Raw genomic sequence first — 114886 nt, 5'->3', positions numbered from 1 at the left:
TCAATTTGCTTGTTTTAATCTCGAGATATGCTTACTTAACAACGAAAGGGTAAAATCACAATTGTGCCACTTTTACTAGGGAAGAGGGCTGTACATGTAAATCAATGATAGCATCAAGGTTATCAAGAGTTCCTTCGTGAAATCAAAAGAATGCATCAATTACACAACAATACAAAATTGTTTTTAATGTTTTATCATGATAAAAGGTATAATGATTCTCTTTTTCCTCTTACGACAAATTAAACGATAAATAAATATTTCACATTCTGCTGTAAAATTAAATACATGACGTGCATGTCAATGAATTTACCATGGTACATACTGTTCTTTTTGTCATTCAAGCCATGTTAAAAGACAAACAAATATTACACACTTATGGGTTAATGAACTTTGACAAGTTCATGAAATTTGACAAATTAATGAAATTAGACAAAATAATGCACACATGCTGGTGTTGATGCACGAGGCCCGAAGAGGGAGTGCATTAGACGCATCAACATCAGCTATTACTGATTTACATGTACAGCCCTATTCCTAGTAAAAGTGGCACACTTGTGATTTTACCCTTTCGTTCTTAACTAAACATATCTCGAGATTAAAAAGAGTAAATTGAACAGAACAAACGGTATTTGAGAGCTAAGAATGTGCCCTTGACGTTGATGTAAGCATCATGTCACAACGGTATTTTCTAACCGCCAAAGAGGGCGCTTTTCACTTGCACAATTTTTTTTGAGACAGGCTGTATGTAATATTTAAAGGTATTGGTTTTAGCCACTGGAGTGCATCTGTCGTAAAACAACGAGGCCAAGCCGAGTTGTTTTACGCCAAAATAATGATGTCACCCATGTTATATGAGACGATAGATGTACGACAGCGGCTAAAAACAATACCTTTATTCTCATTCTTGAACACTTCAATTCAAATAGTAATACAAATTTTAATCAAATTAAATCCTAAATTACAAGGAACTACCTAGGGCTTAAAATCGATCAGTCCCGTTGTTGCTATGCTCCTCCGATTAGTTCAAATAGCGAGTACGCGTATCGCGTTGATGCACACGCGCTGACCCGTGTGAACCTGTGTGATATCGTGTCATATCACACGGGTAAGAACCAATAAGATTGCAGGAACATTCTCAAGTGTTTAAGAATTTATAGTGGAACCCTGGGTTGGATGACAAGTCCAAAATGATGTCAAATGGCCAAATCAGATCAAACCTAGTCCGTGGTCACACACAATGAATACTGCCAGACAATTATGTTCCATAGCTGAGTTGCCAATTTAATACTTATAAAAATGCACAATTTCAGCACTTATTCGGTTTTCAAGGTGATACATTTATGATATAATAATAAAAGAACTTTATAGGCTGCATCAGAATGATTGGTAACATGCAGAGATAAAAGGCAGTCCTTGCATTTGATACCCTTGACAGACAGCCACCAAGAAGATGAGGAGATTTATTGCGAGTTCACAGAGGATCACATCTTGATGAGTTATTACTGGAAACAGCTTCAACGCCAGTCAGAAAGTGAGTGAAAATATAAATAAGCTGATGCTATCTGTAACTAGTAATCAAGTGAAAGATTATTTACGTGCTGGAGCTCGTTTCCTTACAAACTAAGTGAAATGAAACATGGTAAGGAAACTTGCCAATCCAATCACATTGAGGCAACCTACAAAATTAAGGTTATGCTAATGATTTGTGGGTTATGCTCCATCCTAGGTTATGCCCTGCTCTTCTATATAATTTGAATTTCTACAAAACTGATGCATTCATCTGGTATGAACATGGTGATGGAAGCTTGTTATTGTCTAATTTGGTTTACATTAATTTAAATTACTTGCATCAGGTATTATAATGTATAAAATGTACAAACAAATGTAATAATAATGATAATAACAGGCTCTTATATAGCGCCCTTAACCCAGAGGGTCTCAAGGCGCTTAACAAACTAAAAACCAAAGTACAGCATTAAAGTACCAGTATACTTAAGCCTACAATATATAATGTATTGGCTTGGTATAGCCTATAGGCTCATTTATAATTAATTTAGGTGTTCTCTTGTTGAGCAATTATGTAAGGGCCCTATATAAATGCTGCATTAGATTAGACAGGTCTCCAACATCTCCAGCATTATCTTTAATGTATCTGTTAAATAGCATTGTGCGTTGATTTCCTCTCCCTCTTTCCTTTTCAAATCCATGCCGCTTTCCTACAGGTACCACTGAGATGTCAGATAGCGATTTCAGAGCAGTCATTAAACAACTTGATCGAGACGACCTTCAGAAATTATACATCGAACTTGAACTACAATCACAGGCAGTGCAGAAGGCTGAATATCGGGCAAACACAACTGACATTGAACTACAAGCAATGGAAGTGCTACGTATGTGGCGACAGGAAATGAGAGATAAGGGACAGTTGGCAACAAAAGAATTGATACTGCACGCACTGGAAGAATGTGAAAATACAGAGGCTGCGGAGATACTGGAAGAAATTTGGAAATAAACCTTTTGAATAACTATGTCAAAATGTAAATGAAGTTGGATGTGGGAAACATGTAAAATCATGGCCGTCATATTTCACCTCATTATGCAAGCGTGAAAGAGCAACTTCAAACAAGGTTGGTTAGCCATATGTACAGCCTGTCTCAAAAAAAAAAATTGTGCAAGTGAAAAGCGCCCTCTTTGGCGATTAGAAAATATTGTTGTGACTTAATGCTTGCATCGACGTCAAGGGCATAGTCTTAGCTCTCAAATGCCGTTTAGTTTGTTCAATTTGCTTGTTTTAATCTCGAGATATGCTTACTTAACAACGAAAGGGTAAAATCACAATTGTGCCACTTTTACTAGGGAAGAGGGCTGTACATGTAAATCAATGATAGCATCAAGGTTATCAAGAGTTCCTTCGTGAAATCAAAAGAATGCATCAATTACACAACAATACAAAATTGTTTTTAATGTTTTATCATGATAAAAGGTATAATGATTCTCTTTTTCCTCTTACGACAAATTAAACGATAAATAAATATTTCACATTCTGCTGTAAAATTAAATACATGACGTGCATGTCAATGAATTTACCATGGTACATACTGTTCTTTTTGTCATTCAAGCCATGTTAAAAGACAAACAAATATTACACACTTATGGGTTAATGAACTTTGACAAGTTCATGAAATTTGACAAATTAATGAAATTAGACAAAATAATGCACACATGCTGGTGTTGATGCACGAGGCCCGAAGAGGGGAGTGCATTAGACGCATCAACATCAGCTATTACTGATTTACATGTACAGCCCTATTCCCTAGTAAAAGTGGCACACTTGTGATTTTACCCTTTCGTTCTTAACTAAACATATCTCGAGATTAAAAAGAGTAAATTGAACAGAACAAACGGTATTTGAGAGCTAAGAATGTGCCCTTGACGTTGATGTAAGCATCATGTCACAACGGTATTTTCTAACCGCCAAAGAGGGCGCTTTTCACTTGCACAATTTTTTTTGAGACAGGCTGTATGTAATATTTAAAGGTATTGGTTTTAGCCACTGGAGTGCATCTGTCGTAAAACAACGAGGCCAAGCCGAGTTGTTTTACGCCAAAAATAATGATGTCACCCATGTTATATGAGACGATAGATGTACGACAGCGGCTAAAAACAATACCTTTATTCTCATTCTTGAACACTTCAATTCAAATAGTAATACAAATTTTAATCAAATTAAATCCTAAATTACAAGGAACTACCTAGGGCTTAAAATCGATCAGTCCCGTTGTTGCTATGCTCCTCCGATTAGTTCAAATAGCGAGTACGCGTATCGCGTTGATGCACACGCGCTGACCCGTGTGAACCTGTGTGATATCGTGTCATATCACACGGGTAAGAACCAATAAGATTGCAGGAACATTCTCAAGTGTTTAAGAATTTATAGTGGAACCCTGGGTTGGATGACAAGTCCAAAATGATGTCAAATGGCCAAATCAGATCAAACCTAGTCCGTGGTCACACACAATGAATACTGCCAGACAATTATGTTCCATAGCTGAGTTGCCAATTTAATACTTATAAAAATGCACAATTTCAGCACTTATTCGGTTTTCAAGGTGATACATTTATGATATAATAATAAAAGAACTTTATAGGCTGCATCAGAATGATTGGTAACATGCAGAGATAAAAGGCAGTCCTTGCATTTGATACCCTTGACAGACAGCCACCAAGAAGATGAGGAGATTTATTGCGAGTTCACAGAGGATCACATCTTGATGAGTTATTACTGGAAACAGCTTCAACGCCAGTCAGAAAGTGAGTGAAAATATAAATAAGCTGATGCTATCTGTAACTAGTAATCAAGTGAAAGATTATTTACGTGCTGGAGCTCGTTTCCTTACAAACTAAGTGAAATGAAACATGGTAAGGAAACTTGCCAATCCAATCACATTGAGGCAACCTACAAAATTAAGGTTATGCTAATGATTTGTGGGTTATGCTCCATCCTAGGTTATGCCCTGCTCTTCTATATAATTTGAATTTCTACAAAACTGATGCATTCATCTGGTATGAACATGGTGATGGAAGCTTGTTATTGTCTAATTTGGTTTACATTAATTTAAATTACTTGCATCAGGTATTATAATGTATAAAATGTACAAACAAATGTAATAATAATGATAATAACAGGCTCTTATATAGCGCCCTTAACCCAGAGGGTCTCAAGGCGCTTAACAAACTAAAAACCAAAGTACAGCATTAAAGTACCAGTATACTTAAGCCTACAATATATAATGTATTGGCTTGGTATAGCCTATAGGCTCATTTATAATTAATTTAGGTGTTCTCTTGTTGAGCAATTATGTAAGGGCCCTATATAAATGCTGCATTAGATTAGACAGGTCTCCAACATCTCCAGCATTATCTTTAATGTATCTGTTAAATAGCATTGTGCGTTGATTTCCTCTCCCTCTTTTTCCTTTTCAAATCCATGCCGCTTTCCTACAGGTACCACTGAGATGTCAGATAGCGATTTCAGAGCAGTCATTAAACAACTTGATCGAGACGACCTTCAGAAATTATACATCGAACTTGAACTACAATCACAGGCAGTGCAGAAGGCTGAATATCGGGCAAACACAACTGACATTGAACTACAAGCAATGGAAGTGCTACGTATGTGGCGACAGGAAATGAGAGATAAGGGACAGTTGGCAACAAAAGAATTGATACTGCACGCACTGGAAGAATGTGAAAATACAGAGGCTGCGGAGATACTGGAAGAAATTTGGAAATAAACCTTTTGAATAACTATGTCAAAATGTAAATGAAGTTGGATGTGGGAAACATGTAAAATCATGGCCGTCATATTTCACCTCATTATGCAAGCGTGAAAGAGCAACTTCAAACAAGGTTGGTTAGCCATATGTACAGCCTGTCTCAAAAAAAATTGTGCAAGTGAAAAGCGCCCTCTTTGGCGATTAGAAAATATTGTTGTGACTTAATGCTTGCATCGACGTCAAGGGCATAGTCTTAGCTCTCAAATGCCGTTTAGTTTGTTCAATTTGCTTGTTTTAATCTCGAGATATGCTTACTTAACAACGAAAGGGTAAAATCACAATTGTGCCACTTTTACTAGGGAAGAGGGCTGTACATGTAAATCAATGATAGCATCAAGGTTATCAAGAGTTCCTTCGTGAAATCAAAAGAATGCATCAATTACACAACAATACAAAATTGTTTTTAATGTTTTATCATGATAAAAGGTATAATGATTCTCTTTTTCCTCTTACGACAAATTAAACGATAAATAAATATTTCACATTCTGCTGTAAAATTAAATACATGACGTGCATGTCAATGAATTTACCATGGTACATACTGTTCTTTTTGTCATTCAAGCCATGTTAAAAGACAAACAAATATTACACACTTATGGGTTAATGAACTTTGACAAGTTCATGAAATTTGACAAATTAATGAAATTAGACAAAATAATGCACACATGCTGGTGTTGATGCACGAGGCCCGAAGAGGGAGTGCATTAGACGCATCAACATCAGCTATTACTGATTTACATGTACAGCCCTATTCCTAGTAAAAGTGGCACACTTGTGATTTTACCCTTTCGTTCTTAACTAAACATATCTCGAGATTAAAAAGAGTAAATTGAACAGAACAAACGGTATTTGAGAGCTAAGAATGTGCCCTTGACGTTGATGTAAGCATCATGTCACAACGGTATTTTCTAACCGCCAAAGAGGGCGCTTTTCACTTGCACAATTTTTTTTGAGACAGGCTGTATGTAATATTTAAAGGTATTGGTTTTAGCCACTGGAGTGCATCTGTCGTAAAACAACGAGGCCAAGCCGAGTTGTTTTACGCCAAAAATAATGATGTCACCCATGTTATATGAGACGATAGATGTACGACAGCGGCTAAAAACAATACCTTTATTCTCATTCTTGAACACTTCAATTCAAATAGTAATACAAATTTTAATCAAATTAAATCCTAAATTACAAGGAACTACCTAGGGCTTAAAATCGATCAGTCCCTTGTTGCTATGCTCCTCCGATTAGTTCAAATAGCGAGTGCGCGTATCGCGTTGATGCACACGCGCTGACCAGTGTGAACCTGTGTGATATCGTGTCATATCACACGGGTAAGAACCAATAAGATTGCAGGAACATTCTCAAGTGTTTAAGAATTTATAGTGGAACCCTGGGTTGGATGACAAGTCCAAAATGATGTCAAATGGCCAAATCAGATCAAACCTAGTCCGTGGTCACACACAATGAATACTGCCAGACAATTATGTTCCATAGCTGAGTTGCCAATTTAATACTTATAAAAAATGCACAATTTCAGCACTTATTCGGTTTTCAAGGTGATACATTTATGATATAATAATAAAAGAACTTTATAGGCTGCATCAGAATGATTGGTAACCATCACTTTTGATGTTGAGCGAATAACTGCTTCTTCCAAATGCAACATTGGATTGTCTTACTTTTGAAATGACAAGAATAATAATAGTTTTATGACCTATATTAATCTTATGTTGCATACTGGTATGGTAGTGATGCTCCGAATCACTGGATCCAAATGGGTACCCATCATTTTTGATACAGCCTGTAGTAAAAGTAATAATAGCTACCATATGCAATCAGCCCTTTGATGTGATATGATGTGCACCTGTATCACAAACAAACAGCAGGTATTATTCTTGTGGCTCTAGTATTTATCAAGTAAATCTGCAAAATAAAGCTGAATTTATAGCGATAGCGGTTTTTAGCCAATGAGGTAGAGTGCTTTTTGTTGCGTTGGGAACAGCACGCTACCTTATTGGTCAAATACCAATCACTCAGTATGGAGACATTGGAGTATAAATTCAGCTTTAAGTCCACACTTGTTTGAGTGTTCAGCAGTTTTTAACAAAATTAAAATAGATTGAATGTGATATGAAGATGTGGAGAATTTTGCTAGCTGCAGTACAATACCAGACTTATAGAATGATCAAGAAATTAACCCTAGTACTACGAAGGGGGTTGGTTGTTTTTCATCTGACATAAAAAAAATTGCATGTTTATGCCCAAATGACTTCCACTAATTGTGTATCCATCCATTGTTCTCATTTTAGTGACAAAATTGTTACTCCAGCACATTACCTGGGGTATATGACTGATCGTCAAAACTGACCATGTTGGGAATGCCCACAATCATGACAATAGGTTTCTACAGTATAATCCATGATCTTCATTTAGCTCTTGTAAAATTATTTTCAGAACAAGAACTTGAATGGGCCCCAAGGTAGAGAGAAATGTATCGTTGTAAATGCATGCCACACACACACACTTTGATGTTGATGTGGGGTTGAAATGGGAATGCTCAGGCAATGTAGTAATTAGGTGGTTCCACATTCATATGAAACAAAACATGGAGATCCCTCAAGTTTCATTTATCACAAAGCCTGGTCCACTTTAGATATGGACAGAAGTGGATGGTTTTCTTAGGTCTGATAAAGTTGATCAAATGTACAAATCTGTCCTTTCCATTTGGTCTGCACCCCATACTTATACACAAATACAAAACTGATTTTGTATTGAAATTCAAACTTTATGCCAATTTAAATGTTCTTTTACCCAAGACAATAATATTCATATTCTTAATCACAATAATACTTTTGAACTATTATTATACAGATTACTTTTTAAATATTACGAGTGCAAGTGATTTTTGTTATATTGCTATTGTTATATTGATTATTAGCCCTGGACCCAGTGCCGTGACCAGTACCCGCTGGAGCGCGCCCTCTCGGCCGCCTCAGTTCCTCAGTCCGAGGAACTGAGCCAGTTCTAATTGATTATACTTGTTGATTTCATTTATCAATAAATTTAACCAACTGTAAAAATATGAACTGTCTTGTCTAGTGTGAATGCTTGTAATTGTAAGATTTATACTGGCATAAAAGCTATAAATGCAAAATATACAAAACTGATACTGATATCATGGCAGCAGAATTCACTCCTGCAATTAGACAAAATAATACAAAATCAAACAGCCTGCTACGCTAATTGCATAAGTCATTTTTTTGTAATTTTGAGAACAAAGAACAAAATGTGGTTCAAGCATGTATCAGTTACGTAATCACCCTAATTATTTCGGATTATTCCCTTTCATTTGTATCATTATCATTTGTTCTTGTGCAAAGATTAGTGAATAAATACATATATGTTTAAATGCTTGCTTTGAACCATAATTTGTACTTTGTTCTCAAAATTACAAAAAAATTACTTAGGTATAAAGCATAGCAGGCTGACGATATGTTACATCACAAACATATATGTTACATTATCTGATTTACTTCTAAGAACATATTAGGAACTAATTTTAAGTAAATATCTTGTAGGCTTCCTATTGCACATATAGCTAAACAAGTTTAGAGGACATTGATCATTTAAGAACAAAAAACATTTTGTTTGACTTCAAGAATAAATCAATAAGCATGATTTGGACAATATGCTCATAATTCATAATATTTGCTGTACACAGTTTATCTCAGCACCCACTCCTCATGAATGTGACTATCCAACCATCCATGAAATGGACTGGCACAGTGGCAGATCACAATAAACAGCAATTGACATTAAAGCATTTTTATACATAAATATAAATTTGCACATATCACATCTTATTATGTGTTGTACCACATCAATCCATGCAGCTGATGGATGCTACATGCACAGATCACATAGCTGGTATCAGATTGAATCTGTGGTGGCCAGTACAATAAATACAGTTGTCAAGATTTTTTATTGTTTGATTTTGTACATAACTCTCTCACCTAGAAGATGGAACAATATAAACCTTTTCAGCAGCTGATTGGACATTTTGGAAAATAAGTTCAGAAAGATGTTGAGTGCTGTAAACAAAAAAAAACCCATAACCAATCACTCACATTGGCGACATGTTTGATGAGCATGTGGCATGGTATGATTGTTCACACTGATCCTGTACTGCATTGCTCTTACGTACTTGACGTAGTGTATTAAATGCAATGTCCACTGCATAGTCGAATATGCTTTTAAATCTACAGAAATGACTGGTATAATATGTTTAATATGCATGATGAGTGTTTTTGTAAAGTCTATGTCTAGGCAAAGCATGCCTGCACCAAAGAGTGCATAACAGCAGTGTAGGTGGTGGAGACATGATCAGACACTGAAAGCTGTAGCAAATGGCATAATGCCTTTCATTGAAGAGGCAAATCAGAAGTCATACATCCCTACAGAAGATATCAACTATATGACAACTATCAAATTCCGCACTGCAGATGGTGTAACCTACCAGAATCCAGCACTGCCTCTTCCAAAAAGAGATCCATCAAACCTCTTACAGAAGGCCAATGACTGGGAATTCCTGATGGATGAGGAGAGGAACATAAGCAAGTAGTATTTCCTCCCATAATCACAGACACTGCAAAACGGCCAGATATTACAATCTATTCTGAAAGGCTCAAAACAGTTATCATCATTGAGCTTACAGTCACAATGGAAGAAAACCTGTCAAATGCCAATGCAAGAAAGAAAAGTAAATACCAAGATCTTGTAGCCAACTGCGAAAATAGGGGATGGTGTAAACAGATATAACTGAGCACAAACTTATTTGGAATTAAACGTAAGTTATGTGTTCCCTTTCCTATTACAGGATTATAATTGAATTTTAATACTTTGGGCTGGTCCTTATGTAAGAAGGTAACTGTCACAATTGATAACAGCATCACTTTAATGTGACTGGACACATACTTCTAGACGTGAATGTTGCAATCTAAATGTAAAATGTGCAAACCAACTCTATTTGTCACAATTAAAAACATGTTTTCTTAATATAAACAGGAGATAACTTTACAACACTGATCACATAAAAAATATTTGCATTACTGTTTTAGAATACAACCATGTTCCAAAAACAAGGTAGAGCTTCATAATTGCCTTTAAGCTACAAATGCAAGAAATCCAGGTGTTAATGGAGGTCAATCTGACTGCTCATGTATAATCATATTATAGGTAAATTAGGTCATTTTTGTCAGGCTATATCCATGTGTTCAATATGCCAGTACACCTGTTACCCTTACTCCAATTGTACGGGTAATGGGAAAATGACAATTTTCTATTTGGGGCTTTATTGTATAATTAATTGAAAATTGTAAACGAAATTACCAATTTTTTTCTTCATCATTTACAAGAGTACTGTAAGTATTATAAAAACATTATGTAATACCATCAATGGTTTTGAGATGCTCACATGGCTTATAAATTATATAATGCTCATTCGCTGCAACTTCATCCAACAATGCAGCTGGTTTATGAGATTAATTGAATCAGTAATCCTAATGAGTATAGGTGAGCTGAAATGTTTGTTGGCAACTGCCACTGTTCATTGACTGGCAGTATACGAACATCATGTTGAGGATGGTGTCTATCGATTTGCTTGAGGGAACAGCAAATGACCACTTTACTGTCCAATAGCCTCATTTCCCTTCATATGATTGGCAAAGTTTTTAAAGCATTAGGGTTCTGACCTTTCCTGTAAAAGCTGAAGTCAGTCACATCATCTTTACTTGAATAATTTTGGCAGAATTTGGACTTTATGGTAGTCTGAACCTCAGCAAGAAATATACTTTAAAGATAATCAGATCCGTAACTACTTAGTGATGCCATTAAAAGTAGCAGACTATATGAAGCCCTTCCTCAGAGTATCTTTGAGAATTGTAGCATAAGTGGAGCTGCTAGCTGACCAACGATTCTGCACATTTGACTGTCCAATCTCGAGTTTCATCCTGTGGCATTAAATGCTGTCCAACCTGTACAGAAATAATAAAGCATACTTCCATTATAAACACACTTGGCAGAACTTGTAAAAGTAAGTCAGGGCATTACTTTTAAAATGTTATACAAAAAAGTTGGCAGCATTCTGTACCTACACATATCCTCTTTCCTGTTGGTCCAATCAGTCATGCAGGAAATGGAACATTTCCATGATATTACATACCAACATTATTGACTACTGGCTTATTGTTATTGTTAAACTTTGTGTATTTATTTATTTTTACCCCCATTGGATGTTGTGTCACATTTTTGTTTGTTTTAAATTCACCCTTTTCACCCTTTTTAGTGCGACACACTTGTATCTTTTTGGATCCACCCTTTGGTTCCCTATTGGTCAGTTGGAATAGAATTTTCTAGTTTTTACCTTGGGCTACAAAAAAGTGGTTTGTCTCAGGACACTGTGAGCATAGCTTGTAAAATTTGCTTATTTATAGAAGTTTGATCAAATAAGTCAGAATAAATTCCATTTCCTATAAGATACACTTTCTCCTTGATTGTAAACATATTACTACAACATACAGGGTTATCACTCAACTTGTTTGTAAACTGCTAATAAGAGCTGAAAAAAGATATGGCTCTGAATCTATGGGACTGTAAAGGACAAAGCACTCTCATGGTACATTTGCTCATTATGCTGGAAAGTAGAATATCACAACATACAAACACAAATAAAACATTCAAATTTCCCTCCACCTGCGTAAGATGGTTGAGGTTGTAAGACTTACCGCTACGGCTCTTGCTGGAACATTTACTGTGTACATCAAGTCCGGTCTGTTGCTTGTACAATTGGTACTCCTACTACAATTAAGCTGCACTGATATATTGCTACTTCCCTAAAACAGAATCAATCAGTCAATCAATCAGTCAATCAATTGTTACCAATCAATAAAATAATACATGAATTTAAATCATCAATCAAAATCATTATTTTGCCCTAAAAATAATTCACTCTAATAATCCGCCCTATTACTTTGTCATACATGGGGAGCAAAATAGTGTAACTGCGGCATTTATCAGCATTCAGCAAAGCCTGAAACCTAAAGATAATTTACATTCTTTATGCTGCAGCCCATGCCATAAGCATTACAATTGCACATGCACACATAGCTTAACACATTGGACCCACAACATAAACAAGCATGTACTTTTAATCAAAGTTCATCGGGTGAATGAGCGACTAACAAACATGGTGGAGTCAGTACTCTTTGGGTCTAATTTCTTTGGTTCAAATCAATCTTTTAATACGTAATTGATCACTTCTTGGAATAGATTGCCAACTATTTTGATATCTCTGCATATCCTTTCAAGATACAGACATAATTACAAGGATACTCCTATTTTTGTTCTATTTGGTTCATGCTATAAAATGTTCAAGATTTGATTTTGATGTCTGTTACAGTAAAATACAATACATTATTTTACAATATGTAATTTTTATATGATTATGAAAATTGAAAATGGTCCAGATCCAACTCATTTTGCATTGTTTTGGCTGGTAAAATGTGTGATACTCTAATACTATCCTACCTGATTTTCTACTGCAATAGACACTCTAGCATCTGTTGTCTGTGTGTGTAGTGCCACTTCCTTTGACCCCTTGACCTTTGTAGGTTCTCCTGCACTCATAATGGCTGCACATACTGCCTTCTCTAAAGTGACACCACCCTTCTGAAGTGGCAAAGCCCGGACATGTGCCTTGCATTTATCTGTGTACAGGTCCACTATGAATGGGCAAGCCTGAGTACATAATAAAATGCGAAATAACAGATTGAAATGTTTAAAATGTTGACTGGTTTCAAAGTAAAATAAGTATGTTTATCCACAACAATCGGGATTATGACCAGATCGACAGGTTCATCCCCCATCTTCTTCATCAAAACTGAGATTTTGGTATCAGAAGAAACCTCACATTTTTCTCATTACCTCAATAAAATTTAACACCAGAAAGATGTTTTGTTTAGATGGCTTGAACAAAAACAAGGTGAATTGTAGAAACACAACAGGATGTATGTAATATCTTATGGCATTGTTATACACATTTTTGCTTCTCAAATATAAAACCTGCTTGAGCAATGCAATTCAAACTTTGCAAACAATGCAAGACAGACAACAGTATATGACAAACCAGATCAAACCACTTTAAAGTACATTCCTTGCTATTCAATCATTTGTGTAAGTCTGAACTCCCAGCGGCCATCAAGTCCCTTTAAGCTACCACTGACTCATTCATGCTATTGCTTTCTCCTTCTTACCTGGTCTAGCTCCAATCTATTATTGAATCCCATGGAATGTAATGTAACCCACAGATCATCTGTGTCTCCTTCAACATCATTGGCTTCCATCTGGTTTAAATCCATGAAACCCTTTCTTGTTAACTCGCCTTTCTTCAGCTCAAAGTTTTCTGAAATAACAAAAAAGATTTATACAGAGTTTCACACAAAACTTTAAACTGCAATAATTTCATAGTTCAAAAAGTAACAGGTAAAATTATGAAATTTCGAAATTTAGTAGATATGATAACATTACAAATCGAGTGTTGAGAACCAGAAAGCCTCAACTCACAAAGGATTGTGAGTTACGGCTTTCTGGTTCTCAACCCTTGAAATGGAAGTTTACCCAAGTATCAACAACATCATCTAATGTCACACAAGCTACGCATACATAGAAAATCAATATTTTCACACTTCAAGAACAAAATAAAATTGGAACTGGCAGTATTCTATAGCATTTTCGATAGTTTTTTTCAGTATGCTAGTTTACTACTAGCAGCGCTAGTGTAACACATGATCATTCTGAAAATTTAAATGACCCTTATTTTGGTCTACTTCTGTAACATTTGAGTTTTCTCACACCCACTTTTTACAAAATGGACAGCATCAAAAATACATATTGCCAACAGGTACTTTTTTGCTGATGTCGTGTGGAGTATTGTGTTGTTATAAAGAGTATACTGATGTCTGGTGATTTGTATTTGTAGTCATGTTGGAGTAGCTTATTGAAACCAGACGAAACTACATTCGTTGAAAAATGAGCCAAGTAACAGAAATGTAACAAATTCCCTATTTCCATATAATGAAGAGTATCACTGCACACAGTCTCACAGCTCTTCATCTATACAACATTGCTTTCTATAACTGTAAACACATCACCATCATCATGAAACAATTCCCACCCACATATAATTCGAACTTGGTGTATTTTGCTGCATAAATTAGTACACTATTACGCTTATCTTAATGTCTGCATCTCACAAAGTAATACTTTACAGCTACCTTACAGCAATCAATTGTGTGTACAATTGTAATTGGATCTTATTTATTTGTACCCAAGAATACCATAGCACAGACCCTCTATATTTCTTACCTTCTACTACTTCCCATGCATCATCATCAACAGGCTCTCCACTTGTATGTAACTGGAATAAATTGAACTCATCTCTACTCAATGTACCATTGCTGTCTAAATCTACTATTTCAAAGATGTCTGTCAATGCATTTCTGAAACATACAAAAAGTGTAGGAAACCATTTTTTACTTGATGAAAAAAGTTAAAAGACACTATTATAGTGTGTCTCATCTCAAGTTAGAAGTAACGCTGTGCTGGATTTCACAATGGCAGATCCAAATCAAGCGCTAACATAATCCTGCAGGACATATAAACACACTTAGAAGGGCGATTTGTCTGTATGCTTGTGACACAACCATGTAAACACACTTATTCAAATCTGCCGTTGCAAAATCCAACATGGCATTAATCTCAACTTGAGATGAGACATACTATATCAGTGATTTGCTACTCTGCAAGGAATAAGACAGAATAAAGATAAAGAGTCACATTTTAGTCCATGTTGGAGGAGTTTGGCTTTACGGACACTTGTAGCTAAACGTATCTGAATGGAGTTTCATATTTGAACACTGTCATTTTCTTCCTTTTGGCACAAATTTACTTTATGAGAAAACACCTTAAGACAATTTTAATGACTTATCCTTCACTTTTTAAATCATTCCTAAAAACATTTAAATGTCTTTACTCCTGTGCAGAAATAACTGATAGTGCCTTTGAGTCTCAATAATTGCCAAGCACAGCTAAAATTTCTGCTATTACCATAGATAAGTTGTTGGTCATGTACCACTGATCAGTTAATGATAGGCATCACTTAATTCACTTTCAAATTTCAGAAAGAAGAATTCAAATAATTCCAATAACTGACATCGCATACATCAATCTTTCATGGGAACACTTCTTAAATTCAATGGATAATTCAAATGGGCTATTGCATTTAAAATCCACACTACCCCTGTGGAAGATTTTGGAATTATCTTCCACAGGGGGGTATGAATTTCAAATGGCTCCATTTGTAACTCACCCCCCTCAGTGGAAGATTCAGGTTGAATCTTTCTCAGATGGTATGAAATTCATACTCCCCCTGTGAAAGATATTTCCAAAATCTTCCACAGAGGGAGTGTGGATTTTAAATGGAATTTTCTATTACCACAACAAAAGAGCCTTTACAGTCTCTGCATGGCAGAGAAAAGCACTTGCTTATATTTTGAGAGCATGCACAACAAAAACACAAAAGTGGGGTTCTGATTGGCTGATTCAATCATAACAACAAACTGATAATCTGATTGGCCAATTACATGTCAAAGCTTTGGTTGGCGCAGAGCGTTGCTCTTGAAGGGAACACAAAGCTCTGTATATGTCGCTCATTAACAGGGTGCTCACGTCAATCAGAGCAAAAGACTGCTGTACTTCTCTGGTAGCTAGTGTAAGTATACTCACTTGAATTGTTTAGTTAACACATAGGTGTCACTTTCTTTCTGTGTGAGTTGTCCTTTAGTACTGTGATGTTTTTCCCTGGGTTTGAACCGGCAACCTGATGTCATGGGGATGAGTCGATATGACCCTGCCTTAAGTTCTCGATGTGCACAGTATTTCTGATGAGAGTAAATATAACAAATTGAAAATGGTGATGTGTGGAAATTCATTCACAAACACACAACAGCACTTTCAAAACTGCTCTTGATTTATTCTGGGATTAAGTAGTCCACCTTTCTGTATCTTTTGCCAGTTCTGTTTGTTGTTTTGTCTTGTGCATTTGCTCTGTTTTAATTTTCCTTTTGATGTAGGGCTGCCCTTCATTCTAGCATTTGCTCACTATTGGGGTTTGCCTGTCTGTTTTTAAACTGAGGTTTGAGAGCTTAGAAAAGTAAAGAGAATGGGGCACACCGTTAATTGTTATTCAAAAAGTAACTTCCAATTAACTGTGCTTATGTGGCAATATGATAACCGATGGTGACTTGTTTAATCCAACTTTCATTTAGAATTAAATCAACTCATTGATTATGATTGCCAACTTGAATTGAACTTTACCTGTTGGTTTTTCATATGTGTATATGTAACCAGCTCCCCTACAATAGCTTCATCATTTTGTCTTGATAAGTAAACAGAGATGTCAGGACTTGGTTTCCCACCACCTAAAATATACAAACATTAACAAATGATCAAATAAATAAATAGATATATATTGAAAAATAACAAATACTGCAGCAGAGCAACTAAATAGGTAAGATACAAGCAAACATATCAGATTGAAGAGGAGTCCATTGAGGCATTATGTCAGCTATTGTCATTTTGATCAGATGGGCCAGAAGATCAGAAATCATTCAAGACATAGGTATACTAAATCAGAATTTTGATTCTACTTCTGAAGAATGCGCAAAGAAAATTGTGTTTTGAATGTTTGTGCAATTTTTGTTACATCACCTGAGTTTGATATGTGTATTTCAAGTTAAATGTCCATACATTAGGCTAAAAACAACCTGCTTGCTTATTCTATGAAAAAGCCAGCTGCACTTATAAATTAAAGGACAAATTATAGGACAATCAGTTAAAAGTAGGTTAGAAATTTAGGTAACGGTAAGAAAAATATTTTCAATTTGTTTTCTATTAGGCATTTTGTGCATGAAAATATAATAGAGTGTATTCAATAAACCCAAGTGGAATGAGAGTTGCTAAGTAACCGCTATCCGAACCATAAACACATGCATGATCAGAAAACGAGTGTTCAATTCCTCCATAGCTTCCCACGTTGTACACACGTGAGTCGAATTTGGCGGTGTTGATTTGTTTGCCCTCCAAGTTATAGCATCGTTCACTTTGTGTTGAACATTGTATGTGGGCCTCACTGTAATAACATAAAAATCACTGTGATATCATTTCAAGAGGTCACTTTCCCGATTAAGCTAAACAGCCTATTTGGAGGAATTTTATGCATGAGCAATCACATCAATGACGTAGTAATGAATACCCTCTATTTGTTCCTGATTTAAAAAAATAAAAACATGTAATGCACTAACACTGCTCCCAAACAAAAATGTCCATACCCTAGAGGAAACAACCTTATTTTTCATCAGCCTACTATAAAAAAGTGCTTTCATGCAATATATATCAATGTTAAAAGCCATATTTGAATCAAACAAGATATATAGGCCACATTTTAAATTTAAATGAACAGGCATATTACTCAGTTAATAGTGGTTTTGATATGTGTTTCTAGATTGGCATATGATATGCTTGTTTATGCAAAGTCAGAGAAAATGATCAAAGCTGATTTCATAACAATTTCTGCAGCATGATGTCATAACCATAAACATTCCAGACTTACTTTCAGGTTTTAAATGCAGCGGCTTAACAGTAAGCCATAACGCTGTTGCCGTGGACAACTCAAGCACATACTGATGAGATATTAATAAATTATCTTCATCTAGATGAAAGCAGCCTTTGCTCTGTGTATGATGCCAGCTTTTGAGATTACGAGGCTCTGTAACCTTGGCAGCAATGGAGGACACTGGCTGCAGGTTGATTATGATGGTATCTCTCTTTGCTGGTCTCGGAGATATCCCATCTGCAAAAGATATAAAATCACTGTTAGATATGGAAGTACAATGCATGTTTTTAATTTCACGATTTTGAGTTTTCTTACATAGACCTATACATAAAAGAACATATTCGCATGATTTTATTTTCGCAGTAGCTGTGTTGCGCGCAAAAATTAATGCACCACGAAAATTTCCACCAGAGAAAAAGATGTATCATTTCTGAACCAAAATACCGGTTTTCTAAGAATTTGATTCTTGGGTCAAATTTCTCCAATTCAAATTCTCAAGAGTCACATGAGTCATTACAAAGATGTTAGAGAGCTTGCGATTTCCGAACATACATTTCAAACGCCCATACATCTATTCAAAATCCCGTCACATGAGAGCGATTTTTAATAGATGCACAGGTGTTTGAAACCTATGTTTGGAAATCTCAAGCTCTCTATCATCACCTACCTTTCTTTGAAGACATGGGTTTATCTATCGAATCCTGTCTGTTTTTTCGTTGTTTTCTGTCTTTCCTTTCCATTCTTTCAGATGTTTTCTTCTTGCACTTTTCTGAAGTGTTCATGAGCATTTGGCAAAACTAAAGGAAAAATAATGATGATAACAATCCATGATGAGAAATAACCAACCAAAGGCTACATGTACAAAAGAAAATATATTTAGAGGAAATTGACAACTAAAGAGTTTCATTTGTTGTAATTGTAACTAACATTATTTCATACCTGCCAACATTGAAAATCTAGAAAACAGAGTACATGGCGAACGTAGGGCAAGAAGCGCCCGTAGTATCGCCTCTGTAGGCGGGGGGTCCAGGGGCCCGCTTAAGGGCCCCTGGTGGGGTCCAGGTGGCAAAGCCCCGGTGGGGGTTGAGGGGGCGAAGTCCCCTAAAGCTAGAGGGTTTCTACACTGTAAAAACCCTTATAAGCCCCTTCACAGAAGACACATTTTATAGAAAAACAACAATAAAGAACATGGTGAAAATGAAGCCCTAGGCTTTATACACTTTGAGGAGGGATTTATACTCCATATCTAGCAAAAATTTCAACACATATTTGATGACTACAACCTTTGAAAAAAAAATGTGAAAAAACATTCTGGGACCTGTTTTTATGAGTTTGAAAAATATGCTTCCTTCACACAGAAAATGTGCTTTTAAAATGCAGTTTCCTATACTTTTGTACATAAGGATCATTCGTTGAAACAATTTTTTGGCTTTATAACAAGGCCTACGTGACTGATAGGACATTGATATGATGCACAATACAAAGGTGAAAATTCAGAAAAAATGTCAAATTTTTTGTTGACTTTGGAGAACCACTAGGCGTATTCTGAAGTGCTAGGATCATTCACAGTTAATTTGAAAAAATTGGAAAAAATTACAAATAAATTACAGTTTGTTATCTTTAATATGAAACCACTAACTAATGTTTACCTCTTCATCTATCACATTATTATACATGCATTGGTTTTCCATGCATTTATAATATGTGCTAGATGAAGAGGTAAACATTAGTGAGTGTTTTCCATATTAAGGATAACAAACTGTAATTTTTTGTAATTTTTTCCAATTAACTGTGAATGATCCTAGCACTTCAGAATAGGTCCAGTGGTTCTCCAAAGTCGCCGAAAACTTTGGAAAAGAAATTCAAAAAAAATTATTAAAAAAAAAAAAAAAAAAAAAATCAGAAAATCGGAGTACTCCGATTTTCGGGGGTTTAAAACTCGGGAAATTGGAGTAACTCCGCGGAAATTGGAGTAGTTGGCAGGTTTGTTATTTGACCTCACCTGGGGTAGTGCATAGGTGTGTATTAAAATGGAATATCAAATTACACCCTAATCTAATCCAGTAGAACATATACATGTGCCTACAATGCCAGTTTGTTGGCACGTTTGCAGCACAATCACATAAAAAAAAGCTGACATCACTACCAAACCTCAGCTGCTGTTTCCTACCTCCTTATAGTTTAACTTCTTGTCTCCATCTTCATCAGCTTCTGCTATCATAGACTTCACTTCTTCTTCTGTCATTTTCTCTCCTCTCTGTAGCCAGAATAGATCAAAAATGTGTGTATTGGAATCACTAAATTACCACAGAAAAATTGTACAATCATTGTATATTCTTTGCCTTTTGTTTTTAGTGCCTATAAATGCCAGTGATTGTGGGCTTCCACCACCTCCTCTTTCAGTATTTCATTTGGTCTTCTCTGGTTGTAAATTTGATTTTAGTTCATGACAACGCAGACATCACCACAGAATATCTTAATTGTGTGAGTGCTTACATTGCTTTTGGCATGAGTGAAATTGTTAAGCATATTCAAAAACAAAACAACTCTAATGAAATTGAAATACTGAGAACAAAACCACTTTTACATGTATGTCACTTTTATGTAAATGTTCATTGTGAGTAATGAACCCATCACCATTGATATCAAAGACCCTCATACCTGAGTGAGTACTTTAGCCGGTTCATTGTGAGTAATGAACCCATCACCATTGATATCAAAGACCCTCATACCTGAGCGAATATTTTAGCCAGTTAATTGTGAGTAATGAACCCATCGCCATTGATATCAAAGACCCTCATACCTGAGTGAGTACTTTAGCCAGTTAATGGTGAGTAATGAAGCCATCGCCAGTGATATCAAAGACCCTCATACCTGAGTGAGTACTTTAGCCAGTTCATTGTGAGTAATGAACCCATCGCCAGTGATATTAAAGACCCTCATACCTGAGTGAGTACTTTAGCCAGTTCATTGTGAGTAATGAACCCATCGCCATTGATATCAAAGACCCTCATACCTGAGTGAGTACTTTAACCAGTTCATTGTGAGTAATGAACCCATCCCCATTGATATCAAAGACCCTCATACCTGAGTGAGTACTTTAGCCAGTTCATTGTGAGTAATGAACCCATCGCCATTGATATCAAAGACCCTCATACCTGAGTGAGTACTTTAGCCAGTTCATTGTGAGTAATGAACCCATCGCCAGTGATATCAAATCCCCTCATACCTGAGTTAGTACTTTAGCCAGTTCATTGTGAGTAATGAACCCATCCCCATTGATATCAAAGACCCTCATACCTGAGTGAGTATGTTAGCCAGTTCATTGTGAGTAATGAACCCATCGCCATTGATATCAAAGACCCTCATACCTGAGTAAGTACTTTAGCCAGTTCGTTGTGAGTAATGAACCCATCGCCATTGATATCAAAGCCCCTAATACCTTGAGTAAGTACTTTAGCCAGTTCGTTGTGAGTAATGAACCCATCGCCATTGATATCAAAGACCCTCATACCTGAGTAAGTACTTTAGCCAGTTCGTTGTGAGTAATGAACCCATCGCCATTGATATCAAAGCCCCTCATACCTGAGTAAGTACTTTAGCCAGTTCGTTGTGAGTAATGAACCCATCGCCATTGATATCAAAGCCCCTCATACCTGAGTAAGTACTTTAGCCAGTTCGTTGTGAGTAATGAAGCCATAGCCATTGATATCAAAGACCCTCATACCTGAGTGAGTACGTTAGCCAGTTCGTTGTGAGTAATGAACCCATCGCCATTGATATCAAAGCCCCTCATACCTGAGTAAGTACTTTAGCCAGTTCGTTGTGAGTAATGAACCCATCGCCATTGATATCCATCTTCTTGAAGGCTTTCATTAGCTCCTCACTTGTTGTAGGTTGGATTTCTCTCATGACGGCACACACATCATCATAAGTCATCTTTTCTGTAAGTGGAAGTAAGTAACACAGGTGAGAGTATGGTAACAAATTGTTAACAACTATGTTTTGAGTAAGTCACAGCAAATCTGAAAGAAACAACAAAATATTTAATGAAAATAATAAAAATATTTGACATTGCAGTTGCAGTATTTTGTCAACTGAAGAAAGATCTATTTATTTTAACAATATTATGCATTAGCCTTTCATAAAATATAAAGTAACAAAGCAAACATATAAACAATGATAATAACAGTGGTGGTGCCAGGGAGCATTCCCCCGAAATTGCCCCCCACCAGTTTTTCCCCAGTCAGGAAAACATTATTTTGTGCCATAATTGCAAAATTTTAGGAAAATTTTTCTGATTTCCTTACCCCATTTCAATTTGCTCCACCAGGAAAAAAATGCCTGGCACTCCCATACAAACAGATTAATGTAATTCTTTCTTTGGATTTGGAGTGACCTTTATAGATGTAATTACTGATTGAGGGCTTTATTGACTCTGCACAATGCAGTGTACTTTTAGGAAAACATCACTATAGTTTATGCTTTACAGAAATATTCTCTTTCCTATTTTGGGCAAGGGTTGATTGAGGTTTTCCCAAATTAGTTGGCAGGTATTACAAAAACTTACTTGTTTGAGATGTCCAGTGTTTACCAAGGGTTTTCTGGGATGGATTTCTTCCAGTCTGTTGTAAAACTGAAAAGTAATCAAGAGCATTTCATAATAAACAGCATCTACTGTATAAAGTTGAACATCATTATTGACTACTGCTCTGAATGGTTGTTATTTACCACTTCCTTCACTTTGTTTCAATTTATCCAAAATTTAATTTATGCAACAATTGCCTATTTTGATATGACGGGTCGCAAAATCTTTGTCTCACAAATTGTTTGTCTCCACGCCTGGTTTCCAGCTGCACAGATTCTAATATTGATGCAGAATTTGTTCCTTGTTTATACGTATATTGCCTGTGGAGACATGTGGAAGAGACTCAACGTCTTTATGTTAAAGTTTATTTTTTCATACAATGGTATGGCAACAAATATTCAATGGGATATTTCAAATCTTGTTTCAACTTAGGCATAATAACAGTTGTGGTTAACCTCTAAATTTGATTGACATGTTCAATTGATGGGATGAAGACACCCCCTTTAATGCTGCTGAGAAACCAAAAGACCTAAGAATTTTTGTACAGGGGAGACAAATTCTTTGATTCAATGATTCGATATGGTTAGCTGTGGTGTTGCAATACACCCAGGAAATGGCACCTGAAAAGGCTGAAAACCAAAATTTGAAAAGGCCCAATATAAAACGTATTCATGAGAGAAAAAGGGAGGAAACGTTTGTTTTACAAAAATGTACTTGTATAGTCAGTCTTTCAAAGCAAGCTCTCTATATCTACCTTGTGCTAGTTGGTCTTTTGATGTAATGCCATCCTGTGGATTGCCAACAATAGCAATATAGGCTGCTCTGCATTCAGTGTAGAATTCAGTATCTTTGCTAGTCTTGGCGTCTTTGGCATTTCCTGCTGTATGTGAGGAACTTCTGCGGCTGTCTTGACTACCAGCAGAGCCAGACCTCCTGTGTCGACTCATTCTTGATGTAGTGTGTACTTTATGCGTCCTTCATACAAGAGATGCCACCTAAATGTAAATACAGAAATTAAATGATTTCCATTTATCTTGAGAGAAAGGTAATTCAGCATGGCATTTGTTTAACCCAGAAGGTGATAAAGGTGATTTCTTTGGGGATACTTTCGACCAGCAAAAGAGGACTTGGTATAAAGCAAGAAAAACAAAATACCGGTAAATTATTAAATATGTCTGCCTACAAATGTATATGGTCTTGTGGAAAATTGATTTGCTGACTGGCTATTCATAAAAGCTAGTGGTAACATTTGTTTCAGATAAAAGGGGTCTGGTGCCAGTGTTGTGAGTCGGTAAATTACCGGTTAAGGGGGTACATACATGTACTACACCCCTGGCCAATTTTGTGCCTATTTTTGCATTTTTCTCAAAAATTATAGCACATTGGTGACAAGTAAGATATGTATATTATATGGGCAAGGACTAACTACTGTACTGAAAATTCAGCAACTCAAAGCAAGTAGTTTTTGATTAATTGATCAAATCCCGGGGGAGGCACTCCCTATCTGAAATGGCAGGGGGCATTCAGGTCAAATGTACAATTACAAAAATATGGGGTCATTCAGTACACAACCTGAATAAAAATGGGGTCATTCAGTATGAAACTTTGAAAAACGGATGGTCATTGGGGTAACAAATTGTAAAATGGGAGTCATTGGGTACAGGATTGCCAAAAGAGTATCATTAAGTACACATAAATAAGTGCCAAACTGCGAAAAACAACTTGGCCACCTTGGAAATTTGAAAAATCTCATTATTTCTGGAGGAGAACACAAATACCACCTAAATTTGGGAATTAAAAGGGGGGCCATTGGGTAGCAGGAAATAGAAAAAGGGGGGGGGGGTCATTGAGTACCGGTACATACATTTTTTTAAAGGGGGTCATTGGCATTGGGTAATAGGTAGGACCATAACACAAAAAAGGGGGTCATTGGGTACAAGCCGGTTTGAAAAAGGGGGTCTATCCCGAGGCACATGATGCATATCTGTTATGGAAGTGCCCCCGATCAAATATTAGTTTTCCCTCATTTTTGACTGTAACTCCACAACTTTTGTCTGTGCTGATTGCTGAAATAAAATTTCCAGTGCAGTAGTTGTAGTCCTTGCCCCTATAATATACCTTACATGTCCCCAATGTACTATAATTTTTGAGAAAAATGCAAAAATAGGCACAAATTTGGGCACCTGCCAACCCCTGGGTGAGTTGGCATGGAATGACTCATATGATTTAAGAAATTATAGCCAAAATAACAAATTCTTGATCATGAGAGGATGTACCTTCTGCGTCAGCGTACTTTCATAGAATAACACGATCGCGCGACCTGCATGACCGAACCTTGACCTTGCCTAGCAACGACCGTGTGATTGGTCAATTCTCAAAAGCTGTGTTTGCGCCGGTCTTTGGTAGTACCCTAGTAGGCCCTCATGATCGAGAATTTATTATTTTGGCTATAGCTAACATTACTACTGGGCTTATACCCGAGCACACCCTTGTTCCCATAAGGGTTTGAAACATAAGGGGTGGGTTTATAGCCGAAGGTGGACTTATTTATTATACCCGAGTGGGTGTAAACGGTATTCTATTCATAAGTTAGGGCTCATATTGAAATACCCTACCACGTTTTCATACAGAAAGAAGGCAGGATTCCCCTCACTAAGCGCGTGCCTCAGGAAAGCTCGGTCATAAAACGGATGGATTATATGCATCAGTGATACACCCTGCCCAGGATTTTCACATAAGAAGGCTAGCACAGGAAAGCTGCAGGATGGCGCACACCTTCCTGTGTATGGGAATTTCAATATGAGCCCTTAAAATTGCGCCCAGTTTGCAACCGGGATTGCTGCCTTGCAGGTATGCCAAAAAATGGCGCTTGAAGTAGGCTGAATTCACTTGATCCATTTCTCAGCATACCGCGAAGTAAAATGCCGTCACAATTACAACTCGTCAAACTTGAATTTGTATCGTCCATTCGCTGCTGTCAATTTTGCTCGGTCTTTTACACACGATAATATTGTCACGGCAATCTCCATCTCTTCCAATTTCTCGTCTTATTCTTCCAGAAAAGCACACAAAGGTAATACAACATCTGTCCATTTGAGCTCATTTGTCGAAATTGTCTTCTCTCGTCGTTTTCTACTCGCCTATCCATCACGTAACACGGTCTGCCCACAGTCATCGTCAGTCTCACATCACGGATCGGTCTGTTGGTCGTCCAGAATCAGTCTTGGTCTGACAAGTTTCTCCAATCGCCCACCTCAAGACCACGCTAAAATCTTGATCAGCTGACTTTCACCCAATCAGCGTCCGCGATTGCTAAATCTTCACAAAGGAGAAGCCGCTTCCTGATTAACGTTACCAGTACGCACTGAATACAATGCAAAACTTACAAAAACAACTTAAGTACCGTACACGAGCAGGGGTTGTACACAACAGAAATACCTTGATGCAGCCGCAAAACACGTGATTATTTGGCTTGCAAAATAATGGAAAAACATGCCATTTACAGGGGGGAAATCCTGTTACAGTTAGTATGCAAGTATTGAGAAGACATCTGGACCAGAGAATGTGAAAAACACAAGATAGGTACATGGGTAGCATTTTTTTTAAAGTGCGAAGTTCACTCCCAATGAAATATAGGCCTACTGCACGAGTCACTGTGTTTATTTCTCAAAATTTTCTTTTCATGGATATTACCCACAATGCACTCTCTTCTGAAATTTGCGAAAGGGCTTATTTTAATTGTCGTCTAGCGCGTCTGCAATAACTATCGCCGTTTGGCTGAGTAACGGTACATGAACACGGTCTTTTGTGCCTATGTAAATTAGTCATTGTGTAAAGCTGTGTTTATACCCATCATCAGACTGAATCATTGTCGTTAACTGCACAAGTTATGTGTGCAATTCTAGAGAACGTTGACCGACAGAGGGTGTCAATATAGGCCTATGTGTCGCTTTTGTAAAACAGCGATTCATGCGCATGCTCAGCAGGCAAATACGACGGCGATTTAGTGCACTGATCATGCGTGCGATTCAGATTTCTGCAAAAGCGATTGAGTATAAATGCATCTTTAGAAATGACTGGCGATTGTGTGTTCTCAAGTGGGTTTTATCATGTTAAGTATACCCTGTGTGGGCAAGTCATACTTCAGTATGACTTGCCCTGAACGTCCATATATGTTCGGAAGAGACGGATACATTGCATGAGAGCCTGCCAATTTAAGCTTCCTATAATATCAATTGCACATAACATACGAAGTCACAAACTTACAAACTTCAATATGCACTTCAAATACAGCAGACCAGCTGTTAATTATTACCGATCCTGTAGAATAACTTACATAATCGTCCATTTCATGGAATCCGTTGCTCAGAATTGCCCATTTCATTTTTATCTGTCAAATGCGCTGTGGATGTGCTCCATTAAATCACAGGTGTGAAACTGACTTTATACCATGAACGCGACGGCCTTTTACGGTATTAATTAATGTGACTCGCCAGTAAAGTATGTCTAACCTGATTGGTTTACAAAACTACTTTGATAATTGCTAAGCCAGTCAGCGTGCTCGATGCAACAACCTCGTAGAGGTTTTCGAGAGGTGAATTCATGTGGTGATCCAGCGATCGAGTATAAATTCAGCTTGACAACTGGTCTCGCGCGAGATCGCAGGTGCAATAACAATACATGGACACAATCACTGTCATTTACACAATGGAATAATGAATTATTTATGACATGCATCGGCTGGATTTTACGATCGAGGTAAGGTTTTTGGCCTGTCCCTGCGTGAATATCCTTAGTTTTCAGCATCAAAGATACTTGCGATGACCAGTTTTTTGCGGACACTTTGATAACAGGCAACTTTTATAGGTCATAGGGTAGAAACTTTAGTTGTACAATTTGTATGAAATATACATTTTGTTATAGGCCTAAAATGTTTACAAAAATATATTGGTCCGTACGTTGTGCTTGTATTCGGTTGTGGAAGTAAAAACGGATATACTATGGCCACAAGCGGCTAGGGGACGCAGGGTAACCTTGTCAATCAATGGTTATTCTATTGTCCTCCAAAGTTAAGCTTAAGTTATAGCCATGATCAATCCAATCGATAGGCAATTATCCGACGATACAAGTTTAACGTGTACGGGCCCGCTACTTTTGTTTGCATGGAATAAAAGTTAAATAATTATAAAATATTTAATACAATTTGAAATGAAATAAAAATTTATGATAACAATGAAAAATCATCAGAATGTTATAAATAATGAATAATAATAACTTTTATGTTAAATCACAATATAAAGCTACAAAGTTATCTACATTTTAATGTGAAGGTCTGAAAGGCCATCCCGGCAAACACAAAACGTTTTTAAAGTGGTGTTCCAAACGTTTTGTATGGAAACACACTACAACAATATTTTTTAAATGTTTTCAAAATGTTATTGAAAAATATTTTCTGCAAACTTTTTTGCCAAATATTTTGTCACCACTTAAATAATGATATGTTTGACAATATTTGCAGTAAGTTATGAAAAGGTTATGAAAAAGTTTTATTCCCTAATATATACCCTTTATATAACCCGACATTTAACATTTTCTGGCAACCTTTTCTAACCTTTTGCGAATGATGTCGAAAATTCAAAAGCATTTTGTGTTTGCTGGGATAATTGAACATAATTCAAAATTGAATAACACAATATATAAATAAAAACAAAAATAATACTAATAAATATGTATTAGGCCTATACTCAAAAGACGCATTCCTATTTGTATTATACAATTTGAGAATTATTAAAGTGCTCAGTTTTAACCAAATAAAAAATCACAAAGCGCATTTTAATATAACATTTTTCTGCTAAATTGAATTGGTATTTGTATTCATATTAGGTCTACATTTTATGACAAGCTCTTTAGTCATGCTGTTCGTGCGAATAATTATAATGAATATTATAACGTTACGAATTCATACTTAGGCCTATGATAATGATACAAAAAATTTTAAATTTCTTTAACCCTATAAACGCTCCTGAATGCTACAAAATACTACTTGATATATGCGCTGTTCGAGCATGCATCCCACGTGGTGTGATGACGCAATCGCCCTAAGTGATATAGGCACGGTTTCGCTGGCCAGCGAAGTCCAAGACCCGTGGCAAAGTGTCGCCGACCGAGTGCTTGGCATGCGAGGGGTCTCGGGTTCGAATCCCACCCAGAGCAAACGACTTCTTTCCTTCTTTTCTCTCTTTATTCTTTCCTTCTTTCCCTTCCCGTCGCCAAAAAGCCCTTAGGCGGTTAGGGTTAGGTTACCACTATCGAAACTCAGTAGGCCTATAGGCTTCCTTAACCCTAACGCTCCTGAATGCTACAAAATACTACTTGATATATGCGCTGTTCGTGCATGCATCCCACATGGTGTGATGACGCAATCGCTCAAAGTGATAGGCACGGTTTCACTGGCCAGCGAAGCCAAGACCCGTGGCAAAGTGTCGCCGACCGAGTGCTTGGCATGCGAGGGGTCTCAGGTTCGAATCCCACCCAGAGCAAACAACTTCTTTCCTTCTTTTCTCTCTTTATTCTTTCCTTCTTTCCCTTCCCGTCGCCAAAAAGCCCTTGGCGGTTAGGGTTAATAAAAAAAATCTTATATACCTTATATATTGCTTATAATATTAATATTATTATCATTATTTTGGGTTGTTGAGTGCTGCTGAATCCAGGTACCTGGCTGTATCACCTCGTAAAAGTATTAAGTGCGCTGCCGTAGTTTAATTCCATGATCTTGATCCTACGCACCGCACCCGACGTCAACGTCAAGACATTCCAGACCAATCTAGAAACCATCAACATCAAGACGCTGACTTCAAAGGCCCACTTTAATATTTAACCGCGACTTTGCACATGACCCCCCCCCCCAACGTCTGCGACAACCAGAGATGGGGCTTGTACGTGACAAGACAGATACAGATACAGATATACATCGATCACTTATCGGATTAAGTATTGGACACAATAGATGAAGTATTTGATTGACAAGGTTACCCCTGCGTCCCCTAGCCGCTTGTCTATGGCCCGAGTTCTAGGGCTAGTCACGTCCCCTCCAGCCCTCGAATTAACCCACGGCACCGACGGCATATTGCCGTGGGTGCCCACCCCCCCATGCCCCTCAAAAATTTCCTTTACCGGCGGCAGTCACTTGCAGTGCCCTTTAAGGAAGTTGCCGTGGGTGCCCTAGCCAGCCAGCCCTGCCCCTTCATTATAAAGTCATTAACAAGTACTGGTTAAAACCCGAAAAATTGTGGAAAATTAAAATCGAAAATCTTGAACACGATCGCTATTTTGAGCATCGTAACCCAGCTATCAATCAATAGTTTGTTGTGAATTAATATTCATTACATGTACCCTAGGTACGTAAGCTTACATATTCAGCCAATCACATCGGCTTTTATACATTATCTGGTTGCTAGAAATCTGACTTCATTTTCTCGATTGGTTGGAGAAATACCTTCAGCTTACTATCGACCAATCAGAAACGCTGTTTAATAGTAACTAAGCTTCCTCATGTCGTGAACAAAATCCGAGTGCTGGGCAAATCAATTGATCTATCGATTAGCAAACATTGACTTCCCATTGCAAACCGATGGCGATACCCTTCCGGTATCGTCTTATCTTATACATGTGAGCCCATCTCTAGATATGTTTTGCACGAAATAGTTTTTATCCCGGCGAATTTGATCAATATTATTACCAAAGTTACAGCTGTTTCGAGTCAGTTTTGCAGCTCAGAACTTGGGATCGCAAAATTTAATTAAATTAAACTGTTGATTTTTGACTGCTTTGTATTATTTAAGCAGGTTTTTTGAGCAATCGGGTTAGTTTTAGTGTAAGGTTGAGAGTCGAATTCAGCTGACAGCAATGCATCTATTCGCTTTTGAAAAATTTTCAACAGTTGCCGTGATGCCCTTTTGAAATATTACAAATTGCCGTGCTGCCTTGCCTTTTCAGTGAAAATCCAAGGCAATTATCAACTTGCCCTAAAAAAGTTGCTGTGCCCCTTTAGATCCTTAATTCGAGGGCTGGTCCCCTCCATTCCTCCACACACAAAATGTGCCAAGCTGTGGAATTCTGATACTGTACACAATACAACGCTTTTGACAGGAAAACGTACCGTGATTAATTTAGAAAAGACAGACAGAAATAACTTATTAATAACCAGAAGATATAACGCATATCAGTTACCTTCTGTCAATGTAGAAATAACGCTTAAATCTCCACGAAATCGTGTGTTTAATTGATTCCATCAGCCTGTTTCCCGAAACTAAAATTCGCCATATTTGTTTATTTATTATGAAGGCATTTCCAGTTTATTTAAATATGATTACTATAATTTGTAGCCAAACAAAATTAATATTTGCATTAAATATTGATAAAATTATTTTATATCAAAAAGGTAAAAAGGTATCGAAATTTTGCAATGATATAATATTTTGTATTGGCCAAAACTTTCCTCTAAAAATAAGTAAGTGAAAAAGGTTAAATTGGTTTAACCTCATATCACAGCCACAGTTCAGATTAAATACACACGAGACACGCATCCCCATGAACAGTGTTTTTGTAAATGAGATTGCCCGGGAGATCTGACAGGGACCTGTATAAATTTAGTAAGCTTAAATTTAAAATAAATTTGTCGGGAATTTAATATACAGGTAGCAATGTTTTCTTTGATAATATAATAAATTTATAAAATGTGAATACTTTTGTATTGACTGTCACTGAGTGTCACTGATTGTAAACATGTAAACTTGTATTTTTTTTTTGGTAGATCTATCCTATGTCTATGACTGTAAATAGTTTTTTCTTGTTTCAACTTAAACATGTTCAATAGCTATGTGACAAAAAATTTCAAAGTTGGTACATGTAGATGTTACTGCAACAAATAGCAATGGAAGGGGCTTGGGGATTAAGAGTTCAAGGCATTTGAGTTTCAACTTCAAGATCGGGTGAATTCATTCATGCATTGTTTATTGGGTGACCAAATCGGGTGTTTCCATAACCTGACCACCTTTTCTGACTACCTTTTCTGACCAGTTTTACAGTGAGCCCTGTGATATTTGAATGGCCTTATCCCAATGCCATAGTCCAATAACATTAACTAAACAATCATAGTGCAAAATTTGACCTCAAGTTGCAGAGTATGAGTTTTTGTACCCCAATTTTCAAAGGTCATTCAATGAATGTACAAATGTATTGGAGTTAAAGAACTGTGCACTAATAGATGAGAATGTTTTGGATCCTAGACCTAGTGTTTTACACCATAATCAAGACAGTCATGCTGGGTGATAATTTGCAAGGTTTTCCGGGAGGTTTTCTCTGGGACTTGTTATTGTTAATAGATAAACAACATTTTTAAGGGTACATGGTTGTTATTTCTTTCTCACTTTAGATTTATTTATTTGTACCTTTTGCTTGTCGAGTATCCTTTGATTTTGTTTTGTTTAATACAGTTTTGTTTGTATATTTAATGTCTTGGATGCACCATCGGATCGAGTGCCACTGATGTAAAAGCAATTTCCAAATAAAAACTTGAAACTTAAAAACTACAACACTTTCTTGGTATATGAAATTATTTAAAACAAATAAAATAAAATTTTGCACACACATCCCCGAAAGTTACAATGGCGATTGGGCTTATTCATAGCGAGCGTGTAGAATAATTCAAATATCACATTTATACTTTTGTAGGTCCTGTGGTTCTTGAGTTATGTTGTAAAGATGGCTGAAACAACAACACTTTTGTAAAACGTACATAACTCATTAACAATAAATTAAACAAGTTTTCAAAGTATATGATTTGTAGAATGAACTTTTGTAAAACAGCAAAGTGTTATTTTTCAATAATATTGATTCAGATATTAATGAAAATCTGCTTCGACCAACAATACCTCGTATAGGCCTACCCTTAAACCCATATTCACATTCATGCTGCACCCTTTAAATATATCAGGGCATGTACATGTGTGACATGGACAAATACCATGAATATGACCTTGTGAAGTGGTAATTGTGTTTACTTTTAATTATTGACCCAGCACCTGAAATGATTGCCTCCTCTCTAAACTGAGAAGTTAACTGCCCTGTGAAAAACCAACGATACTCAATGTATTGAGTATCTTTGGAAAAACAAAACAAATTTCACTTGATAATTTCAATTTTATGTCACTTAACATCCAGAATGGTACAACATTATTGTGCAAAGTGTAAAGATAATAAAAATGAAGCAAACATCAAAATAATGTCAGATAAGATGGTCAAAAAAGATGGTCAGAAAAGGTAGTCAGAAAAGGTAGTCAGAAAAGGTGGTCAGGTTATGGAAATACCCGCCCAAATCATATAAATAAAATGATCATGTCTTTCATGATCATATTTTTTTATTGACAGCAGGGTTCCCGTTAAGGTTTTTAAAATGTGCGTCATGTGTGACGCAAGTTAGCTGCCAAGGTTGAAAAAACTTTCGTCCAGACAGATTTTTGTGCGTCCATCTGAAATTCACGATCAATCATACCGGGAAACGCAACGGCAACCCCTTGTTGCTAACACACATACCCCGGGCCCGGGTCTACACCTCATCAAATGTTGATGGTTAAAATAAAATAAAAGTGCATTTTCGCCGTGATATTCCATCTCCAGTCGCTATGATAATTTTTTTCATTTCTGTGTCAGTTTTGGTCAGAAACATGGTCAGAAACAGCTGCAAAAACATGTGCAAAGTCTGTCAATCTTTAGCAAATTTTCGTACTTTTAGTTTTTACTTCTGGGTTTCTTTAATTAATATGTTGTTGATGATATAAAGCTAAAATACACGCTGCCACAAATAATACAAAAAAGGTTATCATTTGGATTTTGTCTTAAAAATTGCTTACATCGTAACAATAATACTAATAAAGGAAACGTAGATTATTTATGAGAAAATAAACTTAAAACATTAAAAACTGAATATTGTCAGGTTGTGATAAATAATTAAATAAACATTAACCGCACGTTAGCCGCACATCGTCAGTGCAGCATGCTTTGTAAACAAACAATTGCATCAATTGGGACTTTCCCATCAAACAGCGATCGGCGCCGATCGTTACGGAAATCATGCAAAAAGTGCACGATTTCCTGACGTTGCATTTACAAATATTGCAGAATTTACCCGATCAATTCTCAGCAGGTGGGTCAAAATTTTGGGGCTTTTATTATCTTAAAAATATAAAAGAATAAAAATTTCTTATTTTTATCATCAATTAATGATTAAATTTTGAAGTTTTGTCTGCGTCTACAGGCATGTGAACTTGCGTCCAAATTTGTAAAATACGCGTCTGGACGCAATGACGCACACTAACGGGAAGCCTGAAAGTCGACTGAATACGTCGCGCAAATTAGAGCTGAACCGATGATCGGTATCGGCCATCGTATCGGTGCCGATAGTACTCCATTGTCAAAAATCGTATCGGTAAAAAAACCTTACCATTGTCGATGTCAGCTACCAATGTTTAAATGGTCCGCTGAGTTTTGCTATCAACAATAACATTGCTGATTTTGACAACAAAATAAACAAAAAAACTCACGAACCTTGGATTAAAAGGCGAGCGCGCTAGTGTAGGCCTATAGACCAAATGAAGACTTCCCCGTCAGGTCTATAATACTAATGCACTTATACCTCCGTGACAATACTTGTGACTTTTAAATCTTTATTAATAGTGGCATAGATTTCTCTATGACATCGGGGGAGGTTGGAAAAAAATTCTTGAAGTAGAGTGAATTTAGTACCTTTTGGCAACTGATTAAGTTTATGATACAAATGCTCGAGAAGCTGCGGACATTTTTGCCATGTTGGAGCAAAAATTGAAAAAGTAGCACAAATTTGTGTGAAGAGCGCATAAGATTGGCACTTTTTAGGCTAAATTTCCAAAGAGAGTGACCTATGAGCATCAAAATACCACACGCCAGTCAGGCTTGTACTTTTTAAAAGTTACACCCCCAACAGCAAAAATACACGCCATTGGCATGCGGGCATGTGTAAAAGTCCAACTCTGGTCATCTGCCCACATCACTCCTTTTCATTTGCCCAACACATTCATAATTTTCACAGTAAAAAAATCTGAGAATTGAGATGGAAATATAAAAAAAGGTATGATTTCAGCAGTTTGCCTTAGTTGTAGAAATAGAGGATGCAGTCAATAATGAAAATTTAAGGATCCCTCATCATTCATGTTCCTTGTGATTACAAAAAAGGCATAATTTTCTTTTCATATATTCAAAACAGTAGTTAAGGGGGTACTACACCCCTCGATAAATTTGTGTCTATTTTTGCATTTTTCTCAAAAAACTAATAACAAAAGTTATGTGTATTATAGGGGCAAGGAATCCAATTACTACACTGGAATTTCAGTGACCCAAGACAAGCGGTTTGATATTTATGATAAGAAATAAGGTACCGCTAGGATGTACCTCATTTCCCATCATATATGCTGAACCGCTTGTCTTGAGTTACTGAAATTTCAGTGTAGTAATTGGATCCCTTGCCCCAATAATATACATAACTTTTGTTATCAATGTGTTATTATTGTTTGAGAAAAATGCAAAAATAGTCACAAATTTACCACAGGGGTGTAGTACTCCCTTAACATGTTTGGTCGACATATTGTTTTTAATATCATAATCAAATCCAGTGACAGTGGTCCGAATCTGTTAAAAGCTTTCCAGACTTGACTAGCTGTAAATACCTTTACAAAATTTACATATCATCAAGATGTTTAAAAAGCATTCAAAAACTATTACTTGAATCATTTTTAATCATGTTGAGATCAGACTTTAACAATACCTTTCTGAGTTTAGATGGGTAATGGGTATCATATTACTATCATATGTGCAAAACAAATTGAAATTTTGTTTTTATCCTATGCAGCATAAATTCTACATAATCATGGATTCCACACCAGTTACAAGAGCCAAAAGGAAATTGACTGCACCAATTGGTAAAAAGAGGCAGAAAACATCCACTCCCAGTAAAAGCAGAATTGAACATTACATGTCACCTGGTAACATCAGTAAAGTAGTAGGCTCACCAATCCAGCATCAACAAAGTACTTTGCAAAGTATCAATGAAATTACTGACAGGTCAAGTAGAGGTGATATTTCAGATTTTACTCAAATGCTTGTGGATGGTAAGAACAGAAATAACAAGAATAAGACAAACAAAGGTAATGCTGTGTTGAAGAAATCTGGAAAATCAACTGATGATGAAACTATGGAATCCTCTGTACTACATAAGACTAGCAATGTGAATGCCAACAAGAGGCAAAATATGTCAAGATCAAGGAAATCGTCAAGGAAAGGGGCCAATTTGTCGTCAACCCTGCAGAATGCAACCATTGATAAGTTTTTGTCACCAGAGTGCAGCAGTAGTGCCATAACAACACCAACAAGGTACCTTTGTCTATTCATTTCTTTTCTTCCTGTTTGATTGTACGTCAACCACCATGATAAGTGATTGTATAATTTGTTCAAATGTGACACAATCTACTCTGTGGTGCCAAAGAAGGCATTTTTTTAAATTGAGTTACATGTACGGTACTTTAAGGTTAGCCGAGAGTTTTTCATGCGCTTGATTTCAGAGGGCGTAAGTTCATAACAGAAACAGCCATGCAGAAAATGAACAAGCGTGCGGGACGTGAGGCCTACTTACAATAGAATATCGATCCACGGTCAAGACATGAAAAGGCTATGAAACTTGGCTTAGCTCGTGCCCGGAGCTCGGATGCGGGGTGCCACAAGCCGTTTTCGGCAATTTTCACAAGGATTTTATAAATTTTAAAATTGATTGGGGGCACTTCGTCAAGCTACGCCCTGGAAAATGTGTTGATTTTGAATTTATAGCCTTGATATCTTTGATGAAATCAATGCTGCTAGTCCCCTGATTAAAATGTAAGGGTAGGCAACAACAACAATATCAAAAAGCAATTATTTGTAAATCGAATTTGGGATGAAAATCAACAAGACAGACTTAGCAGGCCTACAAATTTCTGAATTATATAAAGTGAAAAACAATCAATCACGATTCACTGCACTCAGCGAATCAAACAAATAAAACTAAAAAGAAAGGAGCAAGAAAGAATAAAGAAAAAGAGAAAAAGAGAAAGAAAGAGAGAGAAAGAAAATGAAAAAAGAAAGAAAGAAAGAAAGAAAGAAATGAATAAAAAGAATAAAAAAAGAAAGGGAGAAAGAAAAGAGGAAAGAAAGGAAGTAAAAATGAGAAAAGAGAAAAAAAGAAAAGAAAATTCAGCCACACGGAGACTCGAACCCACAAAAATAGTTCATACTAGATTCCCAGTCCAACGCTCTATCCACTCGGCCATCGATCAGCTTACACAATTGACTGTTCTCGAAGCGGATTATAACTATAATTGGATGCAATAATGTACATGATTACAATCGCGTCCGCATTATGGCTCTTAGAATAAACACGCATGTCGGCGCTGAAATTTTGAACGAACTGATGGAGGAAAACCTCGTTTTTTGCCAAACTAGCTTCAATTTGGAGTGAAAATCAAATGGAATAGCAATTGGCAGAATGTTGAGAAATAATGTAGGTATTCAGATGTCTAAATTAACGTCTCGTAATCAAGATATCGATAATTTCACAAACCAGCTTTTTCTCAAGCAAATTCTCCAAAATTTTCCCCCAAAGCGGGCTTTTAAAATTTAATCGGTACTGTATTTGGTTCTTCCCCATGGCAACATTATTTCTTTGATCGATTTGTAATACAATACGAAAAAAAGAAGAAAACAATCGCTTCGATTGTGGATTTATACGAGCGCACATTTGAAAAAAACCTCATGGAACGTGTTTTTGATCTTGTGAACATGGTGGGTAAAAATGCTTTAAACGAAGGATTTTCAAATTTATTCTAATAATTTGTATATAACACACACAAAATGTTAAGCTACATCCAATGCACCAACATTTCACTTTCGCTGCGATATTTGATTACTGAGAAAACTCTGTTTTAGAGAACAACTTTATACGTCTTTTATACGTTTTTTATACGTCTCTTTGTGTAACCTTAATTATTACCTTGCACAAATATTTGTCTATCAACTGAAAACACCAAAGGTCTAACATACATGTACACTGTACTTGATTCTAAAGTTCTGAAGTTCCAGTGTCTTTTTTCTTATCTTACGTTTTAATTGTTGTTTTACTCCATATTTTTGTCTTTATCTCAATATCAAATTTGCTACCTTTAACCCCATGGACCAGATTGTGTCACAAAAAAAACTCACAAATGCTATTTTGTGTGACTTATTTGTAGTGTTATATTATTTCTGAGTATGTGTACATGTACTACATTAATTCAATTCTGCTCTGTACATATTTTTGCAGATTAAGATGATGTATAACAGTCATTGTATCCATTGTATGTTTATCCTCAATATTTTAGGTTTTCAAGAGACAGAGATAATGATTCATCATCAGAAAATGAGGAGACAAAAGTTGATCCAAAGGAAAAGAAACAAACTAAGCAGACAATACACCAGATGAGTGCTGGAACATCAAATGTATCTGAAGATGAACCTTCTACTAGCACTGGAATTAACCAATCAAAGCAGAATGATGAAGCTACCATTGGTAGAGCTAAAGGTATGCTACTGCTCATGGAATGTCTTAGTAGGATTCAATCAGGGATGTGTTTCTTGTCATAGATATGCCAATGTGTGGCAGGACTTTTAGATAAGTGGTCTGTCAAATCAGGTGTGGCTAGTTGGTTCTATCCATGACTTGGAACCATACAAAATAAACTTAATGTGCCAAATGATGCCTGTCAAAGTATGACATATGCATGTACATATAGCAGATAAAATACCCTTTATGCTTACCTGGGTGTGTCATTGAATTTTCATGCAGAGGACAACGGAGATACAAATTGGCTAAAAGGAATGCAAATGGTACAAACTGGATCTAAATGTAATCATAAAACAGTTAGTTGACTGGTGCTCCATAAATGATGCAAGATGTTAATCATGCATAAGTGTGAAAAAAAATGTTGCTGTGAGGTGTAATGAAATATCTCCTTCGGTACTACATTTGTACAAATACAGAATGATATAAACATAAGGAGCAAACTGGTCTCTTGTCCGTTTCATTAACCTCTGAGTAACCTCTGAGTAACAGTAAGCATGGAACAGTTTCCCTTTTGATGCTTGTATTTTTAAATGTAAAATTACTGCAAAAGATTAGTTGTAATCTACATTGATGATGATGACTACGGCATCTGTAATGTGATTCAAACGAATTGTTACTGATCTTCAAAATGCAGTGGCATAATGAGTGATTCGCGAAAAGGCAGTTGTAGAAATAAATTATGTCTTTTATTTGTTTCAGGTGTTAACCGTTTCATGGCAAGTGGTGATGTCAAGACCCATATGGAAGATAAAGAATTTGTAGCAAGTCAAGTGCATATATTATCCAAGCCGTTTACTATGGATGGAGGCCCCAGACAATGGATTAATACATGGAAAGGTATTTGCATTTATATCCTTCATTAATATATTCTTGTTCATTAATTGGTTAAACAAGTGTCATGTGACCAAAAATAGTTTTAACTATTTTGCAAATCAGTCAAAAAGCTGATTGATGAGGGAATGTGGTACTATTGGAAGTATTATTTTCCCTAGGGAAATAGTACTACATTGTACTATTTCCCTATGACCATGATGCTGCGTAAAGGGTCCCTTTTTCAGATTCTTCTGCAGTACCAAAGAGCAGTTCTTTAGCTTCACTTTAATTGAACTCCCAAATATTCGGCTCTAATTAGGCTCAAATCTAGACAAATTTGGAATTTCTTACTATTAGCTTACTAGACCACAAAATGTTGAAATTTCATTCAGATGCCCCTATTTTGCCCACTTCCAAAAGGTTGCCACTGGATCTGTGCCTCACACCCCTACCAAAATTAAAGTTGAGTGCTCAAGCCTGTAATTTGTTTGGAGTTGTGTAACTTTATGCAAATAAATATCCTTAGAATGAAAGTTCATCTGTGTTGGTAGTAAACATAATTTGGAGGTTTAAACCTTTGATCACAACACAAAAATTTGCGTACCTGGAATTTTCAGTCGACACTTCGACTTTCATCAGCAGACCTACCTACAGTGTACGACCCGATTTTGGGGTCAAGTGTCCAAAAGGTCGCTGACCTCTGAATTGGGTTGCCAGTCTGCTGATGAAAGTCGAAGTGTCGACTGAAAATTCCAGGTACGCAAGGTTCTTGCTATATCAATAGATTGAATAGATATGAGAGGGAAAAACGTCGATCTATGTTTTGAAATATGACACATCTTATAGATGAAATCAAAACTCGACCGGCGGTTCTGTCCAGTTTGTTTAGAATAATAGCAAACAGACGGAACTGGCGTTCAACGGCCTGTTGAGTTTTGATTTCATCCCTTATTAGTTTTCTCTTTTGTTACTTCCAGCACGTCAGTCAGCATCTCAAAATGATGATGGAGAAATGGAAGATATACCAGAAAAAGTGATACATAAAACTATATCAAAATGTAAGAAACATTGTACAAAAGTCATGTTGTCTGCATGGTAAAATATTTTTAAATTGGGACAATGGAAATTATCAAAGGTGTTTCAGAAACTGGCGTATTGTGTTGCCACGCAATGGAAACCAGAATTTTCAGATTATACCTTTGGCCCAAATGGCCTGAAGAAATTATCTTGTTAGCCTTTGTTCAGAAGATATTATCTTTGAAAGGTTTCCTATTTTGTTTCCATGCTTGCTCAAAAGAATTGTTTTCAGTGCAATGTATTAGAGCAGGGGGTGATTTCTTGTCCTCAATGTACACAAATATAGTACTGTTTGACACATTAGGTATACCTTGATTTGGGTATACTATTTTGTAAATTGCATTTGCACCCTTCATGCAAAATGAATGCAATTTAGATTAACTTTCACTTCAAATACATGTAGTAACTTATGAAACTGAATCTTTTTTGTATGTTATTATATTTTGTTAGCTACATATTCATTGCACTTTGTCAAATATGCATGAACATAATGTGTATATTTAATTCCATGCATGAATGTACATGGTGGTACTTCAAATTGTGTGGTTATTGTTGCTATCCACCTGTGGATCAAAGATCCACAGATCCAAAGATGATTAAATTATAAATCCCAACTCCTAGACCATGAGTTGAATAACTCTCCTTTTGTTTTTTATCGCAGTGAACTATGCAATGAACTCTGATCTTGGTTTGCGTCTTAGTCGCCAAAAGCAGAGGACGGTGCTTATCAATTTGGATGAGATAAGGAAAGAGGAACAATGTGGTGGAGCAGACGACAGACAGAGAGGAAAAGGAATGCTGAAAATTGGAGCATCATTGGAAGAGTAAGTAATTGACTACCTGAATACAAAACTCACCCAAGTCCATACTTTGGCCAAATTGAGTTAAGCATGGGAAATTGTTGCTTATACATAGGCCTATCATATGTATAAAAGAACAGCACAAATCCACCCTCTATTGAGCGTCTATTGAGCATGTGAAATCCCACAACCACCCAAGCTGAATGGGCACAACACAAGAAAAAAAGACTGATCGCAAAGGGTAAAGAATACACTAATTATGTGATTCAAAAAACAACCAAAGTCCAGCATACAAAATGACCCCCACAAAGTCCCCGAAATGCTAATAGTCATACCTAATACATTTTAACCCACTCATTGCGTGTAAAACTTGCCCTATTTACCAGGTAAATCTAACTGAAGGAATTAAAATGATACACAGTTTTGTTTAGTTTTCTCAAAATCACTTTCCATGGACTTGGGTGAGTTTTGTATTCGTGTATTCAATTGTTGATAAGATGCTATATTTAATCATCATCTCAAAACCACTATTATATCATGCTTGAAGCACTTCCTACCAAATTATCTAGTAATACTGAAATTAAAAAACTCATAAAAGCTCATAACTTTTTCTTTTGGTAACTGTATTTCCTACATTAAAATAATCAAGATAATTTATATAATGTTGAGGTCACATAGCTAGCACATGTTGGAGTGTGATTTTTATTCTTCAAAATTTTATTGTCATTATAAATAAATTTACTTGTATTTTCAGGATTTTAGAGCATTATCCAAGTAAATGGCCAAGTACAGATGATGTAGAAGACAGTGGATCCGAAGATGAAATTGAAATGTCTGAAAGGTAATTCTGTGTAATATATTTATACTCATTTATATTTTGTATTTGATTTATAATCTAAATCTGTATATAAAAATTCAAAGAACAGACCTTCCAGAATAGGTAGTGGTTACTCTGAGTTTCATGCCTAAAAGGCAATCGTCAGGCGATTGCCTTTTAGGCATGAAACTCAGAGTAACCACTACCTATTCTGAAGGTCTGTTCTTTGAATTTTTATATGCTCTCCCTTTTTTGGGATTGAGCACTTTATTCAAAAGATAGGCTAACTTGAGTAAAATGTTGTTAAATCTGTATATATTTATTTTGGAACATCAAAAACCTCAGCAAAGTAAAGAAAACATAATTTGCGTAACATAAAAAAGAAATAAGGGACCGTTCATAAATACTTTGGTGGGGGGACTGGGCAAAGTGTGGGGGGACACAAAAAGTTTTGAGTTGCAGAATGGGGGGGACCAAAAAGTTTTGGTTACTAAAGGAGGGGGGTGTCAAAAAGTTTTTAACAAGAAAATACCAAAAGAACAAGAGCATACAAAATTTTTTAAAAGGCTTACGCTGTGCATATATACCAATAAAGCCCTTTTTACCCCGATTATGGCTCAAAATAGTGCAAAATAGACCTACATTTTTTGGCACGCTACGCGCGCTCATTTCCAGTATCCCATTAAAGCCTTTTTGGAATCTCAAAGACTTTACATGTATGTATACTACAGTCACTATAAGAAAAGGGTATATGTATGTATCCCACTGATAAAATGATGCAACCAGCATTTTTTCCAAAATTTATATTTTGCCTCCCTGACCAAGAAAGCTGGCTATGCCCCTGATAAAACAGTCTTAAGTATTAAATTGAGTATGTGCCCAGATGTTGCTCTCAATTTCCAGTGGCATAGCGACGGGGGGAAGGTGGGGCATGTGCCCTGGCGCCACTCTTAGGAGGCGCCAAATTGACCAATTCAGCATTGATTCTGTGCCCCTCTAAGCGATGAAAAGATCAATTTAAGACCAATATTCAACTTCATTGTAACCAAAATTAATTAATGGTAGGCCCTTTGTGCTCCGGGCGCAATAATTATTTCAAGAATCGGGAGCAACACCTATCCTTAGACCTGGGTGCCACAAGCCCTAGCTACGCCACTGTCAATTTCCCTTTTTTGTGTTACTTTTATTTTAATATTTAATTATTGGTTATAAGAATAAAACATGTATTTTCAAAAAATTAGAATGCATAAATTGAAATTAAACTTCATACAAGTCACAGCATGTAAAAAACACCTTCAACTTTCATGTTTTTTGGAAACAGGCCTATTATAAATAAATGTATGAACAAACATGCAGGCCTATAATTGTGACTGAGTTTGCACAAATGGAGTAGCCTCCCTCCCCAGACCTTTTTTAACCTCATGTAAGGGGGGGGGGTCAAAAAAGTTTTGTATGTCTAAAGAGGGGGGTCAGAAAAGTTTTATGGTTCTCTGGAGGGGGGTCAAAAAAGTTTTGACTCAAAAATTTCCAAGTGCCCAGCCCCCCCACCAAAGTATTTATGAACGGTCCCTAAGGTAAATAGGTCGGGATTTTACAAATTTTTATTAATTATCTTTTGGTTCAAGACTATTTGTGACGTGTCATGTCAAAAGGAGACACTTTTGGGCAGGTTAAGAATTTTGAGTTTTTTACATATCTTAAATAAAGAGATATTTTGCTCCACAACGCCGTTTTCCCCAATGAAATCGGACATTCCTGAGCGAAGATATTGAGGTCGAAAGTTATGGTATTATAAAATTGGAAATTGAGATATCGGCCTTTAAAAATATTATTGACAATGTTGAGAGTAGGAATTAACTTGAAAAATGTCTCAAAAACTACAAGATGCCAGTTATATTCCGGTCAAAAACTATCAGACAATAATTTTAGCATTAATAACATCACAAATTCGCAACAAACCCAAATTGTGAAAAAATCACCCACCGGCAGATTTTTGGCTATTTCTCCATTCATGATCCTGCCCAAAAGTGTCTCCTTTTGACATGACACGTCACATTTATCTTACCTGTTTTCTATTGAAAGACAGTGATACACATCGAATCATGAGACGGTTAAAATGCATATTTTCTTTATATTTAACTTAACTTCTTTTAAACTTGGTCACAAACTACTTTATTCAATTTTTGGTTAAATTTAAATAACTTTATTTCTCAAAATAAATGAAAATATTAAGGGTCATCAGTATATATACGAGGGGGTATCCAAAAGTTTTTGACATCAACCAGAAGTGAAAGAGCTATATCGATGAAATTTTGTCAGTGTAATCACTGGTCCTTATGTACATTATGGTCCAAAATTGGTCTCATAAGTATGTTTACTTTCTTTACAGGTGGCGCTAGATGGGCAGTAGGTGCATATCCATTTCATGATAAGATCCTTCACTTTCTTGAGTTTTTTCACTGTGGCCGCATCATCCGTAAAATGATGGACGTCCACTTCTTGACTCATCTGTGAGGGACATGTGACCAGTTTGGAATTTTTTTTTTCAAAAAGCAACAGTGCCGTATGATGGGCAATCATCACCGTAGATAGCTTTCATTTCATCATAGATTTTCTGAGCATTGTAGGCCTAACCCTTCAAATGCAGGAACTTAATCATGCTGCGTGCCTCAATTTTCACCATCTTGCAGGTTATGCACCTACTGCCCATCTAGCGCCACCTGTAAAGAAAGTAAACATACTTATGAGACCATTTTTGGACCATAATGTACATAAGGACCAGTGATTACACTGACAAAATTTCATCAATATAGCTCGTTTCCCTCTGGGGGATGTCAAAAACTTTTGGATACCCCTCGTATTTAGGGTAGGTCAGGTTACGCCAATCAAACATTTTTGTAGGTTTTCTGGGTGTCAAGTGTCAACTCAAGAAATGTTCAAAATACATGTATATAGGTTTCTTCACTTAGTTTGAAGACTATCTAACATAATATCTTTGTCTTATTGCACAAATACTCAAAGATCCTGTTTATGAGAGATACTTTTCCCCTGACTGCCATTGCTGTTATGTCATTTTCATCATCATCATCATCATCATCATCATCATCATCATCATCATCATCATCATCATCATCATGTCAGTATACTTAAACGTTTACCATTTACTTTTGCATCGCCACTTCTTGCTGTATTTTCTTCATAAGGTTTTAAAAAACCAATGTCTGAAATATTAATGTGCCATGTTCAGTATTTGGTATATTTTGCATCAGGGTAATAGGATTCTGATATTCCATTTAGAAAATCATCCATATCTTTAGAAGCAAAATGTTGTGAAGAAGCTTTTGGGGTCAATTTAGTGGTTAACTTCTAGGTTATGATATGTATGTTAAAATATGGAATGTTAAAGTTTCTGGTTTTGTTATAATGCACACAATATTTTACATGCATGCCATAATATTTTGAATATCATTGTTTGAATACAGATACAAGGATGTACATGCCAGACTTTCTGCTCTTCATGAGTCTTTAACCAAAAAGGAACAAGAAAGAGAACAATTACAGGTACTGTATGACATGAGAAAAAAATGAAAATTCTGTTATAATTGTTCTTTTTCATTAATTTTTTCCAATTAATATTTCTGTTTCATATGTTGACTCATCACAAAAAGATCAAATAGATTGAGATAATTTGTGACAGGCCAAAAGTGGCTGTCTTGCAGAAAACATGGAAAATGGGTTTATCTTTATTCAGCATCCAAGCAAAAATATCAAGTTAAATATCAGTAAAAGTGCTCAGTGGGTCTTAATGTAACACTGCTGCCTTCACACTACATTGTGTCAAAAGCTTAAAAGGAAGCTGTATGTTGTTGTTCTATTTTATGCATTATAATATTCTTCATAATTCACTAATTCTAATAATTATGTTGACATTTCTTTTTAACTCATTTCCAGAATATGTGTAGTCAGCTGCAAGAAATTGATGAGAATCTAAGGAGTTATACCGACAGTGATTTCAAGAAAGAACTTGGTAGAACCAAATCATTAGGTAAGAATGCAAGTTACTAGTCGTAGATTTAGATCATGTATATATATTCAGTTGGAAATTAAATTTTCCTCTTTTGTGTGTTATGTGATAATGCCAGCTTTATTTTACATTCCTTTCCTATCATTTTGCAGTGTCTCAAATGTTAAAGAAATTAAACCAAAGAAGAAGCCCAAGGAAACATACTTCAAGTGAACCTACTACAGCATCCAAAGAGCCCACTAGCAAGGAAGTTTACAAATACCAACTATCAGGACATGAAGCCATTGTTAGACACCTTTTTGCAAGTAGTTTTTGATTACTGAAGGTAATATACTGTTAGTAATACTACCCATCGACATATTTTTATTGGGTTGTACGACTTGTCAACTTTTAAAGTAGCCTAAAAGTTGGGACTTTTGACAATGAGCTGGCTGACCGGGTTGACTATCTATAAAATTGTCAGCTGAGTGTAAGAAGGTTGTAAGTGTTTTGTTATTACTATACACATACTAACTTTTTGTGCACAGCAAATTATTGTATTGCCTCAAAAGGCATAAATAAGGAAAATATTAACATGAAATGCAGCTATTTCTAGCTCAAGTTTTATTTGTTTTCATCCCAATTCACAACAGTACAATGGAAAATGTAAGATTGAAAATCAATGAAGGTAACAAGCTAACGATAGAAGTTAAGATATGTGGATGCTGCGAAGATGCTAAGCATGAAGGTTGTGGCACCCAATCTGAACAAGATGGAAATTTAACTAACAATGCATTGCTTTATTAATGTGTACATTGATGAGGTCATGTGACAGAAATAAATGAAAATATTATATGGAGTCATTATAGTGGATAATAATACTCACAATACATTTAAAATTAGCAAGAGATATGCAGCAATAAACTTGAATAAGCATAATTATGTAGATAGAACATTACAGCAATTTAAGTTGAAAAAATTAATAATACAAATTAATTGACATATTTTAGATACAGTGCTGAACTGGAATGAGTAGATTATGACAGGCCCGTCGGAAGCATATTAAAAGTGGTACGGGGTTTGAACGGGCAGAGCCCCTCATGGGGGTTAAAGGGAGTGAAGCCCCCTCAGCCCAAGCACTTTTGAAAATGAAAAGTGCAATTTCAACGGTAAGTTAATATGACTAAACTTCAAAACTAGGACATTCAAAATAAAATGATCAACCATAAAACCAGTGGATCTAGAGCAGTCAGAGGGGGGGGGGGGCCAATTTTAGAAAAATATAAAAAGAAAAAATAGCGGCCATCCCGTCGTGATTGCGCGAAGCAGGGAGTGTCTGAGGGGGATGTGCCCACCCCCCTCAGAAGTTAGAAACTTTTGGAAATAAAAGACCCAATTGAAGCCATTTGGTGGACCATTTTGACTTTTATTGTATTAATTATTGCTTTATAATAACTATAAAGTTGCATCTCGGGAACTTTTGGAAAATGAAGACCCAATTGTAGCCATTTGGTGGACCATTTTGTCACCAGTATTGTGTAAAATTTTTAGTTTGGAAAAGCCTAAAATTTGCAAAAAACCGGCCCAGTTGAAGCCATTCGTGGACAGGTTTTGACTTTTATTATTAATTATTGCTTTATATGTTCCTATAAAGTTGCGTCTCGCAGGGGGCGTCCGAGAGGATATGCCCCCCTCAGAAGTGAGAAACTTTTGCAAAATGAAGACCTAATTGAAGGCATTTGGTGGACCATTTTGTCACTATTATTGTGTAAAATTTTGGACCGCCTTCAAGCAATGCCTAAAATAATCACAGGCCTATAAATTATAGGGCCTACTTTTGATTGAGCCGACATTGCGGTTTATTTAGACATGGACCTACTCAATTATATGCAATTTAACTTTTTTCCTTCTCCTTTTCTCCATTTTTCTCTTCTCTTTTTCTCCTTTTTTCCTCTTTCTCTTCTCTTCTCTCCTTTCCTCTTTTTTTGGGGGGTTACGAGGTAGGGCCGTGCCCACTGCCCCCCTGAATCCGCGCCTGCATAAAACATGTTCTTGCTCATGTTTACCAATTCATAATAAGACTTTCAGTACACATGGTACTAAATTCGTAAGTCACACCTCAAAAAAATAAAATAAAGGGAAAATCAACCATTCAAAAATCACCGAAGTTATAATATTTATACAATATTATACAAATATTGAATGTTTATAAGTACAATGGTAAGAACTTTGGTATTGGCCGTACCAGCCGTAGCGGTTCCGACGGGCCTGAATTATGATTCTGTTAAAATTATTTTATATTATTGAAATTGGTCTACATTATGTTAATAAGTAACATGTATTTGTATATTGAATTTCACATGTATTTTTGGTATTTGTATAAAGTATTGCTTGCATCATCCATTCTTTCGACCTGTTAATGTGTTTATGTACATGTATTTCTGGCACTAAGCATTTAATAAGTTTTGACCTTTGTATACTTTGCCCAACCTATAAGTGACTCATAACATCATAATGGTGTGCACACATGGTGCCTTACTTATGCTAAGTGTGCTTTACATAATATGTAACTGAGGCACACTTATGTGAATTTTATGCAAGCATAATTTGGGATTTTATCATTTATGCGCGCAGTAAAAAACTGAATAATTTTGCCACTTATAGGTTAGTCAATTAGGCATAGCCATAACTTGTGGTGCCTATTATCCACATCAAAAATGCTGAAGGTGTGCAACCCTACTGTTTTAATTATCATGTTAGAGTGTATGGATGGTTTAATCTGTAATAGTTACCTTGAGTTCTTAAATTTTATATACCTGCTTAAGATGTCAGGTATGGGAGAGTGGTTCTTAACATGCTCCCTGGTAACAAAATATGCTCGAGTTAAATATCTGAAAACTGATCTCTAACAAGAAGGAGCTATTGCACATTTAACTCTCTGCACTAAATGCAGCAAATGTAGTAAATTATGTGACATAATCTGATCTACTCTAACAAAAGGTATCTTGGGAAATTGATAGTCAAAACAAAACAAGAAAATACATCAGCAAATTGGCACTGTGATAACTTATATGTGGGGATGTACGGATTTGGGCTATAGTATGCTTCCTTACCTGGTAGATGTCCATAACTTAATTTTCAACATGGCTGCCTTTGGCCGGAGTGGATTAATAGTATCACATATGGGAACAAGCTTATTTTTGTTTCTTTATAATCATGATAACTTGTTTAAGCAAAATAATGTAATTGATTGCATTTGTAATTTGGATTGAGATAGATTTTTAACACTGCAACACATTTTTTTTAATGAAAATGGTTTATATCAGGGTCAACAAGTGTTATATATCTGTAGACTTTATACTTCACTTCAACTAATAACACTTTTTAGTAGAACAAGCATCATGATAGTTCATGTTAGGATCTTTCATTCATTCTCTCAGGGACTAGTATGTTTGTAAACTTTAGTTTTGTAATTTGATATACAATAATTTATACACTGAAATAAAGTCAATGTATTAATAATAGAAAATCTTTAAGTATTTGGTTTTAGCTCTGTTAATATTTTTGACTTGTTGCTACTTAAGCAGACATTTAAATAACTGATGCCCTTTTTGCTAATTACAAGAGTCACCGATTCATGCAGTGAGTGTAGTGTGCACCATTACAGAAGATGGCTGTGCTTCGCAGTAATGCAACTCGTCAAATATGGGTGCCCTAAGTGGTTTGGGCCACCACATAAAACTTCTGAGGTGGTTGCCCAAGACACTTCATAAACTGTATGTCTCTTGTAAAATTTAGTTTATTACATGACCAAACCATGCAATTGAGTAACAAACTGAATGAGATGAATTATTGCTAAAAAGTCGGTGGTGAATCACTCTCTTGAAGGCTTCATGGCAATTGATTGGTAAACCCATACATCTATGACAAGACATATCCACCACAAAACACTTAAACCCATCTAATTATGTATATCTGCCTATGATACATTTTTTATGCACATTGGTTGTGCTGATATAAGTTGCGAGTCAGACCTATAACTAGTAGCACAGTATTAATAGGATTGCCATCATCATATTAAGTGACAAGCTATTTTTCTATACCAAATAGGCCAACTCAAACCTGATACATGTAAAATCATCACTCTTTGTTATTTGAAACGGATGTGTTATCAGATTGCTCTTCTAAGCTCTGATCTTGCATTGCTGCTGCACCTATTATACATCATAAATAGAATTATCCACCCATCCCTCTTCTTCATGTTGCACATGTGTAGAAGGATCTTGCTGGACATCTTCACTGCCTCCTGAAGTTGCATACAGAGTATTGTCTATCCAACCTTCATTGTTTTGGGTAACTATGGCTACAGGCTCAGCTGCCATGGTAACATGAGAAGATGTTGTTTGGGCAGTTGGTGTTTCATCATCAGTGGAAGATGAATAGATGGTATTGTCCATCCAGCCTTCTTGAGAAGTTGTCAGTGGTTGTCCAGATGATTGATTGCTACTACCTGGTGGTGTGTCAACATAAGTGTAGTATTCACTTTCACATGGATTATTTTGGAGTGGATTACACTGGTCTTGTTTTGGCAGAGTGTGGTTTGTTGAATCCGGATTGCTTTGAATCGATTCTACCTGAATTTTAGTTTTATTTACGCGTGCATATTCATCAAAATTGGAACTATTAGCATGTCCATGGTCTATATCTGCATAGGGGTATTCAATAGTATTTGGATTATCTTCTGGAATTGCCTGGTTTTGATCTGGGCATGCATAGGTATTATCACTCAAATGTGCATATCCATTAGTTGGATTATGCTGATCTTGGCTAAAATCTGCTTCTGCATATTCATTAGGTTGGTCTTGAATCCCTTGGTAGATGTTTCCAATAGGTGTCTCTGCTTGTGTGTCTAGTGGTGATAACTGGTTGTTCTGTGGATCAGGCAACTCCAATGCAGTAGCTTTAGACATTCTTTGATTTCTATATATCGATGACATGGAGAAAAATGAAAAGGACATTTATGTAGTGATCAACAGCCATGCGCTTATTAGTGTTTGTAAAGGTTTTACAAGGCTTATTTGAAAGCTAGCACATTTCCCAGGGAGTATTTGGAGTATTTGAGACATACATTTCATTGTCATCAGGTGTTTGGAAGTGGATGTTGTGAAATGTTTGAATTTCTAGATTTACTAGATGTTTTGCTAAAATTAACTATATAGTTCTATGTGATATTACCTGAAAACGAACCAAAGCAGGAACAAAATTAGAATGGTGAGCACTATGCCTCCTACCAATCCTCCAGCAATGGCAGCTGTATAGTATTTCAACAAATAAGAAAAAAACATACAGTAATTTGGTAAATCAGTTGTATAATATTAATAATAATATTTAAAGACACACATTTTTTATCACAAGGAATCTCAATGCGCATTGGGCATACAAGACATGAAAAGATGACTGTGATACATATTATGTACAATTCAATAATGAAATATTAATACATATCCACTATCAAAAGACAAGGAGAACAATAGTTGTTGTTGTTTAATTTTTTGAATATAGTTGAAATCTATGTCAGGTTATTATATAGAATTAGTATTATATAGAACTCATTGAATTTGGTCATATAGCTAAAACTTGATCAAGTGGCGAAAACAAGAATTAATGGAATAAATACGGTACTTGTGATAATAATGGTTGACCGAGTTCGAAATGATCATGAAGTATACTTCATAGTTGTGTTGCAACTTACTTGATACGCTTACTGCTTGAAATTTGCGCTGCAAGTTTCAAATTGGACCCCGGCTATCGGTCGACTGCAAGCAGTGCTGCATGGCACTAAATAGTATATTGGCCTTACCTGTGTTGTTTGTGCTGGTATCAATACTGATATCTGGTGCAAATTTGGTAGGTATTGATATCTTTGTTGTGTCCTGTGTCCCCTCCATTCTTGGGTGGTTGGTGCTAGAGAGAATTTCTGGAAATTATATAAAATATTAGTACCAAATGGATAACAATTTGGCCATTTGCAGGCTCATTTCTCGTTAAATTTTTTTTAAAGAAACGTAATATTTCAGGCAGTGTTCGAATTAAGGAAAAATAAATGGTTGTCCGTCTAAGTTTTTGGTTGTCCGTATGTACAAAGGTCCATTTTGGCTACAGATTTATGGTTGTCCGGCGGACAACCGAATCAGTATTTTTGGCTGTCCAGCCACTTTTTTAGTTGTCCTGGGCAACCGGACAACCAAAATTTCGAACGCTGATTTCAGGAGTGTTTATGGTAATGTTCAAGTTGTATTTAGTGATTTTTTTGTTTCAAATTCTGCACGTATTGACTCTTGAATCTATTCACAGGAGACAACTATTTTGCAAATGGTCAATGCAGAAGGTCATTGCTGTCAGGTGGGTCAACATACCTGTACATAAGAAGCCATTGCCAACAAATCCTGGTTTACATATGCATTTAAATCCATCGTCTAAATCACTGCAGATTGCATGAACATCGCAAGGACCATTTTCATCATCACACTCATTCAGTGCTATACATCCAACCACATCAAATCGCAGAGCGCAATACTCCGTACATTTTACTGGATTGATTCGTAGAAAGCGTGCAGTAATTGGAACTGGTAATGGGAGTTCTACCACTGAATCTATATCTATGTTTGCAGTAAGTTTCTGGGAAATATAATTGAACAAGCACACAACAGTTTAGCTGAGGTAGTAATGTACTGTAGAGTTAAACTTACTCTGCGTTTTTGTATTTAACTGAAGAAAACTAGATTAAAAAAATAGCAGCAACCCATGGAATATGAATTGGCAATTACATGTATAGCCAATTAGCTTTATCACATTTCGAATGTACAGTAGCCACGCATGATAGCATTGCTCCTCAGTCTAGTTTTATATACACATTTGTTGTCTGTTTGATGAAAATTAGGAAGATTTTCTTTAGACTATCTAACACATTATTATCACTTTTGTATACTACACTAAGCCAAAAAAGAAACTTATAATTTTTCACCAGGCCATATCTTAAAATCCTGTCCATCAAAATTAACCAAAATTACACGCAGGATTGCCTCAATACTCTACTCTAAACACATGTCAGTAGCCAATCAGTTGACCAACTGACACAACAGCAAAATGCACTGATATGGGACAACTTCCTGGACCACATTCACAGCCCTATTGGCACCCAGCAAAAGAAATCTGTGAGAATGGCATCTTGAATCACAGGTCACAGCAACCAATTTTAACAACATTAAGTTAAAAACATTAAAGAGAGTCAAAACTAGAAACCACAGTTGTGTTTGACCAAACACGAATATCTATGCCCGTGGCCCACACTCTCTCTAACACCCCACCAGACCATCACTCTCTTATACTCCACCAGACACTCACTCGCTCTAAAACACCACCAGACTGGACCACACTCTCTCTAATACCCCACCAGACCCGCACTCTCTCTTATACTCCACCAGACACTCACTCGCTCTAAAACACCATCAGGCTGACCCATACTCTCTCTAATGCCCCACCAGACCCCCACTCTCTCTAATACTCCACCAGACACTCACACGCTCTAAAACACCAACAGGCTGACCCATACTCTCTCTAATGCCCCACTAAGCCTTCACTCTCTCTTGTACTCCACTATACACTCACTCTCTCTAAAACACCACCAGGCTGATCCATACTCTCTCTAATACCCTACCAAGCCTTCACTCTCTCTTATACCTCATCAGACCATCAATCTCTCTAAAACACCACCAGACTGGACCACATTCTCTCTAATACCCCACCAGACCCTCTCTCTTATACTCCACCAGACGCTCACTCGCTCTAAAACACCACCAGGCTGACCCAAACTCTCTCTAATACCCCACCAGACCCTCACTCTCTCTTATACGCCACCAGACACTCACTCGCTCTAAAACACCACCAGGCTGACCCAAACTCTCTCTAATACCCCACCCAGCCATCACTCTCTCTTATACTCCACCAGACACTCACTCGCTCTAAAACACCAACAGGCTGACCCATACTCTCTCTAATACCCCACCAAGCCTTCACTCTCTCTTATACTCCACCAGACACTCACTCGCTCTAAAACACCACCAGGCTGACCCCAACTCTCTCTAATACCCCACCCAGCCATCACTCTCTCTTATACTCCACCAGACACTCACTAGCTCTAAAACACCCCCAGATTGGCGCACACTCTCTCTAATACCTCACCAGACCCTCACTCTCTCTTATAATCCACCAGACACTCACTCGCTCTAAAACACCACCAGGCTGGCCCAAACTCTCTCTAATACCCCACCAAGCCATCACTCTCTCTTATACTCCATCAGACCCTCACTCTCTCTGAAACACCACCAGACTGGAGAATACCCCTTTAATCCCAAAACATTGTGTCCCTTTAAGCAGTTAACCTCTTAACCCCATTGTACGTCTTGACGTATATTTGAAGCCTTCATCATTGCAAATACAGGTAGCTACCAAAATGCTACCTATTGCGATACACTGTGTTAACCGGTCGTACCTATTTTGCTTTTTAAAGCATATGAACTTTGACCTCTGGGGTTGCGGCTAGCATAGCATACTTCTAGGGTCATAGGCCATCATTGTACCAAGTATGAACCCTGAGGGCGCTATAGTAGTTGAGCTAGAGCTGTTTGAAATTTTACACATATTGCCCCCTGTAGCCCATGACCTTTGACCTTTGGGGTCGGGGTACCCTAGGATGTATCTAGGGGTCATGGGCCATCATTGTACCAAGTATGGGCCCAGGGGCTACTTTAGTACCTGAGCTAGAGGGGTGCAAAGGACTGATCTTGAGAAGGAGAAGGAGAAGAAGGAGAAGCCGAAGACTAAACACAACAAAAACAATATCTATGCCCCGTTACACGGGCATAGATAACAAACTTACCAGGATCATTATGTCACATGTCCAAACAAATAATGAAGTCCTTTAGTAACGAGAAGCATGGGGCAATCTTCCCCAGGATATCATCAGGAACTTGGTTGGAAGCATGAGAAGCAGGTGCACAGCATGCGTGCAAGCGCACGGTGGACATACCCGTTACTAATGGACTTCATTATTTTGTTTGGACATTTGACATGATGATCCTGGTGATTCAAGATGCCGTTCTCACAGATTTCGTTTGTTGGGTGCCAATAGGGCTGTGAATGTGGTCCAGGAAGCTGTTCCATATCAGTGCATTTTGCTATTGTGTCAGTTGGACAACTGCTTGAGTAATGACATGTGTTTAGGGTAGAGTATTGAGGCAATACTGTGTGTAATTTTGGTTAATTTTGATGGACAGGATTTTAAGATACGACCTTGTGAAAAATTATAAGTTTCTTTTTTGGCTTAGTGTAGTATTTATAGAAGACAACAAAATAGGCTACAGCCCATTCCCAAATAAACACTTGTCTGACTTCAGGGGTGAGAAAGTGTTTTATTTCAGCAATGAATTTTTTAAAAATTCAAGATAAATATAATGCCAGAAGGCATGCTACATGAGCTTTTCTGTGCTAATTTGTCATGTGTTTCCTTCTGTCCGAAACATGTCACTGTCCGGATGCATCCCTAAAGCACCTCTTAAAAAGTAAAACTTATTAATGTGGACAAACCCTATACACTTTCGAACTAAATGCCAATTGACCCATTGCCATATAATCTTGACATCAAATGCAGCTGGTAAACTCACCATTGGCTTATCGTCTTCCTCAATGTAAGTCAGTGTTTCTTCGCTATACCCTGTTTGGATTTCAACTTCGGTAACCCATGCATTGAAATAGGAATTGCCACTTCCCTGGATGAGGACCTTCGTCATTGTTACTGCAGTTGCAAATTCTACCTGAATCCAAGGATCCGGGACTGAATCTTCTGCTGTCCAATAACCGGAATTTCCCAGGCGACCTTTGTAGGCCTCATAGCCGCTGTATTCCGATGACGATTTGATTTGTTTGTCTTTGATTGCTCCTGATTCCAGACCAAGATTATCAGTTTTACTGCATCCTGGTATCACATGATATCATTTAAATCATAAAAATAGTACAAAGAAACAAAAATGACATTAGATCATTAAGGTACAATGTATCTATATAATAATACGCATCGTCTATCTGTCTATCTGTCTATCTGTCTCTCTGTCTGTCTATCTGTGTGTCTGTCCGCCTATTTTCTCGGAGATTAGGGGTCGCACGTTCCTCAAACTTGGTGGGTGGGTGCAGCTTGACCCCAGACAGATCAAGTTTGTATTGGTTAGTGGGTCAAGGTCACCCTAGGTCATCTAGGGGTCAAATTAGTAAGAACTGTTTTTCTCAGAGACTGGGGGTCGCACGTTCCTCAAACTTGACGGGTGGGTGCGTCTTGACCCGAGACAGAACAAGTTTGTATTGGTTAGTGGGTCAAGGTCACCAGAGGTCATCTATGGGTCAAATTAGTAAAAACTGTCATATGAGCATGCAACTTGGTGGGTAGGTGCATCTTGACCTAAGACGGAACAAGTTTGTATTGGTTTGTGGGTCAAGGTCACCCAGGGGTCATCTGAGGTCAAATTAGTAAAAACTGTTTTCTGCCTATTTTCTCGGAGACTAGGGGTCGCACGTTCCTCAAATTTGGTGGGTGGGTGCATCTGGACCTCAGACAGAACAAGTTTGTTTCGGTAAGTGGGCCAAGATCACCCGAGGTCATCCAGGGGTCATCTGAGGTCAAATTAGTAAAAACTGTCGTATGGTCATGAAACTTGGTGGGTACAGTCAACTTTTAGAGTCAAATTTTTGGACGGTCATTTTGGGGTCATCTAGGGTCACCCAGGGGTCATCTGAGGTCAAAATATTAAAAAATGTCGAATGGGCATGAAACTTGGTGGGTACAGTCAACTTTTAGAGTCAAATTTTTGGGCCCCGGTCATTTTGGGGTCATCCAAGGTCAAATTACTAAAACTGTTGTATGGGCATGAAATGTGGTGGGTACAGTCAACATTTAGAGCCAAATTTTGGAAGGTCATTTCGAGGTCACAAGGGGTCATCTGAGGTCAAATTAGTGAAAACTGTCCTATGGGCATAAAACTTGGTGGGTACAGTCACCATCAGCCAGGTAATCGCGACAGCCGAGAACCGCCAAATACGGGTAACCGCCTAGTTTATGACTAAATGACATGATATATACACATGTACATTATTTATCTTGAAATATAACCTGCAAAAATACCCAATCTGTTCGCAAATTTCATTTTTATTTGTGAATATTAGCACAATTAGTAAATAGTGGCATTTGTTCTAGACAAAAACAAGCTGAAAATATGAAGAGTTTGTTCTGTAAATTTTGTTCAGTTTGAACAATTCCTAAGAAAAAATGAAGTTTTTGACTCCCGTTTTAGTGACGTTTCACCACTACTTAAAGATGAAGCCACTAGTGTAGAGGTGAAACGTCACTAAAACGTGAGTCAAAAACGTTTTTTTCTTAGGAATTGTTCAAAATGAACAAAATTTACAGTTGAAATCTACATTCCTTATGAACTTGTTCAAAGGAATGAAGAGTTTGTTGCCAAAAGGCATTTAGAGTCCAATTGTGTCACATTTTTCTGGTATATTTTACATTTTTTTAAAAGTTTAAATGACATTTAACGATTGCCATGGATATGTTTTAAGCAAAGTTAAGTTATGGCCTAATTCTGTCATTGATTCATGTTAATATTTTATTCCTGGGATTTCATTAACCCTAACACTACCAGGTACTACAAAATACTACTTGGTATATGCACTATTGTGCGCGCATCCAGAGAAGATGAGAAACTTCCTGGTGCATCCCATGTGATGTGATAACGCAATCACCCTAAGTGATATATAGGCACGCTTTCACTGGCCAGGCCAGTGCAAGACCTGTGACAAAGTGTTGCAAACCTAGTGGTTGGCATGCTCAGGGTCTCTGTTCGAATCCCACCCAGACCTAAACAACTTCTTTCTTTATTTCCTCTTTTTTCCTTCCCTTCCCGTCGCCTAATTCATTATTTCAATTCTTATATCTTTACAATGGGCTATTCCATTTAAAATCCACACTACCCCTGTGGAAGATTTTGGAATATCTTACACAGAGCGAGTATGAATTTCAAATGGAATGAGCACATTATGCATCTTCATTTGAATTTCATACATCATACGTGAAAGATGCATCATAAATCTTTTACAGAAGGAGACTGTGTTTCAAATTGGTTGATGCGCTAATTTCATTTGAAATTCATACTCCCTCTGTAGAAGATGTTTCCAAGTTCTTCCACAGGGGTAGTGTGGATTTTAAATGGAATAGCCCGATGAGAATCATCCTTACCAGAGCAAATAAGTCCAGCATCACGTTGATGTCCACAGTCATGTCCTCCCCATCCTCGATGTTTGCAAGCAGACATCTCATCTTCATTCCCGTCGCATTCAAGTCCATCTAACCAAACAGGTCCAGAACCTGATGGAAGAAAATAAGTTTGACACCCAGCGTTTATCATGTTTATCCAAAATGTTATTCAAAATGTGATATCTGAACCTTAGAAGTAAACAACATTTGTAATTAGTAATATCAAACATTAGGAATAATTGTATAATTTAACTCCTCAAAAAAAGTTTGGAAACTTTACAAATATTTGAAACCTATTTCATATCAATACAAATATTGTTCTCTCCTGTCAAAAATGACACCAAATTTGTGACCACAAAAACAATTAGCTGTGGTCTAAGACCACGAACACAGCCGTGTTGTGACCCCTTAATGACCTTTGACCCCAAAATATATAAAAACGCCCATAGACAGTGGCTAATGTCAATGTATGGGTGCACGTGGCACCACTTTGCTATGTTATTTGTGGCAGAAGGGGCATTTTGAAGGTTTTCGTCTCAGACCGGAAGTAACCCCTCAATGACCTTTGACCCAAAATAAAAAAATACCACATATGAATTGGGTAACCACAATTCATGTGTGAACATATCGTTACTGTCCTGTTTTTTTAGCAAATAAAAAATTTTGAAGGTTTTTCGTTTTATACCGGAAGTGACCCCTTAATGACCTTTGACCCCAAATCTGTGAGGACCCCATAGACACTGGGTAATAACAATGCATGTGTGCAAGTGGTGTCACTGTCCTACGTAATTTGTGGGAGAAGAAGCATTTTAAAAGGTATTTTAGTTTTATACCGGAAGTGGCCCTTAATGACCTTTGACCCTAAATAAAAAAAAATACCACATATACACAGGGTAACTACAATTTATGTGTGAACATACCGTTACTGTCCTATGTTTTTCTTAGCAAATAAAATTTTTGAAGATTTTTCGTTTTATACCGGAAGTGACCCTTTAATGACCTTTGACCCCAAATCTGTGAGGACCCCATAGACACGGGATAATAACAATTCATGTGTGCAAGTGGTGTCACCGTCCTATGTAATTTGTGAGAGAAGAAGCATTTTGAGTTGAAATCACGTTTTTGACCCCTATGACCCCTGCGTGACCTTTGACCCCACGAGTTTCATATGACATGTAGGGGCATGGTCAATGATGGTTATGACCAAGTTAGGTCAAAATCGGTGTAAGCATGTAAGTGCTAGAGCAAATGAAGTGGTCGGCAGAAAGAAGAAAGAAGAATTAGCTGTGGTCTAACCCACGAACACAGCCGTGTTGTGACCCCTAATGACATTTGACCCCAAAATATATGAAAATGCCGATAGACATTGGCCAATGTCAATGCATGGGTGCACGTGGAACCATTTTGCTATGTTACTTGTGGCAGAAGGGACATTTTGAAGGTTTTTCGTTTTATACCGGAAGTGACCCCTTAATGACCTTTGACCCCAAATCTGTGAGGACCCCATAAACACTGGGTAATAACAATGCATGTGTGCAAGTGGTGTCACTGTCCTACGTAATTTGTGGGAGAAGAAGCATTTTAAAGGTATTTCGTTTTATACCGGAAGTGGCCCCTTAATGACCTTTGACCCTAAATAAAAAAATTCCATATATACACAGGGTAACTGCAATTTATGTGTGAACATACCGTTACTGTCCTATGTTTTTCTTAGCAAATAAAAAATTTCGAAGGTTTTTCGTTTTATACCGGAAGTGACCACTTAATGACCTTTGACCCCAAATCTGTGAGGACCCCATAGACACTGGATAATAACAATGCATGTGTGCAAGTGGTGTCACGGTCCTACGTAATCTGTGAGAGAAGAAGCATTTTGAGTTGAAATCACGTTTCTGACCCCTATGACCCCTGCGTGACCTTTGACCCCACGAGTTTGATATGACATGTAGGGGCATGGTCAATGATGGTTGTGACCAAGTTAGGTCAAAATCGGTGCAAGCATGTAAGTGCTAGAGCAAATGTAGTGGTCGGCAGAAAGAAAGAAAGAAGAAACTAGAGCAACTGTGCCCTTTGCAAGGGCACGAGGTAAGTTAGGCGTATGACTGTGATGACATCATCACGCAGCAATACTGTGCAACGTTAAATTTGACCCGACCTTTGTCTTCGGTTGACCTTTTCGGTTTCATATTCTGAGCAACGTTAAATTTGACCTCGGATGACCTTTTCGGTTTTACACTCCCCAAGTGTTAGGGATCATTTGCCGCAAGTTGCAGCCTGATCGGAGCAACTTTAAATTTGACCTGACCTTTGACCTCACATGACCTTTGCGGTTTCATACTCCCCAAGTGTCAGGGATCATTCTCCCCGAATTGCAGCCCAATCAGAGCAACTTTAAATTTGACCTGACCTTTGACCTCGAATGACCTTTGCGGTTTAATACTTCCCAGGGATCATTTCTCTCCCGACTTACAGCCCAATTGGAGCAACTTCAAATTTGCCCTGACCTTTGACCTCACATGACCGTTGTGGTTTTATACTCCCCAAGTGTCAGGGATCATTTCCCCCGACTTACAGCCCAATTGGAGCAACTTCAAATTTGCCCTGACCTTTGACCTCACATGACCTTTGTGGTTTTATACTCCCCAAGTGTCAGGGATCATTTTCCCCGACTTACAGCCTAATTGGAGCAGCTTCAAATTTGACCTGACCTTTGACCTCACTTGACCTTTGTGGTTTTATACTCCCCACGTGTCAGGGATCATTTCCCCCGACTTACAGCCCAATTGGAGCAACTTTAAATTTGACCTGACCTTTGACCTCACATGACCTTTGTGGTTTTATACTCCCAAAGTGCCAGGGATCATTTTCCCCGACTTACAGCCTAATTGGAGCAACTTTAAATTTGACCTGACCTTTGACCTCACATGACCTTTGTGGTTTTATACTCCCTAAGTGTCAGGGATCATTTTCCCCGAGTTACAGCCCAATCGGAGCAACTTGTAATTTGACCTGACCTTTGACCTCACATGACCTTTGCGGTTTCATACTCCCCAAGTGTCAGGGATCATTTTCCCCGAGTTACAGCCCAATCGGAGCAACTTGTAATTTGACCTGACCTTTGACCTCACATGACCTTTGTGGTTTTATACTCTCAAAGTGTCAGGGATCATTTTCCCCGACTTACAGCCTCATTGGAGCAACTTCAAATTTGACCTGACCTTTGACCTCACATGACCTTTGTGGTTTTATACTCCCTAAGTGTCAGGGATCATTTTCCCCAGTTACAGCCCAATCAGAGCAACTTGTAATTTGACCTGACCTTTGACCTCACATGACCTTTGCGGTTTCATACTCCCCAAGTGTCAGGGATCATTTTCCCCGAGTTACAGCCCAATCAGAGCAACTTGTAATTTGACCTGACCTTTGACCTCACATGACCTTTGTGGTTTTATACTCTCAAAGTGTCAGGGATCATTTTCCCCGACTTACAGCCTCATTGGAGCAACTTCAAATTTGACCTGACCTTTGACCTCACTTGACCTTTGTGGTTTTATACTCCCCACGTGTCAGGGATCATTTCCCCCGACTTACAGCCCAATTGGAGCAACTTTAAATCTGACCTGACCTTTGACCTCACATGACCTTTGTGGTTTTATACTCCCAAAGTGTCAGGGATCATTTTCCCCGACTTACAGCCTAATTGGAGCAACTTCAAATTTGACCTGACCTTTGACCTCACTTGACCTTTGTGGTTTTATACTCCCTAAGTGTCAGGGATCATTTTCCCCGAGTTACAGCCCAATCGGAGCAACTTGTAATTTGACCTGACCTTTGACCTCACATGACCTTTGTGGTTTAATGCGGTCATATTTCAACATTTTACTTACCCCTCACCCCCTTATTCACCATTATTGCGTCATCTGTAGAAACTATATAGTCGGATTATTGATTTTCATAAATGCATCATGGGAAGGCGTGATGCAGTTTTAGCCAAGATATCACCCCCCACACACACACACACACCCTATAGCCATCAGTGGAAATGATGTAGCTGTTTATATCTAGCATACAGGCATCACATCACAAGTTACACTCAAGATATGTAACAAAATTGGCATCTGAACATACCTCAGTTTGTTTCGTGTGAATCGCCCACTTGGGGTTTCATACACCCCAACTGGGCTGTTCCAGTTGAAATTCATACAACCTCTCCGGAAGACATTATCTTAATCTCCCACACAGGGCGTGTGAATTTCGAATGGGCCTACCTCAATGGGTGACTCCATTTGTAATATTCACTCCCTGTGTAGACGATTCCAGTCATGTCTTGCATGAAGGGTGTATGGATTGCAGTTGGAATAGCCACAATTTACACGTTTTGATGTATGGATTGCAGCTGCAATAGCCAGGCAGCGACTGGTATGATAGAGCCGGCAACTTGTGAAACCGCCCGGCCGTATGACTTTTTCCACACGGTTGACGATGGAAATATACTGAATTTAGAGAATGCACGGCACTCACCACCTGGCAATAGACGAATCCAGACAAAGTTTTACACGTTTTGAAGCACAGACAGCAGAACCATTGCTTGTTTATCAAAACACTAGACTAGATGTCTCCATGTTTTGCCCCTAATTATAATGGGGGTGCGGCACATATGAGGCAAAAATGACCATTTTGACCCCTGTGACCCCTGGATGACCTCCGATATTAAAACATTTTAAGACTTTTGTAGCCACTTACCCAATACGGCTTGGCTGTGCGTTTGGTCCACATCCGATCACGGATGTAGCACTAGTAGTCAATTGTGAGAAAGAAAGAAAGAAAGAAAGAAACAACTAGAGCTACTGTGGCTCACGAGCCACGAATGTCAGGCGGTGACTTCCGATTGACCTCATTTGACCTTTGACCTCGGGTATACTTGAGTTGACTACTCATGCTCTCTCAAATCAAGGGTAATTTGCATCCCGTTTAAGCCCAATCGGGCCTATTTTAACATTTGATATCATTTGAACTTTCCTGACCTGTAATCTCGGATGACCTTTACAGTTTCATACTCAGGGATCATTTTCCGCAAGCTGTTACAGTCTGATCAGAGCAATATTTCACTTGACCTGACCTTTGACCTCGGATGACCATTGCAGTTACATAATCCTCAAGTGTCAGGGATCATTCCCCCCCCCCCGAGTTACAGCCCAATGGGAGCAACTTTAAATTTGACCTGACCTTTGACCTTGTATGACCTATGCACGTTTATACTCCTGAAGTGTCAGGGATTGTTTTCCTGAGTTAGAGACCAATCGGAGCAACTTTAAATTTGACCTGACCTTTGACCTCAGATGACTTTTGCAGTTTTATACTCCCCAAGTGTCAGGGATCATTGTCCCCAAGTTACAGCCTGATCGGAGCACCTTCAAATTTGACCTGACCTTTGACCTCACATGACCTTTGTGATTTCATACTCCCCAAGAGTCAAGGATCATTTCCCCCGAGTTATACAGCCCAATCAGAGCAACTTCTAATTTGACCTGACCTTTGACCTCACATGACCTTTGTGGTTTCATACTCCCCAAGTGTCAGGGATCATTTTCCCCAAGTTACAGCCCGATCGGAGCAACTTTAAATTTGACCTGACCTTTGACCTCACATGACCTTTGCATGATTTCCAAACCTAACAACTTTTATTATCAAAATAGCAGCACAATATTTACTTTATTTACTTTTAATTTTCCTGGAAACTTAAAACCACACCAGTAGACATGCCCAAGCATGCAACAAATCTATATGCTTATCTCTTGTTATCAAATAGCTGTCTCCCTGCACAAGGTATATCTGCCAAATTTCTGCCTCTAATGATAGCTGCTTCATTACATTTCACGCAAATATTTTCACAAAATGACCCCTATTAAGCCTTACATGAACTTTGACCTCAATCTGTGGTACAACTTAATTGAAGCTTGGGCCAGCGGTTCTTGTTGACCATGTTTGGTGGTCATAGCATGTCATTCAAAGGAGCAGTAGCATTTTTAAGATTTTCACAAAATGACCCCTAATAACCCTTAAGTGACCTTTGACCCCTATCCGTGTAGAAGTTATATTAAGCTTGGGTCAGTGCTTCTTGTGTCCAAGATTGGTCAAAATTGGTGCAAGCGTCTGGCACTAGTAGCAATTTTTGGTTCTACTAAAGAAGAAAGAAAGAAAAAGATTTGAGAGCTTCACAGTATATCAGGCGGATAAATCCGCCTGACATAAACAGCAAGAAAAAAAATAAGTTAGGCTGCACGCCTAACTTAAGAACCTGTAAGAAAAAAGAAATGAAATGTGCCATATATGCCATTGTCTGCGCCATTTACATCAGTAGATATAAGTAAGGAATATCACAGTTTCAGTAAAACAATCACCATTTACCTAAAATCATTAACAAGTAGAGAACCCATGTGCGTTCACAACAGCATGCTTCTTATCAACCTGGATATATGCTCCTGAGGGATGGTAATCCACTCTTCAAGCAAGATCTGTTTTAAGCCAGCCAAGTTGGATTGATTTGTCACTCTAGTGCGCTCAGCCAAACCAAGTTTGTCCCAGAGATGTTCTGTAGGATTCAAGTCCGGGCTATTGGCTGGTCACTCAATTCGTTGAATTCCTTCTTCTTGCAGAAAGTCATTTACAACTCTTGCCCTGTGTTGTAAGTCCTGTAGAACAGCGTTCGGTCCAAGGTTTTGCAGAAATGGGACTGCGACTGGCTGAAGAATGTCAGCTCCATAGTTGATTGCATTGAGATTTCCGTTGACTACTACCAATCTGGTCTTTCATGTCATCGAAATTCCCGCCATATCATCACGCTTCCACCACCTTAGGCTGTTACTTTGTCATTGCAGCAATCTGCAATACGTTCGCCACGTCTTCTCCACATTCTCACTCAGCCATCCAGCTTCCTCAACCCACCTTGGCTGGTTCAAGACAGATCTTGCTTGAAGAGTGGAATGCCACCCTCGGGAGCATGTGGCCAGGTTGATAAGAAGCATGAAAAGAAGATGCCCATTACGGATTTTAGGTAAGTGATTGCTTAATGAAACAGTGTGATTTTCCTTACTCATATTTACTGATGCAAATGTCGCAGACAATGGCAGATTTGCACATTTTGTTTGAGACCTTGTCTTTCAAAGACAGTTACTCAACCATGGAATAAGTTATGGTCACAATTTGGTGTAATTTTTGACAGGAAAGAACAATGATTGATATGAAACAATATGGAAATAGATTTCAAATATTTCTGATATATAGGCTACTAGCCGTTTTGGAAAGTTTCCAAACTTTTTTGAGCAGTTTATGTTACCCTACCCTTACTTACCCCAACTATAATCTAATCTAAACTTTATGATAAACTTAAAAATTGAAAGCAAGATAGCACAGGTTATCTGGAACGATGTCAATTTGAAGAGAACGATGCACCTGTTAATAAAATCCACTTTGTAGGTTACCCTGTTTTCGATGCGAGGGAAGGCATGATGTTTTGACTCCTTTGCAAACCCAAATTAAAAGATTCTGTACCTGTTCCAAAGTAAGCACCATGCAGTGCTTCGACTGCTTCATATGGTAATCCCAATTGGCGGCATGCAACCTTGGCGTCACCTGTGCTCCAGTATGTATCGCACACGGTTCCCCATTGGTCGTTGTAGTATACTTCAAGACGACCCTGGTTGTAGTTGTCACCATTCACAAGTCGAAGACCTGCATTAATTGCATTATTTGCTGTTGGAAAAAAATGAACTGAGTTCAGGATAACCATAATAGCTTAAGGTTATGGTTTATTACAGTGATGATGTCGTAACATGATATGCTATAGAGCTGTAGATCGCTGCATTATAATGATCATATGCATAGGAAAGAAGCTCGGAAACTTACGAAAACAAAGTGCAGTGGCCTGTAAGTTATCCTGACAGTTGTGTGTGTCCACTTCGTAGAAGCAAGCTTGTAGTTTATTTCTGGCTGTAATGATAGAAAGAATAAGGAACATGAATTTTACCGCCGAAGTAACTGAAACAGGACCACTTTAATCATGCATACCATATTACATGGAAGCCTACACTCAGTAAACCTCTGATGGAAACATCAACAACAATTATTTAGAAGTCTTGACTAACTAACAATTTGAAAAACGTTGGAACGCAATGGTTCATCTAAGTAGTAAATGCAAGGTTTTTAACTATAAATAAATAATCAAACTATGGCAATAGAATGCATGATTGCATCTTTGATTCATAAAGAGGCCTTAATAACGTAAATTGAAAAAATAAATTAAGATGTCGAAGCTGGAGACATTATCGTCTTATATAACAGTATGTAAGAGCTCCTGTTACCTTAGGACAGAATAATGATAAAAAGACCCATTGTCTTTATGGCATTTAGTTTTGTTTGTTGTTTTAAAATGATCTTCTTGTAGGAACTTGACAACAACCTGAATAGGAGAACGAGGGAGTTGGTTAATAGTATTCCCATTATAAATGTAACTGCTTACACTATGATGAAATTTTGTCAATGAAAAAAGCACTGAAAAGCAAACCTCAACACTGAAATGACCAGAACAAAAGAAAGTCAACTCTGAAATTGTATTTCAGTGTATTTTCAGTATTTAGAAACTTGCTATAATGAGCAATGATTCAAAGGATAAATTTACATAACAATAGCACTGGCCAGCTCATTTCAGTGTGATTAAATCAGTTTCAGTGGGATTAAGGAATCCTTGTTATTACCACTTCCATGGTTGTGACCGATTTCAGTGTGATTTACCAAGAGGTTAATTCTTTTCAGTAGATTTACAGTGTGATTTGCCCCAGGTTCAAGTTTTCAGTGAAAATGAACATTATTCTCATTTGAATAGCTGCATAACAAAGGGTTTGTTTTCAGTGTGATTTTTCACACTGAACTTTTTTTCAGCATGTTTTCAGTGTTGAGGTAAATATCAGTGTGATTTTCATTGTCAAAATTTCATAGTGAAAACGTTACTTACAGTAATCACATCCGACATCGTTCACCGTATATGGAACCACTGACGACAGGCCAAGACCTTCCGCAAATTCCATATAGATCACACCACCTGCTTCGTAGCCTAGTTGATTACAAACCACCCTGGCAGCTTCATTATTCCATTCTACATATTGACTACGTTGACAAACCGGTATCCATGTTTCACCGTAATAGGCTTCTATCCTGCCTATGTTTGGCGCAGGACCAACCAGGCGAACACTGGATACCTCTAAAAGACAAACAAGTACACTTGAAATGAGGACACGTGGTTTTCTATACTATGAACTAGTTTATGATTTTGTGCATGTTTTTGTCAAACGCATTATTCAGTTGTAAATTAACATCAAGGGATCTTACCTGAGCATATAATGCTGACATCCTGACTGTGGTCGCAACCAATAAAACTATAGATACATTCTGCAATTTGTGCCTCAATTCCCGTTTGACATTTCACATCTTTGAAAAAACTTGGACCTGAACCTTCTCCAAAGTATGCACCTCCTATGAATACAGCATGTTGATAAGGTAGCCCTAACTGAGCACAGACAACCTTGGATTCGATGTAACCCCATTCGTCTGCACATACAGTCCCCCATTTCTGGTTGTAGAAGATTTCAAGACGGCCTTGAAACTCGTCGTCTCCATTAACCAAACGAATGTCCCAATCTGCCGAGAAAGGAAGGAATTAAGGAAACACGAAATTCGTTTGAGAGATTCTGTAAAAAACTTTGACTATATAAGATTACAGACGCCTGAAAGACGTGTAGAAATTGCCCTTAGTCATGTTAGTTGTGCTAGCTTGGCGTAGAAGCTCGTAGACATGGTAGACCTGGAATGGGATGTGGTATTGTTGAGCCAAACTCTCCCCTATAATTGTTGTCGAGTTCTCGCGCAAAACAAACAACCGCCTCCACACCCACCCACACATCCACCCAAACCCGGGCTCGGAAAGAGTTAGAATGTTCTCAAAACTCTGCGAAAACACTGTTTTATGAGGACCTTACTATATTATATTAGATTGCAACAAGTAATTTGATTTCAAATACATCTAGTGTTAGAAACTGGGTAAATGACACAACGGTTCAAACGCCGGTATAGAACTAAAAAAGTGCCGGTTAATATTTTCATATTCATGAATAGGCCTACCTTACTCTTACTGACATTTACCTTGTGGCTCCTGTGACAAAGATGCCATGAATAATGTTGCCAAAAGTAACACCAAAATCATTCTGAAACTAATCAAGACTAGACATACAAACGCAACTAATAGACCTACAAGGTAATACTATGTGGTGATCTTACTTTAGCTCCAACGCTACCACAATAAAGCATAGCTGTGCAGAAACCGGAAGCATGAGTATACTACGATGTCCTTGATGAACAATTTGATCCACCGGAAACAGATAAGCGCAATGACCATGATGACCGACAGCGCATAATAATAATACACTCCTCCCTGCGCCATGCATAACTTCGGCTAGCCCAATTTCCCGAGTGCATCAAGAAAGGACCCACTAGATGGACTTGAGGCCTTTAGCTGCCTCTTGGTGGACTAGATTTCCCTAAATTGAAAATGTATCCTCTGCGATCAAACAATACAAATGAACAAATATAGGGCCTACATGATTTAAGTATCATGTCTCCATTTATGCGTTTACATAGTACAGTTATCAAACTTATCCAAATGATGCACTTGTTTTTTGTTTTACATAATAACTACAGGAATAAAGCATCGGGCTAAAACATCTCCAAGTCACGTGGTGTAGTTTATGAATGTTAATTCGCTTATTGTTACTGAGTGGCTGACAATTACCATGCTTTCAAAAGCCAACACAATGGACGTGCTAGAGATAAGCTTATTGTCCCCTTCTGCAATATGATTTTTGGGCGGGATCAAATTTGATTGACCGTAACTAACAAAAGGATAATAATAGTTTACCTGTGACGAATTGGCTAGTCGCCTTTAGGTTGTTTGATGGGATCATTTATTAGTTTTTCAAATAAAACATGTACAACCAAATTGTAGGCTTAAACAGCTAAAAGTGATATCATGCTAATGTATTCAGATGCGTTTGAGTCATTCTCAACTTTAATTTCCCCTCTTTTACAAAATTAATCACTTTTATAGTATTTTTAAAACGTTTTCGGGTAAAAATGTATCTATTAATGACAAAAATTGGTGGCGCTATTTAGTTACTGGAAATTGCCCTTTCAAGCTTTTAATATAAATAATTCCTTTTATTGTTTGATAAAATATGTTTATAAAATTTCCTTGTTGATTATTTCACCTATTCCAACTGTTTTAATGGCAGTATTAATCACCAAACCCTTGCAAATAAAGAAATATGATTAAGGATAAATAGCGCCATCTATAGTTTGCAATTAGTTAATAATGAAGCCAATTCTATATACATCAAACAACTGGTCGGTCCTAACCCTCGCCGTTTGTAACAAACCATAAGTATAACCACATGGCAGTCTGGGCCAAAGACTATACGAATTCGTTTCGAGGAAAAGTCAGGAAACTCCTATTTTCTTGTGAATAGGTGATGGATTTTTACACTTCACACAACAATTACTCATAGTATCCCAAAATTTATTTCAGAAATGAGGAGACTTGATTACCATAAAAAAAGACGTATATTTATATGCTAGATGATCTCACACCACCAAATAAATCCGCATAGAATGTACTAAATTATTTTTACGACTGGCCCTCGAAGTCTATGATGTCTGGGAATTACCAAATTTACACGCAAAATCATGCCAGCGTTTCTGTATAGAAAAGGCTGCTTAAAATCATTAAAAATACTCGATCTCTCCCATCTGTGGTACACTTGCAGGATTTGATATTACTAATCATCACCAATCAAAATTTAGCCAAAGTTATGCAAATTTCTGCTCATTTTAGTGCTTACTTTTAGGCCATCTATGAGTTTTTCTGAGAAATGCATTCAGGGCGCACAACCATTATAATACTATTTGGTGGTGTGAAATCAAATGTGCGCAAAAGTACTTGTAAAACATATTAAACTGTAATATTTTGATACTATAATGTATTCAATTAACATCCGGTATTTTTATTCAACATTTGACATAATAACGATAAATACAATTACCAAACAAGTTTGCAACTTCCACTGGACGATCCTGATGATAAATTCTTTAAGAATTTGGTTGGTCCCTGCGATATTTTGCTAAAAACGTGTAGGACGTCGGGTACCATAATCTTTTTGTTGAACTTTGGATTACGGATCCATTTTAGTGCATGGAATGGTCACGATTGCTCCACCGAGCCTTAGATGCTATATTCAGAGTGTCTAAATTCTCAGACCCATGTCGGAAAAAAACTAGGACCAAAGGTTTCTTTGTATCGTTGGTATAGGCATGAAAAGTACATGTACGATGGGGAGAGGAGGACACAATTTTGAGAGGAAAAAATAAGAATACGAAATTAGTTTTTTTTTAAAGAGGAAGAGGAAGTTGGAATAAGTTGGAATGTGCATCTACCTTTGGCCCGGTTTTTAGGTCAAAAAATTGTCTTAATTTAGCCACATTTCAGCATTAAAATTGCACATTTTCTCGCACTTCACCCACATATGTCCCGGTAAAGTCATTTGTGTGAGGATACTCAAGCAACTTGAAGCAAAATTTTAGGTTTAAAAACTTATAATACTAATAGTGGCGGTGTAGAGCCAGGGGAAATCCTGTTGCCGTGCTTAGGGGCCAGCAAAAGATAAATCGGGCCCTGCATATTTTACTCTGTATTAATCTAATTTCCGTGATTATGCAAGTCAAGTCACAAGATTTAGGGTCGACTCTGAGTCCCTAGTCGTGTCATTAAAGTCTCGAGTCAGAGTCTTGAGTCCTAAAATGTCGAGTCATTCAAAACGAGTCGTTACAAGTCTGTTGCAACCACCTCGGTTCGGTAGCTTCATTGCCAGTTGTTCGGATGGTATCCCTCCCATCGGAAGTTGCCTATACGGTATTGTCCATCCATCTTCTTCGTTGTCATTCTTTACATCATTGTCATGTATTTGCTTTCATCAAATCTTTCATCTGCACCATATTGCTGATCGGAGCCTCCGTTGTGACCACTCTTTTTGGATTTCATCACGATTGCATATACGGGTGGTTTTAATTTCGAATGATTCCCATCGGCGTCAGAACTAGTGTATGTTGGATTATTTATCCGCCCTTCGTCTCCTGCTATTATAAACCTATGATGTGGTGCTGATGGAGTTTTGCCGTCATTCGTCGTGTTTTTATCTACTTGTTCGTATTGGTAATCTTTGTTCCGTTCTTGTACATGCATATCAATATCATCGTTGGCTTCATTTGAAATTGGTAATGAGTCTGATTGGTGGTGATCATGTGATGCAGGATTTGTTGTTACGTCTCCTTGAAATCCTTGCGTGTTGATGCAATAAGGGCCGTGAAGCTCAAGTCCTGAGTTTGTGGAATATGCAGTTCGCTTTTTGTGCCTTTAACAAAAGAAAGAAAAGTTACGTGACATGAATATGTTGTTTGAAGATCTTTTTACCAATTTGAAAAAATAAGAGTGTGTATAATAATAATTATTGCAGCCAATATCCAACCCGATCATTTAGGATAGTACATGCTGTTTTCCACCATTCAACTGTAGTATAAAAACCCCGCAAAATATGCATCGTGTCGCACAGAATCCAATAGCATGTATAGACAAATCATATTTGAAAAATAACAAAATGGCTACTATGAGACTCACCTGTAGACTAGCCATACAACCATCGCAACCAGGGTGACTAAAGATATGACACCAATAACAGCTCCTGTGATTATTATTACTGCAAAGGAGATCAATATGTTTAGAATACCAATTTCTATTTTTAACTTTTGACCTGAGCTTTTGGGAGTGTTTTGGAAAAGGCTGGAATCGGACAAATAAAATAGAATACGGGAAACCTCAAACGGGGTGCACTTCAATATGAAATTGGTGCAGGGCTGACACAGCAAGGGGCATTCGTTGAGAGAAATATATATTTTATAAAAGTTTTATTTAATCATGAGGGTCATTGGCTGAGAGCATAATTTTTGGCATTCAGTGAGAGCAAAATGTGAAAAATATGGGGTCTTTGGGTAGTACAGATGAATCGTTTGATTCGTTAAACTGAGATCTTTGGATGAGAGTTAAAACAGTCCGACAGAAGCCTTGAACATTGGAATTTTTAGTTCTAAATGGCTTCGTTATTTCAAAATAAATAACAAAATCAGTGATAAATGAAAGTTGCTTTTCAAATAGAAAAATAAGGACCTTTGGGTGACAGATCAAATATAAGGGTTTCTTTGGGTGACATCCGACAGCTTCCGACAGAGCATGTGTTTGAAGAAAAAATTGGGGTCTTTGGGTATTAACAGCGATGCGGAGTCTTAATAAAAAACCCTTAAAAAGGGAGTGCTCAGGCATGATTGGAAAACATGGTTGTACAATGTAGGTCGGTGGTAATTCATGTAGGCCTACTAATAAACTTCTTGTTATAAAAAAGTGTACTATTGCTTTAATGTTATTCTATATATTTATACTATGATCAGCTCTTAATAGGCGGGAATTATTCGTTTTTTGTTACTGCGCAAGTCAATAAAGTTCCAAATTACGCCGCGCGTAAATTCACAAAAGCATGTGTCATTCATGCAATATGCAAAGCACAGTTCCCGTAGGTGCTGCGCCCAGCTGTGTGTGTATGCCATTCTACATGTATATCAATCCACAATGTTATGAGTCCCGCCTATTATGAGCTGATCAGAGTATACATAACACAACATACATGAAGTAAGAAACAGGTTTCGATGGTGTACATAGGTCTATTTTGTGTATATGTAGGCCCACCCCATATTGGATTTTTTAAGGGGGTACTACACCCTTCGATAAATTTGTGACTGTTTTTGCACTTTTCTCACAAACTAATAACACACTGGTAACAAAAGTTATGTATATTATAGGGGCAAGGAATCCAATTACTACACTGGAATTTCAGTGACCCAAGACAAGCGGTTCGTTATTTATGATACGAAATGAGGTACCGCTAGGATGTACCTCATTTCCTATCATATTGAGTCACGGAAATTTCAGCGTAGTAATTGGATCCCTTGCCCCAATAATATACATAACTTTTGTTACCAGTGTGTTTTTAGTTTTTGAGAAAAATACAAAAATAGTCACAAATTTACCACAGGGGTGTAGTACCCCCTTAAACACTTCAACATGTACATGTAATATATACAAATGGTAATGAAAAGTAAACCCAAAGTTATACTAATGTAATTTACGAACATGTATGTAATTTCAATGATGTGCACTAATTTGGACATCAATTCAACATAATTTGAAAGGGGCATTCCGTGATCCACACTTTGTACAGAAATATTCAGATTTTTATCATTTTTATACCACTGGAAAACTCTGGCAGAACTGTTTCTGTATACAATAATTCTTGCCGATTAATTCGTTTAGCAAGCATATCGTCAAACTTGTTCGCCAAATTACAACACAGCAAGTGGCATATGGGGCATATAAATACACATAGAGGCTGTATCAAAATGATACCAGTACTCATCAATTTTGATGTTGATTGATAAGCGTACATGCTTATTTTATTCTTGCAAACAAACAATCTGATCAACTGAAGTTGTGAGATTTAAGCTTTTGCTCCTGGATATCTACTGACAAATGTCATAAAAAGTGGATGCTATAGGATTGTGAAATACTCCTTTAACATATTATGTCACATTTAGTGATGTAGGCCTATGCACTTGAATGTTACCCATGAAAATAAAAAAGTAAAGTTTAAGTTGTACATGTTAACGATCTAAATAATACAATTTAAATATTACACACTTTATCACCAATGCATAATTTTTTCAAAAAAAATAAATAATTTAAGCAAATTTAAGAAGTTCATGGACATTTGGTAACTTGGTATAATTGACCATGCAGGCCAGAGGATGATTTAAGGAAGCCCCATCATGCACTGTAAAAGTGTTATCACTAGAGTTTCAACTGCCACTTTACTTTTCAAATCCCATTGAACTCTGTGCAAAAGATGTTGTTTTAGAATTGCCCGTGTGTCATTATTTCTTGGTCGATTTCAGATCTAAAGTGATGTATGCATGAAGAATAATTCACACCTCCTGTATATAACATAAAATGTGAAATCGACCAACCTCTAGAAGGTGTTTTTACTGTAAATATATCTGTCCAAATTCAAATTTAACCATGCACGTGTGTATGCAGTGGGCGGCAGTGGTGTCGTGTTCACTCACACAGCTGTGCTAACCGCAAGACTTGCTGGGAAGTGCTTAAATCATCCTCTGCATGCAGGCTGACCTAGCTAGCTGACTTTGTCCATAAAACAAAATCTGTTCATGGACAGTTTGTAACTTGTTATTAAACTTCAACTTCAACTTCCAGACCACTACACTATCAATCTGTCAACACTCATAATATTGAAACTGATTATCATTCCCAGGTAACAAAACCCTCCACTATGGGCTACAGAACACAGTTTATAAATAATTTCATGTGGAATGAGGCTAATATCCTATCCCCACCTCAAACTAGAAATCTCACTGCTGCATATATTTATGAACTATGTCATGAGGAGTGAGGTTATTTTAGGAGCTGGCAGTAGTCTGCATTTAGTGCATTTCTATTACTGAGATACCATGCATTATTCTACAAAATATTTTTAGTGATTACAAAGCAAGAGCATTTGCAAAAGAAGCTCGACTTAGAGCTACTTAGGTTCAAGGGTCAAGTTTAATTTCAAGGTCTAAACTGAATGTATATATTCACTCAGGTGTACCTGAGCGAAAAAACCCTATATGTGTCACCCCCGAAAGTGGGAGTGTTTAAAGTCTCTTAACACATTACCAGCTGTCCTGACAGTTTTGCATAATCGTAGGAATTGTTCCTTCACACTGACATTTTAAGCGGGTTCAATCGTATGAAAGGTGAAATTTAGAAAGAAATATTTCATATAAATATAATATATGAAATGAATTTTATATTATTTAACACAACTTAAAGTCAGAGTCGTTATCCGATGGCTTTTTTCGTCGATTGTCAATTAAACTCTTCCGTTCACTTCGATGTCAGGACGTGCTCCATGCTCCGATAACGCTATACTGATGTATTTTCGTGTGTACGAATAATTCCTTACCTGTTCTTTTTGTGAATTGTGGAGGGTTGTATTCTCCAGTTATTTGTGTTGATGGTGGTGCAAATATTGACGGGGTTGGCTTTTCAGTGGATAAATGATTTATAGCTACAAAACAAAAATGAATATTAAAAGAACATTTAGAAACATTGATGTTTGATTTGTTAATTTTGAGTACTATTTGAAAGATTTATATAACATTTCTTGGCGTTTTAGTTGACGGAAACCTCAACTTTTACGCTCATTCTTTTTTAGGTGGAAGAAAAGTTAGTGTTAATTCAACAAAATCACGAAGGGAGCTAATGATATACGAAGAAATATAACTTTTCCCTATGAATAATTGTAAACGTGTCGTTTATGTGTTTTATTTTTTACTTTTATTCGTCTTGCCCTAACAGCAATTTTTATTTGAACTTCAGCGATGAATTCGTATAAGCCTGCATTAAACATACATGTTTGGCACTTAACACCGGTAAACCCCGCAGCAAAGCTACAGCTATAATCATCTCTACAAGTATCTCCGTTTAGGCAGGTGTTTGAAGAACATTCGTTTTTAATATGTTTAGCCATAAATCATAAGAATATGTTTCACCATTTCGATTAAAAGTTTGGTCTTGGGTATCCACTAGGCGAGATGAAAGAAGTATAACTTATTCCATATGAATAATTATAAACGTGTTGTCTATGTGTTTTATTTTGTACTTTAATTTGTGTTGCCCCAACAGCCATTCAACATTTGATCTTAATGACGTACCTGTTTGGCACATGACACCTGTAAATCCTGCAACACAGCTACAGTTATAAGAATCGACTTCATCTTTACAAGTCCCTCCATTTAGGCAAGGGTTAGGAGAACATTCGTTGATATCTGTGAAATAATAATCAACGGGTTTTCCACTGTAAGACGATACTCAGTAATAATATAAATTTCTTGCCAAGCACTATTTATATATCAAGATATTACTATAATTTTAGTAATTTTAACACAGTTTATTGTGACTTTGATTGTATCACTATTATACTCTACCTTCACAATGGGTGCCGTTTCCGAAGTATCCTGGATGACATGTACAGTGAAAGCCGTCATCCTGATCGTGGCACTCAGCATTGGTGTCACATTGATCCGTATGATTGCGTGACATACATTCATCAATCAGTCGGCAACCAAGAACTTCAAAACGCAATCCACATTTGTTGTGACATGCTATTGGTAAGATGCGCAAATACCGTGTACGGACTCTTTGCGGGAATGTTATTCTTTCGATGGAATTGATATCTGTGTTTGCTGAAAAAACCTGGAAGAAATAATCAACATTTTCATATAAATAATGATTGGACCGAGTAAAGTTCCAATGGTTTAATGTCGCAAAAAAGAGGGTGGGTATAATTCCCATACAATTTCGAGGTTGTTAACGTGTGGCTGCAACCAAAGAGAGACTCTGAAAATTTTGAGCAATTCCTTTAACAAACAGGGTTGTTCAAAACAAGAAAACCATTTATAGATTGTTGTTTTCACCTACTAATATACCAAGTCCTAGATTTTTCATTCAAATACCATAAAGCATTGCTAAGTATTATTGATGAAATCAATCCAACAATATTGCACGAATGGGTTGTTTGGAGGAAAAATTCTGTGCTTTTACCATTCACAATGTACTACTGACCAATACGAAAGTATTTATGTGGTGTTATTCTTGCTTTTGTTTAAATCATTCTATATTCAATAATGTATTAAAACGAAAGTTTTGTATGCCCCAGAAAAATCATACACATCGGGCAGAAATAAATCCCGTTATATCAAGCCTTGGGATCTCCTTTTCTCAATTTTATTTGTCTCAATATTTCAATGTATTTGAGTGCAAACATTGCTAGGTCATGCTCTCCTCCGACACCATAGCTATCAGGTAATGCTATCTAATGAAGATATCAAGATATCCATGCATTTAACACAACATAGCTATACTGACATAATGCTATCTACTGAAGATAGCAATATATTCATTTTTAACCAAACACAACTATCAGACATTGAGCAGACATTGAGCAGACATTAAGCTATCTACTGAAGATAGTAATATATTCATGTATTTAACCAAACATAGCTATCAGACATTAAGCAGACATTAAGCTATCTACTGAAGATAGCAACATGTTCATGTATTTAACACAACATAGCTATCAGACATTAAGCTATCTACTGAAGATAGGAACATGTTTATGTATTTAACAAAACATAGCTATCAGACATTAAGCTATCTACTGAAGATAGCAATATATTCATGTATTTAACACAACATAGCTATCAGATATAATGCTATCTACTGAAGATGGCAACACATTCATGTATTTACCCAAACATAGCGATCAGACTTTATGTTATCTTCTGGAGATAGCAACGCATTTATGTATTTAACACAACACCATTTAGCTATCAGACATTATGCTGTCTACTGAAGATATCAACATAATCTGTTCTGGAAACGAGTACTGCAGGGAAATTGTTAATTTTTTTTATATCTTATATTTATCTTATGCATAAATTAAACTGTTTAACGCTATGACGCTGTTTTTTGTTACACAGCCGTGACGTTAGTCACGGCTGTGTCTTTTTTCTTACAGGTTCTTTAGTCCAGCCGAGCGGCGGCTGGACTTCTGTTTTTCAGCGGTTTCTGCTTCTTCTTTCTTTCTGTCAACATTTGACATAATTGGCTCTAGCTCCCTAATTATTTGACCGATTTTAACCAAACTTGGGCAAAGGCTCCACTACCCCAGCCTTTACATTTGACATGACCCATTTGGGGTCAAATGTCACGCATGAGTAATTTTGGCTAAAATGCGATTTTTACCAAAATGCTTCTTCTTTACAGATTACATGGTAGCGCAATGAGACTTGGTCATCGGCATCGACTATAGTTGGGGTCTATGGGGTAAACACAGATTTGGGGTCAAAGGTCATTTAGGGTTTTTTTTCTGCACATAACCAAATACTTTCAAAATGCTTCTTTTCCTACAGATTACATAGTACAGAGATGAGATTGACACATATGCACTGACATTAGCTGGTGTCTATAGGGTAAACACGGATTTTGAGTTCAAGGTCATGAAGGGGTAAAATAGGGTTGATTACTGAAAATCACCTTAAAGTTCACTTTTTCCTGCATATGATCATCAGAATAATGCCAAAATGACTATAGCATTGGATGTATATAGGGATATAATCAGATTTGGCTTGAACAAGGGGAGGGGTCTGTTTTGGGGTCAAAAGGGGTAAAATTTTGAAATTTGCCCAATTCAAATGAAAATTAGTATATGTAATCACGGTAGGATTCAAAATATGATGGAGGTCATTTCAAGGTCACCAGAGGTCAACCAAAGGTCAAAATGAGTCCAATTCCAAAATTCGTCCAATTTAAGTCTAAATTAGAATGTGTAATATTGATATGATTTCAAACAAAATGGAGGTCATTTCAAGGTCATCAGAGGTCAACAAAGGTCAAATTAGTTTATTAGATAGATTGTTATCAAACGTAATGCCAACATTTTTCACGAAAAGGCAATTGTGTTACAAATCTTTTCAAGGTCATAAGAGGTCACTTCAAGGTCACGGCTGGACTTCGCAGCCTTCTGAGGATGCAATATATCTAGTTACCTAGCCGGGACACCGGCTAGGTCTTGTGATGCTATCGGATCTTTCTTCTGCTTCTTTCTGGCAACACGTGAGTGACTTGCCACGTTTCGCCTTAGCTCTGTTATGCTTTGACCGATTTTGACTATACTTGGTCGCAAACACCACTGACCATGTCCCCACATGTGACATGACATTGAACTCCATTTGACCTTTGACCTGCTCACAATGGCAAAAATGCGATTTTTACTCTAAAATGCTTCTTCTTCCACAAATAACATGTGATGGTGACATGCTTAGGTCATGTGACTTGACTTTGGTCGGTGTCTATAGGGTGTTCACAGATAAGGGGTCAAAGGTCATTAACGGGGTCATTTCCGGTCTGAAAGCTAAAAATATTCAAAAAATCACTGCTTTTACAAATTACATAGCAGAGTGTTGTCATTAACACACTTGCATTGCTACTAACCAGGGTCCTTGGGGTGCTTACAGTTTTGGGGTCAAAGGTCATTAAGGGGTCGCTTCCGGTCAAAAATCAAAAATCATCAAATATGTTCATTTTTTTATATCTCAAAACGTAACCAGACCAGAGTGACACAAACTTCATATATGCATTAGTGTTACCCGATGTAGGGGCCTATGCACGGTATTTTTATTTTTTTTGGTCAAAGGTCATTTAGACGTCATTTCCGGTTTTAAGCTAAATAACTTTAAGAATTTTTATCTCCATAACTAAGCATAGTAGATTTTTTTAAATTTAAACTGTAACAATGCATTTTCTCGGTGTATATGAGGTTTTTTTTATATTGGGGTCAAAGGTCATTAAGGAGGTCAAAACGTCAAATTTGCCAAAAATGTTTAAAATTACGGAAAAGTAGCTGCATCTCAGCCTATGGAAGACGGATGTCCATAATAGCCGGTCAAAGGTCAAACTTTAAGATAAGACTGGCATTTCCGGCCCCGGCTAGGTCCAGATCTGTAACCAGATCTAGTTCTTTCTTTCTTCTTTCTGTCAACCATTACATTTGCTCTAGCACTCACATGCTTACATCGATTTTGACCTAACTTGGTCACAATGATCATTGATCGTGCCCCTACACGTCACATGAAACTTGTGGGGTCAAAGGTCACGCAGGGGTCATAGGGGTCAAAAACGTGATTTCAACTAAAAATGCATCTTCTCCTACAGATTACGTACGACAGTGACACCACTTGCACACATGCATTGTTATTAACCAGTGTCTATATGGTGTACACAGATTTGGGGTCAAAGGTCATTAAGGGGTCACTTCCGGTATAAAACGAAAAACCTTCACAAATTTTTATTAGCTAAGTAAAACATAGCGCAGTAACGGTATGTTCACATATGATCTGCAGTTACCCAATGTATATGTGGTATTTTTTTTTAATTGGGGTCAAAGCTCATTAAGGGGTCACTTCCGGTATAAAAAGAAATACCTTTAAAATGCATCTTCTTCCACAAATTATGTGGGACAGAGATGCCACTTGCACACATGCATTGTTATTACCCAGTGTCTATGGGGTGTACACAGATTTGGGGTCAAAGGTCATTAAGGGGCCACTTCCGGTATAAATTGAAATATCTTCAAACACATTTATTAGCTAAGAAAAACATAGGAGAGTAATGGTATGTTCACACATGAATTGTGTTTAACCAATGTATATATGATATTTTTTTATTTGGGGTCAAAGGTCATTAAGGGGCCATTTCCGGTATAAAACGAAATACCTTTAAAATGCATCTTCTCCCACAAATTACTCAGGACAGTGATGCCACTTACACACATGCATTGTTATTACCCAGTGTTTATGGGGTGTACACAGATTTGGGGTCAAAGGTCATTAAGGGGCCACTTCCGGTCTGAGACGAAAAACTTTCAAAATGCCCCTTCTGCCACAAATAACATGGCAAAATAATGCCACGTGCACGCATACATTGACATTAGCCAATGCCTATGGGCTTTCATATATTTTGGGGTCAAAGGTCATTAAGAGGTCACAACACGGCTGTGTTCGTGGTCTTAGACCACAGCTAAGTCTAGTTTTTGTTTTATCTTGATGTGTAATGCACCTAAGAAAGTTGAACTTGCTGACATACGTAGTAAAATAAGTTTCTCTAAATTTAAAAAAAAAATCTTCCCGTTACCTTAGGATTGCTTCCATCCGTGATATAAGTCTTTGAGGTTTCATTTCCAATCTGCACTTGAAATGTTGTTACCCATCTCTTAGCCTTATTTTCATCTCCACTGCCCTGAGTCTCAATCCCTGTTACAATCACCGTATCTAAGAAATCGACTTGTATCCATGAGTTTGATATTGCGTCAGACGCGGGTCGCCAATACCTAAGTTCCGTTGGGTTGTTGAGTCTGGCTCGCCACGGATCGAAGGTGCGACTCCTTGAACGATATGATGATGCAGTGATTTGGCTGTTTTCAATTAAACCATTCTGCATACCAAGCTCATCAGCGTCACACAAAACTTAATTTAAAAAAATTCAAAATTTTAATATCAAAAATTAATATGTGGGGACGTGAGATACAGCACTTTTAGGAAAAATTTACACAAATATGTTTACTTTTGCGCGTGATTATAATGTAGGCTCAGTAATTGTTATCAACTTAATATCACTAATTATTAAATTGCAGACTAACACTTGAACAACAGTGATTAACAGGCATTTAAACCCAAAGTGAAGCAAGCAAGAAAGTTATAATTATGTAAGCAAGTTATCCAAACAAACAAATGTTGCAACTGAATCATTTTGTTTGCTTTCAATCATTTGGAATAACCGACATGGTATAAATGACTTATGATTATGTGAATCTGGTCAACTAATCAAACTATCCAACAAAATCACACGTAGAACATCGACATTGAGAAACACACGGCGCTTTTACTTTCTGGTGGTGAAACAGGTTACTTTAAAACATCACCCATTGACTAATTTAAATGGCATACTAAATTATCATTATTAATATTAACTAGCTAAGTGTACTTACCTTCTGCTGACAAAGCACGTGAACAAAGAACAAAGAGTAAAATGATGAAGAACATGATGATGCTTCATTTGATCTTTGATCGTTCATTATTTCGTATAAAGTGCGTACTGTTTAAACAGGCTATCCAACAAATTTTATTCGATGATTACCCAGAGCGTCTACATTGATCATGTTGAGAAACACACGGCGGTTTTACTTTCTGGTGGTGAAACAGGTTACTTATTTAAACGGTTACTCTGCGATGTAAATTCCCTGGGAATTGAGGCACAAATGTACGACTGTTCCGACGAATGTGTCGACGCAACGCAAGTATCAACTCGAAAAGTATGAAAAGAAAAAAAAAATTCTTTCTTTTTCCTCTTCTTTTTTTTTTCTTCTTTCTTTCTCTCTTTTTTCTTTCTTCCCTTCTTTCTTCTTTCTGGGTCGGGGTTGGCAAATAATTACTTAAAATTGGTAAGGGACCGTTCATTATTTCTACCGGAGGGGGGGCCGGGAGCAGACAGAAAGTCACTGCCGAAAACTATATGACCCCCCCTTCTCCGATAATAAAAACCATATAACCCCCCCCTTAGGGCTACATGAAAATCATATGACCCCCCCACCAACCAAAATAGAAAGTATTGCTGCAGAGGAGTGGGGTCTTTGTAATTTTGGTTACAGGGATGTGCCACACAGACCTTTGAATGCTGACTTTCTCGCATCTGTACCATTTTTCATCACCATGTAGCAGTGATGTCAGTGTGCATTTCATTTATAGGCACAGCTTCAAGTAGCCAGTGGACACTTAAAGCGCTGATGTATGCACACGCGCAATGACGCGCAATAGATGCGCGCAGGGATCAGCTGCCTCAACGCATCACGTCACTGCCACATATCAGGCTGAAAAATTATGCCTTTACTGTTTTTGCCACCGGGCTATCAGTATATACCAATTTTTTCACAAAAAGCACCTAAATTTACCCTAATTGCAGTAATTGGGCCCTTTTCTCCAAATATTGGTGAATATCCACACATCAATATACCAAAATCGCTGAAAAGGACCCCAAAATTGTGGCACATCCTCATATACCTTCAACTAGGTAGAACCCCACAGGGTATTTGAACTTGTTTTATCTATTTTTCTAAAATATTATTTATTTCACATGCATGTACACAGTTTTTGGTTCAAACTGCCACCCTGTGCTCCAGCTAGTACATGTCCCGGGTACATGTACATGCACTTCAATACCACAGGTGATATTATAATAATTATTATGGATTATTTATTTAATTAATCCATACGACTATAGTTTTTTTGCACCAAGAACAATCTTTCAAGTGGCAGGTTTGGAAACTTGGGGTCAAATTTATTATAAATCATTAGTTTTATGTAATTAGGCTAAAATGGCTGTAAAACTAATTTATTTAATTTTTTAAGTTGTAATTTAATTCAATCATACAGAATATAAAAAATCAAATGAGTTTAATGAACTATCTAGCTGAGTTATTAATTTTCAATCTCTTAAATTGTAAGTATGCATCAACTTCTCATACATGTTGATGCAGGGTGCAGTACACAGCCCCTTTCAATTGGTGTAAAATGAAAGAGTTGCAAAATCTTCTTCATCAGTATATTAAAAGGAATAAAAAGTAGTTTGTGACATCTTACCATAAATCAGTGATGTACAGTGGCATAGATTTCTTTTTGACAATGGGGGGGGGGGGGGGGGGGGGGTTGGAAAAATTCTTGAAGTATAGTGAATCCAGCACCTTTTGGCGACAAAATAAGTCTATGGTCCTTTTGCGCGTGAAAAATTTTGATATTTTGAAGCTAATTCGCGCGCGGAAATTTGCACTTTTGGGGCTAAAATGTGCAAATATGTGGTCAGAAACCTATATTCAAGCGTCAACATTGGGGGAATGATTGTATGGGGCAAAATATTGGGGGGGGATCTACGCCTATGGTGATGTATCGATCAGACTCAAGTCCACTTTTGCCAGACTCGGACACAAACAGAATCTGTTCGGCTCAAACTTGGACACAGAAGGTCCAATTAGATCCATGTAAAATGTGAAATGATTATCTAAAAATGTCAAAATAGATCTCAAGTTTGATTCAAAATTTGTTGTCATAATATCCAACATATCCACAAAATTATTTAGATTTATCTGTCACTTCCCAGAATCATTACTGTTATCGTTAATGAAATAATTGATAATTATACATACATGTATATTAATTAATATTTTGACCATATAAAAATATTTAAAATTTCTTTCATGGAACTCTCTAATTCATTTAACTCTTGAAAGAGAGAAAACATGCACACAGACATGTACACCCCATCCATAGGGCTAGGGTGGCTGTGGTTTGTGTGTCTGCACATTTGTCCGGCACATTTGTCCATCACACAACCATAATATAATTTCTGAAAGGGTGAATTTCTAAATTAGTATTATTATAATTATGATGATGATGATGATGATTTTTCTATAATGTATTTGAATACATTGCCCAAGTTTACTGTCATGGTGGTTGGCGAGTCTTTGTAGTTTAACTAGGGTATGGAAATGATGGTGTGGGGTGGGGTTTGATAGTGGATGTGTATTGGGGGAGCGGTTTGGGGTGGTGTAGTTGTCTCTTTTCATTGTAAAAGAACACAGAAGAGTCTGACCACAGCATTACTGTGCAGCAGCTTGATTATTCTTAATTCTCTATTACGAAAATGGCAGTGTACATGTATATTTATGAAATATGGTTCAAAATTCTGCAAATTGGTATTGTACATTTGGCAAATTAGAAGCAAAATCTAGAATTTTTCTCCATTTTTTGGAATGTTTTACCCAATGACCCATTATGTTATAATAAATTACTTACTTTTGGTGCAAACTTATGTCAATTCACACCGTGGCAGGGGAAAAACAGGTGAGGCCCAACTTAAGTCCGGACTAGGACCAAAGTGTCGGCCGCCATGCAAAGCGCACATCTAATGGTCATGGGTCCAGGGGCAATGATCCAGATGGGGGTCCAGGGGGCGAAGCCCCCGGAAGCTCCAGGGTTTTTGAGATGCAAAACCATCTGACCCCCCCTTTCAATAACTAAAAAACCATCTGACCCCCCCTTTTTGCCTGACAAAAACCATCTGACCCCCCATGTATTCTCCCGGCCCCCCCCCCGGTGGAAATAATGAACGCTCCCTAATTTTACAGGTTTACTGCTTAAAATATACGGACTATATTTTTCACTCGGCGTGATACATTTTTTCATATATCAGTAAAACATACCCGGAAGTGCTGGTTCTCCAAACCAAAACAAACACAAGGTCGATCGAGCAGCGGTAAGCTGTGTGGAGCAAATTTGGTTCTTATTTTCCTTCATTTTCTTCTCCCGTGACATCCCAGGTAAGAGTTTTGGGTACTATATAATACATACATCGATTGGTTGTGAGGATGGCATGAGTCAGGCTTTAATATATACCTGATCTCATGTACGGTACCAATACCTTGTGTATTTAATAGCTTTAATAGTGCTGAGCCTGTGAGTGGAGTTTTGTGTGGAGTTGGGTATAAATTATGGTATATAAAGGAAAGGGTTCAGAATTCAACACACATTTTACGTAGGCCTACACAGTTCAAGAGTTGTGATGTGACTAGTCAGTATAAGTTTCGAACATTTGAGGACTCCGGGATTTAAGTTTGCAATAGTAATATAGCATAAATAATATTGACAACCTTCACCCATCCATCCCGCCATCCATACATGTACAGGGATCTACAAGGAACTTATACGATGTCCTCATTCACAAACTTATGCTATCTGTCCATCGTATAAGGCCGTACGGCAGTGTGGTGAAGGAATATTACAAAGTCAAGAATAGGCTCCATCATTTTTTTGTTCTGATCCCTCCCAGTCTCCCAAAATATCAAAACATCAAAAGCATTGCACCCGGGGGGTCACTCCCATTGTGGCCTGTACATGTACACCATCCGCGATAATGAAAATGCGTAAAAAGGGTCGTTTTTGGTGGGTAGGCACGATACGCGCGTATCGCGTTTTCTATCGGACATTCGTTTTTGCCAAAATAATAAGGACAGTGTGAACCGCATAGTAATATTTCCATTCAAAAACCATACGCAGAGCAACATTGCCCTGTTTTCTGCCAACTGCGAGGTGGCCAAGAAATGATTCAGGCTATCTAGATGCGGAACAACATACAGGGTGTCCCAGAATGATCTTACGAGCTTTTCTTCCCTACGCAGAGCTACACGCCCCATTTTCCGCCACTGCACCAAAGGTGGCAGCCAATAGGTTAAGGCTACGTCGCGTGAATTTCATTATTTATTCTATGCCTATGAATTGTCGTTTAGTTTTACAGCCAAATTCATACGGGAGATTGAGGAATCTACGGGAAATACATTGCACATTGAAAACATCCAAGACCAAGAATTGGCCTCAAAATCAGTGAAGTTAAAACCAGGATTTTTCCCGGGATTTTTTGTTGTCAAAACTCAATGGTAGCGTGTACCGTAACTAACTGGCAGCGCGTTGGCATTAGTACGTCGGCGTACTGAGCGATGTGACGTGCACGTACGGGGTGCATAATATGTACCCGCCCGTCAGCGTTCGAAATAGGGCCGGTCAGCCGGCCATTGGCCTGTAACTTTTTGGCCTGGCCGGTAACTTTTCTGACTGGCATCTAGTTGCCGGCCCGGCTGGCCGGTAACTTTTTAAGGTCAAGCCCGGCTGGCCTGTAACTTTTTGAGGCATATTTCGAACACTGACGCCCGTGCCAGAGAAATAGAAAAGAAAAGAAAGGAGACAAAACTGAAAAGGTAGGCCTGCTATCGGGCCAATTATGGATGGGTTGTGGGTACAGGGTTGTGGATTAGGCCCAATATGGTACAGGATTTGGTTAAGAGATTACCCGCCAAGATGATATAAATCATGAGGTTACGGGAGGAAGGAAGGAAGCTAAAAATGAAAGAATAAATAATTCATGTAAACAAAGAAGCTAAAATAGAACAGATTTAAATAGATAACATACAAACGGGAAATCACATGCTAAGCAGGAAATATGAAAAAATGGGAACAAAATATGTAGAAAGAAAAAGCCAAAGCTAAAAGGAGAAATGTAAGAAAGGGTAGATTTATAAAACAATGCATGGGAAAGGGGTTCAATAAATAAATAACATGGAAACAGAAAATCACAAGCTAAGCAGCATATATGTGCCTGGACACCTCGAATAAGCCGTAAAGTCCCCCTCTAGTAATTTTTACCTTTTTACATATTTGCAAAGAGCATGTTTCAGGGATTAAAATGACACTTTAATGAACTTCATATGACAATCAGAAGCGAAGTTATGGCTTGTTATAGGTTGTCATGAATCAAAACGCGAAACCGAGAAAAACGCGTTCAACGCGTTCAAAGTTAGGGAAGTAAAATGACCATTTTTGAAATGAAAACCAGCATATTTCCATAGTAACCAGTATGTTCCTTACATCCTAATTGCTTCAAATTTTACACAGACACGTTATGGGTATTATTACAATAATAAAACAAGATTGAGACTGATATTTTATTGTTTTGCATATTTATTGAGCTGTTAATTAAGCACTGTTGTATGTTTGTTTCATCTATTTTGGATTTTTTTCATCAGATGGGCCTCAAAAAATGTAGATTATTTCATATTTCCACTTATATCTTTAAAATAAAACTTTGTAGGTGTTTAGAAGAAAGCTTAAACATTTCAAATCTGCAAAAATCTCAACTTCGCCAAAATATGAGATTTGCATATATTTTCACCTGTAGCTCGAAATGAAGTTTGCCGAGTTTACGGCTGATTCGCCGCGTCCAGCCACATATTAAAAAATGGGAACAAAATAGATCTATATAGAAGACTGGAGCTAAATGAATAAAAAACAAAAGAAAAAGAAAGACAAAAAAAGGTACGGGTATTATATGGGTTATGGTTACAGTAACTGAATGAAACGGGAGCAAAGTAAAGAAGGAAACTAATCAGGAAACGTAAGAAAAAAGCTAAAATTAGAAACTAATCAGGGAAAATTACTTATAAATAACAACTGAAGGAAACATGAAATCACAAGCTATAGCAGCAAATAAAAAAAAGCTAAAAGGGAAACATATAAGAAAGGGTAGATTTAGAAAATAATGGGAATGGGGTTAGGCCTAAATAGATTAATAACATGGACATGGAAAATCACAAGCTACATAGCATTTTTTAAATGGAAACAAACTAGGCTCATGTAGAAGAAACAGAAAAGAAAATGGAAATGCAAGAAGTGACAGGTTTAGAAATATAAAATTTACCTTTTCAATGATTCTACCTTTTCAGTAATTCCTGTTTTAGTGATCGCTCCCATTTACTCATCTAGCGGGGACCCGCGCGGTGCTGCTTTCAATTGGATCAGTTCATGTTACATTAATGTTTCTTCAACTGGGTGGGTCATTCCATGCCAATTCAACAAGGGGTATACACCATACCTCATGTGTTTTGTTTGTGGTTTCGGTATTAATAGATATCACTGAGAAATGAAAAACCTGAAAATTTGAGCCTCTAACTCTGTTTTGTTTTCGCACAGCGTCAATTTGAAATTTATGGGGTTTGGCATGAAAAGTGTGTCGTCGCGTGAATGTCCAACTGTAAGCGGGCATTTCTCCCAAACTACACCCCCTAGAACATTAAAATGCTGTACTTAGGATTTTTTTGGGTGTAGATTTCAAATTCGTATCTTGCTTCTTAACAAGTTATGCCCCCCCCCCCCCCAAATGGTTGAAATTTCATTTGAACCATATTCTGGGGGCCTCTGCCCGGAAACTAAAACTATTTTTATTGTCAAATTTGTTGGAGTTGGTACTTGTATATATCTCATCAAGCCTGTCTGAGAATTTAGCTACTCTGGGAGTGATCAAAAATGACACTGTCTGAAATAGGCAACCTTTGCTCTAACAGATACAGTTGACACATCAAAATAACTACCGTATTCATTCCAATAAGCGCCCAGGGCGCTTAACAAAGTCAGTTTGGATGGGCGCTTATTTTTTACCTTGTTTACCTATTTTTTCCTAATAATTAAGGGGCGTTTGTTTATTAAAGACAAATTTTCGTATTATTATAAAAGGGTCCCGAGACGTTCTAGTAGCTTTTCTGAGTAGAAAATGTATTGCAAGTTTCTGCAGGACTTGTTGATACAGTGAAATAGCTGCAGGACTACATCTATCTGTCACTTCAACATTAATGGTACCCTTTAGCAAATTGAAAATACCCTTAGTGGGCGCTTATTGGGGCATGGGCGTTTATTGGAATGAATACGGTAATCCAGATTTAAAGATCAACAGAATATTTAAAATGATTTTGTGTTGCAAATTTTTTTTTTTTTAATGTAAATTCCAAGCTAGAGTTCTCGAGTAAGAGCACTGATAACTGGCGATGGATAGGGTTTTTACCAGTGACCTGTGCACTGATCATGTAATGGCAGTCTCTAACAAATGCATACTGCAACTATGGACTCGGTCAGGTTGGGTAAGTCGCAAGAAAAAGTCATGCCAGGAAGAAGACCGGGGAAGAAGAATACATTTTAAAAGTATTCTGGGTCAAGTCGAGTTTAGTTAGATTTTATGGGGAAGAAAAGCAACCTAGTTTACTAAAATAAGTAATGAAGAAAGTATTCTTTCAACTAGAAAGGATTGTTCTGTTTACATGTGCAATTTGTTTTTCTTCCAGGGATTTGTTCATGACTTCTGTTTGGTTTGGCATTATGTATTGAAGAGGTTTTGCATGGCACAACACAGCTTTTGGTTTGGCACTGTTTGGTTTGGCATTATGTAAGAGGTTTTGCATGGCACAACACAGCTTTAGGTAAGTGGTGAAAAAGTACTTAAAATTATCATTAATTTTGCAAACACGTACTGGCACAATGCCTAGACGTTGATCCACAACACTCAGCACACTTTACAGGTTGTCGCTGACCACTACTGCCCTACATCATTCAATAAACCATAAAATAACTCGGGGAATTTGCGACTTCAATAGCGCACAGTCTTGACATACCACAAATGACCTTCACAACCAGGATCAGCTCACTTTTGGACCAGTTACAATGAGACAATTAGCAGTAAGTTCCTTGTCCAGGGGAAAGAGCATACTAAACCACCACCAGGGTTCGAACCCACAACCTCTCGCACCATAGTTGAACGCCTTATCGTTTGAGCTAACATGACTACTCAAACTTAATTATCTTTATCTTTACATTGAAAGTATTCATCCGACCTTAAATTCCAAATGGGGACCTCTTGGGAACTGAAGACCATCCCCATGTCCTCTTTGGTGATCAAAAATGTGTCCCTGTTTGATAGGCTAAATGATCAAAATTGTGAATAATTTGTGCAATGCCCCCAGTTAATTAATGTTTGACTGTTCCCCCTTTGCATAGTCCTAAACAGTATCCCCATATGGGGGATCACATAGCGGTGTATGTATGTGTTTTTCATTTTAGTTATTTTAGTTATTTGAATTTTTAAAATCTTTTCGCACACTTTTATTGTCGGGTTAGTGCAAGGAACTCATATTTGGTGAAGTATAGTCATTAATGGATTCAGAAACAGGTGTTAATGGGCATATTTTATATTGTATCATATTATCTTTATTCTGCACTCAGAACTTAATGGTCAGAACAAATACTGAATCAAATGTCTGTAATTTCATCCATTGTAATTTTCATGGTAAAACACAAAAATGCTTCTTGTGTAAAATGAAAGTGCAGATACAACTTTCTTGCAACAACACCAGATTTAAAACATGTCTTGCATAACAATCTCAAAATTGTTTAGAAATTATGTGAAAACCTGCATTTCAATCCCAAAAGAAATGCACTTTTGAAAATTTTGAAACTAACTTTTCTATGTAATGTTGTGTTGTTTTTCCCACAGTGCACACATAATACATAACTTTGGGATACAAAGGACTTGTGGACTTCGTACATGTATGCAGTCCAAATCTCACTGCCAACAAGCTCACCTGCAGTTTTCTTCGCATCTTGAACAAGAACTTGTACAGATAATAAAAACAGTGCTGGAGACTTGTGAAAGTAATGACTGATGGCAATAAACATCTACCATCCCAATTCTATGAATCGCTTCACAGCCACAAAATTTCAAGAGGTGACACTATGTGTATGATGTCACTATGTATTTTCCTGTTATCGGTCAAGTCATTTGGACGTTAGGCATGTTCACACACTCACTAAAGATAGGATTAACAGGCATCAATATAGTGCATCCCCTTCACTTTAACTGAAACTTGTGAAACTTGCAAACTCTGCAGACACTGCACAAATAGATTAGATTCTACAATGTATCTGTTGGGTTTTGGTAAAAACTTTTTAACATTAAATGTTATAAAAACGTTTTCATATTATATATAAAACGTTTTGTATGAAAACACTACAACAACATTTTTGAAATGTCAAAATATTTCCTCAGCACTAGACATAGTCGAATTTTGATACAAAATCTGTTGTATTAATCATGACGAACGCATTCCGTTGAACTCAAAATTATACTGATGTTTATTAGAATTTAAGTGTTCAATAGTAAAATGGTCATAAAGTGTTTATATAATTAGATGATCAGTGACAATATAAATTATATTGAATGCAACATATCTTGCATCCCAGCAAACACAAAAACGTTTTTAAAACGTTTTAAAATAGTCATATTTTGGGTTTTGGTTTAGATAAAAACGTTTTAATAACATAAAAATGTCGGGTTATATTAAGGTCATGAAATCGTTTTAAAACGTTTTGTATGAAAACACACTACAACAATATTTTTAAAATGTATTCGAAATTTCATTGTAAACTATTTTTGCATACATTTTTGGCCAAATAGTTTGTCAACACTTAAATAACATAATGTTAAAATATTTGCACCCAGCAAACACAGAAATGTTCTTAAAATGTTTTTACAAAATGTTTTAATAACATTTAAATGTCGGGTTATATAAATGTTGTGAAAACATTTTAAAAATGTTATTGTAAATATTTTGGGAAAAGATTTTTGCAAAATATTTTTTCAACCCCAAAAGAACATTTTGTTTAGAATGATTTGTACCAAGTTTTCCAAAAATGTTTTTGGAATGTTATTAAAACATTTTTATACCCCGACATTTAAACGTTTTCTGACAACCTTTTATAACCTTTTGCGAATGATGTCGAAAACGTTTTGTGTTTGCTGGGATAATTATAATTGCTCACGTCATATTGAACAATTCTGATTTTGGAATCTACCAGTTTATTGATCGCGAAAACCTGACTATGTACTTTGACTTTTAAGCAGAACTTTACCCCGGGACTTTGCTCTCTAAAACACACTGTCAATCATACTTGTTTATCAATCCAATTTAATCGCATGTACCAAACATGGTAGTAAGACGCGCTAAATGTACGTTCATACACACCTCTGCGCCAGATCAAACGTGCCGCAAATTCTATAGATTGCTGTGTACGATGTAGTTTATGGTAATGTCACATGCCCGCAGGATTTAAACCATAGCAAGATCTGGGCGACCAATCACAAGCCAGATCCATTTAAAGATGCATTACATCATGGCCAATTTTAGTTAGGCCAGAAATTGGGATAGAGTCCCGTGTTAAGAATCTTAACCGCAAGTCAAAGTAAGTAGTCCACTTGGAAGCTAACAAACTGAGGGAGTACGGTCACTGAAAATATCAGATGTGAAAATCTATCAATTGCTCACAAATTAATACAAATCAGTGTTTTATGCTTAAATGTATTAGCCAGTGTATGCAAAATGGACTACGGAGAAGTCTACCTCAGCACTAAATGCCATTACGTTACAATATTTTGGGAGTAACTTAAAAATTTAGTTGAACAGGTTGAATGTTATGAAAATGTTTTATGCCCTTGATATAACCTGACATTTTAAAGTTTTCTGGTGAACTTTTCTAATCTTTTGCGAATGATGTTGAAAGTATTTTGTGTTTGCTTCACATCCTTTTGGTAGGAGGGATCAATATTTGTTGAAGGCATAGATGTCAATCCCAGAGGGAATGTGTCTCAACTTTCGGTAGATTGACCCCCCCCCCCCAAACACACACATTTTCAAGATGGATTGATGCTAATGGTCAGGGGCTTGCTGAAACAAATCTGCCAGAGAGAAGTGTCATGATGTATGTGTATGAAACAAATTTTCAGTTTCATCATGTTCATACAGTCCAGGAAAGGGGTTAATTTTGTTTAAAATATAATTTTGTTTTTGCTACCCAGAGTTCTGCACTTCTCATACATGTAGTATGTACAACAATCTTTTTTTATCATTAAATTCAATAATCTGATTGTTATACTTTTGTTCCTCTCTTTGTTGTATCAAGTATAATATAAGAAGAAAAGTTTGAACTATTTCTTACAACTTTTGGTTGGAGCTGTGTAGCCTGCAGCTGGCATCCACCAACCTTCAAAGCACAATGCGTTATTCATGTTATTACTTATTAGTCTCTGATAACTCACCACTGCTAGAATTACAGTCACATGATTTGATATGGTAAAATATGGTTGCTTAAATAGTTTTAGTCTTGTCTATTTTGATATTGTAATTATTGCATGTAATTTGCCATGTGGGCCAGGATATGTCAATAAAATCAAACATCAATTTTATGATGTTAAACTCTGTGAACTTGTTTTAAATCTGCTAACTCTTGTTATGAAATCTGTAAAACAAAGTTTGGGACTGTGCAATAATCATCATGAGCCTTGGGGAGGGTAAAATTGGAGGGGGCACACACTTTTTTGGCCAGCTGAAAGGGGGCGTAAGCAAATTTTGGCAAGCTGTGAAGATTTTTGTTTTATCACACATTCATGGGGTGGTAATTAAATGCTCTAAACAGGCTTATGAAAACAGTACAGAAACACTTAAATATCCTAAATGTATTTATCTGGACCATTTAGAGGTTTGCAAATTGGGATCCCAAAAATTTGGCATTTGCAAGGGGGGGTGCACATGATTTTTGGAGCAAGAGGGAGCAAGTGATTTTTGTCATTCTGTTGGGGGGCATTCTTTTGCGCACCATTTGGAAATTCCCCCAGCTCATTATTGCACAGCCCCTTTGGGAACTCAATATTTCATGTATGTTGTCCTTTACACCTACATTTTTTGTATAATACCCCTTTAATTTTTTTTTTCATTTTTGTACAAATGTTTACACATCAGCCAAATTTAATGTTTTTGTAGTCCACCAAAAACAAAAGTGTAGAAAAGTTTGAAAAAACAGGGGTCAGTGGGTAAACTTTTGAAAAAAGGGTCATGCGGGTAAAAAAAATTGGGGTCACAGTCGGGTAGAACGTAGAAAATAATGGGTTATTGGGCAAGTTCGCCAAAACAGGGTATAGACCTATAATAGCAGTGGCGTACGCAGGGGGTGGGGCGTCCTTTCCTGTCTGCAGTCGGGGTCAAGTGGGCAGAGGCATTATACGTGCGTCATCGTGGGGTCACCGATCATGACGGGGGAGGTATCGGACTAATTGGGGGCACAAGCTGTGGGTCTTTCAAATCGGTGCCCATATGACGTGATGACACTACGCCAATGCTAGTAGGAGTGGTTCAAAATGATGCACCCAAGTCGTATAGGCCTGAATGTGGTAGGCCTAAATGTGCATTGCTGTATGAGCGCGGCCCCTCATGTTTATTGGTATCATGGACTACACAAAATGATAGCAAGTAAAAGTACAGCTCCACCCACACACACGCAAGTGGTACACCCACACACAAGTGGTACACCCACCGCGATGTCATAATGCAATAAAATTCGGCAAAAATTATTACGAAATTGAGACTGAAAAATGGGGCTGCACCCCACCCCACTCAAAAAAGAAAATACCCCTGTGCTGAAAAAATAGGGGTAAATTTAACGATTCACAATTTTAGTCGGGAAGACTCTTTATTTCAGTTGCAGTTTTTTTTTTAGCAGTTGGGGTCGGGGTCGCCGGGAGAAAGCTACCTGTAGCCCAGTGGCGTAGAGCCTCCCCCCCCCCCGCCTCCCCTTGAAGTACCCATACCTGTGGGACACTACTCGCCCTGATATTTTAGATTTTTTGGCATTTTTGTGCTCTTTAGCCTTTCCAATCAATTGTCAAATTCCGCTCTCCCATAAAAGTTCCTTTTCCTCCCCAGGGGGCAGTGGCATGCGCAGCACATTGAAAGTGGGGGGGGGGGGCAGGTTGTTCAGTTCCCCGAATGGAGTCTGATTAGGAGTGTAAACGAGGGGAATGACTGATTTCCCCCGAATGACCAACAAAAGTGGGGGCATGTGCCCCCCTGCCCCCATTTTCGCACGCCACTGCCTCCCTCCCCTAGCTCTCAAAAAGTGACACTGCCGTGAGCCCGGGATGGCTGCCCGTCACTTCCATCATTGGAATGTCCCCAGTGGCGTGCGCAGCACATTGAAAGTGGGGGAAATGACTGATTTTTTTTTAGCAGTTGGGGTCGGGGTCGCCGGGAGAAAGCTACCTGTAGCCCAGTGGCGTAGAGCCTCCCCCCCCCCCCGCCTCCCCTTGAAGTACCCATACCTGTGGGACACTACTCGCCCTGATATTTTAGATTTTTGGCATTTTGTGCTCTTTAGCCTTTCCAATCAATTGTCAAATGATAAAAGTTCCTTTTCCTCCCCAGGGGGCAGTGGCATGCAGCACATTGAAAGTGGGGGGTGGGCAGGTTGTTCAGTTCCCCGAATGGAGTCTGATTAGGAGTGTAAACAAGCGGATTGACTGATTTCCCCCGAATGACCAACAAAAGTGGGGGCATGTGCCCCCTGTCCCCATTTTCGCACGCCACTGCCTCCCTCCCCTAGCTCTCAAAAAGTGACACTGCCGTGAGCCCGGGATGGCTGCCCGTCACTTCCATCATTGGAATGTCCCCAGTGGCGTGCGCAGCACATTGAAAGTGGGGGAAATGACTGATTTCCCCCAAATGACCAACAAAAGTGGGGCCCCCTGGTCTCCACTGAAAACCCACCTATCGATAGAGTGATACAAACCAAACTTGCTGAAAAGGTACACCCCAAAACCATGACACATCCCCGTGCCACCTTCAACGAGCCGGGCCGGGGCTCATTTCCTCCCCTCTCCATGGGAAGTGCACGGTGTACCCACAACACACACATGGACATCACTCATGGGGGACATTCTCTTTTCCCTCTCCCCACACACAACTTTTGGCAAACTGAGCTATTGAGCAACTGAGACACTAATATACCTATAGATAATGACCCCACCCCTACCCACACCATCCAAGACAGATATTAACGCCGCTGCCTGATCATGCTAATTTGGTTCACTCTATGTGACTATTATAAGATGCGACGCGCGCCATGGAAATGTTATAATCAAGTCAACCCACCTTGTCCTTGAACTTCGACGTTTTAAAACACCCAGGTATGCTGACCACGCTTAGGGTCTATGTAACCATTCACATTTCAGCACGCTAAACCCTAAATTTAACTTAACCTTAATTGATAAAATAGGTACCAAATTAGCACAAAATCTGAGTAGGAACTTTATATACCGTAAGACCACTTAAATTGGCCAAAATGACGCCACAGAACGGCTTTTTTGTTTGGCTCCATATCTCACTTTAAAGCTATTTAAACCTCAGCAATCGTCGAATTTGGGTGTTAGGCATATTGGACGATAACCCTGCAACCTTTTGTACTTAAAATCATATTTCCATTGTGCTTAAATTTAAATTTTGAACGCTGTTTTGGGCATTTTGCGCATGCGCGAACTGTTTTTTGGACATATTACAGCTTTATTACGTAACAATTCACATCTGCACCCATGTAATATAACTTCCACGGATTATCACATCTATCTAGAACCAAACTATGAAGATTGTGTAAAAATCTATCAAGACATATTTTAGCTGTAGTGTTTTGTATAAAAATCGATAAGAACCAGTTTTTTAAGCAATTTTGGCTCATTTTACAAATTTCTTGATTTGATTGGTTATCGATTCCAAATTGATTTAGAAAATTATAAAATGGTCTCTGAGGAACATTTGAACCTTCAAACCCGACGAACAGGCGGTTTAAACAGCTTTTTAGGGGGGTAAAAGTTACCAAGAAAAATAGCGCCCTCTATATTAAACGCAATTCAACTTGGCTGTCGTTACTGCATTGATAACACTGCCGGGACGGTAAAAAGATAATTTGTTTTTTACACAGCCGTGACGTTAGTCACGGCTGTGTCTTTTTCTAGAGTTCTTACACAGCCGTGACGTTAGTCACGGCTGTGTCTTTTTTCTTTTTTCTTTCTTCTTTCTTTCTTCTTCTGTCAACCATTTCATTTGCTCTAGCACTCACACGCTTACATCGATTTAGACCTAACTTGGTCACAATGATCATTGACCGTGCCCCTACATGTCACATGAAACTTATGGGGTCAAAGGTCACGCAGGGGTCATAGGGGTCAAAAACGTGATTTCAACTCAAAATGCATCTTCTCCTACAAATTACGTAGGACAGTGACGCCACTTGCACACATGCATCATTATTACCCAGTGTCTATATGGTGTACACAGATTTGGGGTCAAAGGTCATTAAGGGGTCACTTCCGGTATAAAACGAAAAACCTTCACAAATTTTTATTAGCTAAGTAAAACATAGCACAGTAACGGTATGTTCACATATGATCTGCAGTCATCCAATGTATATGTGGTATTTTTTTTTTTTTTTTTCAAAGCTCATTAAGGGGTCACTTCCGGTATAAAATGAAATACCTTTAAAATGCATCTTCTTCCACAAATTATGTGGGACAGAGACGCCACTTGCACAAATGCATCATTATTACCCAGTGTCTATATGGTGTACACAGATTTGGGGTCAAAGGTCATTAAGGGGTCACTTCCGGTATAAAACGAAAAACCTTCACAAATTTTTATTAGCTAAGTAAAACATAGCACAGTAACGGTATGTTCACATATGATCTGCAGTCATCCAATGTATATGTGGTATTTTTTAAATTGGGGTCATAGCTCATTAAGGGGTCACTTCCGGTATAAAATGAAATACCTTTAAAATGCATCTTCTTCCACAAATTATGTGGGACAGAGACGCCACTTGCACACATGCATTGTTATTATCCAGTGTCTATGGGGTGTACACAGATTTCGGGTCAAAGGTCATTAAGGGGTCACTTCCGGTATAAATCGAAATATCTTCAAGAAAATTTCTTAGCTAGTCCTAAACCTTAAACATCATATTCCGAGGCGCGGAAGTATACCAAATTGGTGTCTTATGACCTTTGACATTCTTTTGTGGCAAGTTACATGTACATGGTCTTTCAATTCACGCCGAGTGTCCTTGACAGGCATGACTATGCTTCAGTGCCGGTCATGAAAGAATTCAAAAGATAACTTCTGCCCCAATAAGCAAGTTCGCTAATTCAGAACAGAGTGCATTGTGGGTAAAAGTCTGTTGGGATATCACAGCCAGGCCTCACAGTATTTCAATGGTGACGAACTTTGCACTTTTCAAAAAACCTTTTTGAGTTTTTTTTTTGGCAAGTTGTTGGGTCTGATTGTCCTCATAGAACTTTTATATAACATACAAAGATACAAACATACAAAGACCTTGGAAGTACCAACGTTGTACATGTATGTAAATGGCAAATAAAATCACAAGAACTCCCGATCGGTCAAAGTCCATTCCCACAGCCGTCTATGGGAGGATTGTGTTATTATATCCCCAATACTGGCCAAGAATATTACCCACAATGCACTCTGTTCTGAATTATCGAATTAGCTTATAATCCCAGGCTATTGTCTGAAACTGCACCTCGGAAGATGTATGGTAAGAACTCAGTCCTCAAATGATAGTTTATAACGACTAGCTCGAGAAGTCCAGCCAAGAATTTGCTCACCGATAGCTTCACATTCTAGGCTAGAGACCATTGCATTCACAATCTAGTCGGATTCGCTGGAGCGTGACACCGTGTTTTAGCAATGGAAGTGCAGAAGTAAATATAGCCGATCACGACAAGCGATTGCATCAAAAATGTTGCTAAAATTACACTTCAACAAAATTTTAGACTGTCCAAAATATGCAACCTTGCAGCTTGCTGGAAAGGTACAGTTAAGTTGACATATCGAAATAACTTTCATCCAAGTTTTAACATTAACAGAATAAATAACCTCCGGTGCAAAAACTTGCACCGCTGTCCGACCGAAAAACGATAGTAACGCACTCTAGCATCGAATGCGTAACTATCGTGTGCAAATTCGAAGCTAGAGTTCTCGAGTAAATCGACCAAAAGATTAAGTGACTATCATTGAGGACTGAGTTCCGCAGTCTAGGAAAATACATGCTAGCTTAGCTATAGTTTATATATAGCCCGAAACCCTCAGTCGTCTTCTCTACGGCTACCAGTGACATCTCCGTTGTGCGAGGATAGGAAAGAAAAGGCCATGCATTTCGGGCTAGTAGTATATGCAGGGGGGTGACACTAAATTCACGGCTTTTGTTTAGCCACGCAAACCTATGGCAAATTTTGTTGGCTTGCTCTCAACAAAGTGAGGCAAGGTATCGATCGGTTATGAATAATTCACATCAACTCTTACTCAGCCCATGCGATTGAGGTCACCACATAAAGATGTCGTAAGTTTAGCGAATCGAACCTGTTGAAGATAGTAAAAAGCGCCCCCAAGCAAGGTTAGACCGGGCGGAAGTGGGTCACCTACTATGATCCCATCAGGCCACAGTGATTTGTTTCTGCAAAAAAGTCTTTTAATTTGACAAGGGAATGTCTTGTTGATATAGTAATGTCGAAATTAAGACTAACTATCGATAATACAAAGGAAATATACGACAAGCATAAGATATGAAATACAGTGAGTATTTGAAGTCACAAAATCATTTGTCACTTCACGTGATCTTCCAAAATGGCGCCCGCGGCAATAGTATTTGCCATGTGCTTCCTCCCTGTGGAAAAGTATCCCGAAAAATATCAATCTGCACTAAAACACTTATTGGTGTAGCCTGCCAGTATGAATTATTGTTGACAAGTAGAATAGCACCGTAATTTTGACATTTAATTGTATACCGCCACTAATAATCCAAAAATCCGATCTTTATTAGCTTTTATTCATCACGTCTATTGGCTCATTTTCTTACATTGAACTATTATAGGCACTTCAACATCGATGATAACCAGCGTACACCACAAGACCCCAGAAAAAAAAATCATAGGCTCACGTCAAGCCGTCTGTACACCTGTCTTCAATCGTAATAATAGATTGAATACAATACCGTTCATACCGCTCTTTTCAAACAGACTAATCTTACAGGTGCAAGTGATTAGCGTTTCTTTGACATAATGGTTCAATGCATCGGTAGGTCCTATCGCATGAACGTGAGTGCGGGCGATATAGTCAAAATTGTATTCATCTATTGTTATGGTAGTTAATCCGATTTAAGTACATCACTTCGCCAGCGTACGTATAAACGTATTCTGTTAGGGAGTAACCTACATTAAACAATTACAATTTCAAACTTTGTGATTGGCAATAGGCCCCTATACCGGTAGGCCTACATTAAAAAGTATGCATGAGTGACACCCAGGAGCGATTATAGTATTTGTTTCCTAGCTACATCATATTTTGATTGTTTCCGTTTGCCATAATTAAAACTCACTGCAAAATAACATTTGCTGAAAATTCAACTAAGTTTAGGGAGTGTTCAGAAATACTTTGGTGGGGGTGGGGCAACGTATTTTTCGTGTTACAAATTTTAACCCCCTATCCCTCTTCGTGAACCCAAAACTTTGTTGACCCCCGGTCTCACAAGTTAATGGACCTAAAACTGTTAAACCCCCACCCTCATATTAAGTACAAAACTATTCCCCCCCCCCGACCTGTACCATTGTACATCAAACGATAGAGGAAATAATATTATTAAATAATACTAAAACTTGTATTCATGTCAGTGCTGTGAGTCGGTAAATTACCGGTTGATTTACATGGTAATTTACCGCTATCTTAATTGACCGTAGTAAAACAGGGTAATTTTTTTAAATTAAAACTTCAAGTAATATTGTTTTTGTTTGTTTATTTTAGATGACAATTACAGTTTCATGCAAAAGAGTTATGCAAATACTTGAAAATGTACGTTCGGCACATAGGCCTACTCGTCATGGCCTACCCTGCCTGGCAAAGCTAGTCTGGTCGGAATGAGCATAATAATTATGTTTCGTTCGGTAGCCGATACAAACGGAAACTACTCTGTCCCTTGATCAAACGTCTATTATATTAACGCCCTCTGGCCAGGTCAGACCATCATTTTAATAACAATATGCTATTAACATATGAATTGGACACATGCAAATTACGAAGTGTCACATCCTGATTTAATAATCCTTGGTATATGCTAGTTTAAATATAAATTTAAGCTTACCTCAGTGACACAGTGCCAGTGGTGGTGTCACTGCATCAGCATGTCAGTGACCATGACCCCATGCCATGACATGTCATGTGTACTGCAATTCCATCATACTTGTCTTTCGGGTCTGAATGTGCTGGTATTGAAGACCTTACACATCGGGTCCTTGGTAATAGTTTAATATACTAACAGACAAACAAACAATTTATTTTGAACGAGAAAACGAAGTTCGCATCGAGCCTCTGCCACGAGTACTGGATGCTGCCCAGAATAACCGGAAATAGAAATAATGGGAATTCCCTTTACAGACCGACTCACTTTGAATATTCCTCCACTACACACATGCGCATCGATACTTTCGTCGCGAAGATACTTACGGCTCAACATACGACCATGACGATATCCTGATTCCTTTTGAAAAAGTTCAAATTATGTTGGCGGTGGTCATGATGGTGTCATAGTAATATATGTCAATAAACGACAAACCTCTATACGTACATGTACATAGCGAACAGTTCGGATATCCGTGCAACACGGAAAGTTACCATAAACAAGATTTAAAGTCTCGAAATGAGTTTGTTACGAAGTACTCTAACCCTAATGCTATTGAAACCAGCAACCTGCGTCCGTACCCGGGGTCCGTACCCTCGTGCAACACGGGAAGTGTAAACATATAAAACAAGAATACAAGTATTGAATTTGAAATAAGATATTGGGCGCATTTGAGGGGGAAGTGTCCTTAAAAGCACCCAAATAGGGCAAATTTGGGTTTGTTTGTGAACAATTAATGGTATACCGATGGGTATCAAAAAAGTCTGCGTGGTACATCCCCGTACAAAATTTTTTGAAGAACCCCTGGCTAAATTTGGCTCCGTTAGGACGCATTTTTGACATGATCCAGTATACCCAGCAAACACAAACACGTTTTTAAAACGTTTGAAATAAGTTATATTTTGGGTTTTGGTTTAGGTAAAAACGTTTTAATAACAGTAAAATGTCGGGTTATATATATAAAGGTCATGAAATCGTTTTAAAACGTTTTGTATGAAAACACACTACAACAATATTTTTCAAATGTTTTCGAAATGTCATTGTAAACTATTTTTGCAAACATTTTTGGCCAAATATTTGTTCACTCAAATAACATTATATTAAAATATTTGCACCCAGCAAACACCGAAATGTTCTTAAAATGTTTTTTACTAAACGTTTTAATAACATTTAAATGTCGGGTTATATAAAGGTCGTGAAAACATTTTAAAAACGTTATTGTAAATATTTTGGGCAAACGTTTTTTGCAAAATATTTTTTCAACCCCAAAATAACATTCTGTTTAGAATGATTTGCACCAAGTTTTCAAAAATGTTTTTGGAATGTTAAAAACGTTTTGTGTTTGCTGGGTAGCTCCTTCAATACGGAAGTCTCTTTACGTCACTCGATAAATACCCACAAAAAACACCAACATGATTATTGCATCCAGAATGTTGTATGACAATAGATGAATGAATTTCACTTTTGATAATTAAATGAATGAATAGACGGGTACAAAAATTACACCGGATCCAATCACCAGTTCCGCATTTACCCATATAATTATAATATACTGAATATTATAGCGGATCTAATGGAGAGTGAGGCAAATGCTGGCATAGAAACAATTAACGTTTTGCATTTTTATGTTATTTATAAGACATCAAAAATTGAAGCTCAAATGAAATTTTGGTCTATAATTAATGCATTGCTATCAAAAGTAAGTGAACAATAATTATTGTCACATAGGCTTGTCAATGGAAATTTTATGTGGTGTATTACACCTTCCTCGAGGTACTCATGTTACTGGTTTACGCATTGAATGTGCATGCACAAGAACTCAAGTCCATACATATTGGTTTTCAGTCTAACCTTTTTGGCCCAACTTCGCTACTAAAAATGTACATGAAATGAAATGAATAAAGTCTGTAATTGGTAAATAAATAAATAAATAAATAAATAAATAAATAAATAAATAAATAAATAAATAAATAAATAAATAAATAAATAAATAAATAAATAAATAAATAAATAAATAAATAAATAAATAAATAAATAAATAAATAAATAAATAAATAAATAAATAAAACACGCAATGATAAAAACCACGATATCATAAACCCTTGGTTGTGTTACCCGGACATTTGCCTGTCTAAACATGATTTCAAGAGATTTTAAATTGAGAAACATAAAGAACGTTCTCCCTGGACATTACAAATGGTTGATACGATTATATCATAGTTGCACTCACCCGGCGACTTCTGAACCAAAATACACGCATCCTCCCTTCCAGGCCCGTACGCAGGATTTTTTTTTTGGGGAGGTGCTGATTTTGAAAAAGTGGACTTTTTTCCAAGGGGGGGGGGCGATTTTGTGAAAAGTGGACTTTCTTCCCCAAATTTGGACCTTTTTTGACCAAAAAAGCGTAAAAAACCTGATTTTTTTGATCGCTACGCTCGCAAATTCTTAAATTTTGGGACTTTTTGTATACTTTTGCAAATTTGGGGAGGTGCGGTCGCACCCCCGCACCCCCCCCCCCTGCGTACGGGCCTGCTCCCTTCCTCAGAATCTACCGAGAGTTTGCGTGACCACCAGTTTCGTAACTAAGATCCACGAATACCTTGATTTGGACCCTGGTATACTTAAATGATTTAAACTGGTTTCTGAGGAAGATGTTCGCAAACTTAGTAATGCTTCTTCCCGGGGCTTCTTCCACCAGTGTTTGCATCCATGATGCAATTCTTACTTGGTTGTTGAAAGATGATACCGAGTCTTTTGGTTTCTAACAGGTTGACTTTGAGCCCTTATTATTTGTTCTGTGGCCCTGGGTCTCCAGCTCTTGATCTGTGCGTCTTCTGTGGCATGGCGCTCTCTTGAAAAGAATCTGGGCCCTGTGAGAAATGGTCCCAATATACCCCACATGTACACTCCACCCTGGGCCCCATGTCAGCGTTCTGGTCACAATGTGAAAATTAGACTCACGCCAGAAGGACCTCTGAAGGACCTGTGGACGAAATTACGGCATAACTCAGTGTAGCGCCACGGACATGACGGGCTTGATGCTAGAGTTTTCCATAAACAAAACGAGGACACAAGAGGGCGGATTTAAAGTAAAGACTTACCATGAGACTTGCAAACAAACAGAAGAAGAGTAGCGACATTCATAACATTAACAGGTTTATATTCGTTATATTCGTAGTTATTCTGTATAAGCAATTCAACTTAATTTATTTGTTGGAAATTTCCAACAACAACAAAAAATGGCGCTACAAAATGGTGTTTTAAATTGCTTACAGGGGCGGCCTATTGAATGACCATTTAACTGTTGACTTTCATGGCAGATTACCCTCGAAGACAATGATGAGCATGACTTGGACTCACGTAGGGCTAATTCCTGACAATAGAGAAGGAAATGTAAGAGATGCTTAGCATTTTCACACAGTGCTTTCTTTATCTGTGCTCGTGTACAATGAAAACAGAAATATATAGCTACTATTTATTGGTGTGATACCTATAAAACTTTATTACCAGTCTATTCACCAGTCGCATTCATATACTAATTCATTCATAACCAAACGGTTGCTTATGGCCGAGGGACGCTTACCCCGTTCAAACATACCACAACATTTTGTGATTCATATTTTATCAAAATAATAACAAAAAATAACAAGTAACATTAAAAAACGGGATTTTCCTTCATTGTCCCACCTGGCATTAACGGTTGTTTATGACCGGCTCTGGACCAATCACGCACTCTATTTGAAGGTAGGTTTGAAGATGGATTCTGGTGCTAAAGAGTATTATTTTAGGAAAAAAAAGAGCTCCTATGTTCCTCCCTGAGTGTGGGCTAACTCCCGGAAATGTCATATCCAAAATGGCTACCGTCGACCATCTTGGAAATCAGGAGATTACATAATATATTAACCTGCAAACATGACTGAGGTGTCATTTCCTACTATTTTTATGATCAGGAATCCATTCCAAGTGTTATTTTGTCATTTTGGGTGTCAACTTCAGCATGAAATCAAAGATGGTCGCCAATAACCATATTGATTATTTTCATATTTGCACATTTGCAGACCCAATCTACCTTAATACAAATTGAGGTGTTATTTTCAATTAAATCTATGGCTAGAAATTCATTTCAGTAGTCATGGTAGTGTTTCATTTTGCCGTTTTGAGTTGCATAATCCAAAATGGCCGCTGGCTTCCATATTGGAAAATTTGAAAATATCATGGCAGTTAACCAAACAGCTTTATAAACATGCAAACTTGGCTGGTTTTTACTAATTGCATGTAGAAGAATCCACTCCAGAGGTTAGAGGTCATCTTCAGAATGCATTCCAAGATGTCTGCCATTTTCATAGTTATTTATACAGTTAGCAGTCATTTTAATTATGACAGTCATCATCATAAATCTCTCTATTATTGTCATCACGGTGGTTTCAATGGAAGTTGCAAAAAACAGCATGCACAGTACCAAATTGGTTAAGCATGTTAAGCAGTCGTCATGGTCTTGTACTATTCCAATTGGGTTTTTAACAGATGATTGATCTCTATCTCATAAATAATGTAACAAATGGCCATCCTTGTATTTTGCGTTCTGAACTAACTACGTGTAACTTTTTCCTCTATCAACATTTAACAGGTTGACATTGAGCCTGTGCTCTGTGGGCCCCGGGTCTCCCGGGCCTGTTTTGTTAATCTTCTGTGGCATGGGGCTCTCTTGGAAAGACTTTGGGCCGCCCTGTGAGAAATGGCCCCTATATACCTCACATGTACACCCACCCTGGGCCCCATGTCAGCGTCATGTAAAAGTTAAACTCGCATTCGCGTACAGGAGAATACTAGTACTTGGCAATGAATTATGTTCCAGCGATGATGAGCGATCACCATGTCATGTGTATAATGAAGTTATGAATATCTGAAGGACCTGTGGACGAACAGCAGCATAACTCAGTGTAGCGCCACGGGCATGACGGGCTTGATGCTAGAGTTTTCCAGAAACAACACGAGGGCACAAGAGGGCGGATTTAAAGTAGAGAATTATAAACAAACAGAAGAAGAGTAGCGACATAATATAGTTTTCATCCCAACAGGTTATTCGTCATGTTGTTTATTTGTTTGAAGTTTTCAACAACAAAAACATAATGGCGCTGCAAAACAGTGTTTGAAATTGCTGTACAGGGGCGGCCTATTGAATCACTATTTAACTGTTGACGTTCATGACAGATGACCCTCGGAGACAATGATGGACATGACTTGGACTCACATATGGCTAATTCCTGACAATAGAGAAGAAAGTGTAAGAGATGCTTAGCATCTATCACTCAATGCTTTCTTTATATGTGCTTTTGTTGCCATGAAAACAGAATCATACACTATTTATTGGTCAGTGTAAATACCTATGTTTTCGCCAGCGTTAGCTGGCTATGATCTAATTCGGAGATCGTCTTTGTTTGCTAAAGAGATTACGGGGTACTAGCATTGGTTTGAATTACTTTGCGGAACTTTTTATGGTGAAAATATATAATAGACCTGTTATTGGATTTGTAAGAAAAAAGAAAGTATGTTTTGCCGTTTCAACGAATGAAAACGAGTGAGAATTTCAAAAGTTATGGTTTGAAGGAAATATGACATTAAAAGTTCATGCCAGGCCTATAATAGTTTCCACAGCATATCAACGAAAGAAAATTATAGAATCCTTGTTATCAGGCGTTCTTAGATTTACATTCGCAGACCCCTGGAGATCAGCACAGCATGAGATGTGAGTGTATTGATAACATGATTAAAACCTTTATGGACGTAAAAGTCAAAGTAAAAATATCCTATAATCTGTATCGTTTTATGGATAAAAATGACTCAAAATGTCATTTATGAAATAATTTATATCTTAAACATCAGTTTTGTCTTTTCAACGGGAAAAATTCGATGCAATTTCAGGGCCTATTTTTGATATGGGTATAATTTATATACATGTAGGCCTATTATAATTGAACAATATCAGTCTTTATACATTTTATAATGTGCTATATTAAGTATAAATTGCGAATTAATATAAAATTAATGTGCATGTATAAGGCAAGTAGGATGGCAGTTTTTAGCCAATTAACTAAAAACTGCATTTCTTTATATTAATAATGAGCTAAGGGTAGCCTAAAAGGCAGAAAAGACAAAAAGACAGAACAATTTGGAGTAATTAATTGACAGGAAGTTATAGGAGTTGTTTGGTTTGCTGTTTCTGTGTGCATGTTCTCATCATTGATGGTTTGGTGGACTGTCATGAAACATGATGGATCATAAAAAGAGTGATCCTAAAAATGCCACCACCCAAACTAATTACAAGGCATCTTCTGCATTGAAGCTGGCTTTCCCTTTAAAGGGAATTTTTATTAAACTTTATCACCAGTCTATTCTCCAGTCACATATACTGCGCCAAAAAAGTATCCTAACACTTGGAAAAATAATCACAATTTCAACCATATTGGGGTAAATATGTTTTTTTAAATAGATACGCTATCTAATCTTGCACATTATGACACCACATTGAATCCAATGTGACATCAAGAAGTAAAGTTACAAGCAATTGAATAGACGAAAGTCCAGTTTTAAAAGTGATAAATTGGCCTATAAAAAGCGCAAAAATATTCTAACAAGCGCAACAAAGAGACAACACGGTTTCTTCAATGAAGCTTTATTTAAGCAGTTTTTATTTCAGTTTTTTACTTTTCTGTACTTTTCATAACTTTCATTTGCTTGTAACTTTGCTTCTTGAAGTCACATTGGATTCAATGGGGGTGTCATAATGTACCTGATTAGACAGTGCATCCATTAAAAAACAAATTTACCCCAATATGGTTCAGTTTTGAAATTGTGATTATTTTTCCAAATGTAAGGATACTTTTTTGGCGTAGTATATATCTAATGCATGATATAGGTTGCAAATGTATATTATTTATAGTGGAGTCCTGATTGGCCGATTAAATCTGAGTCAAAATTAGCATTTCATTACTATTGGCCCATTACCCTATACATGCTATAGGAGATTATAGGATTAGGGTTAAGTTTATGGATTAGTGGTTCTCGTTGTGTTAGGATGAGAAAAGCACTTAGAACAGGGAAGTTGCTGGAGGAACCGCCTAACACGATGTCGTAGCAAGTCTGGAACCTAACAAGAGGGCCTGCCTAGCAGGTCTGGAACGCTAGCAAGAGGACATGTCTAGCAGGTCTGAGGTCTGGAACCTAACAATATGGTCATGATGGTATAGGAGTTACAGAATGTCACAAAGAGTTGAGCCAACTTCATATCGGTTTTATTATTTCATATCGCATAGTAATGAGTTTTGTAATAGAATTTATTGTTAGTTTCCAGACTTAATTTTGTTATACCCTGCCTGAAAAGGGGCCACTCACCAGAGAATAAATTAATTTTCATTGAAAAGTAGTTTAAGTAAACACGAATTCCATGTTGAAACGTATTATTAAATTTTAGTAGAAAATGTATCATTCTGTAAATCGGTACGGTGTATTATACATTTCCAAAACTACTTTCCAACTACTGGCAATGATAATGATATAAATAAAACTAAATAAGCGAGACCCTGAGCACCTACGGGCCTTCGTATGCTGAAAGACCCCTTGTTTCTAGCGAAGGTCTTTGTCGGCAACTCAAAAGACCCCTTTCATCACAATGCTTTGTTAAACCTTCACAAAAAAGAAGGGTAAAAGATAACTTTTCGACACCCTCTTAAGTATGTCCTTAATTTGGTTAAGTAGCATGCATTTTAAAATGCGTTGTCACCAGTGCAGGTGCGTTAAGTATAATGAGAACCAGGATAATGTCTAACATTAGATGATTTGTTTGCCTGATTATCACCAAGGTATTTTCTTTAAACACTTCATGGTCAAAGGGAAACTTAAGACTGGTTAGGATGTTCCGGCCAAGTATTAGAGGTCTAAATAGCATGATTGTCATTGTATCCCCTTAGTCGGCATGCTACTCTGTATGGGATCTTAACCGGGGTTTTCTGATGCGGATTCATCGAGTTGTCAACTAGTAATAGGTGACGACATGGTGGGATTTAGTAGCAGAGATCAAAAATATCATGGTTTATTATAGCTAGGCGCTTTTTTGCAACAAGATAGTAAGTAAAGAAGTAAAAATATTATACAGCTGGAGTTAAGCTAAAATTCTCACTACCGGAAAGAGAACACTTCCAAATGTGTCATTAAAATCCAATTGAATAGAGTTAGGGAGTTGTCATGTGGAATCAAAAACGATGAGAAAAGCAGCGGTGAGATGGGATTGAATTCCATGGCCCCACCAGGTGAACAGATTTGTATTAGCGCATGGGACGAACTAATGTCATCATTTGGTGACAACGCAACCAATAATTGGCAACGGTGAGATTGGGTTTGAATAACCATTAAAATATAACTTCCCGTTGATTTATTCCAGACTTTATCATATTACATTGGATGTAGAATGAAATACTGCAAAAGTTATGAATATGATGGGAATTGAGGCAGTTTAATAGATTTGAGTTGTCGAAGGATGAAAAATGGTATCAATCAACAAAGAGTCATTTCGCTGACTTTTCCATTTGCTTTGTCTCTATTGTTTGATGATATTGATCGAAGTTCAGTTTGCAGCTAGGCCCAATTCTGGTTTTGGAAAACTATATATGACAGGTCTCGTCCCTTGATCATCAATTCACCCCAGCTGCATGTGCCCTTCCAAGTTCTTTCACAAAATACAACAGAATCTCCAGTGACGGCCTTGACATTTCTTAGGGTGGGAGCGGTTCTTGTTCTGAATATAAATGAGTTGATTGGGATGACGGAATTGTTTAGGAAATTACTCCAACTTCCATAAACTGCATGCAATGCCTTTTTTCTTCTTCAAAAATGCATTGCACAATTGCATCGCCGTTTACTGATTATTTTGTGATGTGATCTGTGACTGAAAACCCTTCACATGTCGCATTAGCCTAAAGGCTAAAGCTCTTTGTTAAAAATGATTTCTTTATTTTTCAATCCTTCTTTGCTCGTAACTTTTAATGTTTAAAAAGAGTTCTAAAAAGAGTTTTAAAGCTCCATGTTTTTGTGTACAAAACAAATTATCAATTTCACTATGTAATTGTAAAGGATTTTCACAGATCACGTCAAATTGTTCATGTGCAAAGAATTTCAAACTTATTATTATTCTACATGTACACCAAGCAATATTTAGTATCATGACAATTCAAATGACAACTAAGGACCTAGAACAGATACAGAATGAGATTAACTGCAAATTGTCACATGATAGACACAAGACGTCAAATCAGTTAACCGTGACGACTGTACTCTCCTATGGTACTCTTAATGAGATTAATGAGGTTGCGTGTTTTCACTGTGAAATTTGGAAGTAAATCTCATTTTTTAAAGTATTGTAGTCAAGCTAGGGATCATGGCATGGTAGCGCTTATACTTACGCTCTAAAACGTAAATTAAAAATTAAGAGGCGCCACTACTTTATGAGCTACAATTTATATATTTTTGAGCTACAAATTAATGTATCTTGAGCTTTATTATTTTTTCAGTTCTATTGACACATTTTCAGTCCTATATTTTGTCATAATGAGTTTTTAATAGCTTTTAATTAATTGCGTCTAGTTAATGCGATTTTGAATGAACAATTTGAAAAGCGTGGTATTCATGGTATTGCTGGCCATGCATGCCGACACGGAACTTCTAGCTGATCCATGGCATGTCTTAGCAGTGCAATCTGTGGCAGTATTATAGTATGGCCCGTCGTGATATGTGAGATCCCGAAGACAGACTGGCTGTTAGCCACTACTGTTTCAGAATGTGAAGCTTTATATGGCTGGTTAGCATAGATTAAGAATTCTGCATGAACATTACTAGGATTCGAGTGCTCAATTGTTATAAAAAGTATTTGAACTACACAGACGACGGACGTACTTTGAGAGTCCGCAAAACTCGAATTATGCAGGAATAAACGGGGGAATAAAGTCGTGAAAATAATAAGAAGTCATGGAACAAATGCGCGCTTTGCCTGAATTTAGGAGGCAGTACCACCGGTCATCTAGTTTTAGAAAGTTTGTAAAAAAAGAAAAATTAATAATTAGAGATATAATCTGAAATAGACAAAAAACAGACAAAAAGTGGACGCGCGCGTGAGAGAATAAAATATACTGAGGGGGTTATTACTGTAATATATACTGCTTGTATTAAACACGTTAGATGTTCCAAATGAGCCGTTGAAGGAGATGATAAATCCTCATCCAAACAACATTTGCTAACAGCGGTTGATTGATGGATGATGATTCCAAGTTGATAATGATCGTTCTGAAACTAATGTGAAATAAATCGCCTCACATCATTGAGGATGTCAACTAGCTTAACCTTTTTGTTCTTATTGCTTTGATCCAGAAATCCAGGGTAAACACTCACGGTTCACGTACCATGCGTGGATACACCAACACGTCAGGAACGATCGGATTTTCGTGCATAGCCATAGTATAAATATAACATGTATAATTATGCTGTAGTGGATCCCGGGAGTGGATCAACAATATTCTGTTTATTTGACTCACTCATTCCCCCACTCGCCTCTCCCCACTCACTCACTTACTCACTCTTGACTCCTCACTGCAAATCTTGATCTTCATTTGATCATAAATCACTAAGATAATGTAAATCGTCTTTCCTTATTCAAGCAGAGAATTCAAGGCTGATAGATGGAAGTGCTGGCCACTCAAAGCTTTCCCGCAACAACATCTGAGGAGCTGATTCTGAATGTTTCACTAGCACTTGGAATCCATTTAAAAAACCGAGCAACGTAATGTTCTTTTTTTAATTTTTATGAAAGGCAATATCTTTTTCTGGATATCTTGACACATTTTTGGATCCGCTGCGACTCATACAAACAACAAGCATTTGAATGAGCGAATTTTAAAAATGACAAACTGGCCTGTGAAACATAATAAAGTGAAACGATTCCATCAATATGATCACGCGGAACAAAAAGACAGATATTTTCTTCACTATTTCACTAGAAGCAGTATGTTTTTGTTTTAAAATTCTTTTGGTGTACTTTTAACAACTTCAGTTTTTGTTTCGTTTTCTTTAGTTCTTTTGATTCTTTTTTAAGTATTTTGTGTGGTCACCTTTTTCCTGATATCTGCTCTGCCTTGTACAATCTGGTTGCTCTGCCCATGGAAGTACTACTTCCATGCTCTGCCTAAAAAGAATACTATGAATACGGCGCAACCTAGTCAGGAGGTACCTGGACTCCTCCAGCAGCATGCAAAACAAGACTATTGATAAACATACAAAATCGCACTGCGTCAATAAGCATGATAAAGATTGACTAAAGGAAAAGTGTTTATACGTCTTTTTGTTCCACTTGTTTGAATCGTTTTTTCTCTTTTTATAGGTGAGTTTGTCATCATTTTTATTCAACTTTCGTCCATTCAAATGAATACGTGAATTCAAAACCCACCCAAGTCCATTTACCTGGTCAATATGGTAAGTTTTACGTGCAAAAGAGTGGGTTAAACTGTATTAGGTATGACGATTAGCATTTCAGGGACTTCGTGGGGTTCATTTTAAATGCTGGACTTAGGTGGTTTTTTGAATCATATAATAAAGACAACAATGTTGGAATGAGATTACCACTAGCAAGATAATACAAAATAAAGCACAAGTATGTATAATATTGATAAGCATTCTGCCATTAAATATAAACCACACACTTTCCTTGATTGAACCCTTTTTTTTTCAAAAGTCACTCTCCAGCAATGAATGTGTTACAAGTGGACTTTTATACATACTGGATTTCAATCAATGTGTTACAAGACTCAAATCATGGACTTAAATACATATGACAGGCCTATGTATAGCAACAATTTCCCATGCTTAACTCAATTTGGCCAAAGTATGGACTTGGGTGGGTTTTGTATTCATATATTCAAATGCTTGTAACTTCGCTTAGCCTACAGGTCGTAACGCGTAGCAGATTCAAAGAGCGGTGGCGGCACCAGGAATATTTTTCTACGAGGGCAATGGGGGAAGTGATCTTTCTTTTTGGGGAGGGAAAATAATTGTGCGTTTACATATGCGCTACTTTGATCGCGCGCGTATAAGTATTCACAAGCACCAAGTAACGCTAATGTAAAAGCTAGTGCCGCTAGCGGGAGGCGTCTGTGTGATTTGTCAAAACGCGTCACGTGAAAGCACTATAGCCTATGTGCTCTGAATGTATATGGAACGCAATAAAGCGTGTACAACTGTACATTCTACGCGCAAGGTTACGACTGAGTATAATTTTCCCGCGATACCCGCTGTAACTGGCTCGGTGATTATGCACTGCTTTACCTTCACCCATTATTTACGTTTGCTACCTCGGACACATTATTTGGGTGTAAAGGATAGGGTTTTACCCTTTATTTCTTAATTATAGGGCATTAACTCTTTGTTTCTTAATTATAATCTAAACGGGCAGGCCCGTAGCCAGGGGAATGTATCATTCGCACCAATATATTCACAAATAAGAACAAGACAAATAAATAAACAAAAACCGACATTACCCCTCAGTTAACCTGTTGCACGATGACCTTAAAAGACATCGTGTAAGAGACACATGTAATATCGCATGTTACAATGTCCAAAAAGGTGCTATTTGCAAAGAAATATTTTAAAAGTCAACTTCATGCAAGTTCAAAATATGGACACCAAAAGCTCCATACTGGCTATACGGGCCTGTTACCGGGAAATCCGACATGTCCATGTAGGACGTAAGTCGTTAAGAAATAGTAGATAACCCTTATCTTCCCTTTTTACTTGCATTGTCAATCCGTATTAGGTGTTGTAGTTGATGAGTTAATAGGTAGTTGACCGTTTAAGATGATAACCTGACCACCGATTATTCTGGATTAAGGAAGGTTGGTCACTAATTTACCATGATTACTTTTATTTTGTCAATCTATTAACAGTTTATTAATATTACATGTGTCTCTTACACGATGTCTTTTAAGGTCATCGTGCAACAGGTTAAGGGAGGGGTAATGCCGGTTTTGTTTATTTGTTGTTTAGTTATTTGGCTTAATTGTTCTTATTTGTGTTTGTGGATTGGTTGTATATCTCTTCAACGAGTAAAATAAGAAACATACAAAGGAACAGTGATTTTGGTAATGCAAGGTTGCCATTCAGTTCAATGAGTTTGGGAAAGAATCGTCGCCTGACTTTTTTAAAGATGATTCCAATTATGTCCCTATATCAGGCGGCGTATGCCCCCACACATCT

At 37.4% G+C, this 114886-nt stretch overlaps 4 protein-coding genes and 1 long non-coding RNA gene across 6 annotated transcripts; 2 read left to right on the top strand and 3 right to left on the bottom strand.

Annotated features, from left to right (window-relative positions):
* Positions 1–8894: 8894 nt before the first annotated feature.
* Positions 8895–30982, bottom strand: LOC140152942 (EF-hand calcium-binding domain-containing protein 7-like). The gene is made up of 14 exons (XM_072175497.1): positions 30875–30982; positions 23400–23640; positions 22628–22693; positions 21856–22001; positions 20228–20314; positions 18725–18854; positions 18055–18294; positions 16761–16864; positions 16170–16324; positions 14751–14884; positions 13640–13788; positions 12915–13124; positions 12113–12220; positions 8895–11362 (listed from the first exon to the last, which is right to left on the bottom strand). Exons 2-14 carry the CDS (start codon positions 23590–23592, stop codon positions 11288–11290), a joined length of 1797 nt encoding a protein of 598 aa, XP_072031598.1. The 5' UTR covers positions 23593–23640; positions 30875–30982; the 3' UTR covers positions 8895–11287.
* A 200-nt stretch (positions 30983–31182) lies between these two features.
* LOC140152932 (uncharacterized) lies at positions 31183–48434 on the top strand. 2 transcript variants are annotated; one of them, XM_072175488.1, is made up of 11 exons: positions 31183–31296; positions 35586–36106; positions 38122–38321; positions 39063–39200; positions 40154–40234; positions 40915–41077; positions 41808–41894; positions 45353–45431; positions 45822–45915; positions 46047–46219; positions 46527–48433. In XM_072175488.1, the coding sequence occupies exons 2-10, from the start codon at positions 35604–35606 to the stop codon at positions 46208–46210; spliced, it is 1509 nt and encodes a 502-aa protein (XP_072031589.1). In that variant the 5' UTR covers positions 31183–31296; positions 35586–35603; the 3' UTR covers positions 46211–46219; positions 46527–48433. The 2 variants fall into 2 exon arrangements, with proteins under 2 accessions (XP_072031589.1, XP_072031579.1); XM_072175478.1 differs by having other exon boundaries at positions 46047–48434.
* A 1296-nt stretch (positions 48435–49730) lies between these two features.
* LOC140152922 (uncharacterized) lies at positions 49731–68597 on the bottom strand. Its single transcript, XM_072175465.1, has 11 exons — positions 68432–68597; positions 67622–67930; positions 67248–67493; positions 66143–66226; positions 65789–65989; positions 58220–58348; positions 55596–55906; positions 52290–52551; positions 51734–51850; positions 51109–51184; positions 49731–50853 (listed from the first exon to the last, which is right to left on the bottom strand). The coding sequence occupies exons 1-11, from the start codon at positions 68490–68492 to the stop codon at positions 50091–50093; spliced, it is 2559 nt and encodes an 852-aa protein (XP_072031566.1). The 5' UTR covers positions 68493–68597; the 3' UTR covers positions 49731–50090.
* Positions 68598–69958: 1361 nt separating this feature from the next.
* Positions 69959–82210, bottom strand: LOC140166900 (uncharacterized). Its single transcript, XM_072190388.1, has 7 exons — positions 82105–82210; positions 81252–81583; positions 76487–76754; positions 76214–76327; positions 75463–75567; positions 72012–72090; positions 69959–71748 (listed from the first exon to the last, which is right to left on the bottom strand). The coding sequence occupies exons 1-7, from the start codon at positions 82157–82159 to the stop codon at positions 71283–71285; spliced, it is 1419 nt and encodes a 472-aa protein (XP_072046489.1). The 5' UTR covers positions 82160–82210; the 3' UTR covers positions 69959–71282.
* A 3121-nt stretch (positions 82211–85331) lies between these two features.
* On the top strand, positions 85332–91455 carry LOC140166893 (uncharacterized). Its single transcript, XR_011860906.1, has 3 exons — positions 85332–85485; positions 89827–89961; positions 91032–91455. It is a non-coding gene; the product is annotated as an uncharacterized lncRNA (long non-coding RNA).
* Positions 91456–114886: the final 23431 nt, after the last annotated feature.

Source organism: Amphiura filiformis, chromosome 1 (assembly GCF_039555335.1).
Source record: "Amphiura filiformis chromosome 1, Afil_fr2py, whole genome shotgun sequence".
NCBI classification, from domain to species: Eukaryota; Metazoa; Echinodermata; class Ophiuroidea; order Amphilepidida; family Amphiuridae; genus Amphiura; species Amphiura filiformis.
Note: the sequence above shows the minus strand (reverse complement) of the source record. Positions and strands in the feature narration are given on the sequence as shown.

Excerpts from the sequence above, each read along its gene's own strand:
- LOC140152922 (XM_072175465.1), bottom strand. The coding sequence starts at position 68,492 with ATGATTTTGGTGTTACTTTTGGCAACATTATTCATGGCATCTTTGTCA. Across the intron at positions 58,349-65,788 it reads TGGTGCTTACTTTGGAACAG|GTTCTGGACCTGTTTGGTTA; the intron begins GTACAGAATCTT and ends TTCTTCCATCAG. Across the intron at positions 51,185-51,733 it reads TACCAGCACAAACAACACAG|CTGCCATTGCTGGAGGATTG; the intron begins GTAAGGCCAATA and ends AATACTATACAG.
- LOC140152942 (XM_072175497.1), bottom strand. The coding sequence starts at position 23,592 with ATGAGTCGACACAGGAGGTCTGGCTCTGCTGGTAGTCAAGACAGCCGC. Across the intron at positions 20,315-21,855 it reads TGGCTAAAGTACTTACTCAG|AGAGGAGAGAAAATGACAGA; the intron begins GTATGAGGGGCT and ends TTCTGGCTACAG. Across the intron at positions 13,789-14,750 it reads TGCATGGGAAGTAGTAGAAG|AAAACTTTGAGCTGAAGAAA; the intron begins GTAAGAAATATA and ends TTGTTATTTCAG.
- LOC140152932 (XM_072175478.1), top strand. The coding sequence starts at position 35,604 with ATGGATTCCACACCAGTTACAAGAGCCAAAAGGAAATTGACTGCACCA. Across the intron at positions 39,201-40,153 it reads ATGGATTAATACATGGAAAG|CACGTCAGTCAGCATCTCAA; the intron begins GTATTTGCATTT and ends TGTTACTTCCAG. Across the intron at positions 41,895-45,352 it reads GAAATTGAAATGTCTGAAAG|ATACAAGGATGTACATGCCA; the intron begins GTAATTCTGTGT and ends GTTTGAATACAG.
- LOC140166900 (XM_072190388.1), bottom strand. The coding sequence starts at position 82,159 with ATGTTCTTCATCATTTTACTCTTTGTTCTTTGTTCACGTGCTTTGTCA. Across the intron at positions 76,755-81,251 it reads CGGATGGAAGCAATCCTAAG|GTTTTTTCAGCAAACACAGA; the intron begins GTAACGGGAAGA and ends TATTTCTTCCAG. Across the intron at positions 72,091-75,462 it reads ACAATTCACAAAAAGAACAG|TAATAATAATCACAGGAGCT; the intron begins GTAAGGAATTAT and ends TCTCCTTTGCAG.